The 144,179-nt window shown below is 40.9% G+C and overlaps 1 protein-coding gene across 6 annotated transcripts; it reads left to right on the top strand.

Moving 5' to 3' along the window:
- Nucleotides 1–28,546: 28,546 nt before the first annotated feature.
- LOC148039235 (zinc ion binding protein) lies at nucleotides 28,547–80,860 on the top strand. 6 transcript variants are annotated; one of them, XM_087675118.1, is made up of 7 exons: nucleotides 28,547–30,176; nucleotides 30,301–30,356; nucleotides 30,525–30,791; nucleotides 44,764–44,997; nucleotides 45,196–45,309; nucleotides 54,659–54,847; nucleotides 55,625–55,759. In XM_087675118.1, exons 1-6 carry the CDS (start codon nucleotides 28,574–28,576, stop codon nucleotides 54,809–54,811), a joined length of 2,427 nt encoding a protein of 808 aa, XP_087531244.1. In that variant the 5' UTR covers nucleotides 28,547–28,573; the 3' UTR covers nucleotides 54,812–54,847; nucleotides 55,625–55,759. The 6 variants fall into 6 exon arrangements, with proteins under 6 accessions (XP_087531244.1, XP_087531245.1, XP_087531241.1 ...); XM_087675119.1 differs by lacking the exons at nucleotides 54,659–54,847; nucleotides 55,625–55,759 and adding an exon at nucleotides 80,798–80,860; XM_087675115.1 differs by lacking the exon at nucleotides 54,659–54,847 and having other exon boundaries at nucleotides 55,625–55,973.
- Nucleotides 80,861–144,179: the final 63,319 nt, after the last annotated feature.

The raw sequence follows: 144,179 nt of genomic DNA on the forward strand, positions 1-144,179 counted from the left end.
ATCCACCTGATAGATTTGAGACCTCGATGCATTATGTCTTGGTTACAGATGCAAGAAAATTATAATGGACTTGTGTAGTCGGGTGAAGAAAAGGAGACTAAATCTTGCAAAGAGATGTGTCTCTAATATTTCAAGTATTAATATTTGAGAGAACGATGAGAGAATTAAGCTTATTAAATAAACCATGACAAAGAAGGACATTATAAGGATTCTTAAATCACCTGAAAATGTAGACTTGAGAAGCCAAACTCTAAAAGAGTTAGTGAAAGATTTAAAAGGAACAGTTAAACCATATGAAATAGTGGAGACATGTGACAGTATGGGTATCAGTCGTAGAGGTTATCGTGCTCTCTCTAAATTGTGGTTTACAAATCTTAAATGTCATAGAATAAGGGCATTTGGTTTGCCTCGGCCTCTTGCAGTTTCAATTACTAGGATAGCTATGACTCATAAGATTCCAGATGTTTTTGGGGAGTATATTCATATAGAAGAATCCATGCCCTATGAAAAACATAAAACAAAGGCCTTTTTTGAATACAACACATTTAATAATATTTGGATTGATCTTAAAAGAGTCCAAATTGCAATGGTCCATATGTATAAATTTATTGTCCAAGAATTTTGTGGTATTTTGAAGTTTGCACTAAAATTGGATGAAGCACAGAAAAGATGAAAAGAGTCAACATCTGTATCATGAACTGGGCATTGGATTACAGTATCGGCAGCGAGCCAGAACAACAATTTAAGATACAATCTGAGATGGAGCTTTGGTGGATTGGTGTGGCCCAAGTACCAACTAAAAGTCATGAAATCTTGAAATGGTTATTCTCTCATACAGGTATTCCTGATATTATAAAGTCTCAAAGTGAAGGTGAAATGTTGGTGTTGGTAGTTTTAATGTTGAATGGCATATGAGTGATGACTTAAAAACTATCAAATGTATATTTGGAGTAAGTAATGGGGCCAATGCAAAATATATTTGTATTTATTGCATGGAGAGTTTGGGATCCAAAGAATGGAGTACTTTGCGGCCATCAAGAAGGCCTCGACTCAAAACTCTATAGATTTGAGTGAGTTCAAAAACGTGGATAGCTTATGTGATCCTATTCTCTCAATCTCTCTAATGAACATTCATATTTGTACATTACATGTAGAGATTAGAATAATTGATAAGTTGCTTAGATTGGATGTTAACTATGCATATTCAATAAAACGAGTATCTCTGTTAGATGATTGTATTGATAAATGTGAGGCTTTACTGTCAAAAATGCATTTATGGAGGTCAAGTTCACCTGAGAAAGGATCCAAAAGCCTTACGGAAAACAAGAGAGGTCTTAGCAGATGTCTCTATGGGGGGTGCAAAAGCTAGACGATTTCTAAGAAATCATACTGGTAAACAAATGAATGCATTGTGGGGGTGTTGGAGAGAGTTGTGTGTAATCATAACAAATGTGGCTAGCACACCACAAATTGCATTCCTACGAATGGAGGTTTGGAGACACCTTGACATATTTTAAAAAATGCTCAGGGAACAAAAGATAACATCTAACTATTTAGAAGAGTACAAACGTTCAATTGTGAATCTTGTTCGAGCAATCAAGGAAGCTTGGGGAGAAAATAATATTACTTTCTACTTGGTAAGATGGACATAAATTTAAACCTTTCTGTTTTGAAAACAAGGTTTAATGATTTAAACTAATTATTGCTTGTTGGGTTGTCACAGCATATTCTTCTTATTCATGGGCCTTTTTTTTTTTAAGAGCAAGGGCCCCTAGCAACTTACAATAGCCAAGGTATGGAGAAATCTCACTACCAAGCACACATGTGTTTCTTTTGGAGCACTAAACATGGAGGAGGAGCAACAAAAACCAATGCCCTTCAGGAGTTATTCAATTGGTTTTTTCGAAGACAACTTCAAAGAACACAATAAATATGGTGGAATCTAAAACACCGATACTATTTTCAAAATGTTATATACATGGCTAGCTTTTAAGAGCGTTTACATCCTCTTCCTCCTCGGGCATTTGCCCTCTATAATGTAAAAACTTTCTTCTTGTATCCAGCCATGGATTTGATATCTGTTTTGTTTGCTGCTAAAACATAAGATGAGTATGCAAGGAAGTATCCAGCCATGGAGGCAGAGAAGCCGGGACCATAATCAAATATTCGGATGGCTACAGTCTTTTCCAAAAACATAACTTTGTGCGCATTGTATTGTAAACCTGAGTATCCTCAAAACCAATAGAATATTGGGATCAATCCTTGATATGTAATGCCCAAGTGCAACATCCTTTAGGGAACTACCACCAACTCTCGATCCTTTGGCTCTTCCCAAGAAATTATCCTCATCTGTAATCTCCAACTGTAAAAGCAACAATCAGAATGAAAAAAATAAAAATACGTATGTGATTCCACAAAAACAAAAGAGTGCATTACCATTTGATTTTCATCACTCTCAAGTTTGCTTGGATTCCATAAGCTGATTGATGTCTCCTTGATATCCTTGAGCTCCTTTACATATTCTGACTCCTCCCTTCCAAAATTGGAGATTCTAAGCTTCTCTTGAAATTGGTCAAACTCTTTGTGAGTAGCTAATAACTCTCTCTCAGCATCTTTAACCTTGCTTAAACATAAGGATAAAGCATTTGATGCATCTATAAACATATCATCGAACATTTGAGTATCTAATTTAAGTAAGTCCTCCTTGGACTCATTTTCAACATCCAATATGTCTTTTGCATCTACAGACGCCTCTGCAATAACTACCAAGCAATAATCTTCTCCCAAATTGAAAAGAGTTTGGAGATCAGACAATAATATGTATTCCTTGTCTTTAATTAGGAAAGTAGGCAAAGATGGAACAATAAGGCCTGAAGGACTGTCAAATGGCTCATCACCTCTATAGTGTTTTTTTCAATTACAGTCTCAGCTTTAAATTCAGCAACATCCAGGTCCTTTGCAACTAGTGCTTTCATCTGGGTGTCTACTTACTCCTCAACATCAACTTCATCTACTATCTCTTTAAGAAGGCAACAGCTAGATAATTTTGAGGTTTCTTAATGCTTTTCATCAGATTTTAGAGGGTATTTCACAAGGGCAAATACAATGAATGCAGCAGACTTAAGCATAAGCCTACATTTTTTTGGGTGTAAATAGTATAACTCAGCTACATAAAATCTATCAAGAGAATGATAACCACATTTCTTGGTAAACAAGGACCTCTCAGTGCGCCTGACCTTCCAATAGGGGTGTGAACATACTCCTTGGAATCCAACTGAACAACAGGATATGCCAACTCTTCAAACTTTGCGAAATCTTCATTGCAAAAGTCCTTTGAGAAATTAAGAACTTGATCAAGATCCCACTCTGTATTGAAAATCTCCCTAGCTGTTGGATAGAATGTAAGGTCAATATTGTTTTCTTTGAGAAAATCCAAGATCTTCTTAGAAGCTGTAACATCTATAATTTGAGAAAGCCCTTGGGACCCTCACAGGAGACTTTAAAGCCTTTCCCTTCTTTAAAGCCTTCCTTGAACCTTCACTTATCACTGACATATGAGATGCTATTGAAACATTTGAAGCAACTGACTCCTTTGTCATTGTGTGCTCAAGGACTCTTTTCCCCTTTATAGATGTGGAGGCAAGTATGTGTGACATTTTTGTTCTTGACATCTTGAATCAATAGCTTTGAAGACTACTTGCCTATACAAAGTGAATATAAACATATAGAGCTCTTAAAGTGCAAACCTCGCTCCGTGTTGGAAGATCAGTTTTTACGACGTGAGTAGAAGCATTTACGAGCCTCAAAACTCCACCATTGCGCCATTCCGGTTCAGAAGTCGGTTGGGATTCCACACACAATGCAAACAAAGACATGTGTGAGAAAACCATGCGAGAGAAATAAAAACCTTGTGCAAGGTCTTTCCAATACGACACGCGTGGAGAGAAATGAAAGCCTTGCTATTAACCCTATCGTGTTGTTTTGGTGGAGGACGATGTGAGTGGAGGACGAAATGAAAGCCTTGCTATTAACCCTATCACGTTGTTTTGGTGGAGGATGACGCGAGTGGAGGACGAAATGAAAGCCTTGCTATTAACCCTATCTCATTGTTTTGGTGGAGGACGACATGAGTGGAGACATGAATATGATGTGATGAAGGGAAAATCAAAATGATGCAAGAAGAGAAAAAAAAAACCTTGTTATTCACCTTATCACGCTATTTTGGAAATTGTGGAAGAACTTTGCCTTCCTGAACTCACGCTATTTTTTTGTACAATGCCTTGGGGATGGACTTCAGGAATCTGCTTAGGCGCGCATGGAAGGTTACTTTGATAGGGGCGGGAGACGAGGAAGTTCTATGATGGATTGCGTATAAAATGACGTGCGGTTTGGGAACGATATTGGGCGTGGATTATGGACGGAGTACAGAATGTGGGGGCAACGGAGTGGGTGACATCAGGGGAATGGGATTATGAACAGATGGGAGTCTGTGATTAAGCCTTAAGGGGACGAAGATGGAGACGGGTGTCTGAGATTAGGAAGGGAAAGGAGTCGAGGAGAGAGGAATAAATTTGGCGCAAGAGGAAATCGGGAGGAAAAAGGCATGAAATTTTTTGAGTGGGCTTAAATAGGCACAAGGGGGAAGAAGGAACTTTCTAGAACAACCCCAATATCTGGGCGAATGAGAACGTGACACGTGGACATCAGCAACCCAAGTATATAAGAACTTCTCATTTGGCGGGAGTGTGAATTCAAAACTTACGTCACCACTATCGTTTGTCCGACAAAACCTTACGTCACAACTACTAATAGTACTGACGTATCCCGTGCCATACGTCCACACTGCTCATTCACTCCCGATTTGTTGAAAGTCCCCAATACGAAGCGATTAGAAGAAAGAAGGAAATTAAATTTGCCAAATCGCATTGTATTGGACAATTTTTTGCAGAGGAAGGAAGACAAGTTCAAGGACTTATACGAAGTGATAATGTCAATGCAGGGTGTCAAATCTTCTTAATCGCGTTATATTGGAAATCAAAAGCAAGGAGAATTGTTTACTGTGTTTACCATAGCACAGAGGAGCGAGAAAATGGAGCAGAGGAGCGAGAAAATGGAAAAAAGGAAATAGCAAAAAAGGTGCAAGATAAAAGAAGGAAAAGGCACCTTGACCGCCGGTAACTAGACCCTGAAAAATTTAAATGTTCGAGCACGATCCCCAAAAAGTCTCAGTGTCGCCTCAAGAAAGCAAAAGAGTAAAAAACTCACCATTAAATGTGGAAGCGCTCCTGAATCCTTGTAAAAGAGTGCCAGGCTCGCTCCTGTGCAAATTGTATGCATTAGTTGGGAATAGGATAAATTAGAATGGTGGGAAATGAGAAATGGGCTTAGGCCAATGGCCGGCCATGTAAAAAAGGGGATGACTGCCCAAAGAAGGGAGGGCATGTATATAAAGTTCAAAAATGAATGAGAAGCTCATTCTTGTGTGTGGCTAAAGCTTCTTCTTCTTCTTCTCTTGTTTCTAGCCTTCTTGCTTGTGCTTGAGAAAGGGAGTGAGGGAGTGTGAGAGGGTGAGGGAGTGAGTGTGTGAGAGTGAGGGATTGTGGAGAAGAAGCTCTCCATCTCCTCTCTCCATCTTCTTCTCTTCTCTTCTCTTCCCTTGTCTCGCGCGTGGCTATGGAAGATGGAGCTCATGGGAGAGGGATTGAGGTTGCTTGAGCTTGCCACAAGGATCGTGGAGCTACCGGTGTGCAAGCGAGAGAAGGGTACTCGATCGAGCATCAAGGTAAGCTCACTACACTCGTAACGTAGGCATGGCGTGTCAGCTATGTGAGAGGTAGCCATGGCCGCTCGGCTTGAAATGCTTGATCAATAAGCGGTCCGTAGGTCTCGGGGTAGAGCTTGGAGCTCCCCTTCATTTTGGTTCCATTGCCGGGACCGACGGAATCGAGCCTTGAGCGCCACGCGCATCAAATCGAGCATAGGAGTAGGGCCTTTGCCCGAAACAGTGCTTGAGATAGATAGGAGATTTAGGAGGTTTAATCGTTGGAACAAGTAAGTATTTTGAGTTTTTTGATGAGTGCTTGAGTAGATAAATACAACCCATGCTTGGTTTTGCGATTTTTTGTTAGCATTAGGTAGGATAGGATTAAGATTCGAAACTAAAATGGTAGGGTTTTTGCTGCTGTAAATTTGATTGCAATAAGAAAAAGAAGGCAAAAATCGTCTTTTTTAAGGGGGAAATTGCAACGGGGAAAGGCTCTAAGGTTAGAGAGTGGTTGGGCAATGCTATGTAAGGCTGGGGTAAGGGGAGAAGAGCTCATTTGCATTCTGACTTAGTTGAGAGAGAGCAAGAGAGAGTGAGAGAGCTACAGGCACAGGAAAGGAGCGGACACCCTTTGATCACACTTTCGGGGTGCTACAGGTATACAAATCTCTTCCCCGGCATGCCCTTGTGTGTATTTAACAGCCTAGAATAGCTAATCATCAACATAACACTAGATTTGTCACCATTTTCATTGTCGAAAGTGTGCCGACCCCGACACGTTCGAACGTCCGAACCCCAGAATCGGGCAGTTGGCTACCTCGAACCTAGGGTTCGATGTTCGGCCTTTGGGCATTCAGCCACGTGCTGTTCGGGCTTCGGAGTTTGGCCTTCGGGCCATCTAGCCATTCGGGCTTCGGCGGTTTGGCCCCTCCAAATTCGGGATTCGGTCATTCGATGTTCTAACGGCCGAATCGCCCCGCCCGAACCCGGCCATTCGGCCCAACTCGAGTTCGGCCCTCGGACTCGGCCATTCGGCCTTCGGCTCGGCCAAATGAGACATTCAGACTTCGACAGTTCGGACGTCGATTCTGGGATTCGGACCCTGCCATTCGGGCCAATTTTGGCCGAATACATTTTTGACATTATTTTAATAATTTAAGCCTAGACCCGCATTGTTGACACTAGTGCGACACTGTAGGTGCGAGAAAATCATAGAAAACTTGGCCGTGTGGCTAGGAAACCTAGCAGAGTGTGTTGTCGCAGCCTAGTCGCAACAACAGACTAGACATCAGACCCCCACATACCTGAGAGACGCAACAAAGACCCAAATTTTAACCAGGCAGTTGTGTGCTAACCTCATACCCAGTGGCCAAGAGCTAAAGGTAGCATTGACATCACACTTGAGTGCCGTAATCCCACACACAGAGTGGGCCACATTGGTTGTGCACTGAAAGAGCAGAAAGCCTAATTTCGCACCGAATGCACAGACACCACATTGAGTGTACATAATTTGAGGATTGGTTGTAATAACAAGGAATACACTCAAGCATAATCATTCAAGGAACCCACCAATAGGAGTGAGCCCCAAGACTTAGTAGACAAACAGGGCTAGGACCCAGGAGGACGTTAAGTGGACGCGAGGATCCAGAAGACGATAACATAGAGGATCGGGCGCTGCCAGAACTACTCGAACTGAGACGGCCTTGTGGAATTGGAGGCAGAAACAATGTCAGGATCAAGAGGCAACCGAGGAGAGGATTGTGGCTAGACCTAGGAGAATTCCCAGTCTCAGTATAGGAACTAGTCCATGACTACGATTTACTTACTAGGACCGTGATCCAGGGCAGACCTGTAGAAGAAGTGGTAGCAAGCCTCAAAGAAGAGGGAAGAGCAATCAGGAGAGCACTAGAAGGCATAATTGCCTACACCCACGAGCAAAGGGCTAGAAAGCTACAGCAAGACGTATATATGTACGAGGCTAGAAGGGTGCTAGACCTAGCTGAGGCAGCCAAATCTGGACCGAATGAAGAGAGGGAACAGGTAGCAGAGGCTGACATCACATTGAGCGATTTTGTAGCCAAGCGACTCATGGACAATACATTCGTTGAGCAGAGTGCTACAGCCCTAGCCACCGCACTATTCTCGAGATTGAGAGTCACGCAAGGGGCTAAAGGGCAGGCTAGAATCCCTATCTTAGCAAAACAGCTAGCGAAGTATGAGCCTAGCAGTGACCCATACAACTTCATGGAGCAGTTCAAGCAAGTATGCGAAGCAAACGGTCTTATTGACCTTGCGCAACGCTCTCAAGCTTTGGCATGTGCTTAGGCAATAAGGGGAGAATCTGGTATTCTAGCCTTGATGACACAAAACATACAAACTTTGCTCGCCTTAAGGGCCTCTTCATCAAGAGATTCTCGGAGGCAGGGTATTCTGACAACCTCATCATTCGCTTGATGAATATCAGCCACAGGGAGAAGGAAGACGTCAAGGACTACGTCACTCATGTGCGTAGCCTCTTCAAAAGGATCCCTGCCAATGAACGACCTACTGAGAGGGCAGTGTCTACAGTATTCATGAATGGAATTTGGAGCGAGAAGCTCTACAAGGCTTTGGCCAGTAACTCTACCTTGCAACGAGACGTGCTAGCTAGAGTTTTCGAAGAGGCAATACGTGTAGATGATCAGCTTAAGGAACGAAGCATGAGGACTACTAGCCCAGAAAGTGCAAATCAGAGGGACCTAGAGAGATCAACTATTTTGGGAGAAAAAGCAACCGCTAGTGTGCAGGAAAAGGGAAAGAGTATGGACCAAGGCCAGGAGATGGCGGAGATGAGAATGGAGATTGCACGACTGTAGGAACTGATAAGGAAACCTGCGCGATCGCATGTACAGTGTATATACTGTGGCAGCAATCACCTCCGAGTTGAATGCCAAGATCCTAGATCTAGGCCATGCTCAAATTGTGGTAGATTCGAGCATGATGCATTGCACTGCAGGATACCGAGGAGATTTCCATATGCACAGTAGTACAATCCTCTGTACTTAGGTAATAGACCATCCAATTTCTTTGGGAGGGGAGCCCAATTGGCACTCCCTGCACCAAATGACTCAAGACTTGCCGTACCTAGGCTGGAGATGAACCCAACAGGTATGCCAAGACCACCAGGGCCTTTTGTAACCCACCCACCGAGCGATGCTCCAATTCACTATGTGGAAGAGCCTAATGAAGAGGAGACATATGTCAACCCGTACATATCCTATGACGAGGAGGGCAACCCAATCCTGATGGACTATCGGCCGGTGCCAGTGATGGCATTATGTAGAGGAAGAGACAAAGGCTTTGGAGGGCCAAGCCAAGATCCGATCACATGCTGGACCTACAGCCATCCAGGCCACATTTCATCACGTCGCCCAGAGAAGGAACAGGCTAACAAGGACAAAGCGGATCTTCGATGCACAAAATGTGGGATCACTCACCTGTTTCCTGATTGTCCTAGGAGGAAACCATCAGCTAGCTCTGCCAACGTACCATCAGTACCTCTTGGGCTATTTGGAGTGGAAACCTTTGATAATGAGGACACACCTATCCCACTACAGGTTATGACACGAGCTCAAACAAGGCAGGCAGGTATCTCCTTGCTTGGACCAAGTAACCTTGACGCAGCCTCAATAGGAAAGAAAAGCCGAAGGAGAAGGAAAAAGAGAATAGATGTGAAGATAACCCTTAAAACCGAGGAAGCCACGACGTTAGTGGATAGGAAAGAAAGTCATGGATGCAGAGGCAGAGACCTTAGCCCCAAAGACAGCTGAGCTAGGGAGTGCCAAGGTAGGGGAATATCCCCATCCCAAACGGCAACTCGAAGCTATAGCCAAAGTCAAGGAGTGGGTTAAGGATGCCCAGGAGCACCTCAAGGATGCTGAACCCATACTAGAAGATCCAATGGATGATTTTTCCAGCGTGAGCACACCAGTCTCACCAACAAAACCACAAACTAAAAGTGTATCCTTGCCACAGGGGGCAACTCAGCAGCCAGCAAGGCCAAAGAGAGACTTACCAGGGCAAACAGAATGCATGGCCCAAGAGTACTAGCCTTAGGGGAAGACAAGAGCCTAGCAGTCTCCTTGCAACCTTGATGTCCACCCCAGTAACTCTAAGCATAGAAGACCTACTTAGGCAGAATCCTTCTTTATGGCAGGATTTAAAAGATTTGGTGGAGGGACACACAGGACTTACGGGTGCTAATTAGCAAGATCATGATGCAGTTACGCAAATCCCAAGTCTAACTCTACACTCAACTCTTAAGTCATTGCACATCAATGCTTTCTGGAAAGGCACTAAAATGCATGCAGTCTTACCTGTTCTAGCCTTAGGAGATATGATGCGGAAAGGAATTGTAGACACAGGCGCCGGTGTTAGCGTACTGAGCCATGCAGTTTTAGAGGCATGGGGAAACCCTCCTATAGAGACTGCCAGGTTCAATGTCACGTTAGCAAATGGAATGAAGTTTAGGCTATTCGGAGTCTTAAAGAACTGGCCAGTAAAGATTGCAGGTGTGCAGTTTTCCGTGAACTTCATTGTCATGAAGGGAGTGGACTATGACATACTACTAGGCCGACCTTGGATGAGAAATGCTCGAGTCATTGAAGATTGGGGGAATGGTTTGATCTTCCTAGGGAGCAGAACTGAAGCAGTAAGGGTAGAGATGGACACTTGGAAAATGACCCCCATTGACCTAAATGCCATCTCAGCCATGTTGAAAGGCGATGCTCAAATGACCAAACCCTATGGATCACTCACTAAATATATTCCTTGCCCTAAGGATGAGCGGGATTGGATGCACGTCTTGGCAACCATTGACCTACCATTCTCAGATGAGAAAGAACTATATCTGCAGGCTGCTAAAGCCGCAACCATGCCAATAGAGGAGCCAACTGTGCCACTCTGCATGATGGCAGGAAGCTTACTCAACCCAAGGAAACCTGTCTCATTCCATATCCCCAGCAATAAGCTAGAGCTTTAGGAAATCGTAGAGTATCTGACAGACACACTAAAGGGCAACTTGGCTGCCAACCTAAAGCCTCCACGTGATCTGTTGACTAAGCCAGAATGGAAATGGACCAAAGTCCACGATCTGAATTTGTCATACAATTGGGCTTTAGTTACTGACGACAAGGAGACTAAAGAGGAAAGCTTAGGTGATGATGAACGATCTGAAGAGCAAGACTCTGACGACAAGGAATATGAGGACTACCGCTCTACAGGAGATGAAAGTGAGGAAGAGATAGATACAATAGAGTATGACACATAAGGGAGAATGATAGAACAAATCAAGGCAGACTCGAGACCCAGGAAGGAAAAGACGAATTGGAGTGAAAAAGGAGTCATGCGGAGAGTGTGATAGATCCTGGCTAGAACACATAGGAGCCGTGGATTACGAGCAAGTCGGATTAGCACGACCATGGGTAATCCCAGTGCTCAAGACGGATGCACCTACTGAACTACGACCCCTTGGGGAAACTCCTTCCTCAAGCGAGGGATGCGAGTTTAACTCGAAGTGGGAATTCAGCATTGAGAGTGATCCCGAGATACCCCAACCCTCTAAGGTCAAACGTACAAAAGGGGACTTGCCAGTCCACCTAAGGTGTAGGAGATTAAAGGAGGAGGCCAGGATGCGAGCAAAGGACTCAGAAGCAAAGAGGCAAAAGAAACCCCTGGATCTACCCAAACGGTTTACAAAATTTAAAAAGGGTGACAGAGTAGTGATTCTGCTAGGTGCGAAGAGGCAGGGCGAAACTAGTAAACTGATTGAAGGACCCACCAAAGTCAAGGAAGTCAACTTGGTTGGGGAGGGCGAAAAGCCAAGACCTGTATTCATTGTAGACGATTTGACCGAGGATGAGGAGGCTAAACTTGTTGCAGTCTTGCAAGAGTATATTGATGTATTTGCCTAGACATTGGAAGAACTTAAAGGGGTGGACCCTAGGGTTGTGACTCATAATATCCCAACAGTCCCTGATGCAGTGCCAACAAAGCAACGACCTTACCCCATGAATCCCAAACATGCCCATGCAATAAAAGAGGAGATTGATAAGCTCATGAAGGCGGGATTCATATATGAGATTGAGCACACGGACTGGGTATCACCGATTGTGATTGTGATGAAGAACGGAAAAATCCGAGTGTGTGTTAATTACAAGAAAGTTAATGCCGCTATAAAGAGGGATAACTACCCTTTACCATACACCAAGCACATGCTTGAGAGGGTAGCAGGTAAAGAGGCCTACAATTTTTTGGACGGCTTCTGGGGCTACAATCAAGTGCAAGTGCAGCCCGATGACAGGCACAAGACTGCCTTCGCCACGGAATGGGGTGTATTCACCTACATTGTCATGCCCTTTGGGCTGATGAATGCGCTTGCGACTTTCCAATGCTTAATGTGCAGTATCTTCAAATATATGCTTAGGCGCGAACTAGAGGTGTTTGTAGATGACTTATGTGTACACTCTAGTTGGGCCGAACACTTACAGAAATTGAGAGCTATCTTTGAACAGTGTCGGTTATACAACCTCTCGTTGAACCCCTTGAAGTGCCAGTTCTGGGTGAAACACGGATGTATCCTAGGGAACGTGGTGTCAAAGAACGGCATCACCACGGACTTTTCAAAAGTCAGAGTCATTTTCGACCTTCCGCCACCTAATAACTACAAGGGAGTTCAGTGTTTCTTAGGACATACTGGATACTATCACCGGTTTGTACTAAATTATGCACTGATTGCTAGACCATTATACAAGCTGTTGATCGTGTTTGAGTGGACTAAGAAATGCCAGTGCGCATATGAAGAGTTGAAGAAGGCTCTTACCACTGCACCAATCTTACGAGCCCTAGACTGGAACATAACATTTCATGTGCACATAGACGCCTCTAAGTTTGCTATTGGGGCCGTGCTATGCTAGCCTGGTGAACATAACTTAGACTATCCGATGAGTTTGCCAGCAGGCAGCTCACAGAGACCGAGATGAATTATTCCACCACAGAAAGAGAGGGGTTGGCCATGGTATTTGCTGTAAAGAAATTTAGACATTATATGTTGGCCACTCCCTTTGTCTTCTTTGTTGACCATCAAGCCTTGCTCTATCTTGTGAACAAGCCTTGCGCTATAGGACGCATAGCTAGATGGTTACTTCTCCTATTGGAATTTGACTTCTCTGTGGTTGTACCCAAAGGAAAGCAGCATTACATGGCTGACCATATATCCCGCATACCCACAGGAGAAGCCGCTGGACAAGACCTACCTGACGATTTACCGGATACTTATCTCTTTAACCTGTCTAGTGAGAGAGAATTGTTTAAAGCTGATCTGATGCCATATTGGGCCGATGATGTAGTTCAGGTGCTGGAGAACAGATTACCTGAGAGACCAATTGAGAAGGCCAAGCTGAGGAGACTTATTTTGAAAATCCAACCATACCAATTGATACCCGACCAACTCTATAGGTTAGGACAAGACGGTTTGTTGCGCAGATGCGTGTGTGAGCACGAGATGCACGATGCATATAAAGAAGCACATGGCGGAATCGCTGGAGGACACTTTAGCGGGGATACAACAGCCCGAAAAGTGCTGCAATCCCAACTATGGTGGCCCACCCTATTCCGTGATGCTGCTAAATTTGTGAAGCACTGTGACAAATGCCAAAGAACCAAGGTGCCCGTGTGCAAAGATAAAATGGAGTCGACCCCTGTCATAGCCCGACAACCCTTTGAAAAATGGGGCATCGACTTCATTGGACCTATCAGTCTCACGGCACAGTACTCTCAGGCTCGCTACGTCATAGTGGCAACAACTGATTACCTAACGAAGTGGCCAGAGGCAAGAGCTACAAGAAGAATGACGCTAGAACCACTGCAAAGTTCTTGTGGGAGCAGGTCATTTCACAGTTTGGGTGTCCAATAGAATTAGTCAGTGATCAGGGTACACACTTCATTAATGAGGTGATATCACATGTGCTCTCTACTTTTCTAATCATTCACAGAAAATCCTCGCCCTATTACCCTCAGGCTAACGAACAAGCAGAATTCACCAATAAAATCCTAGTCAATGTACTCACAAAAGTGGTATCTACATCTCGGAGTGACTCGGACAACAAGTTAATGGCGGCCTTGTGGGCCTATCGTACGGCTTATAAATCGGCTATAGGCCAGATGCCCTTTAGGCCGACTTATGGAACGGAGGCCATTCTGCCCTTAGAGTTTTTTGTCCCTAGCTTAAGGATAGCAATGTAGGAGTGCTGGGAGGGAAGAGACACTTGGACAAATCGCTTGGTAGAGCTAGAACGTCTCACGGAAACCCGGCTCTTGGCCACCCATGTGTTGATTTGTGAGAAAGCACGGAGAAAAATGTGGTTTGACAAGCATGTCAAACAATGCGACTTTGATCAAGGGGATCTCGTTCTGTTATACTTTGTGAAGGGTCACAAACAGAAAATGAAATTCCGTGGACTGGGACCTTTCCGAGTACGTGCAATTAGTCGAACGGGCAACATTGAATTAGAGATGCTCGAAGGCGAAGGAATCGGATTTTTCAATGGCAGCCACATTAAAAAAATACTATCCTCCTTCCCACCCGTTGCATGAGCCACCTATGTTGGAAGCCCCTATCAACGTCTGCGTAGCTACTATTACGGAAATAACAGATCAAAATAAAGAAGCAGTGGCACCCGCCTACTTACGAATCACCGTCACTGCAGAAAAGACCTATTCTTTTGATGCTTTGATTGATGAAGGTGCCGATTACAATATCTTGATGCATGACCATTGGACACACATTGATAAACCTAAACTGCAACCCACCAACGCCAAACTCACCCCATTTGGGGGCAATGCTTACACGCTCTTAGGGAAGTGCAAAGTGGTTTTTTCTATCGAGTCTGCTGACCGTATACCAGCTTTCTTTCACATGTTGCCTAACACAAAAGGAGCCAATAATATGTCACTATTAGGTCATACTTTTAAGAAGCAGACGAATTGTAATGTGGATTATAATCTAGATCTCATCCATCTTGCTATAGGCAATGTGCGCATAGTGATGACTTTTAGCAAGGGTTGTTCTGACCCTTTCAACATTGTGAAGCCATCGGTAGAAATCACTACGACCTCACTTATGCTCAAGTCTACACAGAAGGACACTAAGGTCGCACGCCAAGCTCTAGACCCTAGACCCAAACCCACCAAGAGTGCTCACAAGGCCAAGGAGTCTATGCTTATATGGGTGCCAAAGCGGCAAAGACCGCCTCCGGGTAGACCACCTAAATGTGCTTCTAAACGCCAAAACAATCAGTCATCACGGCCTAAGAGGAAATTTGGACGCTATCAACGTAGGCACACAACCACCCCGCGATGGATCCCCAAAGATCTCTTGCAAGCGCAAGGCTACTATGAAGGAAACCCCTGGATTTGGGTGCCTAAGAATGGCAAATCTAAAGGCTCATCTCCAAGCAACCTCATTCCAGTGAGAGAGGCTTGCAAACATAGCGCCCAGGCTGTAGTTAGCAAACCACTATCGGCTGTGACTAATAAGTCCTAGCTAATTTATCAACCAAAGCAATCGCTAAAAGCCTCAAGCTTACCTCACTCAAAAGAGTTGAATACTTCCGTGACTATGCACTCAGAACCCAGCACAACTTCCATGCCACCAGAGCTTCCTACAGCACTTCAAAGTGCTTCGGAGTGCAAAGCCACACCCGTGACACCAGCAATGGAGTCACTGCTGTCCAGCTCAATTGCACCATCACCACCAGCAGGTCTTAGGCCTTCCTATGCGGTACGATCTTTCCTTTCCTTGGCTAAAGACCTTGTTGAAACTTTAGGAGATGACCTTGTGACCTGCATTAAGGTGTTAGACCACACTTTCACCACATTTGCTAGGAGTTATGAGCGATTGGACCTAGGTATTCTTGATGAACCACTTGCTTTCGATGTTCGTGCATTACCATGCACTTGGGAGGAATACGAGTTTATGACCGTCAAATTCCCCAAGATTGCTGTTGAACTAATAGCAAATGAAGAAATCTCAAAGGAGCAAGCTATTCTCAGGCGACTAATCACCTCATACCGTAAGTCTCCTCTTTCTGCTCCCGAACAAGAATTACATGAGCTCACGCAACTTGCAAGCTCAACTTCCTCGTTCTTACAACAGTGGTTCACTTTGCGGACCCAATGGGAAAAGAAAGGCTGTCGTATCATGACAAATGCTGAACAAAGGAGGGCAATCAAGACCATTGAGTACGATCCTACTTATGTGGCACCTATTTCATTTAGAGTTTTGGCCATTACCCGAAACCAACACTTAGATGACTAGGTCCTAGCCCATCCTTACATTGACCAATTCCTTACGGAAGAAGAACTGCACGTTGCAAGCTGCCTTAATATCGGAGATATTTTTCACGATGTCTTAACCTATATCTCCCAAGTTTCTGTACAACCCTGTGAACTTGATCGTGACGCTCAACTTGAGTACAACCCTGCATTTTATGAGTGGCTGTTAGCCGAAACACCCCATCACAATCACCTTTGATATCCTCACCACTTCATTCAATCCTAGGAAGGATTTTCATCTTTCCGAGGGGGAGGAATAAGGCTAAGAATGTATAAATAATTGTTGAAAAGTTGAACTCAATGATTTTTTTAAAAAAAGTTAGCAAAATTTTTCAAGTTCTTTGCATTCCTGTTTTGCGTATTTTTCATGCTTAACTTCATTTAGCCATGTTTTCCTTTTCCACTTATGATTAATGACAAGTATTTTTGCTGGGCAGGAACCCAAGATGGCTCATCAAGATCGCGCTCATAAGCTTCCCTTCGTGGAAGAAGAAAAGCAAAAACATATGCTGAGTCTGCAAATTCAAGCTTACAGACGGCTGAATTTCCGAACTGTCCACAACCTATCCAAGGTCGTGGAAACGGAGGAAGCAGCTAAGCAGGTCATAGAAAAGTGCAATATGACCAAGTATGTGGAGAAGGCGGAGCAAAATGTGGATCCTGCAAGGTGTGTTGAGTTCTTACGAACTTTTGACTCCGCCTCCAAGAGTGCCACGATGACTGAGGGAAGGGAGGATGCTGCTAGGCAAGTCAGGGTACCCTTAAGCAAGGAACTAGTAGAAAAGGCACTAGGCCTAGAATCAAGGGCCGTAAAGAGACCAAAAAGGGATGTCTTCGCCATGCTAAAAATGGACAGGGGCCAGGTGCGGTCCAGAGTCAATATCTAGGACATCACTAATGACGAAATCCGCATGCATGCTAAAGTCATGCACACCCTCTTCTCCAGCCATCGATACACTGCCTATAGGGGCTGAATAAATGTGCATGTGCTCGAAAGCCTCGCGGCCAATGCACCATAAGAGATTGACTGGAATGATTATGTAAGACACACAATTGAGAAGGCAGCCGTAGTGCTTGATCTGGGAAGCCAACCTACTGGAGGTGAATCCCCAGCAGCAAAAGACAGGAAGAAGGCCGCCTCCAAAGCATCATTCATTGGATATGGAGGTGTACTAATAACTGCCCTCGTTGAAGAAGCAGTAAAGGAGGTAGGAGTAGTAGAGGAGGAGCAGGAGAGACCGCCACCCTCATCACACAACGAAGAATCCTCTGGCTCTGACGAAAGTAGTGATGAAGAAGAAAAGCAAGAAGAACAGCGCCAGCAGCAATAAAGAGATCAGCACACTAAGCGCTTCCAACAGCAAAGGGAAGAAGAAAGGAGGAAGAAAGAGAAAGAAGAACTGCAAAAAGCGCAAAGAGTGTCAAGAGCTTAGGAAACAGAGAGGAAAAGGAAAGAAAAAGAGGATGCACAGAGAGTGGAAGAGGAGTCTAGAAAGGCAGAAGAGGAGAGGAAAAGAAGGGCTGAGGAGGAGGAAGAAGCCTTGAGGAAGAAGGAACAAGAAGATATAGAACTTGCAACTCACCTATCTGTGGAACAACATCAATGACAAAGAAAGTAAACCCCACTCCAAGAGGATGAGAACCCGGACACGAGCTTGAATGTGCCAGATCCCATCCCACTGCCGGTCGCAAAGGGCAAGGGCAAGGAGGCCATCACGCTTGTCCCTACCAGTTTTGTGCCAACTAGCCCTGCTGCTTCCGTAATAACCATCCCCGCCCCAGGAACTTCGCCAAAGGTCGATGAGAGTAATATGGTCACATGGCTGCAGTTCCTAGTGCAAAGGGAGTTAGCAAGAGAAGCTAGTGTAGCCACCCCAGTGTCAGGAGTGACGAGGCCAGCCACGGCTGATGTGGAGCCAAGCCCAGAGCTTAAAAGACAGAAAACAAAAGCTACTACCACCACCGCCACCATGTCCCATCCCCCACCTCCAGCAGGCCAGTAGGATGAGTATATTAAAGAGCTGCTCTCGCAGCTAGAAAAGGCCAAGGAAGGAATGAGAACTACCATGGAAGAGTTGGCAACAGAGTGAGAATCAAGAGCCACTCTCCAGCTAGAGAAAACTAAACAGATAGCAGAGTACCAAAAGGAGATTGCTGTGCTAAAGGAGGAAGCCAGCAATAGAGATGTAGAAGAAGCAAAAAACCCTAAAGGAACATGATGCTGCCTGGGAGGGAAGAAGAAAAATCCTAATGGATCGCCTCAATGGAGAGAGGGAGACCACTTCTCACTTGCGGCGCAAGAACGACCAGCTCACTGCAGTCAACCAGGAGGCACAAAACCAGCTTGAGAAGATCAAACAGGAGACTGCAGAGCTAGAAAAGCTAAGAGAAGAGCATGTGCAAAGAATGTAGGTGCAGCTGAATCAGCTCAGTGTGCGCAAATCGTCAATGAAGACCAGGAGCAATCCCGCCTACACCGCTAGCTCGAAGACCAAGAGAAGCAACTCATGGCTATGACCCTCCATTAGGGGGAGAGCCTGGAAGATATGGAGAAGAGAGCGAAGGAATGGGCTGACCACAACGAAAGGAGGGTACGAGACCTGGCACACCGATTGGCCAAAGCAGAAGGAGATAGAGTGTTGGCTGAAAATCAGGCAGAGGCTGTCCAGCTCTCTATGATGGCCCAGTAGCACACTTTCCTCAACACGCTGCTTCACTCCACCAAAACAGAAGAAAACGAGGCCAATGATTAGTGCAGAAGAAGCTAGCCATTGCACGCAGAGCCCTAATAGCAGGCCTGCACGTACCACTACAACTAGGAGGCCTGCCACAGAGCCTGGAGGAGCAAAGAAAATACCTTACACAGGTAGGCCTGACGGTGCAAGAAATTGACAAACTTGGTTTCACAAAAGAGAAGGTGCAAGAAGAAGTGCAAGTAGAAGGGGGTGGACCAGAGTTTGATCTGGGACCTCAGGAGGAGGACTACGTCCCACCATCCTCTCCTCCACGACAAGATGAAGTGCAACCCACTGACACATCCACCGAGAGGAAAGCAGCCTTGGCTAAGCGCAGAAGAGAAATGGTGGAGAAGGCAAGGAAGAAGCTGAACATTAGACCTATCCCAAGGCAACGTGCTCCTCTCCCACTGCGCCCTAAGGACCTTCCCGCTGGATTCCATGCAGAGCTAATCATCTGGGAACAGCAAGAATGTGTGTGCAACCCCTTCGACTTGAGCTTCGAGCTTCCCACTAAACTAAATAGAGTAATGCCCATTGAAGTTGTAAACGATGTAATTGCTATGGGTGCAAGGCTCAAGAACAAGTGGCTAGTGGAGCGAGAGGCCAACCCAACTGCTTGGGGAACCAAGGACCGCGAATTTTGGCATGATAAAGTCTTTCAGGTGCCTAGATCGGTGGAGGGCTACAATTGCCAACCCACCTGGAGAAGACACATTTTTAATGTCAACCTTGACATTGGATGGCATTTTGTAACACCCTTCCTTCTGAGAGAAATGACCCCACATTCATGCCGTGTCCTCGAAGGGTAGGCGTGGATTTTAATCCGTCCATCCACGATAGGTTTGACTTCCCTATCATCTATAACGCCAATAGCACCTCCTATAAATATGCCCTTGTATTTACCCTCCCTAGTTTGTACAATTCCATAGATAGATTCCTTACTGAGTTCACATCCTGTTTTGACCCTGCCTTCATAACAACCTGTAATTATCTTAGACTAATTAGGGTCCTAATCTACCAAGATCCTGCACCTCAAGAACGCCACCTTCCACCCCTTTACTTCGACCCCAATGCCATAGATAGCAGCACCATGACTCGCCTCATGATGCGCGCTACTCTTTTGCCATCCTTCTGTATTGCACTGCTTGAGGATATGAGCGATAGTAAATTCACACAGTGCAACCACCCTTTCCTTTCCACCACCACTCTCAAGACCCGCCTCAATCTCAAGGGCTACCTGCTGCTGCTGAGCCGCAGATTCCTTAACAAAGCCCCTCGCCCTCCACCATCCCCTACCCACCATTCGGATGACGAGGATTAAACTTCCATCATGCCCTTGTATCACATGCATCTATGTATAACCTCTTTTTTTTTTTTATAAAGCCACAAGGCAACAAAAGAAAAGGTGAACTGGAAAGAAGAGACAAAAGCAAAGAATAGCAAAGCCAAGGGATGAATCTACTACTAAGCAAAGATAAGAGAGAGAAGACTTCACATGATGAGCTTGCAACTTCCCTTCGCCTTATTGTGCACCACAATCACTGCATCTAGGGTTCTCCCTAGCCCCTTCCCCACTTCACACTTAGGGCACATCAAGGGCAGGACTTTCAAACCTGTCACCCTAAGATTTGCACCGCACCTCGAACGACACACGAACTGGGTCCTCAAGTGCGGGACATTACCAAGGGCTTGCCCAAGGTTAGACCCATCTTCCAATTCCACTACCACGGGCACCATGCACTACACGGTGAGGCAGACACACCCCTTAGGGAGCGCACAACTTTTATTGCAGGTTATGTTCGTGTTTCAAGAATTGGCTACTCAGCTTAAGAAGATCATCCACGGCATCCTTTAATGACCAAAACTTTTTCCATGTGTCGAACATGACACCATTGCTGCAGTTTCAGGAGCTTTTTTGCATTGGATTTTCATGTCGCCAACCATCTACATGCTGATGGCTACCATGACTGAACCAAATTAAGCAAAAGGAGTACTCAGTAATAGATCTGACATTGGCATAGATTTTGGAACCTCATCTTCCAAAGATGCATGCCTAACGCCTCAAGATCTACGGATCGCTTATTGATTCCAAAAGCCTAAAGATTTTCAATGCAAGGTTGAAGATCTTCAACGCAACACTGAAGATCTTGAAATCACAGACAAAGATCTTCAAATAAAAGACAAATATCTTCAAATCAAAGACACAGATCTTCAATGCGAAGACAAAGCATATCTTTGTCAAGGCAGAGTTCGGGGGGGCTTCTCCAGGATAAATCCCTCCAACACCATCCTCCTAAGGGATTTCTTATTGATTAAGTGTTTCTGATGCTCAACGGATGACCGGCTACATATTTTTCACCAGCCAACTGGAACCCCTATCAGCCGCTCGCAGAATGGAAGCCACAACTGTGTGAGAATTGCCGAGCATCTTCATGAAGCCTAACGCACGCCAGAATCTCTCCTGGTCATCATCATTAAACTCCATCATCTCTCATTCACACCCTCACCTTTGAATCAGTGTCATCTACCCACCAGTTCCACTTAGTAGCAGACCCAATTATCCCACTACTTCCCACTGCAGTGCCATGGGACTGGCACTTGGCTAGGAGGGGGGTAATGTTTACCGTGTTTACCGCAGCACAATGGAGCGAGAAAATGGAGCAAAGGAGCGGGAAAATGGAAAAAAAGAAATAGCAAAAAAGGCGCTGGATAAAAGAAGGAAGAGGCACCTTGACCGGTAACCAAACCCTGAAAAATTTAAATGTTCGGGCACGACCCCCAGAAAGTCTCAGTGTCGCCCCGAGAAAGCAAAAGAGTAAAAAGCTCACCATTAAATGTGGAAGCACTCCCGAATCCTTGTAAAAGAGTGCCAGGCTCGCTCCTGTGCAAATTGTATGCATTAGTTGGGAATAGGATAAATTAGAATGGTGGGAAATGAGAAATGGGCTTAGGCCAATAGTCGGCCATGTAAAAAAGGGGATGACCGCCCAAAGAAGGGAGGGCATGTATATAAAGTTCAAAAGTGAATGAGAAGCTCATTCTTGTGTGTGGCTAAAGCTTCTTCTTCTTCTTCTCTTGTTTCTTGCCTTCTTGGGAGTGAGGAGTGTGAGAGGGTGAGGGAGTGTGTGTGAGAGTGAGGGATTGTGGAGAAGAAGCTCTCCATCTCCTCTCTCCATCTTCTTCTCTTCTCTTCTGTTCCCTCGTCTCACGCGTGGCTATGGAGGATGGAGCTCATGGGAGAGGGATTGAGGTTACTTGAGCTTGCCACAAGGATCTGGAGCTACTGGTGTGCAAGAGAGAGAAGGGTACTCGATCGAGCATCAAGGTAAGCTCACTACACTCATAAGGTAGGCATGGCGCGTCGGCTATATGAGAGGTAGCCATGGCCGCTCGGCTTGAAATGCTTGATCAATAAGCGGTCCATAGGTCTCAGGGTAGAGCTTGTAGCTCCCCTTCAAGAATGGCTTCAAGAGACAACATCCTTGGGGCTTCGATACGAAGCAATAAGGTCAAAGGATAGACCTCAGGTCAGCGCTATCACGTTGTATTGGGCCAAGCATTATTTTGCCTTTTATATCATGCGAGAGGAGCAAGTCGCCTTTGTATTTAGCTCCCTAATCACGTCGTGTTGGTGTCAATGGCAAGGACAAAACAAACTGCAAGGAAGGTATTGGTGAAGAAATCTTCTCAAGAAGGTGCTTGAGCTAACTGTTGAGGAGACAGTTGAAGAAATTGTTGTCCGTGTTACACCAGGTGGTAGTTCAACTGAATTTCCCTTAGAGAACAAGTCATTTGGTGAGTTTGAGCTCTCAACTTCTCCTTAATCTTAGCCTGCCAAGGAAGCCCCTATGAGGAAAAAGAGAAAGTCAAGATGGTTTTACATGCAGAGGTGTTTTGCATAGATCAGGAAAGCTCAAAAGTCAACCAAGCACCTCATTCCTAAGGTTGCATTTTTTAGACTGGTCAGGGAGATATCTGATAGGTTGTCCCTTGTTGCTTATGTGGATGGCCTCAACAAGAGATGGCAGTTGTCTGCCCTCCTGTGCTTGCAAGAGACAGTAGAGGATTTTTTGATAGATTTTATGAATGATGCTTATATTGCAACTGCCCATGCACATCGAATTACATTAATGAATAAAGACTTTAGTATGGTGAGTAGACTTAGATATAGGTTTGACAAAGTTTTGAAGCCTCTTCCATCAACTGATCAAAATGCATTTGAAATCCTCAATGTTCCACCTAGGAGAAAGCAAAAAGAGCTACCAACACCCAAGATTGAAGAGGTTAGCCATTTGTATCCTACAAGGGTTGCAAGTGTGCAAGAATTTGTCATGGAGGAGAAAAGGAAAGAGGTAATAGAAAATGAGGATTTGATCTACCAGAGAAAGATTTTGACTCTTGGCCCAGTGAACTATGTGAGGATGGGGAAAGTGTACGGCCAAATGGTTGTGAATATTTCTATTAGTCCGAAGAAAGAAGACTACCTGAGCATTTCTCCAGAGGATAAGATCCTATTTGAGAAAAAGGATACTCAACTTACAGATTCAATAGTTTATTATTATTTGAGGTAAGGTCTTTCGCTTCTCTTTATTTATAATGAATTTTTCCAAGGGTCCTTATACTGTACTCATTTTCTTATTCAGTCTTTACTTTGTATACAGGGCATATGTTGCTTCTCTTAGCATTAATATTGCTAAGAGTATATTTGTTATTGATCCACTTCTCTCTGTGGATTTGTTTTCAAAATCTGATTCAAATATTGCAAGGTTTTTTAAGGACTTCAATAGTGTCACAAACCATCATATTTTTTTTCATATAATTAAAGGTACTTTCTTCAATATTCTATCTCTTGATGATTTGTCTTTAGGGTTATTATTTCTCACTTGTGTTTTGGTTTGCAAAGGTCACTACAGCCTAATCTATATCGATATTCCTGCAAGAGAGGTCATTTTTATGAATTCTCTTTCAGGAATCTGTCAATAAACACTCTTTATTTTGTCTTTATTAGATAAAGCTTATAATATTCGCTAATAAATTAATATGTGCAGTGCTGCTAAACTTGTTACTACCCACTTGGACACTAGCTTTGAAAGCATTGCTGATCCTCAGAGACCTTTCAAGTTTCTGCTTCAAGAGGTCCCATTGCAAAATGATCTACATAGTTGTGGCTGGAGAGTGGTTTCAAATGCTTCAAGGATAATAGATTCAAAGTTACTGAATGTAGAGGGGGTGAATGTAAGTCTCCTGTGCTTTATCCTTTTTATAGTGAACGTCTCTTGCTACTTCAAATAACTTGTGTGCTTTGTTACAGGAAATAACAAAGGGCAAAGGCAAGAAAATGGCAACCACCAAGAAAAAGAAGTCTCCAAGGTCCAAACAAAAGGGGCACAAAATGAAGGGCATGCCTAAGCTTTTCCCATTGAAATGCAGTCCATCTCCTCTAAAGCCTAAGGAGAAAAGAGTGCATGAGGTAGTTAAGTTCTTCGAGCAACAAAAGAAAACACCTAAGAGGAAACTAGTGATGACAGATGAAGGAGAAAAGTCTTAAGGATGGAGAAGCTAAAAAATAGCCTTATAACTATCAATTTGTCTATTTGTACTAAAGTAACATTCCATTTGTATATACATCTGCAGTGCAATATTCTGACTCAGAATGTAATGATATGTCATATTGATCTTACCCATGAAAGACGATTTTTTGTTCATATAATCACAGAGAATTATAAAGCCTGTAACAAGTCTTTCCTATTAAATTGTACTGCAATTTTGTAACTCATGCTATAATGAAATCGTTTTGGTCCACAAATGACGATTTGTTATTCACAGAATCATTGCAAAGCTTATACTAAGATTTTTTTAAATAGTACTTCTCAATGTGTATAATTCCATGTTTTTGGCAGTAATATTTGTGAGCAAAAGAAAGATTCAAAATTATTTGTACATGCATATTTATGGTCCGAAACTCACAACATTAGGAAGCAAACAACTCATACATGATATAGAGCTCTCAACTCTTTTTCCAATTATAGCACCATTTACCTTGAACTTATATCCAAGATTAACATTGTCTAGAAACTCCAAGGTGTCTCCTACATCCTTAAGACTCCACTTTGAAGTAATGTTCACCTCTTTTACTTCTTGTGCGGTAACTTGCAGTGTAAATTTCAATGTCTTACAATCAATATCTGAATCTAGAGGAACCCAAGCACCCAATCTAAGTTTGTATCTTCTATAATCAAAACCTATGATAAGAGATTTTCAATATATATTATAGGATAAACCCAATGATTGAGGGCACACATTACACCTTACAAAGTCACCTTTGTGGTCAAATTCCTTAACTTTCCAACATAGACCTAAAATTTTGTCCAAATCTTCCTCTAAATTTTTTTTGTTTAGCCTTGAAACCTTCGTCCGTTGTAAACATGCTATTTTAAAGCAAGCTACAAAAACATGCAAGGGTAAAAACTACGATAAGCATACTCTTCAGGAGATCCTTCCAAGAGTCATAGCCTTTTGAATATCTTGAGCAATTTTGAGTTTAAAACTCTCCATTGTTGCTTCATCAGGCATCTCCCAAGCCAAAGATAAGAGGCTTGGTAACTGCAGATCTTCAAGGTATCCATACACACCTGCTCTTGAAGGAACAACATATTGTCCATAATACACAAAAAATCCACTTTCATGAAAAAAACTCGTGGTCTAATTAGCATAAATAATGTCTACAAATTCTTTATGAATGGCATGGAATGTTCCGCTGAGGCTCTCCATAGGTTGCCACTCGAAACTTGTTGATGGAAAGATATCTACAACCAATAATCCATTATTTAGCATATCCTTCAAACAAAACCATATACTCACATATCTTTTACAACTCAAACTTACAGTGTACTTGTTGGGAAAAACGTTTCTGTGGAGTCAAGTGCATATCTCTAGCCTTGTAAACATGTTGCACCAAAGCATACCAGCCTTGAGGCATAGTTTTGAAGGCAAAGATATGTCCCTTCCAATGATATTTGATATCTCCTTGTTTTGTTTTTTTCACTCTGTGAGAACCCCTGCAAGATGGTAGCATTGTAACCCAATCATTTATGGTAAATGTTTTGGGTTCCCATTCTCCATTTGCGCTTTTGCTATACATGGTGCAAGAGTTTATAGAATAAGAATGACATCTTGTGGATGCCATGTAAAAGACAAGAAGTATGCAGACAATGTGTAGAGAAAGAAACCTAAAGAGAGAGGTCAAGGAGACAGATTAAAAATATTACGAGTGCTAAGAACTTTGAAAAATCTCTCGAGAAGGACGTCTTATGGATGCCATGTAAAAGACAACGAGTATGCAGACAATGTGCAGAGAAAGAAACCTAAAAACACACTATAACATAGAAACAAGGTTTTGACTAAGGCTTGATCCTCTTGCTCCAGCCTTGTTATATGCTCACGGATATAAAATGTATTTTTTCTAATTTTCTAGCTCGATTTTTTTTTTAAAAAATATCTATATTTATTCATTTCTTCATTAAAATGCTATATTTTAGAACTACGAGTTCTTACTGATCAAGAATACTCAAAATTATTTTCATATCCATTTTTTTTCCATATAATCCCAAAACACTCAACAAAAACCTTGAATTTTAATATTTTTATCAAAATCGCAACTTGCGGGTTTTGTAAAAAATTATTATATCATCATATTTTTTATTTTATTTCATATTTAAGAGAGAATGCAACATGGAAAATTAAGAACGAACAAAATCAATGACTTTCTTCAACCATTTTTCATAAAATAAAAGAACTGCTCACTTACGCATAGAAACTGCGATTTCGAGGCTCGTATCTTATAGATGGGAGGCCACTGACGCTTCTTCTTTGTCGCTAATGCATTTCTCATCTCGATCTACGTCCTCCATCGCTCCAACATCATCATTTGGTTCGGATTCTTTATCACAAACCCTCCCCCTTCTCTCTTGAATTGATGCGTATGAACAGTCACTAACAGGAGAGAGGAGATAGCAGAGAGAAAGACTAGAAAATTAGATTTCTAAATACTCCATTAGAATAAGCAAACTCATATAATCTTCTTCCTCTCTCCTCGTCCTGATTGAGAATTTCTCTCTCCAAACTAGTGTGTATCAAAGAGGCATCGATCTGATTTTAAGAGGGCACCAAAGTTTTTTTTGCACCCCCCTCTATTTGACAATTTTTGCATTAATTTGAGGCTTCTTATTAAGCCTAAGGTTTAAAACATTAAAATAACCGGTTCAATCTTTTGTGTTCACATTGTCCCGCAAGTGGATATTTCACTTTTGAGGAGGCAAATGAACTCGGATTCGAGATCCATTTGGACAAGCGACTTCGTAGCATCGAAATCTATAATCCCGGGCCCTGTCACACATTTTTCGGCTTTTGGATCCAGTAGTTGCTTTATAATGCCAAACCTTGCAGGGACTAAATGGGGGGTCAAATGACCTCTGATCGACGAACCGAGACTCGTGTTGGATTCCTGATGTTAAAATGCATCTAAGAAGGCTCTAGATCGGCTATCCACTACTGTTTGATTTTTCATGAAAATTTAGTCTTTGGCGTTTCTCGAACACTTTGTTGCTCCAAAAACGGCCTCAAATGCTTCAAGCATGGCTCAGAAGTGGCTTCTAAAATTCAACTGTCATTGGCAACCACGGGATAGGGCAACTCAGCCCATCAAATCCTACGAATAAATTTGCACATGCATAACCACAAAGAGCATCAAGCTGATACAAAAAATACACAACAAAACATACCACAGCTCTCACCCTACCCCCTGAAAAAGTCAAGGTATGAAAATCCATAAGGGATAGGCCCATCATAATCTGACATAAATCTAGAGCGAGTTTTTAACCAATTTCTCTAACACAGACTGGCTAAAAATACTATCAAAGAGGTCATCCTAGTGGTGTTCTGAACTATCTACCTAACTTAGGACAATTGGACCATGACCTTCTACTTAGCGAGGACTTCTATAGCTTGGTCATCATATTTTTCTTGTAACACATTTTCTGTTTGAGGTTTCCATACTTGGGAGTGTAAAAAGGAGGGAGCTGAACATAGAGTGACCCAATGAGAACAGGGCATCGGCCTCTCGGTACCCAAGATCCTACAAAGCTCTTGTGAGGCGGCACTTAATCCTCTTTTAGTGCACTTAATCCTTTTTTAGTGCTCACTTTTATTTTCCCTCAAACCTTCCTTCCTTTTCCTTTCGGCTAGTAGCTACCCTTAGGAAGACAAGGCGCTTGTTTCCAAGAACCTACTAGGCCTCTGCAAGGTGATAATCAACTCCTTGTAAGAAATTTCTTCCTTTCTCTTTTCCTTTTCTTAGCACCCAACTCTAGTGGGGGAAGGCAACCCTCCTTTCCCCACAAATATCATGTTGCATTTGCAAAGGTTGGAGTGGGGTTTTGATACGCCTCCACTACCCCCACAAAACACATGCAAAAGTCGGAGTCTTATTGTAGAAGGGCAGTTCAGTTCTTGATGAACGAGAGGGAAAAGAACGCCAACAAGCTTTGTTCAGAGCTGATAGTGCAAGCGCTGCTCACCTGGCGTGACTCGACTCTAGAGTCTAAATGCTATCCACATGGCCTCTAAAATAAAAATGGCGTAGATATAAATTTTGTAAATTCTTGTATTTTGTGTATTTTGTGCGCACGAATGGGGAAAGGCAATGGAGGGAGAAGACAGCATCGTTGCGGAGTGCTCGGTTTGCCTGCAAGCTTACGATGACACGGACGTCGTGCCTCGTGTGCTGGCCTGCGGCCATTCGCTTTGCCAAGCGTGCGTTGCTGCTCTAGCCCCTCAAGCGCTCCCGCGTTGCCCCGAGTGCAATCACACCTTCAAGCTGCCGCTCGCCGGCCCTCGGGGCCTCCCCAAAAACATCGAGCTCCTGCGCTTGTTATCTGCTTCCAAGCCTCCATCGCCATCGCCATCGCCATCGCACAAGGAAGGCACCTTCTACTCGGACTCGCTCGCCGAGCTGTGCAAATGGATCCTTCCTCAGAGTTCAGTGACCCTCACAGACCCCCAGCCTTCGTCACCACCATCAGATTGCCGGACTTCCAGCGGCCAGATTGCTTTCCCTCCGTGGGATCACAGCGTAAGCCGCAATTATCCGGTCTCTTTCTATCCGATCGCTCGGAGCTGCGCAGACGAAGAAAGCCATCGCAAGGTAGAAGAGCGGGTAAATTACTTTCACACAGTTCTATCTCTTCTGGCCTCGTTAACGATCCATCAAAGGAAGGATTTGCTCCACACACTTCGCATCTCGCGCTTGCCTCAAGGAGCAGGCACTGTTTTTGGCTTCTGGATGAGCGCAGACGGGCACCTTTATCTAGTTTGCAAATCCTTGGCTAAGGACTGGCATCACTTCCGGGGTTTTGCAAAAAGATGCAATACAGGTCCTTCCGCTGAAGTAATGACACAAACTGGCCATACACTTCCCAGAGCGTTTTTCATCAGGGGAGTCGAGTTGTGTGAATTGTTTACAGGATTGCACAACGAAGGTCTGATTGCTGGCCTCATCACTCCAGATTGCCTCAGTTATGATGAATTTGGTCGTGTTCGGCTAGATATACAGGCATACTTGTACTCGAGAAATTCTTTCTTGAATAGCCTTAGCAATAGCAAAGGTTTGGTTTCACCCAATCACTACCTACTGCATTATGTCAGCCCGGAGCTTCTCTTGACGGTTGGAGGATCCAATACTTGTCCACCTCCAGCTGTAACCTACAAGTCCGACTCATGGACTCTTGGTTGTCTATTATGTGATCTTCTGTTCGGGGAGACTCCATTAGATGATTTGCTATTATCTGATCTCTTTGAAACGGCAGAGCAGTCTCTTCAGAGGGCAGAATCATGGTTGAGGGAAAGGTTCGGGTATGACACTGTGGAACCTGAGGCAGCATGCTTAGGTGCTGAGAATTGTTATATACACTTGGCGAAGAATCTGATCAAGTGTTTTGCTCAAAGACCCCAAGAGAGGCCTGGTGTCCTTGAAATTTGGCACCTTTTAACTCATGCTGTAGGTGACACTCTGGATCATAGAGAAGGCTCTTTATCCTCTGGTTACAGTGGAGGGCAGCTCTGGTGCTTAGCCCTGCAACGTGATGTTAGTAAAACTGGAGAGAGTCCTGTACAAAAAACTATCATACAGCGTGGGACATTGACATGGACTCAAGCCACTGTATCAGCTGAAACTCCTGAGAATAAAACTGAAGTGCAGAAGTCTTTGGATGGACATTCAGACTGTGTAACATCCCTGGCAGTGTGCGGTGAGTTCCTCTTATGCTGCCTCTGGCCAGTGGTCACGGTCTTAAAAGACCACCACTGAACTGTTAGTTATTCACGTCACCCAGAGTTGGAGGAAGACTTCTAAACTTTCTTTATCTTATGCAGGTGAATACCTAGTAAGCGCTGCTTTTGATAAAACATTATGCGTGTGGTCTTTAACAGTAAGAGCAACTTTCAACCTGGATCCTCTGTTTCATGTTGAAGCCTAAATAGAGCATGCTTGTGGACTCTTCTGGGGCACATAACAGCCTCCGAGTGTCTTTATCTGTATTACCTACATTGTGAGCTTGTGACTGTTTTGATCTACTAAGTGTAAACTCTTGTCACAGGATGCTGCCTTGGTAAAGACATTAAAAGGGCATAGCCATAAGGTGATGGCTGTGGCTGCTGACCAACAATCAAATGTCTGTATAAGTGGAGATTATGGTGGGGAAATCAGAGTATGGGATCTTGAGACTCTTGCTGAGAATTCACTAGCTGAATGGCATCATCATCAAGACTGGCGTTATTCTGGGGTTGCATCTCTGGCAGTTTCTGCAGATCATTATCTGTACAGTGGGGGTGGTGACAAAATGATCAAGGTGTGGTCCTTACAGGTAATTAAATTATGTTGGACAGCATTATGTGTTTGGTTACAATGCTTGGTCCATGTATGGATTGCCTCAGAACTGTTTTCTGTCGTTATTCTGCAGCTCCAGTGTCGCTGTATCAGTTATTTGTAAGATCCTTTCTGCTGGAGTGTGCAAGGCTCTTTGTAGATTGTGTGGTCCCTTTTTCCTCAAGTAGCTTGTGACTATGTGTCTTCCACACAAATGGGAGAAGGGGAGGCTCCATGTAGATAGTGGTGATGCCTGTCGTTGCTTATTGGCAAGTTCTACCTCTGTTGAGCAAATGATTTTGTGTCTCTGTTAGCATTCAGTTGAATCTTGAAACATCTTAGACTTTAGTAGAGTGGAGGATGTTATGATCGCTCAGTTATCCCCTTATGTGGATGGTTTGATCATGTCACACTGAGCACATAACTGACAGGAAGGAGATCCTGAAGAGGGAGTTTGAGATGATAGGTTTAAGGCTACTCTGTCCATTCCTTGGTTTGGAGGTGTTTTAGCTACATTCAGGCTGATCTTAGCCCTTTAGTATGGCTACAATATGCACTTGCTTCATTGGCTTATTTCCTTTGGCTCAGACCTCTTTGGTCATTCCTGCAGTTTATTGCTTGGTCAAAAGCACCTTTTTGAGGGCCTGACTTTGTTTTGCTGTATGGTAAGCGACTGTTGCACAAAGGAGCTAACTTGTAAAGACAGATTTATGTCAAGATGGTGGAACCCATTGTTTAACCTAATATTTCTAGGAGTTTTGGACAATTTTCTCATGTCTACATTGATGGCATGCCCATCTTTCGGGATCAAAATTGTAGTATTGAATCCATTGCTGGTGCAAAACGCTTTTGGTTGTGAGGAGAACACTCTAGGGTTTGCAGAGGACATAGAATGTGTAAAAACACGACTAACAACTGAACTCAGAGAGAAACTTGAAAACAGAAAACACAGCAACACCATGGGAACCAGCTCTTCCCATTTAAGAGTGTTAGAATACCCTGATGGAATCAAAGTCAGATAAAAAGCACCGAACTGGGGACGCAACTGTGACAACAAAGTCACTGCCATGTCTTCGGATTAAATTTCCTTACTAGCATTTTGAAACAATTGTGAAGCTTGTTAATGTGGTCTTGCATGGAGGTGGGCTCATTCGGGTTCAAAGTTAAAATGAACCTCCAAAGACACCCTATTCATAAGAGTCATCTGATTATAGAGCTGGTCTAGCTTCAGCCATATCTCACAAGCACATGTCAAATGCTTAATGTGAGCAATCATGGCGGTGTGCATGAGAGAGAGGAACAAACAGATATAGACCCTCAATTTGTTCCAATGTGCATGAGCCTTCTCCAATTGCTGCTTCTACTCCGTAGAAAGAGTGGCAAAATCCTTGACCTTTGGATGATTAATGGCTTTAGTCACAAGCTTTGCCAAATCATAAGATTCCCAGATGTGCCACAGATTGTAATTTTTCCATGATCTTGGGGAAGAGCTGGTAGAACTGGTGTCGAGAGAGATTTGTCATGTTTGGCCTAAAACCGTCAGGGTTTTGGCAAGAAGAGCTTGTAGAAGAAAAGCAAGAGAATTTGCAAAAGAAGAAGGCAATAAATAATTGGAACAAGCGGAACATAGGGAATACGACAACAACCCAATTGTAGTTTGTATTTATCATGTTCCAGCTTTGACTTAGATTCAACATAGCATATACAATCACTTTCAAACAATAATTCTAAGACTATAGCTAAGAGAAAACTTGATTTCATTCAGCTCAAAAGATTTATAGTTTGCTATACATCAATCCGAGCTCAAAACAATGTACTTTTGACCCAAAATATGGCTTCAAACATGCATAAATCAGAGCGGACTCAAAGCAGCCTGTATCCTTCACAATACCCTATTCTCCCCTTCAAAAGATCCCTATTTTCAGCATAAAATTCTTGCTTTGAATTACCTACAGCAGTGTGAAAAAATGTCCTAGATCTGTCCACAGAAACCCCTCAATCCTATTCACAACAAGCAATAGAATCACTCTGAATCATGGTAGAATGTTCTAAACAAGGAGTGAACAGCATGTTATGTTTGTATAGATCAGTCCACAGTGTTCCAAAGACTCTGAGATCAGTTCTTCCACATGCATCAATCAACCACAATCAGTCTTCTTCTAGTCAAGATCAGTTAAGTTTGTCAGAGTGCAGCAAATGTTGAAGCATAAGGACAAGACTGAAAGAAATGAACACAAGAGAAGAGGGAGAGAGAAAAGAGATAGTAGAACACAGAAATCTGCAGTAGACGAATGCTGAAATGAAGAAGGCAGATGTACAAATGGGTGTTGAAGTGATGGTGCAATCTCCAGAGACCCTTGATGACTATAAATGCAGCGTGGAGGATGACGTCAGCAGGTGGGGATGGATGCCTGGCAGCAAATGCAAATTTGACAGTGATGAAGCAGTAGGCAAAAACTTGGATGTTGGTGATGGAGGTTGGAATCGAGCGCCAGATGGTAGCTAAAGGTTGGGGGAAGCTTTGGCTGCAATGTCCTTTGCAAATGGGGTGTGGGCAGTAGAGATATGGCTTGTGAAACTTGCAAAAATAAGATTGAGAGAGAGTGGTGGGTTGCATGCCTATTTATAGAAAGTTTGGGGCACTCAAATTAGGGTTTTGCATATGGAACACAATAACTTTCTAGGATTGCGTTTCTATTTAAAATAAGAAGGTTTCTTCGTTGATTAAGCATGCTTTGGGGCTGTTTAAGTTAGGCTAATGCATTTTTAGCTAAACACTGTTAGTAGTCATGTTTGTCATGCCTTGTCATCTCCTGCCTGTGAGCCTCAGTCTGAGTCAGATGAGGACTTTAGGAGCTCTGACTTGTCTATCACTTGTTTTGACGGAGGAGGTAGCTCATTCTAGAGCACTCAGTTTATTGCATTTCAGTGCATTTTCTCCTCCAGTCGAGATTTTATGTGCATTTCCCGGGGCAATTTCTGCATTATTCAGCCTGCCTCACCTGCCGGACATGGTCCACCCTTTCCAGGATTTTTTTGAGCATTCCTGGCATTTTTACCAGCATTAAATGCTGGTCGGATCAGCATTAAATGTTGGTCGGATCAGCATTAAATGCTGGTCGGACATATTTATGGCCTCAAATTTCAGGTCGGCCAGTTTTTGGGTTTTTTGGCTATTTATAGCCATTTCCCACTTGGCAGTCAGTTGTATTATCATCTTCCCTCCTTCTTTGGCAGGTGCACACTCCGACTCCGTTATCTTCCTCCGTCTTCGGTGCTGTCGTTATCATCAGCCTGATCTGGTATCCTCACTGACGCTTCGGGCTGCGTGCAGGGACTGATCAGTCCATTTCAGTGTATTCAGCATTCATTTCAGTCAGTGCAGATTTTCTTCCTTCATTCCCTGCTTTCTCTCTCTCCTCCTCTGTGTTCGTGTTCTTCCGTTGTGCACTCTCACAAACACCTCCTCTATGAGAAATAAGCCCTTGATGTTTATTTTCTGTTACCCCAGGTGTTCCACCCCAAAGCAGCTAGGGCATTGGGCAAAGGGTGCATGTTGGCTACCTAGTGACCTACCAAGACTACAGAGGTGATGGTTATCTTGGGAGAGTGCGGAATGGAAGAAGGAACTCGAATACAAAGGAGGAGAGAGACACAATCTGCAAGAGAAGAAAAGTTTTAAAGAAACCTGCATTGAACACGGAACAAATGTTGAATACAGAAGGACCGATTAGTCCGTGCATATAGCCCACAACATAAGTGAGGGCACTAAATCAGGTGATGATGATGGCAAAACTGGCGATAGAGAAAGATGATGGAGTCGGAGTACACACCTGCCCAAAATGAAGGAAGATGGCCTGATGATAATGAAGTGTGGAGAGGGGCTGGCTATAAATAGCCGACAATCCCCAACTTTGACCTACTTGCCCTAGAAGGATGCCAAAAAGATGGCCGACCAGCATTAAAGTTGGTAAAATACCAGAAAAATATAGGTGGCATAGAAAAAATCTTGGAAGTCATGGACAATATCTGATAGGCAAGGACAGCTTGGAAAATGTAGAAATTGCACAAGAAAAGCACATTGGAACGCGACAACCGAAGGAAATGCATAGAAATGTACACAAATGGCCACTCTAGAATGAGTAGCCACCCCCATCAAAATAGGACAGGCTTGTCAGAGGTCCAAAAGTCCTTGTCTGACTCAAACTAAGGTTCATAGGCAGGAGATGACAAGGCATAACAAACATGACTGCTAACACCCTCTCTTAGATCCTGGATGTGGCAGAAGACCAAAGAAGAAATGGATCATGGGGGAGTGGGGGCAAGAGGAATGCCAATGTCAATGAGGTCCGTTGATGAAGATTGTCAATGAAGAAGCTCCTCACGATCCTGGGAAACAAAACATTAGGGGCCAGGGAATCCATAGCCGCATCATCGAGTTCGTCCCCTCTAAAAGGGATGAGGGTTTTGCGAGGGAACCACTGGAGGAGAGGGTGGGGGATGGGAAGGAATATGTGGAAAAGATGGTGCCAAGCGGGAATGGGTATAGCAATAGACAATTGCCTTGGACGACCGTGCATAAAAGAAGGGGAATGAAGATTATAAAGCCCACTCTTCTACCAACCTATTGCGAGAACAATCCTTGTAGTAGAATCCGCAATATAAACGGCCTGCTTTGTGAAGACAACTCGGGTATCGAGCCTTGTAAGACCATAAACTGAGAGGAGTGGAAAGCCGAAGTTCGGAACATAAAGGGCCTGTGAAAGGGAGCTTGATGTGCTATCGGGAAACAAAGGCAAACTGCCTATTTGTAATAATAGGCTATCCTTGAATTTTCACGGCCATACGCAATAAATGACTATGCAATATTAGGCACCGATACAATGTCACCAAGAGTGATTGATCCCTTAGAAGAGCGTAGATCTTGCAACAAATCACCTCATGGATGTCAAAATAAGCGACAGTGCAGAGAGAATATGTTTTACAAGGAGTAACACAAAGTGTGTACGGCAAACACTGAGAGAGAAGATAAACTCAGAAACACAAGAATAATATGGTGATGATGCATTGAATCATGCTATGAGAAGAAAAGCTGATACAATGGAGTCGACGCTCAAAAGATAACTGCACTATCCTATTTGAATTAGACGGTAGCACCTGTAGGAAATTTGCATAGTGAAGCAAGCGAAACACAATCCTTTGGGAGTGGACTATTGAAGTAATCACTGGAAGGTGAATGATAGCTATCAATGGAGCAGACCATAGACCTATGATACCGAAGATGTGGAAGATGATCACTAGTTGTTCGAGGGAGTGAATTATAGTCCTCTGATGCCAGGGAGTGACCTAGACAGCAAAACACAAATCCTAGAGTGTTGAAACTGTCAAACGCAAGGAGAGCAGCCCAAATGCCGATGCCAAGTGGATAATGATGATGCTCGATGATTGAGGATCAGCCAGGTTGCAAACACCTAGGTCCCAGCAGCCTTTGTGATAGACGAGTGATGCCAGGTGATGGAGGAGAAGCCAGGTTGCAAAAGCGCAGGTCCCAGCATCCCTTGTGGTGGATGAGTGAAGAAATCATTGACACTCGGTGATAGAGACTGTCGCTAGAGGCTAGGATGCTAATGCAAAGTTGGAGATGATGATGTCGGGCAAGGAGAAGGCCTCCAAATTGGAAAACGCAGGTGAAGGTGGAGCCTGAAGGAGAAGGGTGTTGATGCCAAGTAGAGGATGGTGACGCTAGGTGGAAGATGCTCCAAACGTAAGGTCTGATGCTAGAACAGGGCACTTGAAGTAGAAGAGGAAGGGTGAAGGCAGCTATGAGCCACGAACCACAAGGTCCTCTTGAAGGGATGTGAGATTAGTGGAAGGGGCTGGTGATTGAAGGGAGGTAGCAGTGGTGACCAAAGAAGGTGGTGAAGAATGATTGAAGAGAGGGATGGTCAAGTAAAGAATGAATGAAGTGATTGGCCTATTTATAGACATAAGTTGTCTAGGGTGGCGCACCATTGTGTGGGTGCCCACTAATAAAGTGGCCAAAATGTGGATACTAGCTCTTTTTGGGGATGTTAGTGCAAAACCCTAAATAAAGTGTGTGACGTGAAGAAGTGGTTTCTCAATACCCCCTCTTAGGCCCAAAAAGGGATGAAGAAAGAAGAGCGAAGAGAGTGACAATGAAGAAGAAGAGGATCTCGGAGATCCAAGATTTCCATTTGAAAGGTAACCTGTAGTAAGAAACAGTAACGGGATGAATTGTAGAACCAGACTCCACCTTGGGAAAGAAGCCACTAGCATTGTAACTCCATGCTGGAAGGAATTTGAAGGCCTCGTCACCAAGTCGCGGTTGAACCTCCTAGGCCCTGATCTAGGCAGTCTCTGAAGATGCCGGGTATCAATAGGAGAAACGGTTACTCAAAGATAGCCATCCTGAAAGAGTAAATGGAGGGTGACAAACTTTAGGATGAGTAGGTGCCCCCCTAGAGGGTGGAGATGCAGGGGCCCCCTCTGAAGCCGAAGAGGTAGAAAGCCCCTCTAAGGGCAAAGATAGTAGATCCCCCTCTGCAAGAGATAGGGAATCTAAAAACTCACGGATCACGAATTTCGAATCAATTGATGACGAAGAAAGTGCGGTCGGCTGTATCGAAGAAGATATCTGGGGTATCGAAGGTGGCCTCTCGAACTTGAGTAGTTGAGGGTGGGGAAAAGGGAGGCTTAGGTTGAGTCAAGGGTGGGCAATAGTCATTGTCTCCTAGTGGAGCGGACTAGGGGGCCGAAGTAATGGAGGGTGTCAAACAATCACTGTCTCTTGAAGGAGTAGATTGCCGAGAGGACGGTATCCAACAATCACAGTCTCTCAGGGGAACGGATTGCAGAAGCATAGGTTGTCAAGGTGGCATTCTTGAAACCCTAGAAGAAGTAGAAGCAACCTTCGTAGCGCTTTGCAGCGCTCCCAAGGAGGCAGTGGTACTAGTCGGTCCTCTTGTGGCTCGAAAGGACTTAGTGTGCATCGGATGTGTCTTATTGCCTTGAGTATAAAAAATTGAAAGGGGGTGTAGAATAAACTTTGTGGACCAGAAGGGAGAGGTGGCAGAATGAGTGCCTGGGGGGGTAGACTCATATACTCCAGTGGGGTAGGGAGCAAAGGTCCATGGCGGCAAGCATCAGTGGGGGTTCTAGTGATGCTAGAACAGGAGCACCCAGTGGTTTGTCCATTGACCTGTGGAGAACTCATAGCATCGGAGTGTCAACCTGTAAAAGGGAGGGTGGGTGGGAGAGGAAGAGAAGAGTATCTCTGTCTCTTGGTGATGTAGTGGAAATGAAGGGGGAAATTAGTAGATGATGCCGAACCTGCAACCTGTCTTTGCCTTCTATGATGAGCAGGGTCTTTAGCTCTTTGACCTCTTGTGCTTTGATACCATGTCAAAAATAATAGGTATGCTCTAATACCATGTCAAAATAAGCAATAGTGTAGAGAGATTGTAGGGTTGCAAGGAGTAACACAGTGTGTGTATGGTAAACACTAAGAGAGAAGAGAAACTCAGAAAGACAAGAAGAACATGGTGAGGATGCATTGAATCATGTTATGAGAAGAAAAGTTGATACAATAGAGTCGAAGATCAAAGCTCAAAAGATAACTACATTGTCCTATCTGAATCAAGCAACAATACCTATGGGAATTTTGCACAGTGAAGGGAGCAGAAAGCAGTCCTTTGGGCAGTGGGCTATTGAAGTAATCACTGGAAGGTGAAAGACAACTATTGATGGAGCGGACCACAAACCTCTGATGCCGTCGGAGATGTTGAAGATGATCACCAGTTGTCGAGGGAGCGAACCATAGTTCTCTGATGCTGGGGAGTGACCTGGGCAGCAAAACACAAATCCTAGATTGTTGGTGTTGTCAAACGCAGGGAGAGCAGCCTAGATGTTGACGCCGGGTGGATAATGATGACACTAGATGATGGAGGATGAGCCGGTTGCAAAAATGCAAGTCCCAATAGCCTCTATGATAGAGAGTGATGCCAGGTGATGAAGGAGAAGCTAGGCTGCAAAAATGCTGGTCCCAGCAGCCCCTGTGACGGATGAGTGATGAAATCATTGACGCTCGGTGATGGAGACTGTCGTCAAAGCCTAGGATGCTGATGCCAGGTAAGGAGAAGACATCTAGACTGAAAAACGCAGGTGAAGGTGGAGCATGAAGGAGAAGGGTGTTGATGCCAAGCAGAGGATGGTGATGTCTGGTGGAAGATGCTCCAAACGCAAGGCTTGATGTTGGAATAGGGTAACTGAAGGAGAAGAGGAAGGGTGAAGGTTGCCATGAGCCATGAACCACAATGTTCTCTTGAAGGGGTGTGAGGGCTGTGGAAGGGGTTGGTGAGAAGGAAGGTGGTGGTGGTGACCTAAGAATGTGGTGAAGAATGATTGAAGAGAGGGATGGTCGAGTAAAGAACGAATGAAGTGATTGGCCTATTTATAGGCATAAGTTGTCTAGGATGGCACACCACTATGTGGGTGCTCATTGAAAAAGTGGCCAAAATGTGGACACTAGTCCTTTTTGGGGTTGTTAGTGCAAAACCCTAAATGAAGTGTGTGAACTGAAGAAGTGGTTTCTCAACAATGGAGTCATATAACTAGAAGCTTCACTATCAATCAGCCAAAGTTTCTCAGAGGCAACCATTGAAGAAGGCTCCTCTAGGTTAATAATATGAAGGAATTGACTCATGGGTAACTACTGGAGTAGAGGTAGAAGCTCAAATGTTTTAGCTCCATCCTTTGCTCTTGGACAAAGGTGAGGATACTTCTTCCAACATTTCTCCTTTGGATGTGTCCTCTTCCCACAATATGGGCATTTAGGTTGCTCCGAATTGGAGTGAGAGCTTGAAGAACTCTCCTATCTTTTAGCCTTTGACTTTCCTTTCTTCTTTTTTCCCCCTTTCGAACTTGCAATAAAAGCTTTGGTGGAGGTGGATCCACTGGCTATGTCTTTGATGCACTCATCATGCTCCAAACCAAGCGGTCAAGCTTCTCCCATAGATGCTTCTCACAGGTCCTCGATGTAAGAAGGCAGGTGTAGAAGACATCAAACTGGGGAGATGGTAGCTGAGTCAAAAGAATCATAGCCATATCCTCTGAAGAGATCATTCTGCCAAGGGACACAAGCACATTCCGCATGTCCTCCAACCTATTGATATGATCCTTCATGGAAGGAGAATCATTAACAGTGAGCATCCCTAATTTCTTCTCAAGAGTAAATTCGGTGGGCAAACGTCTTCTGATGGTACGAAGAAGCAAGCTTGCACTAAGACAGAATCGTGTAAGCTCATAGGAGGAAAGATCGAGCTCTAGATCCCATAAGGCTGCATGATCCATCGATGATCCAATTGTGGGATCCTCCACTGGACGGGGAATAGGGTGGGTAATAAACTCCCAAAGATTGAAGGTATCAAGGATACACTCCACTTTACACGACCAAAGCGAGTAGTTGGAACCATTAAGCCAGTCTTCTTTGCGTAAAGGTCTGCATAGAGGGTGCCATGGAAGGCATATGAAGGCTAACTGAATGGGCCTTTTGTGAAACATGGAGAGAACGGAGAGGAGAGGGATCCCATAAAAATGGGCTAGGAGACCTCTGTTTGTTGCATGAACTAGCACGAAAATCTCTCCGTCTCTCAAATTAAAGGACAGAGACATCCTCCATTGAGTCAACAAAGAACTGGTGATAAGACTGTTAGATATGCTCAATGCCCCACCCTCATAAACGCAGTAGTCTGGATGTCTTCTCCTTGTGAGGGTCTTTGAGCAAAACACTTGATCAGATTCTTCGCCAAGTGCATATAACAATTCTTAGCACTTAAGCATGCTGCCTCAGGTTCCCTAGTATCATACCCGAACCTTTCCCTCAACCATGATTCTACCCTCTGAAGAGACTGCTCTGTCGTTTCAAAGAGATCAAATAATAGCAAATCATCTAATGGAGTCTCCTCGAACAGAAGATCACATAAAAGATAACCAAGAGTCCATGAGTCGGACTTGTAGGTTATAGCTGAAGGTGGACAGGTATTGGATCCTCCAATCATCAAGAGAAGCTCCGGGCTGACATAATGCAGTAGGTAGTGATTGGGTGAAACCAAACCTTTGCTATTGCTAAGGCTATTCAAGAAAGAATTTCTCGAGTACAAGTATGCCTGTATATCTAGCCAAACACGACCAAATTCATCATAATTGAGGCAATCTGGAGTGATGAGGACTGGTGATAAGACAGTCTGGATGTCTTCTCCTGGCGGGGGTACGGGGGCAGCGCCGCTGGCCTGACAGTAAAGGGAATATTCCCTGGCCGACTAGTGGAGGCTCATATGGTAGGTCGGTCATGCTGACCTAACCGCCTTCACGGGCTATAAAAGCTAAACCCCTTCACAGCCATCAATCATCTATCTTTCACCTAGTCAGAGTTGTTCCAGCTAGCCTTAAGCTCTTCACCTATCTTTTGTCTAGATCGCCATCTAAGCTTCACTATGGAAGCGCACGGGTGGACAGAGCCATCTCTGTATTAGTTGTTTGGAGCTAAAGAAAATTTCTAATTCTCCTCTTATCTGTTGTGTACTTTCTATTTCTATCTCTTTCTTAGATTTTGTTCGCTGCGCCGTGTAATTTTTACAAAGACATTTTCGATATCCTACAAGAGAAACACCCACAAAAATTGCGCTTGGACAAGACAAGCTCTCAAACAATGGAAAACAGCTACAAGATCTCGAAGGATTAGATGTAGATGATTCATCTGGAGGAAAATAACTATCCCCTTCACATGAGAAAAGGCTGTGTTTACTGAAAATGATGATTCAAAAACTTGCCGCCTACTAATCTTGTCAATTGCGTGTGTTGCCGAAGTTTGCTTTTGCTGATGCAGACAATAGCTGGCAGCAAAATGCAAGAAAAAAGGGGAGAAAAAAGCCGCCTAATAGCAAAACACTTATTTGGGAGGAGTTTAGAGTAGTCTGGGATGGTCGTCTACACTCTAGAGTGGTCGCCTCAGCAATAGGCAGTGTGCTGCAGCTCCACACAGCTGTGTGTCCTCTCTTTTGGTGATGGTACCATGTGAGAGTGCGCAAGGGAAGAAGAAACTAGAACATAGAGGAAGAGAGAGAGACAATCTGTAAGAGAAGAAGAAAAGAAACCTGCACTGAACAAGGAACAAAGGCTGTATAGAAGGAGGATAGATCAATCCCTGCATGCAGCCCATTGCATTAGTGAGGGCACTAGATTAGGTTGATGATGACGGTAGCATTGGAGATGGAGGAAGATGATGGAGACGGAGTGTGCACCTACCAAAAGGAGGGAAGATGACCTGATGATAATGAAGTGTGGAGAGGGCAGGCTATAAATAGTCAATAATGCCCAAATCTGACTGACTTGCCTCAAAAGGATGCCAGACCAGCATTTAATGCTGGTTGTGTTGGTAAAAATGCCAAAAAAATATAAGTGGCATAGAAAAAATAGTGACAGGTATGGACAATGTCCAACAGGCAAGGACAGGTCAAGAAATGCAGAAACTGCATAAGAAAAGCACACTGGAATGTGACAATCGGAGGAAATGCATAGAAATGCACATATATGGCCACTCTAGAATGAGTAACCTCCCCCATCAAAACACACGACAAACTTGTAAGAGCTCCAAAAGTCAACAATGGACTTTGTGTATGTGTGTGTGTTTTTTGTTTTTTGGGAAGGCTTTTCGTGTAATGTATCACCAGATTTAGCATTAGATGAGAGGTTTAAATTAGCATGCGTCCCATCGAGTCACTATGCCCGGAAGTATCAGAGGGGGGGGGGGGGGGGAGGATGGATAGCTCCATTACCTTTAGAGAACAAGCAAAATAATTACACACACCTACTAGGATAAGTGCCTAGAGATTTCTAAGGATGTGTGTGCCAATCTTATGGAGAATATGTGGAGAGAAAGGTAATACGACGGTTAAGCAAGCAAGGCTAGCATGCAAGCATAGGGAAAAAAGCTGCCTTTGAAGATTGCCATGTGCAATGCCATGAGTATGGTGGATATGGAGTAGACCACTCCAAGAGTGATCGAGAAGGGATAAGTGCAGATAGATGCATGTTCATATGAATAGAATGCCAATGTTGGGGTAATGCAAAGAAAGATGCAAGGTTTCATGCTCATGTAGAATGTGATGCAACAATGCCACTTGGACAGTGCCCTCGCAAGGGAATTGTTTACTTGCCCAAGCGCCCTTTTACAATCATGTCATCTTGAGAGTGCAAATGAAGTTACAAATATTCATAATATGCAATACAAAAGAAATAAATGTTTGAAAGCGAAAAACTGTAAGCAACATCATTGCCACTATCAAGAGAAGAAAACCACCCCCTCTCAAACTCGAAAGCGAAGTATGAGGGAAGTATTCTCTCGTTAATCTGAAGAAGTAGAGGAGGGTGTATCCAAGCCGATCTGCGGTAGAAGATAGAGTTGAACTGGTGGTTGACCGCCCATGTGGGGGTTTGATTCTTGGGCTCTTTTTGGATGGAGTGACTTCGATTAGATTTGTGACAGTTCACTACATGTTATGCCTTCTCCCTTGGATTGGAGCTCTCTCTTGGAGCAGTAAGAAGTAGCCTACTGTGGCCCATTCTTCTACTACAAAGGTTGAGTATTGTGCCCTTTGTTCTAAATCTATGGAGGTAGTTTGGCTCCATTGTTTGCTAGTGAAGATTGGCTTTCCACTGACAGGACCTATGGAGCTACACATGGACAACTAGAGTGCCCTCGCTCTGGCAAAGAACCTGGTGTTTCATGCTCGCATGAAGCACATTGAGGCTCAATACCACAATGTTCGAGAGTGGATCGTGGATTCCGAGTTAGCGGTGGCCTATTGTCTTACTGAGGACAATGCCATGGATCTCTTCATTAAGCCTTTGCCCAAGGCTTCTATGCTTCATCACACGAGTTTGTTGGGTCTTCAAGCACTCCCAAGATCTGAGAGGGGGTGTTAGCATGCCACTTTTAGTGTTGTCAATCTGTCATCTCCTGGTTGTGAGCTCTTGTTAGAGTTTGACGGAGACATGGGAGCTTTGGCATTTTAGTGTGCATTTCTTGAGTTTCTTGAGCTTTTCTGCATTTCCCAACCTACGCCACCGTGTTGGACATTGTCCTACCTCCCCGGATTTTCCTGCCACATCAGCTGCATTTTTCAGCATTTAATATGCTGCGGACTGCATAAAAATGCAGTCGGCCAGATGGCAGCTGGTTGGCTAGCATCAGGTCGGACAGTTTGGCATGTTTTCTGCTATTTATAGTAGGCATTTTGGCTGGGGCAGATCATCTTTTGCAGGTTGCTCCTCCGACTTCGGGCATACTCTTCCGTCTCCAGTGTTGCTGCTGCTGTCATCATCTCCAGCCTGATCTGGTGTCCTCACTGACGACTCCGGTTGCATGCAGGGACTGATCAGTCCTTCCGACTGTATTCAGCGTTTATTTCAGTCAGTGCAGATTTCTTTCTTCCTTCATCTTCCTGCTGTCTCCTTCTCTCTGTGTTCGCGTTCCTTCTTCTGTTGCACACTCTCACAGCAGGATCCTAGCTTGGTCATAACCTATAAGTGTGTTGTATTTTCATATTTCTTTCACATTATGAAGTTACTAGCAGAAAACATTCAATAGAGCATAGTGATCAATGTTTTACTGCAATTTCTTATTTTATTTGTGTTTACCAGTCACACACCACTAGAGACACTATCTAGAGATTTGGCCTCCACATGGGTCTATACGAACCTTTAGAGAAGGCACCTCAAATCTCAAGATTAGGTATAGAACAGTGATGGCAAGATCTTTGTTATTTAGGGAAAGAGGCTATGGTTCTCAAGGCACTTATATGCCTACCCTGATGAAGGGTTTGCTTGTTCTCTCTGGGCATCTGGCCTATTTCATTTATCTTTTTTCTTATCAGCCATACTTCTTTTTGTAGCAGGACTATAGGCTTGTTACAACTATGGAAGGACACACATCCTTAGTCTCAGCTTTGCTAGTAGACAAAGAGATTCTGTACAGTGGCAGCTGGGATGGCACGATCCGTTTATGGTGGCGTATTGATTGTAGTCCTCTGTGTGTACTTGAAGGATCTTTGCATTTAGGTGCAGTGCGAACCCTTGCAGTCAAAGAAGACTACCTTTTGGCAGGTTACCAAAGCGGCAAGATTCAGGTTGGCTCAAAATCCAAATAGTTCTGTTTTTCCAGCTATCTTTTGGAGCTTCTGGTTGAGCATCCTTTAATAGATTACCATTTCTTTGTCCACATGGTTTTTGGCTGTTGTATTTAAAAGAAGAGGAGAAAACTCTTCAAGAAGACATTTGTCACAAAGTTCCCAGTGGTGATGTATAGTTTGCAATGTTTTGGACAGGTCTGGAGGGATGAAACTTGTATCAACTCTGTTGCAGTTCATGAGGGGGACATTTCTGACTTGTGTGTCGATGGAGATGTTTTGTACAGTGGCAGCTGGGATGGAAGCATCAAGGTAAGCCATGCAATTGCTAAAAAGCTGCTCATAAGCAAATTTCTTTTTTGGTAGGTGCTTAAATGGTATATGCGGATTAAACAGCTGAAGCAGAAACTAAAGGTGAATATTCCATTGAAGGGGGTGCTGCAATCTAATAAACTCGAAGCTTGGCAATTGCAACAGCAACACAAACCCCCATCAAACCACTCTCATTTATTTAGAGATGAGTGGTTTTGTTGTCTTAGGTCGATGCTCATAACAAGGTTTTCCCAGGATAAGCTCCCAACAGTCAAAAGGAGTGACCTCTTTAGTTCTTTCAAGTAATCCCCTAGGAGCTTCCTTTGTTACTCTATGGAATGAATGGTCTTGTGAGGTACAAAATAGAATCCCTATGGAACTGTGTAGGCAACCTGTTGGTGCTCCCAAAATTGTATTTATGACGTGCCATGAACTTAAAAAAGAACATGATCCAGCTTACCTTCCACTCTAAATTCCATTCTTCCTTAGGTGACTTTAGTGAGTTGCAGGTGTTGAACAGTACTTACTACTGTTGCTAGACATTCAGGATTGGAGCAGGCTTAGGATATGTTGTAGAGGCACTTCTTTTGCATTTTCTTTAACCTCCTACCTATAGCTGGAGAAAGGGATGCATTGCAAAGACTCATTCATACAGCCTTTCTCATTGCATGTAGAAAATTAACTTGATTTCATTCCAGATTCCAGTTCTTTAGTCAAGGGAGATCTGAAGACCTTCCATGAGTTCCTATCCAAATTCACGAGCCTATTCTATTCAATGGCTTTAAGTGCTCTCTAGAAGCGCATGAAAGAAGAATATAGAGAGGAATTAGTTGTTGGGATGTAAAGGTCCTTTATTTACCTCCGTGTATCGTACACATGTATTATTATGTTGTACATGTGAATGCACCCTTACGTGCCCTAAGTATAAATACATTTTATTCTTTGTGTACCAACACATTGTTGGTACACCCAAATCATATCGTACTCTCTCTTTGTCACTCTCACTTACCTGCACATTGCCCTTGTTGCAAATCTTCACGCTTCCTTTATCTGTGCCCTCACAACTAGTATCAGAGCACAGGTTGTGCACGCTTCCCAAGACTGGTAGGTAGGTTGCAGCTCAACAAGTCAGGCGTGATGTGATGAGACCAACAATAGGCGCAGGCATACTAGACAGACTGCTCGATGAGGCGTAGGCGACAGGCACACCAGACGGACTGCTCGACAAGTTAGGTGTGACCTCCCGGGACCGGCTGACGGGGCTGACGGCTGATGACCAGCGTGCAGGTCGATGGGTGGATCAGTTGGCAGAAACAGGAGACACGGGTTGCACGAATGTGTGATGAGCCAGCGCTAGTGGCCGGGGATGTGGGTTCTAGGGTGACAGGAGGGGAAATTTTTTAAATAAAAAATTCTTTCAATCTCTCTTATCCCCTTGCTCTAATGGGGGTTTGCGCGTGGAAGCACAATTTTCAAATCTATGCTAATCTGTTTCGGGAAATTTGGGGCTTTTCCCAGATTTGATGCTGTTTATGCTTGACAATGACATTTGTGTCAAAAATTGCGGAAATTGTGCATGTTGACCTTAGTTAAATTGGGGATTTTACCTAATTTGTTTGAATTTTTCTCATCCGAGTAAAATTTCTTGACATTGGATGTGGAAAATTTGTTCAGTTGGGTCAAATTGGCTGACATTTACGCATTGTTGGAACTGGAAATTTGTTATTTTGTGCAGATTTTGGTAAATTTCTGCAGTATTTGCCCGTGTAGTGGCTGGTTTATGTAAAAACAGCAGAGGTTTATTTCTGGTTGGGGAAGAACAACAGTGTGTTTGCTGGTTTAGCTTGTGCTCTTGCAGTTTAGTGCATTTACACTTGTGTTTGTGATAAAAATGGCTGCTACTTCTTTCAGTTTTGACATTAAGAGTTTGATGGAAATCAAATGGTTTGATGGTTAGGGTTTTGACCTTTGGAAAGACTGTATGTAGGGCATACTGTTCTTAAAGGATTTTGAGGATGCTTTGCAAGAAGATAAACCCATATAAATGTTTGATGCAGATTGGGCCAGAGTTAACAAAAAAGCTGTGGCTTATATAAAGATGGGTGTCACTAATGACATTTTGATAGACATTAATAGCTTAGATATTGGTCATGCAATATGGGAGAAGTTGAAAACTACCTATGAGATCATCACACCTATTAATCAGGTGCATTTAATGCGCAAGTTGGTGAATATGCGGTTGGGTGAGTCCAAGCCTATAGTTGAGCACTTGAGTGCATTTACTGGTATTTTAAATCAGCTCAAGGATGCTAATTTGGATTTTGATGATAAGTTGAGGGCGATCTTTCTGATCATGACACTGCCTGATTCCTGGGAGACCTTGGTGGTTTCTCTTAGTAATAACCCCAATCTCTCATATGATGGTGTGAGGGGTTCAATCTTGAATGAAGAAATTAGACATAAGTCTAGTGGAGAAGGCAACAACTGAGCTTATAATGTTAGAGGCAGGGCTGAAAAGAAAAATGCGAATGTTGGACAGAGAAGAAGAAGCAAAAGCAAAGGAAAGGAAAAGAGTGATATTACTTGCTATCAATGTGGTCGGAAGGGCCACAAGAAGCCCAATTGCAGGTACTACAAGAAGGAACAAGAGAGAGAAGAATGCAAGAGACAAAAAGAAGAAAGAGGATAAGATAGATGTATCTAAGGCAGCCAAAGGCAAGGAAAAGACCAATGTGGCCTCCGGCGTAGTCATAGAGGAGCTCTCGGATGTGGCGGCTGATGTACTATGTGTAGTAGATTATGATGCCCTTGTATGTCACATGCAGGATATGTAGATTACCAAGGCTGATGTGATTGATGCACTTTTGTCAGTTGATGATGGTGTCACTCAGACTTGGATTGTAGACTCTGGTGCCTCTTTCCAAGAAACTCCTTACTTGGAGTGTTTTGCTATGTTCAATGCATGCAATTATGGAAAAGTATATCTTGGAAATAACCATGCTTACAACATTGATGGAATTGGCACTGTACACTTGTCTTTGGATAATGGGCAAGAGCTTGTGTTGAAACTGACATCAAGAAGAGTTTACTATTTGTTGGTTAGTTTGACTTGCATGGTTACACTACACCATTTGGTGGTGTTTTGTGGAAATTGAAAAAGAGTTCCATGCTGATTGCAAAAGGAACCAATAAGGGCACTTTGTATTGTCTGCACTGTAAAGCTTTGAATGGCAAGTTTCTTGCAGTTGTTGAAATTGGCTGTCATTTGGAGTTGTGGCACAAGAGATTAGGTCATATGAGTCAGAAAGGACTTGATGTCCTTACCTCTTTGAAGAGGGTTGATGGAAAAGGTTCTAAACTTGATTTTTGTAATGATTGTCAGTTTGGAAAGCAAATGAAAAATTCATTTTACTCTGGTGTCTCCTGTAAGTCCAATGTCTTGGACTTAGTGCATTCTGATGTATGTAGTATGCTCGTGAAATCGTTGGGTGGTGCTGCATATTTTCTCTCTTTTATTGATGATTGTTCCAGGAAGATTTGGATTTATTTGTTGAAAAAGAAAAGTGAAGTGTTTGCTGTTTTTAAAACATTTCATGCATTTGTGACCAATCAAACAGGTAGAAAGCTGAAATGCTTCTCCCTTATGAATTTTGGGGAGAGGCACTTAAAACCGCGGTTCACATCTGCAACCGCTCTCTAAACAGGTCCTTAAATAATGGCATCCCTGAGGAGGTTTGGTCTGGCAAATTGGCTCATATGACCATTTATGAATATTCGGTTGTGATGCTTTTGTGCATGTTAGAGATGAGCTGAGGAGTAAACTTGACCCAAAATCCACCAAAGGCATTTTCATGGGCTATGGTGATGAGGGTCAATTTGGCTATAGTGTGTGGTTACCATAGTCCAAGAAAATTGTTTGCAGCTGTAATGTTGTGTTTAATGAGCAAAGCTGCTGAAAAGTACTTTAGCCTCTAATGAAGACATGAAAAAGGTCAAATTTCGGAATTTGCAGCCACCTATTACTTCAAATGATGAGCCTCATGATGCTGTAACATAGGCTGAAATTGATGATCAGCCGGTTATTTTTGAGCCAGATGATGATGGATAGCAAATAGAAGCACAAGGAGGTCATGGACAGCAAGATAAACTTGTTGATTATGAAAATGTAGGTGCTGGTAATGAAAATGAAGGTGCTGTACAGTATGAACAGCATGCTGAAAATGGCTTACAGCAGCCAATAAATGCTGAAAATAACATACCTCGAGATGTAGACCCGATTCCTAAGAATGTAAATCATTGGGTATGCAGGTTTACACGCTTAAGAAGGTAGCCACATAGGTATGACCCCTCTTTGCACTAAGTGATGCTTATAGATGAGGGTGAGCCTCTTACATATAAAGAGGCCAAGTCATGCAAATTCAGCAGTAAGTGGGAGCTAGCTATGCAGGAAGAGATTAAATCTCTGTATGGTAATGATACTTGGGATCTTGTGTCGTTGCCCAAAGGAAGAAAGCCTCTTCCAAACAAATGGGTTTACAAAGTAAAGACAGTTGATGGGAAACCCAAGTACAAGGCAAGACTGGTTGCCAAAGGGTATGCATAGAAGGAAAGGATTGACTTCCAAGAGGTCTTCTCACCCATGAAACAGCCCAAGGGCTTTGTAGTTCCTGGAAAAAAGCAGTTGGTGTGTAAACTAAAACGCAGCTTGTATAGGATGAAGCAAGCACCACGGCAGTGGTACAAAAGTTAGATACTTTTATACCCTCTCATGGGTTTACACGTAGCCATGCAAATCATTGTTTATACATGAAAAAGGATATAGATGACAACCCCATCATACTTGTTTTGTGTGTGGATGATATGTTGTTGGGAAAAGAAAGACTAGCTTGTATGCTCCCAAAGATCAGTTGAAATCAGCTTTCTCCATGAAAGTTTTGGGGAATGCAGAGCATATATTGGCATGAGGATTCGCAGGGATAGAATGCAGAAATTGTTGTTCTTATCTCAAGAGAAGTACATTAAAGAGGTATTGGACAGATTTAACATGGCTGAAACTAAGCCTCTTGGAGTGCCCTTATCTCCATATCTTAAGCTTAGTAAAGCTAACAACCCAAAAGATGACATGGAAGCCAATGCTATGAAGGGAGTTCCTTATGCATCAGCTTGTGGCTTTCTTATGTATGTTATGGTCGCTACTCGTCCAGACATTGCTCATGCAGTGGGAGTTGTCAGCAGGTTTATGTCAAATCGTGGCAAACACATTGGGAGGCTGTCAAGTGTATTCTTCGATATCTAAAGGGTACACAAAGGAAGTGTATTTGCTATGGGCAGGCTGTTGTCACAAGATGATGTATCAGCCAGACAATAGGGTTTGTGGGGAGGAACACGGAGTGAACTCGGCAAACATGGAGAACAGAAGAGAAGAGAGAAGAAACTCTGATGAAGACCTGAATCATGGAGTGAATGTGATATGAGGGAATAAGGGTGCCGTAGCACAAGTAAGATGATAATGACACCCACGAACCAGGAACTGCAATGTCCTCTTGAAGGGGTGTGAGGGTAGTGGAGAGGCTGGATAAAAGAGGTGATGGACTGAATGAATCAGCTGTGAGGAATGAATGAGAGAGTGGCCTATAAATAGGTAGTGTCAGTCTAGGATAGCGCCCCTTTTTGGGGCTGCAAACCCTAAACACAAAATGCAGAAACACAAAAACACAAACTGCGGGGTGAAGGGTTTCTTAACACCCCCTCTCAAGCCCAAAAAGGGGAACAAGAGAAGAGTGAGGTGGAGATGCAATGCAACATGCTGAAGAATACTCATGCAATAGGTGCCACTTGGACAGTGTCCCTCGTGAGGAAATTGTTCACTTGCCCAAGCGCCCTATCACAAAGATGATGAAAACATGCAATGCATTGGAGGAATGTCGGACTTTATGTGGGAGGAGGAAGAAGATGTAGAGGATTCCTAAGATCCAAGATTTCCATTGGAAAGGGAACCTGCAGTAAAGACCAGTAGACAGAGTGAACTGGAGAATCCGAAACACAACCTCGAGAGAGAAGCCACTAGCTCTGTGCATCCATGCTGGAAGGAATACGAAGGCCTCGTTACCAAGTCGTGGCTAAACCTCCGAGGTCCCAATCTAAGTGGTACCTGAAGATCTTGGGTATCAGTAGAAGAGATGACTGGTCGAAGACAGCCACCCCAAGAAAGTAGAGGATGGGTGAAGAACTTCATGTGGAGTAGGTTCTCCCTTTGAGGTGGGAGGTGGAGGGGTCCCCGCTGAAGTCGAAGAAGAAGTAGATGCCCCCTCTGAGGGCAAAGAAATAACATCCCCCTCTGAAGTAGATAGGGAATTCAAAAAACTCATGGATCACGGACTCTGAAATGTTTGATGACAAAGGAAGTGCCGCCGGTCGGGCTGAAGAAGGTATCTGGGGTGCCGAAGAGCTTCCAGAGGTAGCCTCTCGAACCTGAGGAGTCGAGGGTGGGGAAGGGTGGGGCTTAGAATGAGCAACAGGTGGGCAATAGTCGTTGTCTCTGAGTGGAGCAGATTGGGTAGCCAAAGAAGAGGAAGGAGTCGAGCAGCCACTGTCTCTTGAAGGAGCAGACTAACGAGGAGACGGTATCAAACAATCACTGTCTCTCGATGGAGTGGACTATAGAACCGCGGGCCGTGGTAGCCACTGTACCCGAAAATAGGTGGGAGAAGACTGCCGTTGGCATTGCGACGATCTCCAGAAGGTTGTAGCGCCAATCGATCCTCCATGTGCTCGAAAGGACTTAGTGCGCATCAAATGCGTCTTATTGCCTTGAGCATAGTACTCTGATAGTTGATGTAGAACAATCTCTGTGGCCCAGAAAGGAGAGGTGGCACAAGGAGTGCTTGGTAGAAGACACATATACTTCGGGGGGGGGGGGGGGGTGGGGAGCAAGGATCGAAGTCGACAGTCTTGTGTGGGATGACCGTTCATGCCGTAGTAGGAACACCTAGCAGACGAGCAATCTAGCGGTGGAGACACCATGGTATCGGTGTGGCAAGTTGAAGAATGAAGAGGTTAGCCACCATGAACCATGAACCGCAATGTTCGCCTCAAGGGGTGTGGAGACAGTGCGAAGCATGAACCGCAGTGTCCGCCTCAAGGGGTGGGAGGGTAGTGGAAGGGCTGGAAGTGAGCTGCCAGTGGAAGGAGGATGCAACCAGCAGTAAGAGGTTGCAACCAATAGAGAAACTTAGGTGAGGAGAGAGAAAGACTAAAAACGCAAGCAACAGGAGAGAGAAAAACTAAAAACGCAGGCAGCAAGACTGTGATGACGTGGTAGGCTGTACGGCAGCAGGTCTGCATAGGAACAACAGTCGCCTGGTTGGAATTAGCTCCAAACTGCGTGAAGAGGGTTGGAAATCAGGCGCCAATTGATGGAGACAACAATGGACAGCTTCGGCTGAGATGTCCTTCGCGAATAGGGTGTGGGCAGCAAGCTGAAACACCTGAAATCTGCAAAAACGAGATTTTGATACAGCGAAAGAAGAAGAGAAGTGGATGCCGCCACTGGTCTTTGCCTTCACTAGAGTGGAGGATCTTCGCTGCTAGGTGAGTAGATCCAGCTTTGATACCATGTCAAAAGATGACGTACCAGCGAGACAATAGGGTTTGCGGGGAGGAACACGGAGTGAACTCGGCAAACATGGAGAACAGAAGAGAAGAGAGAAGAAACTCTGATGAATGGAATGATGAAGACCTGAATCATGGAGTGAATGTGATACAAGGGAATAAGGGTGCTGTAGCACAAGAAAGATGATGATGACAACCACGAACCACGAATCACAATGTCCTCCCGAAGGGGTGTGAGGGTAGTGGAGAGGCTGGAGAGAAGAGGTGACGGACTGAATGAATCAGCCATGAGGAATGAATGAGAGAGTGGCCTATAAATAGGCATAGTCAGTCTAGGATGATGCCCCTTTTTGGGGCTGCAAACCCTAAACGCAAAACGCAGAAACACAAAAACGCAAACTATGGGTGAAGGGTTTCTCGACAGGGTGCACTTAGTCTATAGGGTTATTGTGATGCAGACGTGGCAGGTGACTTGGACACTCACAGGTCCACTAGCGGGTATGTCTTTACAGTTGCTGGTGGAGCCGTTTCTTGGTGCTCCAGGTTGTAGAACATTGTAGCACTGAGCACTACTGAAGCTGAATACATATTAGCTACTGAAGCTTCTAAGGAAGCTATATGGTTGAGCAGACTTGCAGAGGATCTCGGCATGTCTATGAGTACTCCAGTGTTGGGATGTGATAGCCAGAGTGCTGCATATCCGGCCAAGAATGCCATTTATCATTCACACACAAAGCATATAGATGTGCGATATCACTTTATCAGACAGATTCTGGAAGATGGTCTAATCACATTAACCAAGATTAAAACACAGGACAATCTTGTAGATGTTCTCACTAAAAGTCTAAGCAAGGCTTAGCATGAGCATTGCATATGACTAGTGGGAGTTGGTTAAAGGTTCACTTCAGACCTTTAAGTGAGAGTCTAAGCAAGGCTTAGCATGAGCATTGCATATGACTAGTGGGAGTTAGTTAAAGGTTCACTTCAGACCTTTAAGTGGGAGGTCGTTGGGATGTAAAGGTTCTTTATTTACCTATATTATTATGTGTACATGTGAATGCACCCTTACGTGCCCTAAGTATAAATACATTTTATTCTTTGTGTACCAACACATTGTTGGCATACCCAAATCATATGGTACTCTCTCTCTGTCACTCTCACTCACCTGCACACTACCCCTGTTGCAAATCTTCACGTTTCCTTTATTTGCGCGCCCACCAATGCGCCACCCAAATCATATCGTACTCTCTTTGTCACTCACTCACCTGCACATTGGCACCATTGGTGAGCGCACAGATAAAGGAAGCGTGAAGATTTGCAGCAGGGGCAGTGTGCAGGTGAGTGAGAGTGACAGAGAGAGTACGATATGATTTGGGTGTACCAACAAATGTGTTGGTGAGCGCGCAGATAAAGGAAGCGTGAAGATTTGCAGCAGGGGCAGTGTGTAGGTGAGTGAGAGTGACAAAGAGAGAGTACGATATGATTTGGGTGTACCAACAATGTGTTGGTACACAAATAATAAAATATATTTATACTTGGGGCACATAAGGGTGCATTCACATGTACAATATAATAATACACGTGTATGATACATGGAGGTAAATAAAGGACCTTTACATCCCAACATTAGCCAGCCACCTCAAAAAACTGTGTTTTCAAGCATCTAGCTGGAATTTTCCCAATAATGTAACTTGAATAAATTGTACTTAATGCTGGTCTCACATGGCCCTCCAAACAGCTCCAAGCAGTCCTGAACAATCACAACCTCAATCACAAGTACAAAATGTGCCGAGCATTTGATGCACTGCTCCAAGCTGCTTCAGCATTTATTGCAATGGCTGTTCAAGACCAGCGAAAGAGCAGAGTACGCAGGCTCTTGGACTGGAACTAGGCTCCGAGACTACGAGGAACCTCTTGCTTCAATGAGGTTGGAGTCCACTCCCTTATACTCTGTCCATAGTTAACAATGCTGAAAAAAACACTAGAGTTGAGTGATTGATTGCCAAAAATGCAAGACCAATACACTGTCTGTAGGATTAACGATGCTGATAAAACACTAGAGCCGAGTGATTGATTGTCAATACTGCAAGATCAATTACAGGAAATGCAATCAGCCTGGGAACTGATAAATAGCCTTGAACAGCCATGAGAAAGCACGAGCAGCTTTGGAATCACCAAACAGCCTTCCCCAATCGGTGAAAAGGGAGTCACCAAGCTGTTCTGGGCTGAAAGTACTCTCTGATACCAAATGAAACCTTTTTCTCTCTCTCTGTCACACACTCGGACTTAGCTGAGAAGAAAGACAATGTTTCAGGAAACACGAGTAGAGAGGAACCAGAAAATCATTATTTGGGACACTGGGAAATGCTACAGTGTGAGAACTGCAATGGCGATGGTTTGACTCACCCAGTGCCAGCAGCCAGCTATTTAATCGGCTGACATCCCAAACAGGCTGATGTAGGCTGCAATATAGTTGACCTTGGTCCAACCAGCAGAATTACCTTCAGGCACTCTAGCCAGCCAGGCCTGGAGCACCCTTACTACCACCAACTGTAGCAAGTAAAGGACTTTTCTTTAGCTGGTAGATGTACAACAATTATTCATTATTGGAGGAGCCTGTCTTATCTTGGCATGTCTTTTGTGCATGCAAGCTGAGGGAGGAAGGCATAATGCTGTTAAGTGTACAAGTGTGTTTTGTGTGTAGGTCTGCAGAACAGAAGAGTTGAGCGATACACCAACCCACATTTCAGTGAAGAAATTTTCATCAGCTGTCCTCTCCCTTGCATGCCATGAAGGCCAACTTTATATTGGTCTTGCAGAAAAGGCAATCATAGTGATGGGTGAACTACCCGTGTTTTAGATTTTATATATTGTAATATCCTACAATCTTGAAAGTGTGCTAGATAGTGTAAATATGAACACACATACATTGACCCGAGGTTTGATGTCCCTTGTTTCTCCCATTAATTATTTACACTGCCTGCATGTGCCAGTTTCCTAACAAACAGTAAGACAATAAATGTCGTGGAGTCAAACCACGACTCATTTCTTTAGTCACGATCTCTATGTTTGATAAGTGTTTACTTGTCCTTTGCAGTTGGAGTTGATATATGTGGAAACATTGTTTTTTCATACTATACTACCAAAAAAAATGCTTAGCTTCTTTTTGTAGTTGAGTTTACCACATAGGTACTTGTATTATAGCCTTGTTTATAGTTTTATAATGTGGTGTTTATGTATTAAATAAAGGCAAAACGAAATATTTACAATTGCAGGATTAACCTTAGACCTTGGCCAAAATCAGCCACATCTGGCTAGATTCTTGTAGGCTACTTTAAAAACATGACTTTTCCCTTTTAGGGTTCTAAGGATAGCTAGGCTATCACTTCTAACCATCCTGAAAATATCCCCACTGGCTATTTTGCTCTCTTTAGCCATTTGGACCCTATTCCTATTGGACCAAACATGCTTGAAGAGGCCTGCCCTAACTGTGTTCCAAATCCTCATGGTCTCCTCGTCCATTTTCCCCATATCACCAAATAAGGCTGTCTGCATCTTCACCGTTTCATGTAGGTTGGCAGCCTTAAACCATTGTTTAAGTTTCCTCCATACTAGCCTCACTTCCCTGCAAGTCCAAAATAGATGCTTTGTAGATTCTTGCTAAGTGCAGCATAGATTGCAGAAAGGGTTCATGTTCCTCATTTTCCCAATTCTATCCTTGTTGGGAGCTTGCTTGCCATAATCCTCCAAAATAGCAGGCTCAACTGTCTACTTGGTGTGGCTCTCCATGTCCTGACCAGCCTCCTCTTTCAAACCATGGGATTGACATGGGGGAGGCTGCCTTTCCATTTGGCTTGAGTCTTTATGGCTATCTCCATCTTCTCCTAGAAGTCCCTTCTGCTTTTCATCTTACAGGCAGGTTTACCTTTGGCATTGCTGATGCTGACCCACACCTTTGTGGGGTGCACCTTCATGGGCGATGGCCACTCGTCCCCTTTGTCCATCAAGACCATTTCTATCATCCTTCTTTCCTCCCCTCTTAGGGCATTCTTATTTGCAGCCCCCTGGGCATCAAGCAACTCACCCTTGGCCTCATCCCATATGTCTCACCACCTGGTGATGCCCTTTTCTGCTATTCGTTGGGCAGTCTCCATCTCCATATTATCTGGCATGTTCCCATTAGTATAGGCTTGCAGGAAGGTCCATATGCTTTGCAATAAGGCTCCATCACCATTCCTCGGATTGTCGTCCCTCCATTTCAAGTCCTTTATCACTGCTTTCTAGTTGTCCATCAGTCTACTAGTTGTCTCATATGCCTTTATCTTCACCTTCATGGAGGACGCCAATAGCTTGTCCTCCCACGTTAGCATGTCCCATTTGCCCCCCTTCAAAGTGCCCTTCTTTAGTGGAGCTCTTACTATGACTGCCCATGGTTCATCACTCTCTATTTTATGTACTAGACTGAAGGCAAATCTCTTGGCTTTTGTCCACCTTTTCAAGGCCTAATCCCCCATTGCATGTGCTTTCGGTTACGATCTGCCATGCTCTAGTGTGCCACTTTCCCGCATTGCCAAAGGCCCATAGGAAGGATTTGAGCATCTTCTCTACTCTTTCCAATTGTGTTATCGTGAAGGGAGTGACTATAGTCGGTACTTATATAGCTTCTATTCCATCTTTTGAATGAGCCAATCCATCTTTTGTTTGGTAGTCACAGCCAGACCGCAACTAAGGCCCCTAGATATCTAAGGACTTCATCTGTCTTGATCATCTTGAAGCCAAGCCTCTGCAGCCAGTCCAGGTGATCTCTAGGCCCCAAGAATAACATCTGAGTTTTCGGATTGCTGATCATTGCGCTCGAGACTTGGGTGTACTCATCATAAACTTCTAATAGGTATTGGAGGTTTTGCTCCTCAACTTGCAATATGTTTGAGTTGTCATCAGCAAAGAGCTATGCGCACATTTGAGCCCAATTAGGGAGGGAAAGTCCCTTAATGAGACCCCTCTCAACTTTATGCCGCACTGCCTTGAGCAATGGATTACTTGCTATTGTGAGAAGAAGTGGGGAAATAGGGCACCCTTGCCTCATTGATCTCTACCAGTTGTCTTGTTTCATTAGCATTGTTGGGAGCTTCAAATAAAGGGTTTAGCATTATCTTCGGTGCATCATGCTGTCCCAAAGGTGTAGAAGATGTATTCTTCTTATTTCCTTTGTTGTCCTTCTTTGAAGCATTCAAAAATTGAGTAAATTGAGGATCCTTTGCCAATTCAGTAAAGAGATTTGCTGATGTCCTAATCCGATTCTTGAATTGATCATCAAATTCTTCCTTGCTTTGCTGGTCATCAACGTCCTTATGCTCTGAAGGCCATGCATCTTACCCAAGAGCAAGATTTTTAGCTTGTTGTCCATGGTCTGAGCCTTGCCCAAGGTCAAGTATTGCATTTCCTTCATTTTTGTGTGAACGTTCATACTGAGAGGCATCATCACTACTTGAGTCCATCTTACTGTATGAAGACATATTGCTGTAATTTCTCAGCTGAGAGTAAAAATCAACACTAGCAAAAAGCTTTGGCTTGCAATCAGGTGCCACCAAATGAAGGGATTTAATAGTCTCCTAGCAATGGAACCATGAAACTAACCTTTCTTTCGTGGATGGGTGGTAATTCCTTGATTACAACTTAGTTACAACAACAATATTTATGACAAGTTGGCCCCAAAATTAGCGCCCTTTTCGGTATTTCCTTAATTTAATTGAAAAAAAAGTTAATGTACAATGGGATTCTCCCAATCCCTTTCGGTATTTCAACTCCCCTTGCTGTCCAAAACGATCAGTAATTCTTCAATCCGATTTGCCCCTTGATTCGGGCAATCAATTGGTCTTCACCTGCTTTGATGGAGATGGAAACATAAAGCATTCAATTGAATCAAGGGGTGATTTCATCCTTGTGAACATGGACTTGGATAAGGCCTATAAGGTGGGATTTCCTATTGGCACTTTATGGAAAAAATTGGATTTGGGAAACCCTTTTGCAGGATGGTGGGCACACTTCTCACTAATACAATGGACAAGGTGGAAGTCAATGGGCATATGACTTCAACTCTCTTTACCGGAATCAAGGAATCTCGCAGATCAATGCAATAAACGAGATAACCCATGGATTCACTGGAGATCTACGATATTGGTGGTAGTCTATCGACAACCAAGCCAAACTAATCATCCAAAGAGATCCCAACCTTGGAATGCTTTTCTTTGAAGCACTCCTCTTAGAATGGATAGTGATAAAAAATGATGAGGCCAAGCACATCATCCAAGCATACCACAGTGCAAGGCTCTATAACATAAATAGAATAGATGAATATATAATATAAACGAGACATTTATTGTATAGAAGTAATGGAGAGCATAACCCCACTAATAAGAGCGTGTTTTTAACTCTTTACTAGCCCCTATTACTACTCTAGTGATACAAAAAATGGAAAACCTAAACATAAGATATGATCATTCATATGGAATGATTGCATAAGTAGTAAGGAAAGTAGTTGATGATCTTTGTATACAGTCAAAAGCGAAAAAATTGATAAAAAAGGGCTCATAACCATCTGTAGAATTCTGCAAACAGAACATATATACTAAAGATTTTGGATGCATCAAACAAGAATGCACTTGTAAGCCACACAAATTCAAAAAACATAAAAGCTTCTTCAAAAATAGGTTGCAGAAGAAAAGGCTTTTCAGAAGAAGAGAAAAGCGGCCCAATGCTTGCTTCATTTGTGGACAAAAAGGCCATTGGGCTAATAAGTATCCTAACATGATGAAGTTTCCATAAAAATTAAACCTCATACATGATGAAGGTCTTACCCTTGAAGATGATTTCGAATACTTCGAAAGAAGTATTGAAGATGTCCCTACAAGCCCCCCGTCGAGTGGTGCAGAAGAGCCAGAATATCCAACAACAGAAGAAGAGGAGGTCATACACACTATAAATGCACTGGACGATCATCCATAGACTTCAAGGAGAAACATACACAAATACCATAGAGGATCCTACAGAGGGAAAAATAGGCCTTTTGGAGAAAGATTTATCACACCACAATCTGCCAACATCTCCTACAAATGGCAATCAGAATTGGACCTTGAGACAGATAAGCTCCCATCATCACCTTCGTCCCCTTCCTCAAAAGATTCTGAAGAGAAATTTGAAAAAGATGAATTCACAAAGGAATTCCTTAGAGAAGGATGAACCATCAATCTGAACGAAGAATCATCCAAAAGCATCTTTGAAGAAGATGCATTCATAACCACAAACCTATCCAAGACCTCTCTAAACCAAGAACTCTTGGGAAAATCATAAAAGAAAGCTAGGAAAAATACAAAAGTACTTCTACTTTCGAAATCTACTTTTCTATAGAAAAAAAAGATGAGGCGGAACCCAAGACGCAGCATACAGAAAAGGAGTTAAAAAGGCTAGTAGAAGAAGAAGACCAACTCCAGATGTACCGCCTTTTCATGACCCAACAGGAGGTATTACTAGCACAAATAGAGAAACAGAACCAATTACTCTCTAAACTAGTGGAAGATGTCTCTATCAAGGAAGGAGCCACTATCAATGAAAAGGATATAAAACAAACAACAGAGCATCGCATCAATGCATCAGGAAGAGCTCAACTTCCTGTCACACCGGTCAAGTTATCATCAGCAAAAAGACCAAGTATACGACTCGATGCTCTACTAGACACTGGGGCTTCTCTTACGGTACGCGAATTTTCCTATATTTCACTGGAAAAAATTGAAAAAATGAACGAAGCTATCCATGTGTCTCTAGCTTTCAACAAAAAGTTGGTCATTGACCACCTAGCCCGAATATACTATTTTCTAGGAAGCTTGAAAATCCCTATAAGAGTATGCTTAGTCAAGGCAGTAGGATTTGACTTAATCATAGGCATGGATATCATCAACCATCTCAAGCCCATCACTTTGAATTTCCACAAGATCAGTTTCTTTTTTCAGGGAAGCAGATTTGAAGCACCTCTCCTAAAACATTTCTCAAGAACCCTTTCCTTAATTACCCCATCTTGCACTAATGCTTGTAATGAGAGATTCCAAAAATGGTTTCATGAAGATAAACAAAAATACAACACTGCTATCTAAGAAATGTCTACCAAGATTATGACCTCATCATCAGAGAACCCTCTTCAATTTTGGGAAAATAAAAAATGCTTCATATCCCTCCCAGAAGTACCTAACAACAATCCAACTAATGCTACCCATCCAGGAATGGGTCAAGAAGATAGGAATTTGTAACAAAGAGACCCAAGAACTTCTTCAAAAAGCCTTGATTGAACCAAGTACCAGTCCATGGGCATGCCAAGCATTCTACGCTAATAAGCATGCGGAACAAAAAAGAGGTAAAAAGAGGCTGGTGATTAGTTACAAGCCTCTCAACAAATTTTTGATCGACAACAAACATCCCTTGCCCATCAAAGACGATCTGATACAAAGGCTCCAGGGCGCCCAAATCTTTTCATAGTTTGACCTTAAATCTGGGTTTTGGCAATTCAAAATTAATCCTGAAGATTGCACAACTGCTTTTTCCATCCCTCAAGGACATTTTCAGTGGATGGTCCTATCTTTTGGTGTCAAAACTGCCCCTTTACTATGTCAAGAGAGGGTGGATCATGTTTTTAAACCACTAAGACACTGTTGTGTAGCCTATATAGACGACATCTTAATCGTTTCCAAAACCTTTAAAGAGTAGTTTCTTAATCTTATTCAAACAAAAGGCATAGCCTTATCGCCTACAAAATGCCAATTTGCTATTCCAGAAATAGAATTCTTGAGGGTAACAATATGCAATGGTACAATCCAACTCCAAGATCATGTAATCACCAAAATTATTGAAACAATTAGAACTCCCCTCATCAATGTCAAACAACTCCAACAACTATTAAGATGCCTTAATTGGATCCATCCCCATGTACTTGCCCTACAAAAATACACCTCCAAATGGATCCCACTACTCAAGAAAAATACTGTTTTTATCTGGAATGAAGAACATGAGCAGACCTTTTGCTCGCTAAAACTAGTAATAAAAAACCTACCTCCCCTAAGGACTCCTTCCCATGGAAATCCTCTAATTATCTACTCCGATGCCTCAGATACAAGATGGGGAGGCATTCTTACACATGTTGATAACAACAAAGAGGAAATCTGCAGATTTGCTTCAGGTTCATTCTCAAAAGCCGAAATTAATTACCCTTCTTCACACAGGGAGATATTGGTATTAAAGAAGTGTATCAAAAGCTTTAGAATTTTTGTAGAATACATTCCTTTTATTGCCAGGACAGATTTAAAAATGTGCAAGGGTTTCTGAAATCTAAAAATCTATATGAAATTGGAAACAAAAGATTATTAAGATGGTCACTTTGGTTTGATAATCTTCAAATCACTTTTGAGCATATTCTTGGTCATAAAAACATTATGGCCGACATACTTTCCAGAGGCCTGAAAAGAAGTCAAATCAATAAAAAGTAGAATAAAAATATCATCAATTCCTCACATGCCTTGTACTAAAAAGGTACAGGCACATGGCCTCACATGGCTTGTACAGGAAGACACATGCACATGGCCTCACATGCCTTGTACAGAAAAATATCTTTTTCTATTTACTTGACTTGTAAAACTTCTCAGACAAGTTACCCAACATTTTGTATATAAGGAGAGAGTCTCTCCAAGAAAGGATGGCTTTTCACTTGAATGTATCTTTCTTATGCAATCAAAATTAGTGTCCATTTCTGTATACCTTAGCCCTCTGTGTCTCTGAGTCTTGAGTTTCAGTGTCTCCCAATTGGTTTTCATTTCTTCCAACTGGTTTTTCGTTTAGGGTTTTTTGTGTGGGTTTAATGGTATCAGAGCCAAGAAGGTGTTTTGTTTCAGGTAGATTTTAGAAGAAGTCTGAGATCTTCGTTAGGCATCTTGTTGTCGTTGCTGCAGGCGTGTTGCTACTGACGTTTAAAGCTTTAGGTCCTATTGCTTCTCCTTCTTATACCGATACTTGACACATAATCACCATGGCTTTATCTCGTGCCTTGTCCAAGAAATATCAATCTTTGGCTCATAGTACTCTCTCCATCGAAGGAGCAAATCCTGCAGCTAAATGGGAGCTACCATCGATCAGGCCCAATGACATCTATGAAGGAAAATTCGGAATCTTCAAAGCTTCCACTATCTTCGTAGACGAATGAGGTAATTTAATGATCTCTGATAGTCACAATGATGCTCATTTTTTGAAACTCTTAGAAAAACCTTTTGAGCACATACAGAAAGCCAAGGCTAAAGGATACAACTATATGCACTTAGGATACATAGCCATTAGTATAGTCCCTCTATTCAAGAAAGGTTTACCTGTCTTTGCTTTGGCATCAGTCTTAGACACAAGACATAAAAGCCTAGATAACATGATGGTTGGAGCTATTATATCACCACTGTCTAATGGCCCAGTGTATATGGAATTACGATCGAACTTTCTGATTTTCTTGGATGATCTCTATTTTCCAGAAATACTTACTCTTAAAGTCCACGCCCAAGGATTAGACATGAAAGCTGGAAGTGTCCATATTGCTTTGTGGTATCGAGTTGTTCTTAGGCTTCTTAACACTGTGATCCCGAGTGTTTTCGAAGGCTTATCTCTAGACCCTAAAGAGAAGGGACAAAATATTATAATGAAGGCTAATCAGATAGCTGAAAAATGTCAAAGCCCGAAATGCAAATGCAAGGCCATCATGGAAGTGCCAATCCAACACATTTTGGACAGCTGTGCATGCATGCTATGATGGCAGTCAATATATTTTGGTGGAAGTACAAATTTTCATACTATGGTTGGACAAGTATTGTATATGGGAATGTATGGCACAAATCCTTATGGTATGCAACAACCTATGTGTCAACGGAGTGCGTAGGATCGAGACACGCAATGCTGTGGTTCGCATAGTGAGAGAGAATGAGTGTAGAGTAGAGTGTGAGAGAGAGAGAGCTCAATACTTAATATGGGTACAATCTTTGGAGTACTACTTTAGGTTTTTGATAATATATATACACTACATGTGCAAGGGTGTATGCACACCCGAACATCGTAAAAGGCACGATGACCCTTTATTCCCAACAACCTCCCACCGAAAGGCAACATTCTTGAAGGTAGAGGAAAGAATTAGTTAAGTTTATGTATGTACAAAATTGAAATACACATGCTATCACACTCGTAATTTGGCGGCAATGAGCAAACTGCTCTGCTAGAAGACCCTTCATGAGAAGATCTGCAGGGTTATCATCGGTATATACCTTGACAAGCTCAATGTTCTTCCTGTCAAGTACATCCTTGATAAAATGATACTTCACTTGTATGTGCTTTGTCTTTGCATGAAAGACAAGATTCCGTGTTAGTATGATAGCACTCTGACTATCACAGTGGAGGATAGGAATCTCTGTAATGCCAAGCTCTCTCACTAGACGTGAAAGCCATAAATCCTCATTGCGTGCCTCAATGGCAGCCACATACTCTACCTTTGTAGTAGACAATGCAACACACTTTTGCAGTGTGGATATCTAAGAGACTGCTCCCCTTGTAAATGTGAACACATATCCTGAAGTAGACTTCTTGTAGTCAGGATGACCAGCGTAGTCTGTATCTGTGAAGCCAATAACAAATGACTTTTGCTTCCCAAAGCAGATGCACAAGTCCTTTGTGCCCTTAAGGTATCTCATGATACCCTTCACATCTGTCCAATGCTTTTTGCCAGGATATGCCACGTGTAAAAATTACACGGCGCAATGAACAGAATCTAAGAAAGAGATAGAGATAGAGAGTACACAACAGATAAGAGAAGAATTAGAAAATTTCTTTAGCTCCAAACAACTGATACACAGAGATGGCTCTGTCCACCCGTGCGCTTCCATAGTGAAGCTTAGATGACAATCTAGACAGAAGATAGGTGAAGAGCTTAAGGCTAGCAGGAATAACTTTGACTTGGTGAAAGATAGATGATCGATGGCTGTGAAGGGGTTTAGCTTTTATAGCCCTTGAAGGTGGTTAGGTCGGTATGACCGACCAACCATATGAGCCTTCACTAGTCGGTCAGGGAATATTCTTTTTACCATCGAGCCGGTGACGCTGCCCCTAGACCCCCGCCACGGGGGCCGTTGGCCCCCTTGGGACCCCCTAGCCAGGGGTCGCTTTCACGGCCCCCGGACCCTAAAATAGAGGCTCCTTTTAACTCCCTTACCTCGCAACTCGATGCAATGTGCCTCGAGTTGCTACCAGCTTAACTACTCAATCCAACCCAAAGATTAGACCCACAATGGTTGTCTTTTGCCATCCGGTTACTATAGATCTCATCTGATATACAAGTCAAGACTCAACCAATGTTCGGGTTCACATTTGGCTTCTCCTCATAATGGGGGCCTTACAACTTTGAGCACCATGGATCATTGGTGGCACCTTATGAGGGTGGGGCATTGAGCATATCTAACCCTCCCCCCTTCCTAAATGTCCACCCATAGGTGAACTATCTCCTCGGCCTAATGCCGAGTCTCTAAAGATAAACTTGAAGCAGATCCTTCGTAAGTGCTTTGGTGAAGATATCCGCTCTATTATCCTTTGTTGGACAGTAGACTAGTTTCACTATCCCATCCTTCATAAAATCACACACGTAGTGATATTGGATCTCTATATGTTTGGTGCGTGCATGAAACACAGGATTTTTGGCAATGGCGATGTAACTCTGATTGTCACATCTCAGCACAGTTGGTTCTTCATCCTGCACTTCCATATGCCATAGGATTCTTCTCAACCATATTGCTTCACATGTAGCAAAACAAGCTACCTTGTACCCTGCTTCGGTAGAAGACAATGCCACTGTTGGTTGCTTCTTACTAATCCAAGAGAAAATTCCTGAACCCAAAGAGAAACAATAACCGGAAATTGACTTTCTGGAATCACTGTCTCCTGCCCAATCTGACTCACAATTCCCTACAAGAGAAGTTTCGAAACTGTATGTGATACCATAGTCAAGAGTTTTCTTCAAGTATTTGAGCACCCGCATCCCAGTCGTCCAATGACTCTCATGAGGTTTGTTTGAGAACCTGCTCAAAACACCAATAGCAAAACTAATATCTGGTTTGGTGTTATACAAGTAGATCAGATTGCCGACCATCCTCCTGTACCTCCCAATGTCTACCAGTGCTGATGTATCCTCAACGAATAACTTTGCATTCGCCTCCATAGATGTAGTTATCTCCTTGCACTCAGTCATGCCAAATGCCTTCAAGATCTCCCATGCATACTTTTCCTGAGAGATGAAGATCTTTCTTGGCTCTTGCCAAACTTCAATTCCCAAACACCTCCTCAATGGTCGCCATGAATAACTCCAACTTTGCTTTAGCTGTATTGGCTCTCTTTTCCTTTATTTTTAAGGGTACAATTCTTTTCATCTGCCTTTTTGACACGACAATCTATGATTGCATGTCCTTTCTTCTTGCTGTAGAAGCACTCTCCTTGAAACTTCTTCTTACCGCCCTTCTTCTTTTTGTCACTATCATTTTTGGTGGAGGAACCAACTTTGCCTTTTGCATTGGCAGAGAATGCAGCATCTTCATTGTTGCTTCCATCTCGGGCTTTCAGCCTCAACTCCTTCTCTAGCAATAATGCATAAAACTCCTCAAAACTCAAAGCTTGAGGTCTCATCTAAGTATTAAGGGCAGTTACTAGTCCATCAAAATTTTGTGGACAAATCTGAAGATATCTCCTTGCTAGCTCCTCGTTAGTCTTTTATATCCCAACACCAGCCATCGGGTCACGCAGATTCTTAATCCGAGTGATGAATGCTTCAACTGTCTCTCCTTCAACAAACTTCTCCGCTGCTAGTTGATTCTCCAAGTTTTGAATCCTTGTTTGGTTTCACATTTCATATTGACTCCTCAATACATTCCAAGCCTTTGATGCTTTGGTTGTATGTTGAATCAAAGTCAGAACATTGTCAGAACAACTTGTAACTAAGACACACAATGCATCTGCATTCCTTCGTTTCCAAGCTCGTAGAAGATTTGCATTCGAAGGAATCATCACACTAGGATTTGATGGGTCGGGGGTAGGGCTGTGGTTCTACATCAGTCCCCAGCACAGTCTCCAAAAGCTCATAAGAATCAAGGATAGTTGTAATTTTGAACTTCCACAAGGTATAGTTTGTACCATCTAACTTTCCTTCGCTGAAGGTTGGTGGATGAATCCTCAGTGTTTGAATAGCTGGTACAACAACACCATCTCCTGCACCGCTTCCTGATGCGCCAGAATCACTTCCAGAAGACGACATTGTTCCTCTTTGCTGTTGAAGCCTTTGCCTCTTGCGTACTCTTCAATCCCTGGGCTCTGATACCATGTAAAAATTACACGGCGCAGCGAACAAAATCTGAGAAAGAGATAGAGATAGAAAGTACACAACAGATAAGAGGAGAATTAAAAAATTTCTTTAGCTCCAAACAATTGATACAGAGATGGCTCTGTCCATTCGTGCGCTTTCATAGTGAAGCTTAGATGACGATCTAGACAGAAGATAGGTGAAGAGCTTAAGGTTAGCTGGAAAAACTCTGACTCGGTGAAAGATAGATGATCGATAGCTGTGAAGGGGTTTAGCTTTTATAGCCCGTGAAGACGGTTAGATTGGCATGACCGATCTACCATATGAGCCTTCACTAGTCGGCCATGGAATATTCCCTTAACCGTCGGGCTGGGGGTGCTGCCCCCGAATCCCCGCCAGGGGGGCCGCTGGCCTCCTTGGGACCCCCCAGCCAAGGGCCGCTTTCACGGCCCCCGGACCCCAAAATAGGCTCCTTTTAACTCCCTTACCCCGCAACTCGATGCAATGTGCCTCAAGTTGCTACCGGCTTAACTACTTAATCCAACCCAAAGATTAGACCCACAATGGTTGCCTTTTTGCCATTCGGTCACTATAGACCTTATTTGATATACAAGTCAAGACTCACCAATGTCCGGGCTCACATTTGGCTTCTCCTCATAATGGGGGCCTTACAACTTTGAGCACCATGGATCATTGGTGGTATCTTATGAGGGTGGGACATTGAGCATATCTAACACCATGTCCTTGCTAACCACTCCCACCACAAATGCAATGTCAGGGCGTGTAGCAACCATAACATACATCAAGCTACCAACAATTGAAGCATAAGGAATCTTGGCCATCTCAGCCTTTTCATCATCAGATGTAGGGCTGTCATTTGTATAAGTTTCACATATAGAGGCAACGGTACACCAATGGCTTTCGCCCACTCCATATTGAAATGCTGCAAAACCGTAGTAACATACTCTTGCAGTGATAGATAGATAAGACCCTACGATCTGTCCCTGAGTATATGCATGCCAAGGATATGATTGGCCTCACCAAGATCCTTCATATCAAAGCTATTGTGCAGGCTTTGTTTCAAGGAGCCCAAAGCATGAACATCCCTCCCTACCTGCAATCAACATGTCATCCATATACAAAGCTAAGAGAATAAGGCTGCCATCTACTACCTTCTTGATGTATAAACTGTGATCAACTTGAGATCTATGAAATCCTTGAGATTGCATAAATGTATTCTCATGGTGCTTGTTTTAGCCCATACAAACTCTTGTTGAGTTCGCACACCATGTTCTCTTTTCCCTTTGCAACAAACCCTTAGGTTGTTGCATATAGATCTCATGCAGGTCACCATTTAAGAAAGCTGTTTTTACATCCATCTATACAAGTTTCATATCTTCAGATGCAACCAAGCCCAAAATGGTTCGCAAAGTAGTCATTTTGACTACATGAGAATTTTTTTTATCAAAATTAATTTCACGTATCTGCTTGTATCCTTTAGTAACTAGTCATGCTTTGTACCTTGGCAAAGAACCAGAAGTGACTTTCATTTTGTAAGCCCATTTGCATGGTAGCAATTTTTGCGCTTTAGGCAAATGCACCAAATCCCAAGTGCCATTTTCATGAGAGATTTTATTTGTGACAACATAGCCTTATGCCATTTCTTGTTTTCTTTTCTGCCCATTGCTTCCTCGAGGCATGACGGCTCACCACAATTTGTGAACATGACATAATCAACCACGTAATTGACACCATGAACAAACTTAAGGAGCATACAATTCCTGAAGTCTTTGTCACATTTCATATGTAGAATTTAGCTTCTCAATGTTAAAGAGCAAGTTGTTTGACGCAGAGAGCTCTATGGTAAAGCGTGCAATCTTATCCAAATCATCTCTCTTCTTGTTTTATACTTGTTGGTCTTATTTCCTTCGCTTTGATGGGCTTTACCTGTTTTTGTTGCACCAAGATATTGTAGCATTGTTTTTGCCACATAGAAAATTTATGAGCACCCTCAAGCTTCTTAATGTGCAAAAGGTTGTTGCTGTTATTGTTTCCAGTCATGATTTGCAATACCGAATTGACTCAATCATCAACAAATGCAAGCCCAAATGTCACATAAACGACCACGGTATGTTACAAGTACCAACCAATAGTGAAAATCAAGAAATTGTAGAAATTTCAGATGTGCAAATTAATTTTTTGAATTAGAGAATGTTTGCTGCTGCACTCCACAATCAATTACAGTTAGATTTATAGGCCAATGCATTAATTGCATGTGAAATTTTCAAAGTTCTATTTCAATTTTTGTTTCAAATGCATTTTCGAGAACAAATTTGACGATTGTGGTCAAAGGCTTTAAATTTTCAAAGGCAAATCCACCCAATTCGCATCAATACATGTACTCAAGTGAATGTAATAGATAATTCTTGCACAATTTGATGAAATTCTACAAAAGCTGTAATTTCTTCGAGCCTAATGTGTACAAATTTTAGTGAAATTGACAAAACTTCACTGAATATGAAAAGGCTCAAAATTTTGGGACAAATATGTACCAAATTTGCAATTTCTAAATTAGATTGTTTTGTTTTGCATCAAAATTTTCAAATCCAAGAAAAGCCTGAAATTTTTGGCTCAATTTCACACTGTGTTTACGCATGTGAATGCTTGTCAATGGGCCCAAGGTTTAATTAAAAACCTTTAAAATTTAAAAAAATAATGAAAAAACTATAATGTTACCTTGATTGGACTATTGCTTGCAGTTTGAGTTGTTTGACAGATTGATGCAGTTTGACGAATTGTCTGATGCAACCTTACGGACTTTCGAACCCAGAGAGAGAGAGAGAGAGAGAGAGAGAGAGAGAGAGAGAGAGAGAGAGAGAGAGAGAGAGAGAGAGAGAGAGAGAGAGAGAGAGAGAGAGAGAGAGAGAGAGAGAGAGAGAGAGAGAGAGTCGATGTGGGTACAATCTTCAAAATATTACTTTAGAATTTTGGTTTTATATATGTGTGTGTGTGTGTGTGTGTATATATATATAGTACATGTGTAAGGATGTGTGTTATGATGACATGTATTTTTGAAATCTTACTTAACATGCTGATTAATTTTTAATCATATAATTAAGTAAATGATACACATGTGAGATGCAATTGGTGTTAAAGTAAATTTATGAGCTCGCGACCTGAAGAAATCACGGAATATTAAAGATAAAAGTTATTATAAGTTATGCCACACAGGTACTTGGTGGTATCTGGTGCCAGTTTGTTGGCCTAGGTCATTCATTTGATCATAAGTGTCAGTTTGGTGACACTAGAGAAGTGGTGTTTAATGGTACCTAATACCAATCTGATGGTCAAAGATGTAGAGACACTCGAAAATGAAAGTTACCTAGCCAATTTAATTATTGGTTCGTTAGATTATTTTTTAGGACACCGAAATAATTATTAGATTAATTTTTAGTATTTAAAGGCTAAAAAGTAATATTTAAATATAAAAAATGCTAGAAAAATCATTTGGAAAGGTTGCCACTTGTAAAAAATGCCAATGCAAGATTGAAAAACGTCGTTAGAGGCCAGGAAGAGATATCATTATAAATTCAGTCTGCAAGAGAGAGGGAGGGGAGGCTATTGGTCTGATTTGCAATCATTGGAGGACCTTTTGAGGTAGCAAAGGGCAAAAGAAGTCCAATCAACAGTAGGAGAGAATATCTACAATCTGTTGAGGCAGTGCAACAATAGTTAATGATTGATTTTCTTCAGTTCTTTGCATCTACATGCTATTGTGGCAGGGCAGCAGCTGCATTTGATTGATTTTCAGTCATTCTTCATGACAAAATTCTGAATTTTCTCTCTCTATTGCTTTGTCTCTCATCTCCCAGTCATTTTACAGCCTTGCTCCAAAGATCTTAGCATTTGGACCCTTGGAGGTTGAGAAATTACAAATTTCTCTGTTGTAAACCCTAATTTACAGCAAAAATTAGGGTTTAGCACAGCCTTGGAAGGCATGCCAAAAATTGGAAGCTCCAAGACTTGGATTCAATAAGACTGAAGGTGAATTTCAGCTGAATTCAGGTGGAGAACTAGCCAACCATTGAATTTGGGGTATTTTCATCGTCTATGAAGTGGGTGAAGGCCAATTGAGTGCTTAAATCAAGGGACAAAATAGATTGAAGACTTGCTAGTCACTTTGGACAGCAAGGGGAGTTGAAATACTGAAAGGGATTGGAAGAATCCCATTGTAAATTAACTTTTTCTTCAATAAAGCTAAAGAAATATCGAAAGGGGCACCAATTTTGGGGCCAATTGGGTGTGCGTTGTCCAAGATCAGTAGATAAATTTGTATTTTCAGATTTACATTTATTATTTGATGCTGTAATTAAGTTGTAATTAGGGATTTACCACCCTATCCAATGAGAAAGATTGGGTTCATGGTTCCATTATCAGGATACCATTCAATTGCTTGATTTGGTAGACCCGAGACACCTAATTGCAAGCCAGAGCTTTGCACTAGTGTTTATTTTTACTCTCAGCCGAGAAATTACAGCAATATGTCTTTATACAGTGAGATGGACTCAAGCAATGATAATGCCTCTCAATATGAATGTTCACATGGAAATAAAGGGAATGCAATGCCTGACCTTGGACAAGGCTTAGACCATGGACAACAAGCTAAAAATGTTGTTGTTGGGCAAGATGCATGGCGTTCAGGGCATAAGAAGGCTGATGACCAACAAAGTGAAGAGGAATTTGATGACCAGTTCAAGAATTGGACGAGGACATTAACAAATCTCTTTGCTGAATTGGCAAAGGATCCTTAATTTACCCGATTTTTGAATGCTTCAAAGAAGGACAGCAAAGGCAAGAAGAAGATGTCTTCTACACCTTTGGGACAGCAAGATGCAGTAAAGATAATGCCAAACCCTTCATTTGAAGCTCCCAAAGATGCTAATGAAATAAAACCATTGGTACCTATGGGGCAAGGAATGAAAATGCAAGGCCATCACGGAAGTGCCAATCCAATGGATTTTGGACAGCCATGCGTGCATGCTATGATGGGGCAGACAGGATATTTTGGTGGAAGCACGATTTTTCATGCTATGGTTGGACAAGGACCACATACGGGAATGTATGGCACAAATCGATATGGTATGTAGCAATCAATGTATGGAGTGCAAGGCTCAATGTATTCGCATATGGTTGAAAATATGTAAAACCCTATGTATGGTAGCATTGGTTTGATGCCTAGGACACAAAGTAGCATGTTTGGTACTGTATCTACACCCCCAAATGCTTATGGGACTCAAGGAATGAATGTTGGTCATGCAAATGCTTCGTTTGGCATTGGTTTTGATGTAAATTCAGCAAATGCACCCTTTTTGTAGTAGCTAGTGTATGGCAACTTGACACCCAAATGGGTAGCAAAAGACTATAATGAGGGTGAAAAAGGAGTGAAGTTTGAGTCCTTCAGTGGTGTACAAGATAGAATGAAAGCTTTCACTTTCATTTAGTAGTTTGATGCAACCTATTTAAGGGGGAACTTCACAGAGTCCTCAAAGATTCGAAAGGCAGCCACTTTCTTCAAAGTTGAAAGGGAATGCATTACAATGGTGGTCCACTCTTTTGATGCAAGATAGAGCACCGCCAACGTGGGTACAGTTCAAGCAAATGTTTGCATCGAATTGATTGACAAGCACCTTTGAGATGGACATCATGACAACTTGGAATTGATCTTATCCTTGGAAGTAGCCCACCTAATAAGCCACCCTACAGAGTCAGTGCAACCCAACAGAAGGAGATAATGAATCAGGTAAATGAGCTGTTAGAAAAAGGGTTGATTGAGCCCAGCTCGTCTCATTTTTATTCTCCAGTGCTTTTGGTGTAGAAAAAGGATGGTTCATGGTGTATGTGCATTGATTATCGTGCTCTGAACAAGATCACAATAAAGAATCACTTTTTGATTCCTTGGATCGATGATGTTATGGATAGATTGCAAGGAGCAGCCATATTTAGCCGCATAGATTTGAAAACTAGGTATCGTCAGATACACATTAGTCCAGAAGATGTGTCTAAGACAACTTTTAAGACATCTTTTGGATTGTATGAGTTTCTTGTTATGCCTTTTGGACTTACGAATGTTCCTGCCACTCTTAATCGGATGATGGATCGTATATTCGAGCCACATAGAGGATTTGTGGGCACTTTCTTTGATGACATGATTGTCTTTTCAAAGAACAAGGGGGAGCATAGAAAACACTTGGATATTGTGTTCAATGAACTGTGTGACTATAAGCTGGTTATCAATGACAAGAAAAGTGAATTCTTCTTGCATAAAATCCACTTTTTGGGGCATATTGTATCGGCTGATGGTATTCGCATGGACCTTGCAAAGGTTGAAGCAATATGATCATGGCCATATTTGAGGAATGTGCATGAGATCCGCAGCTTCTTGGGTTTATGTTCTTACTACAGGAAGTATGTACGTGGGTTTATTGAAATTGCATCTCCATTGCATGCCTTGCAGAAGAAGGATGTGCCATTTAGATGGACATCAGTGGAAATTTTAGCATTTGAAAAGCTGAAGAAAAAGATGATTTCAGATCCTGTGGTTGTGTTGTCCGATCTAAGGAAGTCATTCATAGTTCAATGTGATGTATGTAGTAACAACATTGGGACTGCTCTTATGCAGGACAGCTGAGTTGTGGCTTACGAGAGCCAAATTCTCCACGGTGTAGAATAGAATTTGCAGGTCTATGAGAAAGAATTCTTGGCTATAATTCGTGTACTATCTACATGGAAACATTATTTGTTGGGGGCTGATTTTACAGCGCAGACAAACCATTAAACTTTGAGGTACTTTTTGACGCAGATAAAGTTGTCAGAGAAGCATATGAGATGGGCAAAATTTCTCTCTATGTTTCATTTTTAGATTATACATATTGATGGTAAAAAGAATATTGTGGCTGATGCACTATCACGTAAGCCATAAATTTCAGCCATTAGTATGGTTTATCACACTGAGTTGGATACCATGAAAGAGCAATATGTTGCTGATTCAAACTTTGTTAATGTTTATGATCAACTTTGCAATGGCCAAAGGCATGAACACTTTGTGCTAAGAGATGGATTTCTGATGATGCATGGACAACTATGTGTCACAAAGCAGTTAAGGCCTAGAGTTATCATTGAAAGCCATGTTCCTCTGTATACATGACATAGAGGTATTGATGCTACGGTCAAGGCAATGGAGCATTTCTTTTATTGGATAGCTTTGAGGCATGATGTAGAACAGTTTGTTAAGATATGTATCGTATGCCAGAAGGTCAAGCACGATAGGCAAAAGATGCTGGGTTTATTATAGCCCTTGCCTATTCCAAATAGGCCTTGGTAGAGCATTGCAATGGACATTATTTTTGAGCTTCCTAAGACACCTACATGGAATGATGGGACATGGACTATCATTTGCAGGTTTAGCAAACAAGCCCATTTCATTCCGGTCAAGAAGAAAATAAAGGTTGATCATATGGCATGATTGTTTTTGCAGCACATCTTTAAGTATCATGGTATGCTAGAGTCAATCATTAGTGATCGAGACCCTCGGATGACCAGTTTATTTTTGAAGGACTTGTTTGAGAATATGGGTACCACGTTTAAATTCTCATCATTCTTCCATCCGCAGACAGATGGTTAGTTTGAGTAAGCAAATTCCACAGTGTTAGATCTTTTGAGGTGCTATGTTTCAGACCACAGGACACAGTGGGAGCAATATTTGTCCTTGGTTGAGTTTGCTTACAACAACACAGTGCATAGTTCTATAAGCAAAACTTCATTTGAGGTATTTGAGGGTGGCAAGACGGTACCACCTATTCTGCAAACTAATGATAATATCTTTGAGGCTGATCGTTATGTGGAAAATTTGGATGTAGCTTATGCAAAGATAAAATATTCACTTCAGAGATCGCAAGAAAAGCAAAAGAGGTAGTTGATCGCCATAGACGTACTTTGTAGTTTGCAGAGGGTGATTATGTATTGTTGCATTTTGAAAGGGCAAGGTTAAAAAAGATGAAAGGAAGAGAAAGATTGCATCTAAAGTTGAGTATGAGATACTATGGGCTCTTCCAAGTGTTGGAGAAGATCAACGATGTAGCATATCGACTGGAATTACCTCCACATTGGCGGATACATAATGCCTTTCATGTCATTTTGTTGAGGCCTTTTCATGGTGATGTGCCAGAGGATATGCCTGCTGAAATTCAGCCTGAGGTTGAGGAGCTAGATGAGATTTTGGTACTTGAGTATATTTTGGCACATAAGGAAAGAAATGTCAAAGGTAAAGTTTCCAAGAGATACTTGGTGAAATTTCAAAATTATTCACCAATGGACGCCAAATGGATGGAAAAGGATGACTTGGCAGACCATCCTCAATTTTGCAGCTTTACCTACATGCCTTTCAGTTAGAGCCGGAACTAAAGTTCGGGCTCTATCAGGTTCAGCAGAGTAAGGGTCCAGAGTATTGCTTGATGCTTAAGGGGGAGGTAGGGCTTTCCCTTCTCCAATTATGGACAGATCTCATATGTAGTGGATCTAGGATGTATTCAGCATGCATCTTAGGTACTGTGCTGGCAGTATGTTTGCCATGAGATCACTACTTGGTGTACTAGTCACTGTGACATGTATGCAGATGAGTATGAGTTTTGCTCGGGCACTGGAACTATACTTTTGCATTAGCTTATGATCAATTTAGCATGAATTTTGCCTCAATTTTGAGATAAAAATCTTGATTAGTTTTAGCTCAGTTTTTGATCAGCTTGAGAACCGTTTATGGTCACTTTTTGGATCAGTTGTATATCACTTTTTGCAATGATTGCTGGTGAGTTTTTGCAATGAGTTTGTGATCAGTTTGGGATCATATTTGCAGCAGTTTTTGCAATGAGTTTGTGATCAATTTGGGGTCATATTTGCAACAGTTTGTGATCAGTTCTTAGATCAGCAAGTGATTAGTTTATGTTCAGATTATGCTTAGTTTTCAATGGTTTATATCTAGTTCCATGGACAATAGTATATGCTATGATGCCGTTGATGTTTTAGCCATGGTTTATGCTTTGTTATGCTATGCTATGGTTTGGTTTTGCCAGATGAGTTGAGCTAATGAGACATAGACATATCACATGATAATCTGACAACGTTTTTGAGATTCTTTGTGAGTCTTATGTTATGTTATGTTGGGTAGTAATTTTCAGCATAGGTTGGACATATGGAATGGTTGAACAACAGTGCACATTGTCGTGTTGACTATGATGCCCTATGGATATTCCAATGTAAGTCTTTACTTTTGATGCATTTGGTAGTGCAATCAAGGACGATTGCAAGGATTTCAAGGGGAAGGGCTGTCATGAGGACATGTATTTTTGAAACCTCACTTAACATGTAGATTAATTTTTAATCACATGATTAAGTAAATGATGCATATGTGAGATGCAAGTGGGGTTAAAGTAAATTTACAAGCCTGGGACCCGAAGAAATCACGGGATGTCAAAGGTAAAAGTTGCTATAAGTTATGTTGCATAAGTACTTAGTGGTATTTGGTGCCAGTTGTTGACCTAGGTCATCCATTTGGCCATAAGTGTTAGTTGGTGACACTAGAGAAATGACGTTTAATGATACCTAATGTTAATCTGATGGTCAAAGATAGCTAGAGACACTTAGGAATGGAAGCTACCTAGCCAAATTAATTATTGGCAAGTTAGATTATTTTTTAGGGCATTGAAATAATTATTAAACTAATTTTTAATATTTAAAGGTTAAAAATTAATATTTAATTATAAAAAATGATAAAAAACCATTTGGAAAGGTTGTCACTTATAAAAAATGCCCATATAAGATTGAAAAACGTCTTTAAAGGCTAGGGAGATGCATTTTTATAAATTCAACCTGCAAGAGAGAGGGAGGGGAGGCTGCTGGTCTGATTTGCAGCCATTGGAGGACCTTCTGAGACAGTCAGGTGCAAAAAAGGCCAATCAACAGCAGGAGACAAGATCTACAAGCTATTGAGGCAGGGCAACATTAGTAAATGATTGATTTTCTTCAGTTCTTTGCATCTACATGTTGTTGTGGTAGGATAACAGTTGCACTTGACTGATTTTCAATCATTCTTCGCGATAAAACTTTGAATTTTCTCTCTCTACAGCTTTGTCTCCCATCTCCCAACCATTTCATAGCCTTGCTCCGAAGATCTTAGCATTTGGACCCTTGGAGGTTGAGAAATTATAAATTTCTATGCTATGAATCCTAATTTACAACAAAAATTAGGGTTTAGTATAGCAGCCTTGGGAAGCGTGCCAAAAATTAAAAGCTTCAAGTCTTGGATTCAACAAGGCTGAAGGTGAATTTCAATTGAATTCAGGTGGAGGACTAGCGAGCCATTGAATTTGGGACATTTCCATTGTTTATGAAGTGGGTGAAGGCCAATTGAGTGCTCGAATCAAGGGGCAAAATAGTTTGAAGACTTATTGGTCACTTTGGACAGCAAGGGGAGTTGAAATACCAAAAGGGATTGGGAGAATCCCATTGTAAATCAACTTTTTCTTCAATAAAGCTAAAGAAATACAGAAAGGGACGCCAATTTTGGGGCCAATCGGATATGCATTGTCCAATATTAATATGCAAATTTGTATTTTTAGATTTGCATTTATTATTTGATGCTGTAATTAAGTTGTAATCAGGGATTTTTCATCCTATCCGAGGAGGAAGACTGGTTTCAGTGTGTGCACACTCGAATACCGTAAAAGGTAGAGTCACCCTTTATTGCTAACACCAATGTATGGTGTGCAAGGTCTAATGTATTTGGGTATGGTTGGAAATATGTGGAACTCTATATATGGCAACATTGGCTTGATGTCTGGGGCACAAAGTAGCATGTTTGGTATTGCATTTGCACTCATGAATGTTTATGGGACTTAAGGAATGAATGTTGGTTATGCAAATGCTCTGTTTGGCATTGGTTTTGATGTAAAATCAGCAAATGCATCCTTTTTGTAGTAGCTAGTGTATGACAACTTGATACCCAAAGAGGCAGCAAAAGACTATGATGAGAGTAGAAAAGCAATGAAGTTTGAGTCTTTTAGTGGTGCACAAGATAGGCTGAAAGCTTTGACTTTTATTCAGTAGTTTGATGCAGCCTATTTAGGGAAAAACTTCATTGAGTCCTTGAAGATTTGAAAGGCAGCCACTTTCTTGAAAGTTGAAAGGGAATGCATTACAATGGTGGTCCACTCTTTTGAAGCAAGGTAGAGCACCGTCAACGTGGGTACAATTCAAGAAAATGTTTCCATATCGAATTTAGTTGACAAGTGCCTTTGAGATGGACATCATGACAACTTGGAATAAGTTGGATGCTAAGGAATGTAAGAATGTGGAGCAATATAATAAGAAGTTTGGGATGCATTGCAGCCTATTACTTCTTATCTCCTCGTATTCCTTCATGACCAAGTGGAAAAATATGTTTGTGGGTTGCCCAAAGGAATTTGGGATTTGTGCATTAAATCCACCGTGTCTAGCATGTCTCAGCTGATAGATATTGTTGCTACAGTCGATACTTTGCCGCATGAGAAGGATTTAGGCTTCCTAGAGCGTGGTGAAAAGTTGAATAAAAAAGTTGTTTAAGGTTGAGAAAAGGGACATATCTGAAAATAATTCTGAAAAGAGGCCAAAACAACAAAAAAAGGGCTCGAAAACATTGACACAACGTAGGGAATTGATGGCTGTAAGTAAATATTTTATTTGTGAACATAAGGGTCACATTACAAATAACTGTCTCATTAGGCAGCAAGCTGAAAAATAAGAAAATCAAGGAGATTCTAAAGGAAAGAAGCCCAAAATATCAGTGGAATTGCTTTGTTAGTGATCAGACCAAGCATGATACTAGTGAGTTGTGTAGAGTATGAGACAAAATTAGGGATTATGATACATGAATTTTCTTTGATAATGGTGCATGAGCCAACTTCATCTCTGTTGACATGGCAGCCTGTATAGGCATTAGAGAGGATAAGATGGGATCCATGGGGAAAGTTGGAACGTTATGTAAAGGCCATATAGAGCCCGTCACACCACTCATTGGAAAGTTTTGGTTATATATATAGGGATATGTGGAGAGCGAAGAGTTATTTATTGCTTCACTTGAGGGTTGTGATGTATTGCTTGATATGCTATGGTATCAACGTTTGTATGCAGTGATTGATTCTTGTGTAAAAAAGTTCACTATTTAGCATAATGAAAATGTACTTACACTTGATGTAAAGTTGAAAAGTGAATCAGTCCTTGTATCTGAAGCTGCCATTTCTAAAGCAATGAAAATTTATCTTTCAATGTACTTGGTTTTTACGAAGGATAAAGATGATAGTGAGAATGTTATGAACATATTTTAGTCAGAGAAGGATCGCATGCCATTTCAGAAAATGTACGCTGATTACTTCTCTTAGTCACTTTGAGCGTAGGTACCACTTAAAAGGCTAGAAAATCATGGAATAGGTATTATCCCTAGAAGTAGCCGACCTAATAAGCTATCCTTCAGAGTTAGTGCAGCCTAGCAGGAGGAGATTATGAGTAAGGTGAATGAGCTATTAGAAAAAGGGTTGATTCAACCCAACTCATCTCCTTTTTGTTCTCTAGTGCTTTTGGTGTAGAGAAAGGATGGTTTATGGCGTATGCGCATTGATTATCGTGCTTTGAATAAGATAACGATATAGAATTGCGTTTCAATTCCTCGGATTGATGATATCATGGATAGATTGCAAGGGGTAGTGATATTCAACCGTATAGATTTGAAAAGCGGGTATCATCAGATATGCATTAGACTGGAAGACGCGTCTATGACGGCTTTCAGGATATCGTTTGGATTATATAAGTTTCTTGTTATGTCTTTTGGACTTACGAATGCTGGTGTCACTTTTAATCGAATGATAGATCGCATCTTAGGCCATATAGATAATTTGTGGGCACTTTCTTTGATGACATGATTGTCTATTTAAAGAATGAGATAGAGCATAGAAGACATTTGGACATTGTGTTCAATGAATTGTGTAAGTATAGGTTGGTTATCAATGACAAGCAAAGTGAATCCTTCTTGCATAAAATCCAATTTTTAGGCCATATTATATTGAAAGATGGTATTCACATGGACCCTGCAAAGGTTGAGGCAATATGATCATGGCCACCTTTAAGGAATGTGCATGAAATCCGCAGCTTCTTGGATTTATGTTCTTACTATATGAAGTATGTACGTGGATTTATTAAAATTGTATCTCCATTGTATGCTTTGCACAAGAAAGATGTGCCATTTAGATGAACAATAGTAAAAATTTCAGCATTTGAAAAGTTAAAGGAAAAGTTGACATCAGATCTTGTGCTTGTATTGCTGGATTTAAGAAAGTGGTTTGTAGTTCAGTGTGATGCATATAGTAACAACATTAGGGCTATCTTATGCAGGATGATCGAGTTGTGGTTTATGAGAGCCGAATTTTTCATGGAGCATAAAAGAATTTACACGTCTATAAAGATCTCTTGGTAAAGAAACATATGAGATGGGTAAATTTTTGCTCTATGTTTTACTTTCAGATTGTATATATTGATAGTAAAAAGAATGTATAGTTGATGCATTGTCACATAAGCCACAAATTTTAGTCATGAGCATGGTTTATCACACTGAGTTGGATGCCATAAAAGAGCAATATGTTGTTGATTTGGACTTTTCTAATACTTATGATCAGCTTTGCAATAGTCTAATGCATGAGTACTTTATGCTAAGAGATGGATTTTTGATGATGCATGGACAACTGTGTGTCACAAAGCAGTTAAGACCTAGAGTTATCACTGAAGGTCACTCTCTTTCGTATGCAGCAGGACACATAGGTATTGATGCCAGGATTAAGGCAATGGAGCTTTGTTTTTATTAGTGAGCTTTGAGACATGATATAGAACAACTTATTAGGACATGCATTGTGTGTCAGAAGGTCAAGCGTGTATACAAAAGATGCTGAATTTGTTGTAGTCCTTGTCTATTCCAGATAGGCCTTGGCAGAGGTTTGCAATGGACTTAATTTTTGAGCTTTCTAGGATACCTACAGAGAATGATATGATATGACTATCATTTGCAGTTTTAGCAAACAAGCCCATTTTGTTCCAATGAGAAAGAAAACAAAGGTTGATCATATGGCACCATTGTTTTTGTAGTACATCTTTAAGTATTATGGTATGTTAGAGTCGATCATTAGTGATTGAGACTTGGATGACCAGTTTATTTTGGAAGGGGTGGTTTGAAAATATGGGTACTACGCTGAAATTCTCATTTTCCTTCCATCTGTAGAGACAGATGGTTAGTCTGAGTAAATACATTTCATAGTGTTAGATATTTTAACGTGCTATGTTTTAGACCACAACACATAATGGGAGTAGTATTTGCCCTTGGTTGAGTTTTCTTACATCAACTCAGTGCATAGTTTCATGAGCAAAGCTTTATTTGAGGTAGTTGAGGGTGGCAATAAGGTAATACCTATTCTTTAAACTAAGAATAAGATCTTTGATGATGATTGTTATGTGGAAGACTTGGATGTAGCCTATGCAAAGATAAAGTATGTACTTTAGAGATCGCAAGAAAAGTAAAAGAGAACAGTTGATCGCTATATACGTGCTTTACAGTTTTGTAAATGAAAATTATGTATTGCTGTGTCTTGAAAATGTAAGGCTAATAAAGATGATATCTAAAGTTGAGTATGAGATATTATGGACCTTTTCATGTGTTGGAGAAGATTAGTGATGTGGCATATTGACTGTAATTACCTCCACATTGGTAAATACACAATGCTTTTCATGTCAACTTGTTGAGGTTTTTTCTTAGTGATGTGTCAGAGGATATGTTTGTTGAAATTTAGCCTAAGGTTGAGCAGTTAGATGAGATTTTGGTACCCGAGCAAATTTTGGCATATAAGGAAAAAAATGTCAAAGGTAAGTTTTTAGGAGATACTTGGTGAAATTTCATAATTATTCATCAATGAATATCAAATGGATGGAAAAGGATGACTTGACAGATCATCTTAAGTTTTTGTAACTTTATTTAGATACCTTTCAATTAGAGCTAACTTTAGTTCGGGCTTTGTTAGGTTCAGCAGAGCAAAGGTTCGAAGTATTGCTTGGTGCTCAAGGGAGAGATAGCACTTCCACTTCTCCAGTTATGGACAACTCTTGTATGTAGTGGATCTCGGATGTATTCAGCATGCATCCAAGGTATTGTGTTGACAATATGCTTGCCATGGTGTCACTACTTAGTGTACTAATCATTATGAGATGTATATAAATGGGTATGAGTTTCACCCAGGTACTGAAACTATACTTTTACATCAGCTTATGATCAATTTTGCTTGAATCTTACCTCAATTTTGAGATAAAAATTCTAATAAGTTTGATCTTTGTTTTTGATAAGCTTGAGAACTGTTTATGGTCACTTTTGGGATTAGTCTTGCATCAATTTTTGCATTGATTGTTGGTTAGTTTTTACAATGAGTTTTTGAGGAGTCACATTTGCAACAGTTTGTGATCAGTCCTCATGTTAGCAAAGTGATTAGTTTATGATTAGATTATGCTTAGTTTTCAATGGTTTACGTCTGGTTCCATGGACAATAGCATATGCTATGATGCCATTGATGTTTTAACCATGGTTTATACTGGGTTATACTATGCTTTCATTTGGTTTTGCGAGGTGGATTGAGCTCATGAGAAATAGACATGTCACATGATAATTTGTGGCAATGTTTTTGAGATTCTTTGTGAGTCTTATGTTATCTTACAATTGGCTAGTAATTTTCAACATGTGTTGGGTATATGAAATGATTGAGTAATAATGGGCAATGTGTATTAACTGTGATACCTTGTGAAAATTTCACTCTACTATTTTCCTTTTGATGCATTTGGTAGTGCAATTGAGGACGATTGCAAGGATTTTAAGGGGGTTTATCATGAAGACATGCATTTTTAAAATCTCACTTACCATGTGGACTAATTTTTAATCACATTATTAAATAAATGTTGCACATGTGAGGTGTAATTGAGTAAATTTATGAGTCTAAAATTTGAGAAAATCGTGAGATGTCAAAGATAAAAGTTGCTATAAGTTATGTCGTATAGATACTTGGTGGTATCTAGTGCCACTTGTTGGCTAGGTCGCCATAAGTATCAGTTGTGGTTGGTGACACTAGAGAAGTGACGTTTAATGGTAACTAACATCAATCTAGTGATCAAAGATAACGCAGAGATACTCGAGAATGGAAGTTGCCTATCCAATTTAATTATTGATTAGTTAGATTATTTTTCAAGGTACCAAAATAATTATGAGATTAATTTTCAATACTTTAAGATTGAAAATTAATATTTAATGATAGATAATACTAAAAAAACCATTTGAAAATATTGTTCACTTGTCAAAATTACTCGTGTAAGACTAAAAAACATCTTTAGAGGTTGGAGAGCGACATTTTAGTGCATGCCTCTTTCTTATTGTGATCACTTGCATGTTGTTAGGGCGACTGACAGCCCTAAATGGTAATAGCTACCACTAAGGCTACTTCATGGCATGAGTAGCTTGAGATGCCCTGCATGTACACCTTGGAATCACTCTAACTTTTCGCCTTGTTTATAATTAGTAATACCTTAAACAATGCTTTTTTGTCCAAAAAACAATAAGTCAATAATAAATGTTAGGTAGATGAGGCCTCCCATTAGTATGTAAGTTTTACTTGATTTTTATATAACCATCAAATTTAGATGTAGTTAGGGGAGGCCATTGTAGTGGTTAGTAAGTGGAACATTTCAATTTATGACAATTGATTTGCAAAAAAGTTGGGTATTTAAATTCACATTTAAAAATAATGTAATTGAGCATACTATAGTAATTTTTTTTTTGTTAAAAGTGACTTAAAAATTTACTTAGATTTTTACATAAGAGTATCCCTTTTCTTCCTTGGTGTCATTTCAATCAAGCACAAGCACCTACTACTATTCTAGCTCCAATTGCTTCTCTTGAGGATGATGAGGGTGCAATTGAAGATTAATGTGTTCTTTCTTTTTTCCTTATTCATTGTGGATTTTGAGTCCATTGGGTGTGCAATGTGTTGAGTAGCAAATGGAAGGTAGAAGATATATGGTTTGCAGATCCAAAGCATCATGCCAATGATTGTGATTATTCTATTCTTAACTAGTATGTATTGCATTGGAGTAGATATATTCATTGATAATGTATTCAGTAGTCAATTCTCAATTGTTAATTTAGTTTTTCTTGTGGAGTCTAATATCTCTCTCATATACTCATGCTAATATTTTGTGAATTCTTTATGGATTCACTTGCTATATTTTTTTGTTGAGCATTTTTTTTCCTTTGTGTTCTTAGACGCTAAATGATTTTTGTATTGATTAAATATCATGGCTTATATCAGTGCTTGTAATCAAGGGGTGCCCAAATCCTTGATCATTGATTTTACTAGTGGTCCCATAGCAACGTTCATCTCGATGACCAGTCAACTGGAGCCATAATCAACTTCTCACATCATATATCATACAAGGTGTCACATTTTTTGCTTGTTAGAATGGAATTTGTGGCCTTGGGTTTATTATATTCCTTTGTGTTCTATTCATTCCAATTTATTCATCAATGGCGAATGGAGTGTTATAATTCACATTTCCTTGCATAAAAAATGTGAAAGCTTGCATACTTAACTCGATTAATGTGGCTTAGACAATGAACCTGTAATCTCACATGCGTGTTTGAGGGTCTGTTTAATAGCAAAAAAGAGAGAATAATAGATGATCTCAATGAGGAAGGCTCTAATCAAATTATTTTGATGTATCATACTTGGAAAGAGATCAGGTGGTTAGAATACGTGTTGACAAGTGCCAAGCTTGACTCCTATGGGGTTCAATTGTATCCCTTCCTAGGAAAGCATTGTATAATGCTTAGATGTGGAAGAAGTGTCCTTGTGATATTTTATGTTTTACCTAACTATGACAATGTTGGGAAGGAAATTTGTTTCATGGGCCTTTGAGATTTCAAGTAAGTGGATATGTGGATGACATGGAGTAGTGAATACCTAAGCTTTCTAATACAAAAGGGACATCTTTGCTCTTAGACAAGGGATCCTCGAGAAGGGTAAAATCAAAGATACAATACACCCTTCAAACCACCAACACATATTACACCTAGCTTAGTGTAGGCCTATATCAAAGGCAAGGTTGAGCACCAACATAGAATAAAACCACTTAGAAGATAAAGATCCTACAAGAGGTGGAGTTACCATCATGTTGAGGCGGGTGCCAAAAGCCTTACACCATGTGCAAGGTTGCAATCAAGGAAATAGGATGCTTTAGCTAGCGAAAGGCAAGACAAAAGTATCCTCTTGTATGTTTTGCAATTAAAGTGCCACATGGTACAAAGTCCAACTAACTTTTGTAGCCAAACCAAAGCAACCAATAACATTCCTAGAAAAAGAAGTCAACTACCAACACAAAAAATCCAAAAATTCCAAATTGAGAGAGATCAGCTACAAACTAGAGAACTTGAGGATCCATGAGAGTAGCACACCATGAGTATTGCTAAACCTACACATAGAAAGGAGGAGATATAATTTACAATTGTGCATTTAGAATGATAGTAGACCCTCATTGATGTAAATTGTGCAACAACGAATAAAGCCAAAAGGAACACAAATGTCAATGCCTCCAAACCATCAGCTACTATTGAACCTCCAAATGTGAATACTAACAAGGTAAAGCAAGCAAGCTTGCTTGACCAACCTCCTATTGGTTAAAGCCTAGTTTATAGAAGAGTATTTATTCTTAGCATGGTAGAAGACTTAGTTGCATAGATATGTCAATGAACACTGAAATGCTTCCAACGCATCAATGGAATGATAAACTTGTGCAATGTTATAAGCTTGTTGAGATTGTCTTATTTGATGAGGCCAAGAAAGATATAATAGCAACATTACCTATTATATGGGAATAGCACAAATTTATCTTGAGTATGTACAATGCACAAGCCAAATAATTGGTAGAGACCATGTCCAGTTCTGTAGCTAAGAGCATGTGTGCCTTATCACCTTTTGTTGGAGTAGCCTTGTAGAGATTAAGTGAAAAAGAGATTCAAGACTTCAAGAGAAAAGCTGAGATCAATGTTCCATGTTTATAGAATTGGTATGCAATTCATGCCTCTATTGAACGCAATAGAGGTTAACTAATGACCAATGGTAAATAAGAGCGGTACCATGCAAAATCCCTTTGACCAACAAACTAGGATATTATACTCTTCTTGATGAGGTGCTCACTGAAGTAGAATTACAAGTTGTAAGTCACCTAGATCTTGGTAGGCTTTTGAAATTCAATACAACCTTGAATTCTATTAATGGCTTCTTTCAAGCCCCACGATCTTTATGCATAAATAAACAATCATCTTTCTCTTATACCTAAAATACTTAGAAACTTTCAAAAAAATCATTCATACATGAGAGATAATGGAGCATTGGGATCTATATTGACTTGCACACTATGAGGCATTGCATTTTGCTACTCGTGGGCGTAACTAGGACCATGAGAGTGAGAAAACAATTAGGAAAAAGAATTAAAAGTAGGAAATCACATTAAGAAGGAAGCATATCTAGGTGCGTCCAAGGACTTGGAGGTAGCAAAGCAGGGTATCGAATATCATTAATTTGCCAAAATTGGGCAAAAAATGCTATGAATTAGTGAGAAGTAAGACACATAATATGGAAAATTGAGAATGTAACCAACATTTCAACTAAAAAGAATGAAAAGCAACAATAAGCAACTCATGACCATTATTTATGACAATGAAATTTCGTATAGTAGGTCTAGAATGTGTTCAAAAGAGTCCATTAAAGCACACAATTTAAGTGCCAAATAATTGGATCGTCAAAGCAGCTCATGGTCCTTTTATTACACGGTCAGCTTAACATCATATTTTCTTTATCTTTTTTCTCCTTTTTCCCTTTAACCCGCTATTTCATTCTTATTTGTTCTCCTTTTTTCCTTTAACTTACTTTTTCACTCTTGGTTTTTGTTTTTTCTTTCACTTCGCACTTTTTTGTTCTTGTTTTTTGTTTTTTCCTTCACTAATTCATTTAGTGTATCTCTATGCTTTTGTGGGATATTAGTTCGCGGCCTCAACACTACTTGTCCTATGACAACGGTCAAGGACATTGTCCTCGAGCTAGTTCTTGGCCATCTTGCTTCTTTTTGTGCTCTATGACACATGCTCTCTAGCGGCCTTCTCCATGTGGTGTGCTCCACGGATGGAAGCCTTCTTCATGGACAGACACTTGTCAAATATGTATTGTTCCTTGCTTTATTGAAAAGCTTCTTTCTTGCTTATCTCAGAGGGTGTTGTTTCGTGGCATTCCATGCGCTCTGTGGCGCTTTGCTCCATGTGCTACCATCTACCACACATCAATTCTCCATCTAGGTTAGTGACGCATATTGTCGATGTACATTACGTTGATGTCATTTCTAATCTCGTCGATTCTATCATTCCTCTTGTCATTTCATAGTGTCTCATTGATATCCAACGAATTAATCATGTCAATGTAATTAGTGTACTAACATCAATGTAGTAAACATTCTAATGAGTTAACATTAAGTTAGTTCATGTCAATTAATAAACATAGAAATTGGTAATATTACATAGCTATTAATTAATAAATGTTAGTTCAAGTCAACTAATAAACATAGTAATTAGTAATGTTACTTGGCAAAAGATTCAATTTCTATCCTTTTGATTTCAATAGTTAAACTTATGTTAGTTAGACTTATTAGTTAGTAGTAGTTAATTAGTTAGACTTATTAGTAGTATTTGTAGTAGTTAATGGTTAATATTGGTTGTAGTATTAGTAGTTAGACTTATGTTGATTAGACTTATTAGTAGTTGTAGTATTATTAGTTAATTACGTAGACATATGTAGTATTAGTAGTATTTATAGTAGTTAATAATTAATTAGTAGTGAAATGAAAGGAAAAGAAAACGATCTTATGAAATATGGAAAAAACGAAAGTGTAACAATCTTTCAAATGTACTGAAAAAAATGAAACTGTATTTCTTATGAACAAATGGTATATTTTGAATGGACAAAAATGATATTTTAAATAATTATTTAAATACGAAGATTTATGTCAACTCTTTGACATGTTATATAATATTTTTAAATTTTAATTATTTTTAAAGTATAAGGTTTATTTATTTTAATATTTATTAATATTAATTAATTATTTAAATTACTATTAAGCAAAAGAATTAAAAAGCATCATTCTCGCACATAAAAGAGAAATTTTTATAAAATATGTAATTATGAAGTATAACATGTTATTTTCATGAACAAGTTAGTGTGGATTGATAAAGATATATTGTTCTCATCAGCATGAAAGGACGCTATGTAAAGACAAAGTCACAAGGCATTCCTCAAGGCTTTTAGAAAAAGGAAAACTATGGCTTGTAGAAAAACATCATTAAAATCCTTTGTTGCAACTTGGTATAACATAGACAAATTCGAACCATCTTGGGCAATAGAACGTGAAAGCATCATTGGAACACTAACAATGTGTGCATCTTGTGGTATAGTCATACAATGTAACATCATGTTGTCATCTTGCAAAAAAATGATGCATTTGTTGAAGAAATACAAGTAACAATGGCTTAATCAAGCACTATTCTCATCCTAACATGCCAACAATATGGAGTCAACCTGATGATAATAAAATGTTGACCATGTCATCTTGCGAACAAAGATATAAACAAATATGTGGTCCACAAAATGAATTCTCAATGCAAAGCCGTTACAGCTTCAACTCTTGAGTATCATTGATATATCCATCTTGGTCTCCAAAATGATAACAATGATTACGAACAAAACCTTGTACCGTCCATCAATTCTCGACTAACCCTAGTCTCTTAAAATGATGCATCGATTTTGTAGCCATCTACTAGAATTGACTTGACTATATTTGATATTGCAGATGTGTTTGCTTTTAATATGGTACATAATCCACTGATCTAGAAGTACATGGCTATAACAGAACATCTACATCGAAGGATAGGGATTTGCATCCGCAACAGACAGTCCATCGAAAAAGATTATAGAGCTACATTGTGAAAGCTCTTCATTTGACGCAATGCTCCAAGCAGAACACAATAATGAAAGAGGCTATAGTTTGCTCGACAATATAGTCAAGGCAAGCCAACTACAAGTATTTCAAAGACCTGATCAACATGAGTTCACATGCATCATACTACGAAATAATAACCATCTCATACAAAGAACAACAACATTTAGGACAGAAAACTTGCTTTATAAGAAACTCACCCTACTTAGATATCACCTTTAAAAATGCAGTGTTTTTATTTCTATTTTCACTTGGCCATAATACCTATGGTGGCAATATCTATCTTAATGAATATATCAAGATGAGGAGATCAACCGAGTTCTCTGTGTACACATACAAGCTTTATATCTTAATTCTATACTAGCTAAAAAAAGTTGTCTTGATTGCTAACAACACAAGCACACTTGCCTACAAAGAGACACCAACAATTACATGTGCACAAACAAGAATAGTTCCAATGAGGAGGTCATCAGGCATATCCTTTGCTACAGTGTTCTCGCATCAATATCAGGATCTTCATCTTAGCACCAGTGTAACTTGAAGGACTTTATCACAATGGTCGATGTATGGGGCATGCTACATTTCTTTCTTACGTTCACTATAGAGACAAGGTCACTAGTAAAAGGTGGACCGAGATCAACAAGTTGGAATTCACTGCAAAGGAATTCAATCCTGAATTCTCATGGAAAAATTGCATTGTTAAGTGGCCATCCTCTGCATCATGTTTCACTTTTTCTTTAACCAATATATTCTTGGTAGAGTTGCTTGTGTTTTGGGTGCATCTAGCACGATGCCATTAGGTATGAGATTCAATATAGGGGCTCTTTACATGCACATATGATCCTAACAGATGTTGCAAATACAACATATTAGATATGCATGTACATTCCATTCAATGATGATTGATGTAGTTTGACAAGAAAACTAAGAGCCCTTGTTATGGCAAAGAAAATTCATAGGTGTTGTCGTGCCTGCTACATAAGAAAAAGTAACGGCTACGATAAATGCAAGTATGGATTTTCGAATGTGTCACGTGACAATCCAGAACTAATAATAGACCCTAGAAGTCAACGATACATCTACTATTGTCTTGGAGAAGCGTACCAAAATGTTGTGCCATATTACCCAACGCTATTGCTCCTCTAGGGAGCGCATATGAATATTCAACAAGTATCAAACTCTTCCATCCTTTACTACTTGCTCAAGTACACAATGAAAGTAGAGTTGATTAGAAAGTTAAAAATTGAGACAAAAGATGCCAAGAGACTGGGACTACTACTAGACTTGGGCTCAAACATGCAAAAAATAATTCTCGTGGTAGTATTATGCAAGCCAATGTCACCTATCGAAGTGGCATTAAACTGCATGTAGATCTAGATAGTCACACGAAGCAATTCCCATCGAGTACATCAACAACTCCCATGCACAAATACGACAACGGAAGCTCACAAGGATATGGAATATCATCATGTACCATGTAGACCTTTTATTGCACCCAACATCGAGCTTAGAGTATGTAACATTCTATCACTACCACAAAAACTACAGCATCACCAAAACTACCATTGTATCAGATCTTGAACGCACAATTCGTGACGCTTATGACAATATTGTACAACATACCGGTGTCATAACGTGTAGGGTTGAAGGTCACCACAGGGGTTTGGCAAGAAAATTGGACAAGATAGATAGAGATGTGTCTTCAAGAGATAAGTAGATTACAGTGAATGTTTAAAGGTTCAAGAGGTACTTGACGATCAATCACATGGGTTTGAGAGAGAAGAATGTATTGGGGTTCAAGAGCTTAGACTTCAGAGATGGTAGAGATAAGAGAAGGGTTGAAGGTTTCAAGCCAAGTTCTTGAAGATGTTAATAGAGATTCCAATTGCCTGTTCTTAGCAAAGATCACAAGAGTATTATCTTATAAGTTCTAACTCAAATCAGGCTTGTTTTCTTGACTGTAAGAGCAATCACAAATTATAAAATCAAGTACAATATGTTGTCAAGTATCATAAACAACTCTACATCCCATTATTTATACATGATGCCATAGCAGGAATCAACTTTTCATGATTACATTCAATGTAGACTATTAGGGACAAAAGCTTATGAGTCAATTACAAGGCTTGTAGAGCAAAGAGACTTGCTTCAAGAGAGCTTCAAATTGAGTTCCTGATAAGGATAAGTTACCACAGCCAAGAAATAAGAGAAAAAGCTCCTCTTAATTCAACTCAAAGCATCTATGAATGATCTACAAACATTGCCCTGCCATAGGGGTGCATAATACTTGCATATTTTGACAAGATGTCCTTTGTAGAGTAAGAAATGAATTAAAAGAACACTGATGTAACTAATTCTCTGAATATGGCTGAAGATATTAGCCCCAAATCAGCCCAAATATCTTTCAGAATACACCTTTGATGATAGCATAAACTTCCCCTAACACGGTGTTGGTGTGTTTGGTGTCGAGAGTCAACCACGGGGGTAAGAGACATCAGGGTGAAGGTAGATTCAGGGAGAGGAGTAGACAAAAGAGAAGGGGTTTGAAGAAATTGAAGACATAGAAAAATACTTAAAAAAAGAATTAGAAAATGTAGAAGAATACTAACAGAGATGAATCCTGCCAGTTTATTTCTGCATTATGAGAAGATAAAACTCTAATAGACAAAAACGTGTATTAAATAATACATTCCTCTACGTTGCTCAAATCGCCAATCTGATGCTTCCATTGGCTCCGAAAGGGGGGTAAAATACCATGACACATTGTTAGAATTCTGCCAGATCACTCCTTCTTCATCTTCCATTACGGAGTGTTGTTCACTGCCTGAAAACATCGATCCCGCGTCGCGTGATTTTATCAATCTCTCTTTTTACATAAAATCCTCTCAAATTGACTGAAGGCTACATGCTTTCTTTTACATGTCATCCTAATCGAGAAGTTGTCTACAGTTTTATGGATTTTTACAAGAGATAATATCTGGAATATAAAAAATTAGCTAAAACTTGTCCAAAAATCTAATATGTTTGAACCATGGACACTAACACTAATGTCTAAAATGACATTGGCTCTCTAAATCAATAAGAAAGCCACACTTTAGATTTTTTTTACATGGTGTGTGCGTAGCCGCACGACATCTAGCCCCTCCTAACTTGTGCATCCTCTGGCATGTGCCAAAGTCTTATGGATCTGCAGTGTTAGAAGAACTATCTTCTGTCATGTCAATGTCTTCATCTTTTGCCTCTTCTTCTTGCTCTATGTCTTCATGCTCTTGAATTATATCCAAGTTTTCTAACTCATATGTTGAACTTTCTCTTCGTTTGAAGAGCTTGATTCTATTTCGAGCTACGGGTATCTTTATGCTGGTGCCATAAAATTCAACCAATGAATATATGGCATTGTCATGAACAACCTTTACCACATATGGGCCAAACCAACACTTTTCCATCTCTCTAGAAGCAATGTATTGATTTTTCAGCCTGCTGTCATAGACAAGCACCCAATCATTTTCTTGGATAGCTCTTGGCCAAAGTCGATGTTGCTTATCAAATCTTCTTTTGTTTTTTAGTCTTGCTGTTTTTAACTTCTTGAACATCTTCAGGCCTTCTTTCTAGCTGCCATATGCACAAAGTCAGCAATTCTTCTCTTATGATATCTTCCTCCCAAGGTAGAAGACTCCATGTGAAAATAGATTCTTCAATTGGCATAATTGGTTGTTGTCCATGCATAAGTTCAGCTAGCATATATTCAGCCACTATACTGTGAGTAGTCCGATCAGCCCATAATGCAAAAGGTAGCATTTTAGGCCATTCATTGATCTTTCCTCTACAAGACTTTGCTAGAGCTTTGAGAATAGGTTGATGTTCTCTCTCGCTCTTTCCATTGCCTTTAAGATTGTAGGATGATATTAAAGCCAACTTGATATCCAATTGAGCAAAGAGTTGCATGCTTCATTGGCATCCAATTCTCCTCTATCTACAGTTGCCTTGCCAACACAGCCATATTTGCAAAATACATCTTCAAGCAAAAAGCGACAAACAACTTGGGTGGTCTTGGTTGTTAAAGCTTTACCTTCAATTTGATTGGTTATATATTCTCTTGCAAGAACTAAATACCGCATATTCCATATCCTTGTAGGCGTGGTTACAAGATCAATAACCCATCTATAATGTATAGACAAAAGATAAGTTGGTTGTAACCCATCTCGATGCTTGACCATAGAATACATATGAAACACATAACAGGTTTTAACAAAATGTGCTATGTCCCGATACATGTTTTGCCACCAATATATTTCTTTGACTTTACTAAAGGTTCCCCATATGCCTCTATGGCTAGCCCACAGCCTTTTATGAAATTCCTTGAATTCCTTGTTGTTGCAATCTTTTGTTACCTGAAACTTGGACATGCGCTCCTTTCTTCTTCTTTGCGTGCTTCCATACATGCCCTTCTTTAAGAAAAAAAGCCATAAGCTTTCCTCTTAATATGCTTGAACTCTTCATCAGTCCAAGACTCCTCCTTCTTCATTGTGCTCAAATATTGGCCAATCTTCTTTTCAATCTTCTTCAAGGAAATGAACTAGAACTTGAGCAATGCAATGAGCATGCTGGCTACTAGTTAACCACCCTTCTTCCATAGATAAATATTTGATCTTTATTGATGTATGCTGATTTATAGTAATACATTTTCTTGTTCTTACTGTACTTAATGCTATACCATTTAAAAGATAAGCTTCACCTGCAAGTTTTAGCTTTGGATTTGTATATGTAGCAACCGAAAAGGTACTTTCAGTAGCCATGGAATAAAATTCAGCAAGTATAGATTCTCAGCTTCATCTTCTTCCATAAGCTCTTCTTCATTGTCATATCTTGCACATGATAGCATACCAACAACTGGATTCGCCTTTCGTGCAATATGCTTTAATTCGGGATTGAGAGATTTAATATATGCAATCCATCTTAGCATAGCAATGTCAGGTGTAGAACATTTGGCAATCATGCCCAAGAGTGGAAGACAATTAATTTCTACCACTAAGGGAACCACCTATAAAGTATTCACGATCACACTTTAATGCTGTTACAACTCCCCACAATTCCCTTTTTACTTGTGCATACCTTCTTTGACGTTCATTGAGAACCTTTGCTCCAAAATGAATTGCATACATGTTACCTTCAAGGTCTTCTTGGCCAACAATCCCATCCTATCCCAATGGGACTTATATCCATAGTAAGGATGATGGGTTGACCATTTGAATAATCAGCCCTTTTGGGAGTGGGGGCTGAAATTAACAACTTCTTTAGTTTGCGTATAGTGAGAGTATGCTCTTTCCCCCAAGAGAATCTTTAGCCTTTTCTTAATAATTGATAAAGATTTTTGGCAACATGAGCAAAATGTGGTATCCATATGAGATAGAATACACATGCACCAAGAAATCTTTTCACCTCTGAGATATTTGTGCATTTTTCTTACATTCTGCTCATGCTATCTATCTTGATTGGTGAATGTTTACGTCCATAGGGGCCACACAGATGTCCAACCACTAAGACTTCTTCTACTCCAAAAATCGACTTAGCTCCAGAAAGGGTAAGATGTACCTCAAAATCCTGTCACAATCATGAATATGGTTAACTACAAATGTCCTGCAACCATCTTCGTCAAGCTCCTCATTCTTTTCATTGAATTCACATCCCTTGATAGGTACATAATCAAGAAATGGAAGAGTAAGTTGTGGAATAACGTCCCTTAAGACTTTGTGCATGTCATTCATCATATGGGCTACGGAGTTTGTTGCACCTTGTGGTAGAGTGCACATGCGGACCAATCTAAGAGGTTTCTTCATCGTGGTAATGTCTCGGCTTTCTAATGAAAGCTAAAATTGGTCATATCTTGAATATAGGTCGCCCATAGAATAAATTGCTCTACTTGCAAAAGCTTCAGCAAACTCGTTAACAATTGGACCCGAACCAACATTTCAAATTGTGACACAATTAATAGACTTTAGATTCTTGAATGAATCGTAAGGATCCATTTTTCTTGGGCACGGTAAATCATCGATTTGAGTAAGGTGCTGAAGAAGGTTCTAAAATCTTCATTCTGATCTTCTCATTTAGAAGTTTCAATAAATTGGGCAAATGCGCCCTTGGAACGGGAATGGGCTTGAGATTCCAAGGCACATGTGGGACCGTAAAAATGACCATAGGAGCCACAATATTTGGATCTACACAGCCTATTTCACTTGGCTAAAATGCAAAAGATTTTCCATGTTTCATTAGCATTTTCCTAAAAGAGTGTTTTTCAATCGATGAAAGGAAAGAAGTTTCACCTATTTTGAGCTCTTTTATACTTTCAGATGTGAACTTGTGACCAATGTTGGATGAATCTTTAGCTGATTTGCTACCCTATCAGCCAGCCCTTTACTTTCAGGAGAGGTAGTGGGACTGCCACAGGCTTGACTTTCTTATCCATCGTCTTGTATTTTGTCTCTACTTGCGCTTCAGCCTTGTTAAGTAGACCAATGTCTTCCTGCTCAACAAATTCTTGAATTGTTTGATCAAAATCGAATTTATATACTTCTATGGATTGATTTCAGCTTGATTTTCTATATGAGCAGTTGCATATATTTCAACCAATGTGTCAATAATAATCAGTAAAAAAAAAAGCTCGAAATATCTTCATTTTCGGTCATCATTTCATAAGTTTTCAGCTCCCTTTTTGCATGACATAAATATTTTCTTTCAGCTTTAGTCATGGCTGGAAGAGACTTATAATAACCTATACTATTGGCTGTACGTACATATAGATTTGCTAGAGACAGTGTTTCTATAGCACAAGGAGGTTCAATCTTTTACATGATGCACTGCCATAGCCTCCTTTTATAGCAGTGAAGTACGAAAACCCTTGAATTCTTGGGTATTAGGAGGCACATGATAATCATGCAGCTGATCTCTGTTTCGATGATGGTTAATACACACAGTAAGAAATTGGACATCTTGTTCATTATCCTTGCTTCGGATTCGAGCATAGGAAGAACCATCATCAAGAGCTTTTGTTTCCAAGCGGGCTTTATAAATGTAAGGTTGCCCAAGAATGATAGGGTAACTACAAGAGTCATGAATAAAAAAGTAAAAATGGTCTTTTATGTCTCCAATAGCTACCTGCACATTAGGACATGCAGCATATAACTCTCCAAAAGAGTTGTTTGCAGCTCTCATTTGCCAACTTGGATCAACATCTATGGGCCATCCACCACTTTCATAGAGACTCCTTGCCATGACGTTTATTTTCGAGCCATGGTCTAAGAGTGCAATACATGGTGTTTCTTTTTCTCCAATTTTGATGATTGTCTTCGTTGTTGCTCTTGCCCAATGTGTACGAGAGTAGTGACTGCTTGGAATGAATCGACCCTCTTCCTTCTCATGCATGTGATGTAGACAGTTTTCTTTTTGAGAGGTGGACTGCCCAACTGGTTTGGACCAGCCGACCATTACATTTTCGGCTTTCACTTCTTTAATTTTTGCATTCATGCTTTCTTTATCTTTAGCTTCAATTGCTGTAATTAATTCTTTAAGTACTTCAAGATGAATTCCTTATGAATTCAACTTCTCTTCACCTACACAAAAACTCGAAGAACTTGCAAATAAGCATGTACTGTTTCTTCAGCTTTATCACCAACATATTGTCTTTTCCTTTTGATTACATTAATAATTATATCATGGAATTTATGTTTGGCAATTCCAAGAATTTTTCCTAAGGTGAATTCAATTTTTCTTCCCAGAATTTATTTTTCTAGGACTCGTTTGAGATCGATTTGTAGATTCTATGTCAGACTGCAATTTGTAGCTTGGATGCTTGCCTTTCTTCTTTCCTTTGGTCTTCTTTGTTTGTGGCGCATCTTCCATCTCTTGATCTGGGGTTATATTTTCAACAAGCTTTGGTTGTTCATGCGTTCTTATAGTTACCCATTTTGGAGGGCCAGAAGAGGAAGGCCGTGGTTCATCTTCTCTTCTTCTCTTTTCTTCAATCAAGACTTCTTTATGATTGACGTTAGCCAAATGTGCAAAGGAAAAAAAAGAATCTACTGATTCTTTCCAACCAGTTATTCCTCAAATACATTGACTCGTGTTAGCCAAATCTTCTTTGGCTGCTTTACCACGTTCCATTTGATCTAGTGCCTACATCCATACTTTAGATTCCACATTAGCTTTACATGCTTTCAAATTTGATTTAGTTGGTTCAATTTGCAGCCCATAGGTAGCTACACCAATTGCTGCGTAGGCATTCTTTACAACTAGATCTTCTAATATTTTCTTCGTTCCACCATTGCCAAAATTTGGCTCCAATGGAAGACCAGTTTTAGCTGCATGAATTTTTTTGTCTTTCCAAAAGACGAGCTTCTGTGCTTCAGCCTCACGGAAGGCAAAACACTCCCTCTTGTCATGTTGTTAGTTGTCACACCAAATATAACACCTGTCAAAGACTTCTCTCATGGGTCTTTGAGTTGATGATCATCCTCATTCTTCAACTTTGACATCAAGCTTCTCCACCTTGGAACTAATTTCTGTACGATTCATATGAAGGTCATGTATGCTTTTAATGAGTTCATCCATGACATCATTTCTAGAAGGAATAGAAAAAGAAAGAGTTGGTCAATTAGTCAAAGAAATAAGGGATTTTGAAGGTGGAACAAGCTCCATCAATGGAGTTGTTGAAGTTGACGTAGAGCCCAATCTTAGTTGCATCCGTTCTCTTTGAGCAATCATGTTAATTGCATCAGTAACATCTGTCCATGCAGTCTTGACTCCTGATTCGGAGGTAGCATCTTCTAGGTGATCAAAAAGCTTCTCTTGCAGAATGGAATCTGCAGTCTTAAGGAATTATTCAATCTTCTAACCTTCCATACTTTGTTGGTCTTCAGCATCAAGTTTTCCAAATTTACTTTCAAACTCATGGTATAAAGCTGTTGTATTTGAACCTTTGTTGGGTTTCTCAACCCAATTAGTAAAACTTTTCTTTGTCATTAGGCCAGAGTCTTCTAACAAGAAATCTTCGCGTAGGGCTTTTTTGAATGCAGCCCAATCCGCATCTTGCTAAGAAAGACCATGGATTCTTCCTTGAAGACCATGCTTGGCTAGTCTGGCAAAATAACAACTCCATGCGTGTTGTGGTACACCAAAGAAGAGTATTTTCTCAACATACAAGCAAATGAAAATAGAGACATTTTGACCATTAAATTGTTTTAATTCTCACCTAACTTCCTCTAGGACCCTAATAGCTGTAGAATCAATCTTCTCTTCGTCTTGCCTTTGTTGTTGTTGTTGTAACATTTGGATTTGTTGTTGTCGAGTTTGCTGCAGTATGCACACCAATTGTTCTAGAGTATCTCCTGAAGAATCCCCCCATCTTGGAGTTCTCTTACACCAACCCTCACGTTGGGTTCACCAATGTCACAGCGCATAGGGTTTAAAGTCACCACATTGGTTTGGTAAGAAAATTGGACAAGATAGATGGGGATGTGCCTTCAAGAGATAAGTAGATTACAGTGAATGTTTAAAGGTTCAAGAGGTACTTCTCACGGTCAATCACAGGGGTTTGAGCGAGAAGAATGTATGTAGGTTCACGAGCTTAGACTTCGGAGATGGTAGAGATAAGAAAAGGGTTGAAGGTTTCAAGCCAAGTTCTTGAAGATGTTAATAGAGCTTCCAATTGCATGTTCTTAGCAAAGATCACAAGAGTATTATCTCATAAGTTCTAACTCAAATCAAGCTTGTTTTCTTGATTGTAAGAGCAATCACAAATTATAAAATCAAGTATAATATGCTGCCACGTATCATAAACAACTCTGCATCCCATCATTTATACATGATACCATAGCACGAATCAACTTTGCATGATTACATTCAATGTAGATTGTTAGGGACAAAAGCTTATGAGTCAATTACAAGGCTTGTAGGGCAAAGAGACTTGCTTCAAGAGAGCTTGAAATTGATTTCCTGATAAGGATAAGTTACCACAGCCAAGAAATAAGAGAAAAAGCTCCTCCTAATTAAACTCAAAGCATCTATGAATGATCTACAAACATTGCCCTGCCATAGGGGCGCATAATACTTGTATATTTTGACAAGATATCCTTTGTAGAGTAAGAAATGAATTAAAAGAACATTGCTGTAGCTAAATCTCTAAATATGGCTGAAGATATAAGCCCCAAATCAGCCCAAATATATTTCAGAATACGCCTTTGATGATAGCATAAACTTCCCCTAATACGGTGTCGGTGCGTTTGGTGTTGAGAGTCAAAACCACAGGGGTAAGAGACATTAGGGTGAAGGTAGATTCATGGAGAGGAGTAGACAAAAGAGAAGGGGTTTGAAAAAATTGAAGACGCAGAAAAATACTCCCAAAAAGAATTAGAAAATGTAGAAGAATACTAACAGAGATGAATCCTGCCAGTTTATTTCTGCATTATGAGAAGATAAAACTCTAATAGAAAAAAATGTGTATTAAATAATATCTTCCTCTATGCTGCTCAAATCGCCAATCTGATGCTTCCATTGGCTCCAAAAGGGGGGTAAAATACCATGACACATTGTCAAAATTCTGCCAGATCACTCCTTCATCTTCCACTTCGGAGTGCTGTTCACTACCTGAAAACATCGATCGTGCATCGGACGATTTTGTCAATCTCTCTTTTTACATAAAATCATCTCAAATTGACTGAAAGCTATATGCTTTCTTTTACATGTCATCCTAATCTAGAAGTTGTCTATAGTTTTATGGATTTTTACAAGAGATAATATCTAGAATATAAAAAATTATCTAAAACTTATCCAAAAATCTAATATTTTTGAACCACATACACTAATACTAATGTCTAAAATGACATTGGCTCTCTAAATCAATAAGAAAGCCACACTCTAGATTTTTTTACATGGTGTGCGCGTAGCAGTACGACATCCACCCCCTCCTAACCTGCACATCTGAAGGGGATGCAGTGGCAATGGAGAAGGAGAAGAGGAAGATGGAGGAGAGAAGAGCACACACAATGTAGGTGTTGTCCAACTGGACTGACAGCCTTATTGCACTATCATATTATATATGAATAAAGAATGGGAGGTCATAGTGTATACGGGGAGGTCCATAGACATTTTACCCCAACAACCTCCCACTAAAAGGTCAATGTGGCTAGGGAGGGAAAACAAAGAAAAGAAAAGAAAAGACAAGGTGAGGAATCATGACATCTCATGCAATGCCCAATCGAAAAGCGAGCTGTGCAAGAAGTCCCGGGAACCTCTGTAGAAGAAGAGTCAAGCATCCTCGAGTCGATGACATCTAGGAGGTAACCAATCCCTCAGCTCCGTACAATGGAGCAATCTAAGAATGCTTCTCATGAAGCAAGCAGAACTCATCAGTGCACGGCTATAAAGGTTTATACTCTCGGATGCTTCTTGAGCAAAGAATAGAGCTCAATTCTTGGTTCATTGTCATTTTCTTTGCAGCTGGCATTCACTTGACAAGGTTTATGCCCCGTGCTACTCATTATGGGACTAATGTCTAATATGGATGCTTTTGGGTTTGGCTGCATTATGGCATATGTTTAGGCTTGAATCAACTTGCATTTGAGAATTTTGTGGAGTAGTTTGCATTTGGTTGGCTTATCACTTATGCAGCTTGGATGCTATTTGGCCCTTAATGCCCCAATTATGGATATTGAATTTACTTGGATACAGCTACATGTTTGAGCAGTGCTTGCTCCATTGTCTTGGCAGTTGGTTATTGAGCTTTCATTGCTCATTGATGCTTGGTTCTTTGTGGGTTACTCCTTGATCAATGGACTTCTTGATAGTGCTTGGGTTTAGCAGTTATGGCTTTGTTGCTTCTATGTTGCCTAGCTTCTATGCTAGTTGGGTTGCTTTTGCCCATACAGGTCAAATAGCAGTTGCTCTTGATGCTTACCCGGCTATGCACTTTGTCTACTATCATGTACTTTATAGAGCCACTGATTTGGATGTTGTTATACAGATACTTGGGCTTCTCTTGGAGCTTGACCATTGCAGGATCTTATGACACTTACCAGTCTTGCATTGACTTGGATGCTACTATGTGGTCTAATGTACTACAAAGTCATGTTTGCCATTATGGTTATGGGTTGATTTCATGGCTGAATACCATATGCTCTTATGACAAATGTCTTATGCTTTACCGTACTGTGGTTGGTTATGTTATGCAGTTGGCTACGACTCTTCTTCATGTGGGAGCTTTTGCATCCTTGGTTGATGCCCTTATGTTCTCCCGTCTATTGAGGTTTCATGAGCCTTTGTAGCATGCTTCTACCACTAATGTACTTTCAGATGATTGTCTTTATGAGCAGGTTCCCTCAGTTGGGATAGCCCTCGACTGCTTGAGCTTCGTGGATGCTATGGATAGCCCTATTCATGATGACTTGGATTCCTTGTCGTCTTTTACATATTCTTCTTCTACAGATGTATGCTTCCATTGTGGGAAGTTTGGGTATGTTAAAAGAAAATGTTTCAGATGGATTAGAGAGCAGTAGAGACAGAGATGGACTTGATATGAGTAGAGATTCAGAGATACAAAAGATGCAGCGGGTGTTACCACTGTTACTCGTGGAGCAGTTGAGCATATACTCCTGTCATCTAGTTTTCCTACAACTTTCTTACTCAGTGATACGGCCTATGCCTCAGATTGGCTATTGGATTCTATGGCATCTTGTCATGTTACTCGACATAGAGCATGGTTCTCTACTTACAAGGAGTTTGATGGATGCATTTCTTTGGGCCTTGAGCAGACTTATGCTATTCTTGGTATATGAGACATATACCTAGCTTTGCCTAATGGGGCTTCTCTTATGATTAGGGATATTTTACATCTTCCCATGCTCAGTAAGAGCTTGATTTCTGTCAGTCACTTTCATGATGCAGGTTACTCTATTTCTCTTTAGGATAGGTCATGGAAGATCTGTCGTGGTTGCTTGGTTTTGGTCAAAGGTTCTAGAGTTGGTTCTCATTACCCAGTGCATGTCTCTCATGTGGGAGATTCTATGGTTGCAGTTATTCGGATACCACATGCATTTTTACGGCATTATCACCTAGGCCATATGCACCATAGAGAGATGGAGATCTTGTCTCGTTCAGACTTATTGTTGCCTCCTATGTCACTTATAGATCTTGATGCTTGCCCTGATTGTACTCTTGGTCCTTGCAGGGCCCACTTGGCTTATGGCAATCGTACAAGGCATGCTCCTCTAGATCTTGTCCATTGTGTAGTATATGGACCTATGCCTTCCCAATCACTTGGTGGAGAGTCATACTTTGTGGCCTTTGTTGATCATGCTACCCACCGTGTTTGGGATTTTCCCTTGGTGCAGATTGAGGATGCTACAGTTATGCTTAACAGGTTTATGGATTCTGCTGGTAGCAGGCCTAGGTGCTTGTAGATGGATTATGAGAGTCATGCTCTCTCTCCCAGCTTTCAAACCTCTTGTCAGCAATATGGCATTGATTTCTTATGCCCATGGTATTATGGGATTGCTCATGGAATATGTATGACCTTACATGCAAAGGTTACTTCTATTCTTACCACAGTTGGATTGTCTTATGGCTTTTGGACTGAGGCCCTTATGACGATAGTCTATTTGGTTAATAGGACATCGTGCTTGACCTTGGATCGTATTACACCCCATGAGGCATGGAGTGGCATGCAGCCCTCCTATGATTACTTGATGATGTTTGGCTGCCATGCATCTATATGTATGCCATATGAGCCTATATCACATAGATGTATTCTCCTTGGTTATGGAGATGGTGACTTTAAGGCCTACATATTATGGGATTTGGATGCCTAGTAGGTCATACGCAGTCGTCATGCTGTTTTCTATGAGACACAGACACCTCTCAGGCCTCTTGATGAGCATTTAGTACGCTTTATGGATGATTTTACAGCAGCTACCATACCATGCCATTACAGCAAGTTGTTTATGCTAAAAATGAGGCACTTATTGGCCCATATGATGTAGCTATGCATAACAGCTAGGGTCAAGATGTTGGTGGTCAGTTGCTAGATCCCTTGCAGGCTCATGAGAACCGTTTTCTTGTAGTTTTGTAAGCTGGATAGCCAGCCATATGTCAGTCTTCCGCTTCGCTGAGGCCACATGTAGTCTTGAGACCCCATCCAGGTTTGAGCCATCTCCATCCGATTGCTCATCATATCCTAAGTCTTAATATGGTGCCTCCGTTTCATCAGTGACTAAGGCTCAATTGTATCTCAAGTTTAAGTTGTGCACTTTGGTCCATCGCCACTTAGGGTCATTTAAGAGATTTTGGAGAGGTTTAAGGCTAGCAGCTAGGTTGTCTGCTAGCTTGTTTGTCAGAGGGTCTAGGTAGTCTAGGTATTCCAGTGGGTTTTATCTCCATCCTAGGAGTGACTGGCTTAACATCATTAGGTGCTGAGAGACCAAGTGGGGATCCTCTCCCAAAGAAGTTTGGCGACCTATTTGCTAGGTAAGGTTGCGAATAAAGAAGTCTCCTTGGCAGTTAGCAATGCATGGCATCGTGGCGGAGAACCTATCGCAATTTGCACAAGGTCGAGACCTAGGATCCTAACACTTGACTGGCAGGTGGTTTCTGCCATAATACACACATTGAATGTGAGGACATGTTGGCCTTCTCATCATCTCCTATAGTTTGGCTAGCTCCATCTTCATCTCTGCCAGTTTCTGACTTGGATCTATGCCCTTTCCCTTATCCTGAGTACTTGGGCCTGATCTTTTGCTTAGTGCTAAAGTTTTTTTGGAGTTTCCAGGATTAGTCCGAGCTCCTGGAGCTTCTCTCCTTAAGCTGCTCATCTACTCTAATGGTCTCTTCAAAGACCTTGATTAGCATGTCTTGTTGCAAGCTTGAGTTGCTTGCCAAGGCCTTGTAGAGTCCTTCACCCTGTATCCCATTGATGAAGACTATAGACACCGCTCTCTCCGTGGGTTGTTCGGTCATTGGGATTCTCTTAAAGAGACTCCTCACATGGGTCACATAATCCTTGATGTCTTTCTTTTCTCTATGTTTCATGTTCATGAGTTGCACAATCAACTTGTCTAAGTACCCAGCCTCCAAGAATATCCTAATTAAGAGATTCTTGAGGTCATTGAAGTCATTGCACTCTATAACATCTAGGTTGGTGTACCAAGTCCTTGTCACCTAAACATAAGCAAAAGGCTTGCAATCGCTGAGCGAGATCGGTGAGGCCGTTGGCTTCACAAACCTGCTTGAACTGCTCCACGGATTTGTAAGAGTTATCGTCTAGTTGGTATTTATCTAGTTACTTTGCGACTACATGGATTTTAGAGTGGCTCTTAGAGCCCTGAGTAACCCCTAATCATGCAAGCAATGAGGTTGCCATTGCAGTGGCACTTCTCTTGGCGGAAGCATTGTCTAGCAGTTGCTTCATGAGAAGCCCACTCAATGTAAGATCTCCTTCTAACACTCTTTCCCTCTTGGCATCGGGGCTTGTCCTATTCCTGTTTGCTAGCGCTAGCACCCTCTGAACTAGTCCTAGGGCCAAAAAGTGGCCCCTATCTAGGGGGTGTCAAGGGGACTAGCAAGCCCCTTGACAGGGGTTTGGAGTTAACACCCTTGACTGACGATAAATGAAATATCCCCTGTCGAACTAGGAAATATTTATAATATGGTCAGACATGCTAACTAGACTACCTTCTTGGGCTATAAAAGGAAGAATGCTCTAAAGCCATCGTCAATCTATCTTTCACCCAGTCAAAGTTTTTCTAGCTACCCTTAAGCTCTTAATCTATCATCTGTTTGGATTGCCATCTAAGCTTCATATTGGAAGCGCATGGATGGAGAGAGTCATCTTTGTATTAGGTTGTTTGAAATTAAAGTAGTCTCTATTCTTCTCATATTTGTTGTGTATTCTCTATTCCTTGCTCAGATTCTATCCACTGTGCTATGTAATTTTTACATAAAATACCTCACATTACCTAAGGAATCGCAGGGTATGGAGCCACAAACATATGAATGCACAAGAGCCAAAGGCTCACCCACATGTATAGAATCAGAATTTTTATGTAAATTATGAGTCTATTGACCATAAACACAGTGATTATAAAAATCAAAACAAGAGCAATCCAAGGGTGGGAGATACTACAAATGGGTCAATACTTTCATTCCTTTCAAAGACATGTGCCCAATGTGACGATGCCATATAGATACATACAAATGAGCAATCACAATCAATGCATGGTCAATAGATCCAAGAGCAAGCAAAGGGTAGAGGCTATCAACATTGGCATCTCTAGCTAAAGCAAGATTACCACATGTGATCTTTCATGAAAAATCACTAAAATATACATGGTACTTGTCACCATCCAACTCTCCAATTGAAATAAGGCTTTTTGTCAAAGTTAAGGCATGATGTACATCATGAAGTACAAACAAAGCATCAATACCAAACTATAGTCTAATAATACCTATGCTAGTGACATCCAATGTAGTGTCATCTCCCAATCTAACAAATCCTTTAACAATATGGTAGCTATGAAGCCAATGATGATGTGAGATAACATGGAAGGAAGTACCTAAATCAAGAAGCCAACAGTGAGACTAAGCGAATGGTACATCAGCCAATTGAGTAGCATCAAGAGATGAAGCTGTAAGAATGTAGTCTTCAAAACTATACTCCAATATGTTTATCTACTCTATCTTCACACCATACTTAGCTACAATCTCAATGGACTTTATGATGGGTGCATTTCACAACCTTTTATTCTTTCCATGTGAACCTTCTCTTAGAATTAGCTAAGATATATATAGCTTTGGGGTGCATAGTTTAAGCCTTATGTAGAAATCAATGTTTGTAAATGCTTGCACATTTCTAGCAATAAGAGTGACTTATTTTTCCTTAGGAAATTCCTTTTTAGAGGTAATCCTCTTTGGAAATATTTATTTACAATAATTCTAGCATTAGGCTTGGATGGATAATTCTAGCATGAGACTCTCCTTATATTTAAGGAAATGGTGGCAAGTATATAAGGAAGTCAACATGAGGGCAAGGGGATATGAAGACACCTCCTATAAAAAGTGAAAACCTGTTAGTCACTTAAGGCCCAGATATTTGAAAATAAAAGAAGAAGGTAGGGTGAAGCTTGGATACACATGTCTTTATTTTAAGAAAATACTCCAATAACTCTCCCATGCGATGCATACATTTGATTTTCTTTTTCTTATCTCTTATATTTCTCTTTTTTTACGCATCTCACTTTCTTGAGCTTATTATTAAATTAACCATGATATTCTCCTTTTTCTCTATACTACCTAGATTTATTTTTAATATTTTGAGCTTTATAAATGGTGCATACATGGAAAAAGATTTGGGCCACCAAAAGAAGAAAAGGAAACAATTTATTTATGTACTAAATGATTCCTAACAAAGCTATGATGTCTACAATAATGACATGTCAAAGAGAACTTATGACCATGGGAATTGCTACAAGATTTTCCACGAGATTGAGACTTGCCCCTATTGGGTTGCAAGTCTCTACCATGGTTATTATATAATTTCTACCATTTTTACCTCTAATATCAATGTATGAAAAGTATGGGATATCAATATTCTTTATATTTACTTCTTCTATTATGTAATATTTCCACACAATAAAAGTTAGTTGGTTAGTTTGAAAGTTAGTTAGTCAATTAATAAGTTAGTAAGATTACTAACTAAAGACTAACTAAGGTAAAAACTAACTAACATTAATTATTAATAATTTTTATTTAATTCAAAATATTTTACTTAGAAAAATCGAGAGTCATAAATCCGATATTTTTCTCGGATTGAAAAGGACTGTAGCCACCTTTCACGTGAATTACAACGTGAACGAGACTTATGAGTTATATTAATCACTAGGTTAATGTGTATAGTTTGGATGGTCCAAAAATATTAGATTTTGGGCAAAACTAGTATATTTTAGATATATCCTTAAAAAAAAAGATATGGAGATTTTTAGAATTGGATGTCATTTAAAAGAAAAAACAAGTGATATTTTAGTTAGTTTGGAGATTTTATAAAAAGAAAAAAATAAAGAGAGGATTTGCGAAATCGCGTGCGCCGCGATCGCAGTACACAGGTAGTGGATAGCACTTTGAACAGAGAAAAGAATAAGGAGTGAACTAAGAGCTTTCTAATCAAGTGTCTTGGGGTTTTACTCCCCTTTCGAGGCCAATGGAACCATCCGATTTATGATCTGAGCATCAGATCACTGATCTTTCCAAGATCCCCCCTCCACAAAGAGCTCCACTTCTCAACCACAAGCCCTCTTCTCTAATTCACTATAAATACGAGGTATGGGAGAGACATAAGAAAGCATAAGGAGACCCCGAGAGGCTACACTACCATGTGTTCAGGAATTTGTGCCCCTTCCGGCTCTTTCAGTGGCAATTCAAGCAGGGGCGAATTGGGCTCTCTGTGCTGTTCTTCCTCGAATTCTTGCTCAAAGTCTGGCCCCTCTTTCGTGGCTTGCTCTACCGCCGGCTGGTCTTCAGAGTGGTGGTTATTGCACTTGTCCTTCAAAACCTAGTTCCCTGAGCTCGTCAATGGAAAGGTCGGCTTGCCGTAGGTAACTGTATTATTGTGCCACAATAATACCTGTGCCGGTTGTTGGAAGGGTGTGTTCTTGAAGGCCGTATCTCAAGGCACGAGATGTCAAATCTAACTTCCTCTTCATCCTTTCCATTGAGACCTCGCCTTCAACTTGGGTGACATTCAGCATCGTGCTCAAGAAGGCTTGTCTCTGAGTGTCTGAGCACACTTTGGCAGCCTCTGCTCTTGATTCTGCAAACACCTGCCTGATTTAAGAAACCTGAAAATTCAGGTTGACCCTAGTGGGTTCGGTCGAAATACTTATGTTGCGATGTAGACTCAGTGGGGCCTAAGTGACAAACCTCGTGATGTTCCAAGGGAGCATCGGACAGCGTCATTTCGAAAACCTACTGATGGACTACATAAAGGTGTGCCTTGGAATGAGCATGGCGGACACCTCAAAGTTGGTATCAGAGTGCACTTTAGTATAGAATACGACATAAGCTTAAGAAATTATTTGAGTATCAAACTCTAATATCAATAGTATATAAATTTTGTAAAGTTTAACTTGGAAATTGTTGAAAAATTTCTAGAATTTTGCACCCATAATAAATTTCAACCAAGAGAAAAGGAATATTTTGAAGCAAATCAAACCTCTGAAATTTTATGGGAAAGGTGAGGATGTGGAAGCCGATGCAGTAATTTGGATTGAATCCATGGAAGATTATTTTACTGTTGTCATTAGGAGAAATATGGACTCTCTTTTTTGCCCCTTAAGGGGTTTCTCTCACCTCTCTCTCTCTAAAAAGAGATTTCAAAATAATATTAGAATAAGAGATCTTTTACAATCAAGAAAATCTTGTATTTGTATTTTCAATAGATTTCACCTATTATTTTATTCTCAAACTGTAGGATAAGGTCACTTTTTCTCAAAATCCTCATAACTAAAAAAATACAATTCTATTTTTTGTAAAAATGAAGCCAATCATTAATATATGACTCTTTAATGCCCTCATGACTTTTCAACATGAAAATGTATTAGAATCATTCTCATTCTTGCTTCTTAAAAGGGCTGAAGTTAAAAAACGATATAAAATGACGTACACATCATATTTTAAGATTATTTTTTACCCAGAGACACCTTTTTGACTTGAGAGTTTCCTTGTAAATTTTCATTGTTTTTGGATAAGTATATGCCTATTTTTGGGCATTTCTTCATTTCCTCTCAAAGCTCTAGTTTTGCCCGAAATTTTGTGTATTCTTCTCCTTCCCTCCAGAATATGGTTTCTTGCATACAAATTTTTCTGAAGCAATACTCAGTACTATCTACAACACTCTCTACCCTGCTATAAGCAATCTCAAGAGTGGTTTGGATAGCATTTGCTGAAATAAAATAGCATCTATCTAACAACACTCTCTACCCTACTACAAGCAATCTCCCTCTTCAGTATTGTGCTATAAGATATCTTTCTCTTCAACACTCTATACTACAAGCAATCAAGTGATAATGAAGGTATCTTTATTTTTTAAATCTCTGTGATGTTATTATTCTTCATAGTTGTTGTTTAATCCTTAAGTGTCAATTCATAGAGAGAGAGGGGGGGAAAGAGAGAGAGAGAGAGAGAGAGAGAGAGAGAGAGAGAGAGAGAGAGAGAGAGAGAGAGAGAGAGAGAGAGAGAGAGAGAGAGAGAGAGAGAGAGAGAGAGAGAGGAAAAGAGGGAGAAGGGAGGGCGGAAGAGAGAGGACTATGTGAGATGAACTAAGAAAATTAGTGATAGAGTGACAGAGAGTAAATTAGGGTAGAAGATAAGATGATGTTATTGTTCTCCACTAGCCAAGCTTCTGTATAAATGTGTTTAAATATCTTTGATCAATTCTTCTTGAGAGAGAGAGAGAGAGAGAGAGAGAGAGAGAGAGAGAGAGAGAGAGAGAGAGAGAGAGAGAGAGAGAGAGAGAGAGAGAGAGAGAGAGAGAGAACATTTTGGATATAGAAGATAAGATTAGATGCTAATTAGAGATAGATTAAAAGCTAAGATTACAGGAAGATTAGGGGTTTATTAGGGTCTATCATGACTGAAATCAAGAGAAAGAGACAAGATCCAACTAGGTTTAAAAAAACACAGATATAGTGAATCAAAGGGGTGTAATTGTGTGATTTGAGCCAATCCAAAATTAGCTGCATGGTGCTAGATTGATGCTGACCTGTTGCTCCCAGATATTTAGACGTTCTTGCTATTGATAAAAAAATTGGCATCGACTCCTTAGCTTACTATTAATCAAAGGGGTGTAATTGTGTAATGTTAAAATTGGCATATATTTTTCTTTACAGGATGTAGGTGCAGGACGTACCAAGAGAAAGAGAGATATTCACTTTCAATTGGAGGATGAATATTGTAATATTTCCGCAACAAAATATTAAAGACTTTAGACCTCGCGCAAAAGTGTTTCAAAGTAATCTCCCACAATGGAAAAACCTTGGGCTAAGTGCTCCTTCCGCGTGCATCAACAAACACCAGCCCCGCGCCGTGTATAGGAAGCCATGCTCCAAATCCATAGGCCTCCGTGGGAACACCCCTTCATGGGACAAAAATATAATGAATTAAGTGTAAAATTTTTTATTAAACCCCCTCCCCTTTAGCCGTTGCATGGCGTGGAGAGGGAGTATCAGTAATGTCATGGAGGGACATGGGGGAGGGAGGCATGCAATTGCCACTTGTGTGGCCACTCCCCCCGCCCCCCCCCCCCCCCCCCCCCCCCCCCCCCCCTTCACCCCATATAAACCCCCCTCCCAAGCTTGAGGGAGGGAGGAGGAAGGATTGTGCTACTACCCACTACCCTGTGGAGCTGCCCGCCGCTGCCAGGACTGCTGCGTCGCCGCCTGCTCCTGCGCCACCACCATCATCATCATCATCATCATCATCATCATTGTCTTCATCGTCGTCATCTCCCTCATCGTCATCTTCACCATCATTATCCTCTCCACATCATCTCTGTGGTTATTCCAGAAGTTTGGAAGCTTCTAGGCCTAGTTCACCTCGTGCCTCCGATTTTTCTTGAAACCGTATCTTGCAAGGCCCAATTTTTGCATAGGGAAGAAATCTCGGGCAGTAGGGAGTTTGGAAATCGGATAAAGGGCAAGGAGAGTTCGCGGAGTCGAAGTCTATTGTATCAATGGCTCCTAAGCAAAAGTCGAGAGGAGCGCACATGGGAGCTTCCACCCCGAGTACAAGAGTGGACAATGCCCCAATTATTAATGCCCAGATTCCAAAAATATTTCCGCATGGAAAAGATGCATAAAGCATGTTTTAAATCGGCGTAAGGAAACCTAAAATGCATTGGAAAATCTATATATACTTGTTTGATTTACAAGTTTAGTTGCATGACTAGCACTTGCATTGCTTGCATTTTCATGGTCAAGGGTGTTAGATATGATCAATGCCCCACCGTCATTAGGTGCTACCAATGATCCATGGTGCTCAAAGTTGTAAGGCCCCCATTATGAGGAGAAGCCAAATGTGAGCCCGGACATTGGTTGAGTCCTGAATTGTATATCAGATGAGGTCTATGTGACCGGATGGCAAAAAGGTGACCATTGTGGGTCTAATCTTTGGGTTAGATGAAATGGTTAAGCTTGTAGCAACTCGAGGCGCATTGCATCGAGTTGCGGGGGCCCGATGGTAAAGGGAATATTCCCTGGCCGACTAGTGGAGGCTCATATGGTAGGTCAGCAGGCCGACCTAACGACCTTCGCGGGCTATAAAAGCTAAACCCCTTCGCAGCCATCTTACACTCATCTTTCACCCAGTCAGAGTTGTTGTTCCAGCTAGCCTTAAGCTCTTCATCTATCTTCTGTCTAGATCGCCAGCTAAGCTTCACATAGTGGAAGTGCACGGGTGGACAGAGCCATCTTTGTATCAGTTGTTTGGAGTTAAAGAATTTACTGATTCTCCTCTTATCTGTTGTGTACTCTCTATCTCTTTCTCAGATTCTGTTCGCTGCGCCGTGTAATATTTTACACGGTATCAGAGCCCAGGGGGCTCTAGAGATCGGAGAGTGTGCAAGAGGCAAAGGCTTCAACAGCAAAGAGAAACTATGTCGACTTTCGGAAGCGGTTCTGGCGCATTAGGAAGCGGTGCAGGAGGTGGTGTTGCTGTACCGGCTATTCAAACACTGAGGATTCGTCCACCAACCTTCAGCGAAGGCAAGTTAGATGGTACAGATCCTTTAAATGATCTAAGTGGTCTTCCCCTTGATCCTGATTTGATCAAGGCTAACATTGTTCTATTGTTTCAACTCCTATGGCAAGCTATGCGCAACATTAATGAGTCTACAGATTTTAAGTGTGATGATATAACATCTAGAGAGAACAAGAGTTTTGAGGAACCTGGACTTGATTCGTAGGAGTAGGGGCATAGTTGATGTTTGCCTCTCTCTCTACATCTCTCGTGTCTCTGGCTCCACTTATGATCGAGACTCGTCGCAATACTCAGCTTTGGTGCCATTGTGGAGAACTTTGCCAAGATCTTCTTCTTCTTCAGCTCCACTTTTCTCATTCTCCTCCCTTCTCTCTCTCTCTCTCTCTCTCTCTCTTCCTCTACCTTTCTTTCTATGATTATCCCTCCTCTCTCTCATCCACCTTCCCATTCTCCCTCTCCCTCTCTCTCCTTCTTCTTCTTCTCTTCTTCTCCTTCTCTCTCTCCCGCTTCTTCCTCTTCTTCTTTCCTTCTCTCTCTCCCTCTTCTTCTTTCTCTTCTCTTCTTCTCCTCTCTCTCTCTCCCTCTTCATCTTCTTCTCTTCTTCTCCTTCTCCCTCTTCTTTTTCTTCTTCTTCTTCTCTTCTCTCCCTATTCTCCTCCTCCTCCTCCTTCTCCTTCTCCCTTTATTTTTTTTTTCTTCTTCTCTTCTTCTTCTCCTTCTTCTTCTTTTTCTTCTTCTCCTCTCTCTCCCTCTTCTTCTTCTCCTTCACGGCCAGAGGGGGGGGATGCTGTAATCACGAGGGGGGGGGGGGGGGCGTGCTGCAATCAGAGGGGGGGGGCGCTGTGTCCAGACGGAGGGGGAGGGCTTGCTGCCTATCATCGTGGAGGGGGGTCACTGTCCCCTTATAATGGGGGAGGAAGGGAGGTATGGGGGGGAGGAGATGGCTGTTAACGGCCACCACCCCTCCCACCTGGGGGGCTGCATGCCCCCCCTCTAATCATTACTCACAGACGCACTCTCTCTCTCCCTGCCATGTAGTCGGCAGAGGGAGAGTAAAAAAATTTGAATTAATTTAAAAAAAAATTCTTAAGGGAGGGGGGTTTTGCATGGGAAAGGCAATGGGGCACCAGGGGGGGGCATAACATAAAGAGACAGTTGCTAAATTTCATAAGTCCATGGTGGAGGCATGGACTACAAATAGTAAAACACACTACATGGTCAGTATTGTCACCATTTAAAAAAAATTATCATTTCAAATTATTTTATGTTTCTAATCTCTCTTCTTGTGCAGCATATACTTGAAGCACATGGTCCATACTTTGCAGATCAAGGAAGTTTGGCAGTATGATCAACTCAAGGCATGGAGCAATCTCATTGGCAAGCTCATTGTACTTTTCAAAAGGCAATGATCATGAAGGCAACATTAATGATTCCAATTCTATAGAGGCAATTATTATAATGGTGGTATAGGAGATTAGAGATATGATACGAGGAAAAAAAGAAGAAGTCCAAAACCTCTCAAGCAGAATTTATAAGTAGGGAAATATATGAAGTGAGAAAAACAAGATATCAAAACAACACAACTAGACAATGCCACGTAGAATGGTTGGCAATCCAAGAGAGAGATGGCAAGAAATGGAGACCTAGATAAAGATAATACTTTTGATGCATTTAGAGTCCACGAGAGAGCATAGGTACCCAGGATATGACACATCAATAATTCTATCTTTAACATGAGATGTCTTGCAAATTTTGTTTAAAATTTCGAAGGTTTGTCACTATGTTTTTCAAAGTCTATTTTGAACTATGTTTTTTAATTTTAAAGTTTATTTACACCATAGTAAGTTTAAAAGTTTCATACATAAGTCAAGTCTCTCCTTTCATTTTTTCCCATTACTCTTCACTCTACCCTTCATCTTTCTATCCTTCATTATCACAACCATGGCACGTTCCAAGCTTCCTATCAAGAAGGTGCCTACAAGAGCAAGAGCTCAACACTCTTCCGAATCTAGTGAGCATATTGTGAGTGACAAAGGTCCCTTGGCACGGTGGCCCTACTGCAGCTAATAATGATGGTGCTACTGTGTCCAACAATGGTGGCCCTAGTGTGGTCAATAATGATGGTTCGCCCTTGTCCAGAAATGGTGGTCCATGTGCTCCAGTTGCTCCACCTCCCACTACTACTCCTGTTGGTACTACACGTCCTCCAACACATAAGAAGTGAAGATGGAGACCAGGCACAGTTGCGCTACGTGAGATAAGGAAATTCTAGAAGAATGCCAACTTGATTATTCCTAAGGCACCATTCTCTAGGTTGGTGTGAGAAATACTGCAAGATCTGCAGTTAGGGGATCATCACAAGTTCTTTTCAAGGAACCAGGCAAGGAATGTGGGGCGATGGTCAAGCAAAGCCTTGCTTGCTCTCCAAGAAGCAGCTAAAATTTACTTGATTGATCTAATGGGCGATTCTCAAGTTTTAGCCATTCATGCCTGATGTATCACTATCAAGCCCATAGATATGGTTCTTGTTCATAGAATCCGCAACAACAAGGATGCATTTAACCTTAATGTCAACAATATGCTTTGAAAAGCTACCTTGTAATTGAATCTATGTTTTTAGCTCGGGTTTGGTTGTAGATTGTGAGGAGCTTAGTTTTGGTTTATCTTTCAAGTAGACCTTCAAGTATTTGATAGTAGTGGTCTACAAAATGGAGCTAAATTTTGCCTTGCTCTAGTTGTACTTCGTGCAATGCACTATCTATCGTGTATTTCATGGTTTTATAATACCAAATCTGATATTTGATCTTCTATTTTGCCATGATTTGCATTGTGTGTATTTTCAAGTTTTTAATTTTGAAAGTAGTTTTGTTAAGGATAAATTCAATGCGTAATCACACACACATTAGTGATTAGTTGTATATGGGCCGATGCACTATATCTTTACTGTATTTAGCGATTTGGCAACACTATATCCGATATGCAATATTCCATTTGACCCATGACTTATTTTTTGTTAATTTTTAAGTTTATAATATTTCACATAGTTTGGTTGACAACACATTTAATATAGAGTTGCATACACTCGGTGCGGTGGTGAGTTTTTCCGTTATCAGCGAAGTATAATCCAATTAATGCATTTTCAACATAGTTTGGTTGACAACACATTTAATATAGAGTTGCATACACTCGGTGCGGTGGTGAGTTTTTCCGTTATCAGCGAAGTATAATCCAATTAATGCATTTTCAAAAAATGATTGAACCATCAATTTTATAAATCGAAATCTAGTGAAAATTCACCCACATGCCAAGCATCATGAAAACTCATGGATATTAAAAAAATTGGCTCCATCAAAAGTCTTTGGGACACCTGTTTAGAGGCTTGCGTTTGGGGCCCTGAATCTGGGGATTTAGGGCCCCTAACACTAGCCTCCGAACAGGTGTCCTAGAGACTTCTGATGAGGCCTTTTTTTTTTGGTAGTTGATGTACCCTAAAGAAGTCCATAGGTAAAATTTCATGTCAATCGGATCATTGGTCATATTTTTCAAAAGCCTGGATACATTAATTCAGGTTTAAGGGTTTTTTGAAAGTTTTGCTACAAGTTTAAAGTCTCACCTCATTTTACACATTTCACTTTTGAGTTTTGGGTTTTCTCTCCTAGAAGACATGACATGCACCAAGTTAGTGGCCCGGAGACACCCCCCTAGAAATCCTATGCAGAAGCCACCTCCCCCAACTCCTCCACCACCACCACCACCACACCAGCATCTCAAGCATCAGGCATAGTGGCTCTTCGTGAGATCCACCATTACTAGAAGACCACACACCTCCTAATACCAAAGGCTCCATTCTAGAAGCTAGTGCATGAGATTATGGACAACATACTCATTAAGAACAACATGAGGCACTACCGAGATAGAACACGCTTGCAACACCCGATTGCTAGACTGCCCAAGCCCTCCTTGCACTACAAGAAACTACTGAAGCTTACGTCATTAGCTTGTTTGGAGACTTGGTCTATGCAGCAGTACATGCAAGGAGAGTCACCATCACCAATAGGGATTTGCAGATAGTGAGATTCTTCCGGCGCGATGGAAGGATAGTCCTCGTAGAGATCAACAATGATAGGGGTATACTACCAAAACATATATGGAATGTAGCTTCCAAATAGATTTTGTAAAACCCTAGTTGTAATGGATCCCATATAAAATGTTATGAATATGAATATAAAATTTTTGGCACGTCTTATTTTTTTTAATTCACTTATTATTTATTTTATTTATGTCTTTGAGTTATTGTTACATGCGTTCGAACGAATACATATTGTGCACAAACTCAATAAAGCACTATGTATTAAATTTAGGTACGAATCGTGTTGTGTATAAATTCGATAAATAAACGTAATATTTAAGTAAAAAACAATAATAAATGATGCGTATGACAAACTACATTGCACGCAAATCCAACAAATATCGGTTTTCATTACTTCAAGAGAAGATTACAAATTACATTACATTGATGAGATATCATTTGGCACTAAGTACATCTACTCTCTCCTAGGCTTCTTTGAGCTAGACTCCCCATGGTCAGAGCTATTCTTGATCATAGATAGCAACACATTTTGCCCTAGTAGTTCCTACCTATTGATACTGGGGTCTTCAACACCAGCAAAACCATGCCATGTGTCACCATGGAAAAAAGTGGCTTAGACTTAGTACTAGAGAAGAAGTAGAGGAGCTTTGAACGTCTAGGCAACACTACTTTCTCCAAGCTAGAGTTCGTTGGGATGGTTTTGAAGGGCCCAACCTTTGTTAGTGTCCTCAACTTCAAGAAGTTCTCAGAAAAAGTCGGAGAGCATGTCTTCTGGAATACAAAAATGTCGCTCACAAGATGGTCGATATACTCCTTCAATGTCGAGTCCTACAACCTTCCTTGGCTACCAGATCGACCACCTTGTCTAGATGAAAATTCATCTATATAGACAATGTCCTGCATCACACAAGTTCAATGTCAAACTCACTATGCATGGAGTGTGGTAAAGATATATACACCGGATTTGTGTCAAAATTTACCAGTAGGGCCTTTAGGGCATCAAGAGTGTGCATATCAATTTTTTTTGGGATCAGGCCCCCAGAGCTACCCTGGATGGAGGCTTGCGTCTGTATGTGCACACTCTTGATGCTCTAGAGGCCCTACTAGTAAAATTTGATGCAAATCCGATAACATTAATTCGATAACATTACCTTTTCTGCATCATCTATTTGTTGCTATAATGGAGCATCCAGGTCTACTCTTGCAATTGGGCCATCCTTGTCTCTCTCTTGGAAAGGTACTGCATAGTCAGGTCAAGGTCCAAAAATGCATTCTTGCAACCGCTCGAACTCCTCATCTAAGATCTCATACTATGGCGCCGCATTCTCAATCTTCTCTTGGGTGCTCACAATGTCAAAGATGTCATTGACACTCATGCCATCATATCGAGCCACCTCATCAACATGTGCTGGTGCATCTTGTATATCAAAATCTATAAAATCATCAGGTGCATCACACACCATGATACAATATAGCTCTTTTTTCCTTAATATCATGCATAAGTAAATATTTCACTCCCTTGATGATGATAGCATGGAGAGAAGCAAGGGGTGGCTCATCGCTTGTCGGTATCTCAACAGGGCAAGGAGGTGGGTGCACAATGGCTAAACTTTGTGCTATCTCTACTCTTGGATTGAGTGTGATCTCTTCAGGCTCCCTCTCAAAATACTCTAGTTGTGGCCGAGAGGGTGTGTCGATGTCTTCCTCACTGTTCTCTTGCACCTCAGTGCACAAAACATATATGTCAAATGCTACATCGTGCTCGATGAGATCCATCATGGCGTGGTCCTGGGATGAGGTGAGCACTGCTCTGGCACAGAGATACTACCCCACATGCACAAGGGCTCGATTTATTACCTTTGCATGGCTTGATCTAGTATGTAAACTATATAGGAAATCAATGGGGACCCACCTAAGAGCAGAGTCTGGAATAGAGCAGGTGAGAGGATTTGCTGCATCACAAAAAGATGCCAGTATACTAGAGCTAGGGTCTATGGCGGAAAACAAGCTCTCTAGACTCAAGGTCACGCAAAACCTAGGGTATATATGGTCTCCTATGTGTGTGTAGCATGTGGAGCTAATCCATGCGGCGAAGGCGGGAGTGGTAGCCATAGCACACAAAGAGAGAAGGGAGGAGGGCACGTGTTAGGAAGTAGAGAATGAAAGTGAAAATGAGTTTGGAGTTATAGCTTTTATGTATCTAGGGTTTTAAATAAAGGTTCTTTTTTAACCCTAAAGTTTCAAATTAAAACTCTTATCTTAGTTTCTTTATTTCAATACTTTAAAGTAATCGTTAAAATTACTCATACAAACAAATGCTTCATTCTACATTATTATATCCTCAAATATACTTGGATTGTTGAGTATATTCAAGTCCAACTACAGAAAATATAGAAAGTTTTTAAGAAAAGAAATCTGAAAGCCCTTCAAAATCCCTTGGATCCAATTTAATATTTAATTTTAAGAAATAAGTAGAAGAGATGAGCTATAATATATCATTATGAAAAAATGATATTGCATAGATTATAAAACTCCAGCCTGTAATTTAATTATGATTTTAACCAGCATGGTTGACTAATTATAGTATGTATTATCATACACTTGGATCATAGTAAACTAAGATTATCTAAATTGAAAGTACTCAGAAGTTTTAAAAAAATTTATATTCGTTCTTTATATATTAACAAATTACAAGGATTCCACTATCTCAAGGATATGTGGAGAAGCACATTGTTTACATGTCATGGATTTCTCACTATGAATCTTGACTTTTCTATTATCTAACTTGAAATAGAAGTTGCAGAGGGGCTCATTGGACATTAATTAGATTTCTTGGGCCAATGGCTCTCTGCACTAACCACAAAAGGATTATGACCATTCCACAAGATAACCGCATCTATGAGAGCTATATGTGTCTCATCTTGGGGATCTTGATCCAAGCTGATCCACTCCCCTCGCAAAAGTCACATTCTTTTATATCAAAAGTGAATGCACAGAGTTTATCTAGCGATGAAATACATGTAATAAAAATAAAAATAATGGTAAGTAAATGCGAATAACACAATAATGTATATAAGCAAGACCTATATTAATTAAATCAAGGCATTCAAAGTAGTAAAAAAGATTTACCTGAATGTGAGATCACATTGGTTGACCCTGCATTCAATTGTCTCATCAAAATGTGTTCTTTTGACTTGCCAAGACTCACCCAATAGTTGACTCATCCATTCCTTGGATGGACACTTGTATTGATAAGTAATCTTTGTTTTTTTCAGAACATCACATGAACCAAACAAATGTGCAAACAATGAGAATGGAATAAACCAACTAAGATGCACATCTTTGGAGCTTGTGGTGGGTTTCATAGCACTATTGATGTTAGATTTTATCTTGGATTTACATGCTCCTAACAACTCCAAGCTACCAATCAACCATTCACCACTAGATAGTGGCAGCAATGGGATATGCTACAATCTCTGGCTTTCTACTACATATAATGAAGTATTAAAAAAAATATTTTGAGTACAAGTTGACCTGCAGAGTTATTATCGTAGATCAAAGAACCTATGTTGTCATGCCAAACATGTATCTTGTCGCTTAAACATTCCACATTCTGCCACTCATGCAAAGTTGATGGATATAGAGCTGTCAGTAAAACAAGATTGAATTAAAACACTGCAAAGATTTTTTAAAATAACTCTATAGATTTTTTGAAATAACTGTAATGCAAAATAATAAACAATGACTAAATTTAAAAACTTATTGTTTTGTTTATAATTTGCAATGTAGTTCTTGTCGTGTACAGAGATTTGTTTATGCGTATAAACATGCTGGATCAACACTTCTGTTACTGTACTTGTTCCATTGAACACTTTTTTGAACTCTAAAATTCTATCTTTCCAATGTTTGCTAGGGTTTGCAACATCCTTATGCTTGACCTTGAAACTCCCTCGAGTACTTGGGTGCATCAAAATCCAATCCAACTTATAGTATTTATCACAAATCCAATTACTGCCACTATTTTTCCTATTGAAGACCTCCACTACAAGTATGTTACTGATTTTTTTCTCCATGAAGACATCTATGATAACCAAATAGAAAAGTTACCTATCAACATGTGTATAATTTGTAAATTTTCTCTCCAAATGAGATGAAATTTAAATGGAGCAATTAAAAAAAAACATTGTACCTACAATTCTTTTCACAAAGAAGCCCAGAGATGTTGAACAAGAAGTTGACTTATAACAAGACGATTGTTCCTTCACTAATAAATTCCTAGAGTACAAAAACAAAAGAAATATCGAGTCAAAGCATACATATAACTTACATAGGCTTTGTCCAAATGAGTTGAAACTTAACCATGGAGCAACATAAAAAAGTAGCAATATACCTATGGCTCTCTTTGCAAAGAAGCCCAAAGATGTTGACGAAGTTGAGTTTTAAAAAATCATTGTTCTCCACCCTCAAATACTCTGGGAGTAAAAAAACAAAGGAAAACTCAATATGCATATAGCTTGCGTACATTTTTTCCAAACGAGATAAAATTTAACCATGGAGTAGCAAAAAAACAAGACAACATACCTGTAACTTTGTTTACAAAGAAATCGTAAGATGTTGAAGAAGAAGTTGAGTGTTCCAAAAGATTATTGTTCTTGACTGTAAGAGACTCCTAGAGTACCAAAACAAAAGAAATTACATGTCAGAGAATGCACATAACTTGCATAGGTTTTGTCCAAACGAGATAAAACTTTACCATATAACATCCATGGAAGAGAACAATAGTTGTAAAGTTTTGTGAAGAAAATCTTAGGGCTTTGGTTGAACAAGCTTTGCTCTCATAAAACGTGTGAAACTCACTCTCTATTTGTGTAGGGGAAATGAAATTTCACAGGGTTATAGATAGGGCAAGCAACAATGAGGCTGTAAGATTTCGTCAAGAAAGAAGAAGCGGGGAAAGAGATATGATAAATTTGAGATCCGCCTAAGAAAGAGGGGGAAACTAAAAAGGGGAGAAATGAAAAGTCAAACATAAAAAAATAAGAAAATGAAAATTCGAGTCACAAACTTCCAAGAAGTGTCACATTGTATTCCCCATATTTTCCCTTATTTTATTGCTAAGGGAAGACTTGGGCCAAGATATGGCTAGAAGATTCATGTTACATGAATCTGGAATCCTAGCTCTCTCGTTGGTTAGGCCTATATTTCTTTATTCACTCCTTAAGGGGAAAAAAAGAGAGTCTATATTTCTCCTAATGTGAAACGATCACAACCAACCAAGCCATGATAGCTAAGCTAAAATTAATTGGCGAAGCTTGACTCTGGTGGAAGCAGTCATGCTGAGATCAAGGTGTCCTTGAAAATACCATTACTTGGGATTTGCTGAAAAAAGCTGTAAGAGGAAGATATTTGCCTCCAACTTATCATACCCAAAATATGAATGCGTTCTTTACTTTGAAGAAAATGGGACTCACCCTAGAAGCGTATTACTCCAAGCTTGTTTCACTTCTTAAATATGCACCCTCCATGGATAGTGCTCAACAAGTGTCCAATTTCTGCAATGGGCTAAATTCTCCTTTGAACACTCATTTGGAATCAATGTGCCCGGTAGACCTCCAAGATCCTTTGATTCGAGTTGCTTCTATTGTGTGGGAAGTATAATTAAAGCCAAAAAATAATAATTCCTGGAGCTATAATAACCTAAGCAAAGGAGGATTCAAAGGTTAAGCAAAAAGAACCCAGGACCAATTTTACCAAGGTTAGAAGAAAAAGGCAAAAGCTAATGCAGTTGGAAATGTTGTTCCTACTTAGGGAAATAGGGATAGTCTTAGATGCTTTCACTGTAATGAGCCAGGACATTCCATGAGAAATTGTCCAAAGCTTGGTGGAAACCATCCCCAAGGCCAATTTTGAGGTTGAGGCAAAGCTGCCCAAGGCCATGGTCAAGTAGCTATGGCAAGAGGAAGAACGTCAAATATTACCCTAAAAGAGACTAATAGGGAGGAAGACCCTACTATGGAAGAATATATTGAAAGAGCAACTGTTTATGTTGCATTCCATAGGAAAGGTCTAAATCGTCAATATTCAGTAATACAGACACCAACTAGTCATCGAGGTAAATCATTTAAAGTTTTGATTGACTATGGAAGTAAACACTCATTTATTTCACCCAAATGTGCTAAGAAGTTAGGAATAGATACAATAAATGCATCAAAATTGCTTGCGGAATTAGCAAATGGAAAGGAAGTACTTTCTACACAGCAAACTACCAAGGTAGACTTTAACCTAGAAAAAAACCTTTCAAGTATCAAGTTCAGAGTAATGAACATAGGAACTTATGAATGTTTACTAGGAATGTATTGAGTGATTCCTAATGATGCTCATATCCATTGTGGAAAAGGTCAAGTCACATTTCAGAATTTGAACGGCAAAATAGCAACTACACAAGGTGAAACAGGGAAAACTAAAGTTCAATTAGCAAAAGCTTCTCGAATTGTGAAAGACTTGAAGAAAGGATTACCTGTTTATTTGATCAAGCTTAACAAGGTAAATCAAGATGGTCAGACAGAAGAAGAACCATCCTACTCAAAAGAGTACATCGACATATTTCGTGAAGAGCTAATTGAGTTACCTTTGGAAAGGGAAGTCGATCATGAGATCAGACTTATTCCAAGGAGCCGCTCTAGTGGCAAAAACACCTTACAAAATGTCTATTCTTGAAGCCATTGAACTAAAAGAGCAACTGAAACAACTGCTAGAACAAGGGTATATTTGACCAAGTAGTTCACCGTGTGGAGCCCTAGTATTATTCCAAAAGAAAAAAGATGGAACTCTCCATCTTTGTAGTGAAAACTACCAAGGTAACAATAAAGAATAAGTAACCGATCCCGAGGATAGACGAGCTTCTTGATCATCTACAAGAAGCAATGATCTTTTCTAAGATTGATCTTCCGTCAGGATATTATCAGATCAGAATCACGGATGAAGATATTCCTAAAACTATCTTCAACACAAGATATGGTCATTTCGAATTCATTGTGATGTCATTTGGGTTGACAAATGCTCCAACTACCTTTAATAGGTTAATGCAAGACATTTTCAAATCTCATCTCGATGACTTTGTTCTTGTATTCTTTGATGACGTCCTAACTTATTCTAAGGAGGAAGAATATCATGAACCGCATCTTCGCATTGTCCTAGAGACAATGAGAACACATAAGCTGTATGCCAAGAAGAAGAAGTGTGCCTTCTTCAAAAGGAAGATTGAATACTTGGGATTCTATAATATCCCCCCCCCCCCCCCCTCCCCCCGCCCCCTTGGCTGTGGCCTATAGAAACCCCCTCCTAATTTAAAAAAAAAATCAATTTTTTTAAAAATCCCTCCCCCTATCATCGTAGACAAGTAGGGGGGGATGGAGGGAGAGGATGATGTTGACGGGGGAGAAAGAGGAGAGAGATGGTGTGGTGACAATGACAACCAGGTAGAAGTGGGTGACGGCAATCTAGAGTCGACGACGATAATGCTACAGATGAAGTGAATGATGACGCACACCCCCTCCCCCGTGTAGAAAAAGGAGGAGGGGTACCACCTCTTTTCCCCCACCCTTGCTGCTAGTCTGTGAGGAAAAAAAGAGAGGAGAAGAAGAAGAAGAAGAAGAAGAAGAAGAAGAGGAAGAGGAAGAGGAAGCAAGAGAGGGAGGGATAGAGAGAGACAGAGGGAGAGGAGGAGAGACACTCTTGGAAAGGATCTCCTTCTCTTCCCCTCCATAGAGGGTGTCCACATGCATTCTTTCTTTTCCCATTACCCGTGAACCCATACCCCATTTCAACAAGATTATCCTTCAACTGCAAGCCTAATTCTCCCCCCAATTGGCCCCACTAATCGAGCACAAGGTGTAGAAGTCTTGTGTGACTTGCATCTAAGGGAGACGAAGACCGGGAAATGGCTCCCAAGCAAAGAATGCCAAATGCAGGTGGACATCCCATGATCCATAATGAAACCCTGGGCAAGGACTTCACTAGCAATCCAACTACGATACCGATCATAAGTAATGAATTTCCAAATAAATAAGGTGCTAGTTTTGATTCATGCCTAAGGTACATTAGATGCCGCAAGAGAATAGGCCATCAAAAGGGATAAGTTTCATCTCATACATTCGAAAGATAGAGTTGCAAAGTGTGGACATCAAGGGAAGTAAAATACATCTAGATGCTTTGCGACCAATTCGTACAAAGCATTTGTGGCATATAAGATTCCAATGTATTATCGACTCTCCTTTTCATGAAAATAATAGTCATGTATTTTCCCACACTGAAAGTATGTTGTAGCATGCACGCTTGACAGAATTCATGGTAAGAAATTTAACCTAGGGTAATTCAATCTAGAATCTCTAAGATATTTGCACAAGCTCTCGCTAATATCTTGAACTATAATTTTATTGGGATCTTGCTGTTGTGCGGAGTTAACACAAATAACGATCATAAGGATTAAAAATAAGACGCCTTGAGATCTGTCCAATAGCTACTATGTTTATCAATCCAAATTCGAGGATTGGGCTAGATACAAATAAGTTCAAGCCTCAAAGGCAAGTAGAGATCTCAAGAGGTTAGGAAAACCTGGGGCAAAGGAAAGACAGATGCTTTCGTACTTGCTGAGAAGAAGGCTAGGTTATTGATCAAGGTAAGTGATTAATAGAACTTAAGTCTTGTACAGTGTTTGAAACCTTTACATATGCCTTAGTCAAAAGAAGGGCGCGTTAAATAAATTTTACATGGAACCTCTCTTGATCCCAAGGGGGAGAGAAAATACGCAACAGGAAGGTAATCACGTCTATTCCTGCAATGTTTGGAAAAAGGATACCATTGTTTTTATTGATTGATCAAATAACATCACGAGTGTTGATTGTTGGGATGTGATTTGGATGATTATCCCAAGTACTTGTGTTTCATGGTAAATGCATGGCAGTGGTTAGTGATGACAAGTTACCATGGGAAATAAATGAATGTTTTCTTGGAAGATGATATTAGGCTGATTGCCTTGATTATGCATGATTCTTAATTGTATTAATTAAGGAAGGATATTTTGTGCGGGTGGATCATCTCCAAGGTCATGCTGTGTTTTAACCCGAGAGGGCACTACTCGATTCAGGGGCCAAAGGTCGAGTGGTGAAAAGGCCAACCACGGAAGTTGTGTCTCACTCTTAGGTCGCTTGGGGCCGGTGGAGCTCTGGACACCCCTTGCTTAGTCCGGAACGGAGTTGATTGGAGTTGAAGAGTGCTGTGAGCCCAATGTCTAGGGCATTGGAAGATCCTATTCTAGATAAAGCATGAAAATGATGGTGCTATGTGATTTGGACCAACCGAGTACTTCTGTTGGCAAAAGAGATACATAATTTTTCCTGTATGGGCAGGAGACAAAGATTAACTGGAAAATAAGTTAAGGAACTTGTTTGTTAAAAGACTACTTGCATTGTTTTCATGTCTTTGCTGTAAATTACACAAACAAACCCTGTTCCCTAAAAAGCTTAATTAAGGAAGTTGATTTCAAATGTCTCACATAAATGTGATAGGACCTAATCAGATAATTAAAGAATGCCTATTGAGGGAAGCGGGTGGGCGAAACCCTCGATAGGTCGGGTGGTCCCAAAGAACCGGGAGGCTTCTCACAAGATTTTACCATCGTTTGACCTTTGAGTATTGCTAAGTTAGGACCCGATTCATATTGTTTTAGGGGACCAGAATGGGACTATGCCCTACGAATAAAGAGGTCAAGCAATGCATCCCTCTCATTTCCCATTCTCTTTGAACCAAGTGCGGCATGCGTCTGCTTTGGCTTGGGTATCTTTGGGTAAAGTAGGATGTCCAAGACCCGAGTCCAAGGACCCGATGCTAGAATGATGTCAGGAGACCTTGACCACTAAGAACTCAGATTTTAGGCCAATCCTAGTGGGTTCCAACTGCGAACATTCCGTTGTGAGGCGGACTCGGGAAACCCTAAGCGCGACAAACCCCAGAATATTCCATGGGAGTGTAGAGTAGAAATGCTTAGATTCGTTTCTCGATGGACCACTAAAACATGCTTTGAGAGCTGATAGGCGGGCATGTTACAGTTGGTATTAGAGCGAAACTTCATAATGGTGTGTGATCGATTAATGTATGGTTTGTAGACATATCTTAAACAGAATAGCCTAAGTGGTATGGCTTGATTGCCATGCACCTTCTGCACCCATAAATGCTGACATGCAAGAGAAGAAATTCATTCTCAAGAAAATTAAGACACTCGAGTTTGATGGAGAAGGAATAGACATCGCAGCAGAGGCAGAGATATAGATTGAGTCAATGGATGACTATTTCTCTGCTACGAAAACTATTGCTACCAATCAAGCAATGATAGCCAAACTTAAGTTTATTAGCTGGCCAAGCTCGGTTATGGTGGAAGCAATGCTGCAAAGATCAAGGTGTTTTTGAAGCCGTTGTCACTTGGGCTCAGCTGAAAGATGCTATACGCAAATGATATCTTCCAGCAACCTACCAAACTTTGAGGATGAATGAATTCTTTAAGCTAAAGTAGCTGGAATTAACCTTGGAAGCCTACTACTCAAAGTTTTTAACCCTACTAAAATATGTGCCACCTATGGATATTGCGCAACAAGTATCCAAGTTTTTCCATGGCCTAAACACTCCTTTGAACCACCGTCTAGAATCAATGCATCCAACAAACTTGCAAGATGCATTACTTCGAGCAAAGCCAATCGTCCAAGAACTTAACTTGGGCAATTGTGACAAAGATGATTCCCAAGATCAGGACAAGAGATGTCTCATGTGCGAAGAGATAGGATACATCCGTAGGAGATGCCCCTACTGTCAATGCTTCCACTACAATGAGCTGGGACATGTTGAAGCAAACTGCCCTGACCTAAGTCTAGAAGACATTGAGCCTCCAAGGAAACGAGATTACACAAGTGCAATCTATGGATAAATAGAGGAATTAGATGAAGACCAAGACCTGGAGCCTACTACACCTCTTCAGGATGATTAGAAATCCTAGGAATTTTATCGACATGTAATACAACTTATATTGGGAATAAATCCTACTCTTGTACTTACGCTTAATTGGAATAATATGAGTTGCACTACTTGAAACATTAAGAGTAGCGCAGCGAATGCATGGTAGGTCCTAACCCACAGGCCTTAAGCCCCATTAATGCTTGTCTTCCTCCCCAATTCTTTCGAGATGAGGATATCTAGAGTTATCTAAGGGGGAGAGTATGTAATATCCCCCCCCCCCCCCCCATTGTGGGCTATAGAAACCCCCCTAATTTAAAAAAATAATAATTGAATTTTTTTAAATCCCTCCCCCTGTTGTTGTCGACAGGTGGTGAGGGGGGGAAAGGAAGAGGATAGCAATGATGGGGGAGAAAGAGGAGAGAGACAGCATGGTGATGATGACAATGAGGTAGAAGTGGGTGACGGAAAGCTAGAGTCGATGGCAACAAGGTTGCAGAACCCCCCTTTGGCATAACGCCCATGAACTCCCCACCACCATACTCAACGACAAGTGGTGGGTTGGGGGGGGGAGGGGGGAGACCACCACCACTCCACGTCCTCTCCACATTCCCCCTCTCCCCCCCTCAATAATATCCCTTTCCACCAATATATATCCCCCCTGGTGTAGAAAAAGGAGGAGGGGTACCACCTCTTTCCCCCCCCCCCCCCTTTCTACTATCCTGTGAGTAAAAAAAAGAGAGGAGAAGAAGAAGAAGAAGAAGTAGTAGTAGTAGAAAAAGAGAGGTGAAAAGAAGAAGAAGAAGAGGAGGAGGAGGAGGAGGAGGGGGAGGAGGAGGAGGAGGAGGAGGAGGAGGAGGAGGAGGAGGAGGAGGAGGAGGAGGAGGAGGAGGAGGAGGAGGAGGAGGAGGAGGAGGAGGAGGAGGAGGAGGAGGAGGAGGAAGAAGAGAGAGGGAGGGAGAGAGAGAGAGAGAGAGAGAGAGAGAGAGAGAGGGAGAGGGGGAGAGACACTCTGGGAAGGATCTCCTTCTCTTTCGCTCTGTAGAGGGTGTCCACAAGCATTCTTTCTTTTTCCATTGCCTGGGAACCCATATCCTGTTTCCGCAAGATTATCCTTCAACCGCAAGCCTAATTCTCCCCCCAATTGGCCCCACTAATCAAGCACAAGGTGCGAAAGTCTTGTGCGACTTGCGTCTAAGGGAGATGAAGACTGGGAAATGGCCCCCAAGCAAAGAATGTTGAATGCAGGTGGAAATCCCATAATCCACAACAAGACCTCAGGCGAGGATGTCACTGCAAATCCAACTGCGATACCAGTCGTAAGTAATGAATTTCCAAATAAATAAGGTGTTTGTTTTGATTCCTACCTAAGGTACATTAGATGCCGCACGAGAATAGGTCATTGAAAGGGATAGGTTTCATCTCATACATTCAAAAGATAGAGTTGCAAAGCACGGGCATCAAGGGAAGTAAATTGCATCTAGATGCTTTGCAACCAGTTTGTACAAAGCATATGTGACAAAGATTCCAATGTATTATTGACTCTCCTTTTCATGAAAATACTAGTCATGTATTTCCCCACACTGAAAGTATGTTGTAGCCTGCACGCTTGACGGAATGCATGGTAAGTAATATAGCCTAGGGAAAATTCAGTCTAGAATCTCCAATATCTTTACCCAAGTTCTCGCTAATATCTCAAACTGTTAGTTCATTGGAATCTTGATGTTGTGCATAGTTAACACAAATAACGATCATAAGGATTAAAATTAAGATGCCTTGAGATCTCTCCAATAGCTACTATGTTTATCAATCCAAATTCGGGGATTGGGCTATATACAAAAAACTCCGAGCCTCAAAGGCAAGTAGAGAGCTCAAGGGTTAGGAAAACCCAAGGCAAAGGAAAGACCGATGCTTTCCTACTTGCTGAGAAGGAGGTTAGGTTATCGATCAATGTAAGTGATTAATAGAACGTATGTCTGGTACAATGTTTGAAACCTTAACATATGCCTTAGTCGAAAGAAGGGTATGTTAAGTAAATTTTACATGGAACCACTCCTAATCCCAATGTAACATGTCCGCTTGTCCACTTGTGGGACCCGTCTTAGCAGCCCATTGGAAGGGGTGTCTAGAAAGGGCCACCTGGCACTCGCAAGGAATGTCACAGCATTTGCAATCTAGGTCTTTCCGAGTCTGCCCCGAAGCGGAAGTATCTAGCCGTTCCCACTTAGGATCGACCTGAAGTTAGGGTTTCTTTCCTATCAGCCAAGTCTCTAGAAAGTAGCTAGCGTCCAGCTCCATATGAACCACTTTGCGTGGGAACAATAGATTCGAAGTGGATTTATGCTACACTTGGTTCATGGAGAATGGGAAACCAGAGGGATGCGAAGCTCAACCTCTCTGCCAATAAGGCATAGTCCCATTCCGCTCCCCTAAAACAACATAAATTGGGATTCTAACTCTACTGACTCTAGGTCTTCACAGTTTCATTATTACATCTTTTGAGAAACGTTCCCAGCTAACCGGGACCACCCTTCCATAGGATGGACCCAAGTCATGTCCACTGCAGTTTCCTCGATAGCTTTAGTTGTCTAATTAGGTTCTACCACATTTATGTGCGACATTTAAAATCAGCTTCATTAATTAAGCCTTTTAGGGCACAGAGTTCATTCACATAATTTACAACACATGCACAAAAACAAAACAAGCAGTCCTTTTATCAAACAAGTTCCTTAACTTATCTTTAAGTTAATCTTTGTCTCCTGCCCATATAGGAGAATTATGTATCCCTTCTGCCCAACAGAAGTACCTGGTCCAAATCTCATGGCAACGAAATTTCCATCCTTTATCTAGAATAGGATCTACCAACGTCCCAGACATTGGGCTCACGGGGATCTCCAACTCCATTCTAGACAGGCAAGGGGTGTCCAGAGCTCCACCTGACCCACAAGCGGTCTAGGAGTGAGATGCCATTTTCGTGGTTGGCCTTTTCACCACTTGACCATCGGTCTGTGAATCGAGTAGTGCCCTCTCAGGATAATCCGCGATGTGATCTTGGAGATGATCCACGCGTGCAAAATATCCTTCCTTAATTAATCCAATTAAAATTCAAGCACAATCAAAGCAATCAGCCCTAATATCATATTCAAGAAAAACATTTAGGGTGTTGTTCAATCAACCAACAAAACTAATTGCATTTTTTCCAAACAATACAATAATAGACGCGACAATAATTCCATCTCATATTCACTCTCCCCCTTGGGTCCAAAGAGTAGAATTTACTTAATATTCCCTCCTTTAGTCTAAGGCATATGCTAAAGGTTCCAATACTATACATGACATAAGTCCTATCATTCCAATGCAAATTAATCAATCTAGCAAGAGCATTTATGCCTCTTCTCTAAGTGACAATTATCTTTTAGCATTTTCCTACTATGTAACATTTTTTTTTTTGGCTTTATCTTCCTTTCTCCTAAGGCAAGGAGTCACATGTCATCGATGTAAAGTTTACATAATCTCTCCCATGTATGTACCGTGTATATGCATTTACGAAATTTAAACAATATTATCCTCGGTAAAGATTAATCAAAGACTCATCGATGCTCAATACTTTAGTGTCCCATATGTTGCTTATGCTATGCATGGATTCACCACATAGCAACTAGGTGCAATTTAACTCCCTTTGATACAAGCACTTCACAAACTTCATCTTTGAATATTTGAGATGTGATTTATCCTTTTCAATGACCTATTCTAGTACCACAAGGTATGGAGCCTAATGCATCTCTTGCGAGCATTAAAACAAGCATCTATCAATTTGAAAATACATTACTTACGACCGGTACCGCAATTGGATTGATAGTGATGCCTTCGCCCGAAGCTCTGTTGCTGGTTGTAGGATTGTCATCCGCATGTGACATTCTTTGCTCGGAGGCCGTCGTCCGCAATTAGACTCAAGAGATTAAGAAGGTGGAATAGATTCCAGATGGGAGAGCGAAAGAGAAGATGGTTAAATCGAGGATCGAGATAGAGGAAAATTATGCAGCCTCTCGGGGTAACTCCTCTCTCTCTCTCTCTCTCAAGCTCTCTCTCACAATCTCTTGGAGGGGTATACTCTCTCTCTCTCCCTCTCTCTTGCAACCTTTCGGGGTCTCCTTCTGCTCCCTTGTATCTCCCCATGCCTCATATTTATAATAAATTAGAGAGGAGGGGATAAGTTTGAGAACAAGAGTGGAGGGGCTCTTAGAAGACTCAGTGATCTGATGCTCAGATCATAAATTTGATGGTTGCATTGGCTCCAAAAGGGGGGTAAAACTCCAAGACACTTGATTAGAAAGTTCTTAGTTTACTCCTTCTTATTTTCTCTGTTCGAAGTGCTGTCTACTGCTTGTAGACTGCCATCGTGGCACACGCGATTTTGCCAGTCACTTTTCTTTATTTCTCTTTTTATAAAATCTCCAAAACTAACTAAAACATCACTTGTCTTTTCTTTTAAATGACTTTTAGTTCTATCTTTTTAAGATAATATCTAAAATATAATAGTTTTTTTTCCCCAAGAATCTAATATTTTTGGACCATTCAAACTATATACGTTAATACTAGTGATTAATATGGCTCATAAGTCCCATTTACATTGTACTTTTCGTAAAGGGTGGCTACGGTCCTTATCAATCCGAGAAAAATGTCACATTTACGACTCTCGATTTTTTTAAATATATTTTTAATTGAATGAAAATTATTAGCTATTAATGCTAGTCAGTTTTTACCTTAGTTAGTCTTTAGTTAGTAATCTTACTAACTTATTAATTGACTAACTAACTTTCGAACTAACCAACTAACTTTTATTGCGTGGAAATGTTACATCCTTCCCCCCCCCCCCCCCCCCCCCCCCGCCCCCTGAGAAATTGAGATGTCCTCATCTCAAGAGAAACTAGGGAAAACAAGCACTAATGGGGCTTATGACCTGTGGGTTAAGACCCAACATGCATCTGCTGCGCTACTCTTAATGTTTTAAGTAGTGCACTCATATTATTTGAATAAACCATAGGTACAAGAGTTGGATTTATTCTCAATTGTGTTACATATCGATTAAGCTTCTAGGAATTTTAGTCCTCTTAATAAGGTTTAGTGGGCTCTAGATCTTCGTCTTCATCTGATTCGTCTATATATCCATAAACTGCATCTATGTAGCTTCGTTTTCTTGGAGGCTCAATGTCTTTTGGACTTAGATCAGGGCAGTCTGCTTGGATGTGTCCTAGCTCATTAGAGATAGGGACATCTCCTATGGATATGTCTATCTCTCCGCACGTATGGCATCTCTAATCTTGATCTCCATAGTCATCTTTGCTACAATTGCCCGATTTAAGTTCTTGGATGACGGTGGTTTAGAGGAGTGTTCAAGCCATGGCAAAACTTGGATACTTGCTGTGCAATATCCATAGGTGGCACATATTTTAGTAAGATTACAAACATTGAGTAGTAAGCTTCCAGGGTTAATTCCAGCTGCTTGAGCTTGAAGAATTCATTCATCTTCAAGGTCTGGTAGGTTGGCGGAAGGTATCGTCCGCGTACAGCATCTTTCAACTGACTCCACATAACAATAGCTTTAGAAATACCTTGATCTTTGCACCATTGCTTCCACCATAATCGAGCCTGGCCAACTAACTTCAGTTTTTCAATCATTACTTGATTCATGGAGGCAGTTCCTGAAGCAGAGAAATAGTCATCCATCGTCTCAATCCATATCTCTACTTCTGCTACGGCGTCTAACCCTTCTCCATCAAACTCGGGTGCCTTAATTTGCTTGAGAAGAAATTTCTTCTCTTGCATGTTAGCATTTGTGGATGCAGAAGGTGCTTGACAATCAAGCCATACCACTCAGGTTATTTCTATTTAGGATATGTCTATGAACCAAACATTAATCAATCATGTATCATCATGAAGTTTTGCTCTGATACCAACTGTAACATGTCCGCTTGTCCACTTGTGGGACACGTCTTAGCAGCCCATCGGGAGGGGAGTCTAGAAAGTGCCACCTGGCACTCGCAAGGAATGTCATAGGGTTTGCGATCTAGGTTTTCCCGAGTCTGCCCCGAAGCGGAAGTATCCGGCCGTTCCCACTTAGGACCGACCTGAAGTCAGGGTTTCTTTTCTATCAGCCAAGTCTCTAGGAAGTAGCTAGCGTCAAGCTCTAGATGAACCACTTTGCATAGGAACAATAGAGTTGAAGCGGATTTATGCTGCACTTGATTCATGGAGAACGGGAAACGAGAGGGATGCGAAGCTCAACCTCTCTGTCCATAAGGCAGAGTCCCATTTCGCTCCCCTAAAACAACATAAATCCGAATTCTAACTCTATTGACTCTAGGTCTTCACAGTTTTGTTATTACGTCTTTTGAGAAAAGTTTCCTGCTAACCGGGACCACCCTTCTATAGGATGGACCCAAGTCACGTCCACCACACTTTCCTCGATAGCTTTAGTTGTCTAATTTGGTCCTACCACATTTGTGTGCGACATTTAAAATCAGCTTCATTAAGTAAGCCTTTTAGGGCATAGAGTTCGTTCACGTAATTTACAACACATACACAAAAACAAAACAAGCACTCCTTTTATCAAACAAGTTCCTTGACTTATCTTTAAGTTAATCTTTGTCTCTTGCCCATACAAGAGAATTATGTATCCCTTCTGTCCAACAGAAGTACCCGGTCCAAATCTCATGGCAACAAAATTTCCATCCTTTATCTAGAATAGGATCTTCAACGTCCTAGACATTGGGCTCACGGGGATCTCCAACTCCATTCTGGACAGGCAAGGGGTGTCCAGAGCTCCACCTGATCCACAAGCGGTCTAGGAGTGAGATGCCATTTCCGTGGTTGGCCTTTTCACCTCTCGATCATCGGCCTGTGAATCGAGTAGTGCCCTCTTGGGATAATCCACGATGTGATCTTGGAGATGATCCACACGTGCAAAATATCCTTCCTTAATTAATCCAATTGAAATTCAAGCACAATCAAAGCAATCAGCCCTAATATCATATTCAAAAAAAACATTTAGGGTGTTGTTCAATCAACCAACAAAACTAATTACATTTTTTCCAAACAATACAATAATAGACGCGACAATAATTCCATCTCATATTCACTCTCCCCCTTGGGGCCAAAGAGTAGAATTTACTTAATATTCCCTCCTTTAGTCTAAGGCATATGCTAAAGGTTCCAATACTATACATGACGTAAGTCCTATCATTCCAATGCAAATTAATCAATCTAGCAAGAGCATTTATGCCTCTTCTCTAAGTGACAATTATCTTTTAGCATTTTCCTACTATGTAACATTTTTTTTTTGGCTTTATCTTCCTTTCTCCTAAGGCAAGGAGTCACATGTCATCGATGTAAAGTTTACATAATCTCTCCCATGTATGTACCGTGTATATGCATTTGCGAAATTTAAACAATATTATCCTCGATAAAGATTAATCAAAGACTCATCGATGCTCAATACTTTAGTGTCCCATATGTTGCTTATGCTATGCATGGATTCACCACATAGCAACTAGGTGCAATTTAACTCCCTTTGATACAAGCACTTCACAAACGTCATCTTTGAATATTTGAGATGCGATTTATCCTTTTCAATGACCTATTCTAGCACCACAAGGTATGGAGCCGAATGCATCTCTTGCGAGCATTAAAACAAACATCTATCAATTTGAAAATACATTACTTACGACCGATACCGCAATTGGATTGATAGTGATGCCTTCGCCTGAAGCTCTGTTGCTGGTTGTAGGATTGTCATCCGCATGCGACATTCTTCGCTCGGAGGCCATCATCCGCAAGTAGACTCAAGAGATTAAGAAGGTGGAATAGATTTCAAATGGGAGAGCGAAAGAGAAGATGGTTAAATCGAGGATCGAGATAGAGGAAAATTGTGCAGCCTCTCGGGGTAACTCTTCTCTCTCTCTCTCTCTCTCTCAAGCTCTCTCTCACAATCTCTTGGAGGGGTATTCTCTCTCTCTCTCTCTCTCTCTCTCTTGTAGCCTTTCAGGGTCTCCTTCTGCTCCCTTGTGTCTCCCCATGCCTCATATTTATAATAAATTAGAGAGGAGGGGATAAGTCTAAGAACAAGAGTGGAGGGGCTCTTAGAAGACTCAGTGATCTGATGCTCAGATCATAAATCTGATGGTTGCATTGGCTCCAAAAGGGGGGTAAAACTCCAAGACACTTGCTTAGAAAGCTCTTAGTTCACTCCTTATTTTCTCTGTTCGAAGTGCTGTCTACTGCTTGTAGATTACGATCGCAGCACGCGCAATTTTGCCAGTCACTTTTCTTTATTTCTCTTTTTTTAAAATCTCCAAAAATAACTAAAACATCAATTGTCTTTTCTTTTAAATGACTTTTAGTTCTATCTTTTTAGGATAATATCTAAAATATAATAGGTTTTTTTTCCCCATGAATCTAATATTTTTGGACCATTCAAACTGTACACATCAATACTAGTGATTAATATGGCTCATAAGTCCCATTCACATTGTACTTTTGGTGAAGGGTGGCTAAGGCCCTTATCAATCCGAGAAAAATGTCAGATTTATGACTCTCAATTTTTTAAATATATTTTTAATTGAATGAAAATTATTAGCTATTAATGCTAGTTAGTTTTTACCTTAGGTAGTCTTTAGTTAGTAATCTTACTAACTTATTAATTGACTAACTAACTTTCGAACTAACCAACTAACTTTTATTGCGTGGAAATATTACACCCAAGGGGGAGAGCAAATACGCCATAGGAAGGTTATTGCATCTATTCCTGCAATGTTTAGAAAAAGGATACCATTGTTTTTGTTGATTGATCAAATAACGTCCTAAATGTTGATTGTTGAGATGTGATTTGGATGATTATTCCAAGTGCTTGTGTTTCATGGTAAATGCATGGTAGGGGTCACTGATGACAAGTTGCCATGGAAAATAAAGGAATGTTTTCTTGGAAGATGATAATGGGCTGATTACCTTGATTGTGCTTGATTCTTAATTGGATTAATTAAGGAAGGATATTTTGCGCCGATGGATCATCTCCAAGGTGACGCTGTGTTTTAACCCGAGAGGGCACTACTCAATTCACGGGCCAAAGATTGAGTGGTAAAAATGTCAACCACGGAAGTTGTGTCTCACTCTTAGGTCACTTGGGGTTAGTGGAGCTCTAGACACCCCTTGCTTAGTCCAGAATGGAGTTGAACGGAGTTGAAGAGTGTCGCGAGTCCAATGTCTAGGGCATTGGAAGATCCTATTCTACATAAAGGATAGACATTATGGTGCCATGTGATTTGGACCGACCGGGTACTTTTTTTGGACAGGAGGGATACATAATTTTGCATGTATGGGCAGGAGACAAAGATTAACTGGAAAATAAGTTAAGGAACTTGTTTGTTAAAAGGACTACTTGCATTGTTTTCGTGTCCGTGTTATAAATTAGGAAAACAAACCCTGTTCCCTAAAAGACTTAATTAAGGAAGTTGATTTTAAATGTCCCACATAAATGTGATAGGACCTAATTAGATAACTAAAGAATGCCTATTAAGGAAAGCGGGTGGGTGGAACCCCCGACAGGTCGGGTGGTCCCAAAGAACTGGGAGGCTTCTCACAAGGTTTTACCATTATTCGACCTTTAGGTATTACTAAGTTAGGACTCGATTCATACCATTTTAGGGGACCAAAATGGGACTATGCCCTACGGGCAAAGAGGTCGAGTGGTACATCCCTCTCATTTTCCATTCTCTTTGAACCAAGTGCGGCATGGGTCTGCTTTGGCTTGGGTATCTTTGCGTAAAGTAGGATGTCCCAGGACTCGAGTCCAGGACAACCCGATGCTAGAATGTTATTAGGAGACCTTGACCACAAGGAACTCAAATTTTAGGTCAATCCTAGTGGGTTCAGCCCCGCTGTAAACATTCTGTTGTGAGGCAAACTGAAGAAACCCTAAGCAACAAACCCCAGAACATTCCATGGGAGGGCAGCGATGTTTAGATTCATTTCTCGATGGACCGCTAAAACGTGCTTGGAAAGCCAATAGGCATGCATGTTACAGTTGGCATCAAAGTGAAACTTTGTAATGGTGCATGATTGACTGATGTATGGTTCGTAGACATATCTTAAACAGAATAATCTAAGTGGAGTGGCTTGATTGTCACGCACCTTCTGCACCTATGAATATTGACATACAAGAGAAAAAATTCATTTTCAAGCAAATTAAGGCACTTGAATTCGATGGAGAAGGAATAGACGTCGTAGCAGAGGTGGAGATATAGATTGAGTCAATGGATGACTATTTCTCTACTGCGGGAACTACTGCTACCAATTGGGAAATGATAGACAAAATTAAGTTTAGTTGGCCAGGTTCAGTTATGGTGGAAGCAATAGTACAAAGATCAAGGTGTTTTTGAAGCCGTTGTCACTTGGGCTCAGCTAAAAGATGATGTACGCAAACGATATCTTCCGCCAAACTACAAAACTTTGAGGATGAATGAATTCTTCAAGCTAAAGTAGCTCAAATTGACCTTGGAAGTCTACTACTCAAAGTTTATAACCCTACTAAAATACGCACCACCTATGGATATTGCGCTACAAGGATCCAAGTTTTGCCATGGCCTAAACACTCATTTGAACCATTGTTTGGAATCAATGCGTCCAACAGACTTGCAAGATGCATTACTTTGAGTAAAGGCAATCGTCCAAGAACTTAATTTGGGTAATTGTGACAAAGATGATTCCCAAGATCAGGACAAGAGATGTCACATGTGCGGAGAGATAGGGCACATTCGTAGGAGATGTCCCTACCCTCAATGCTTCCACTGCAATGAGCTAGACATGTCCAAGAAAACTGCCTTGACCTAAGTCTAGAAGACATTGAGCCTCCAAGGAAATGAGGTTACACAAGTGCACCCTATGGATAAATAGAGGAATCGGATGAAGACGCAAGGACTATACAAGTTGTCACCCAAAGAAGAAAAGAGGAATATTTAAACTCTTGTTCAAAGGAAAGATTTTCAGAATGGTTACAAACTAAGCAAAGAGATGGAAAAAGATGGGTTTCAAGAAACTCTTGACATCTTTTAGTCTGACTCTATTGTAGAAGAGTATGTAGTTTCAAGTAACTCACTAGGACCTCTAGAGGAATATTTTGTTTCATCCCACTCAATAATACCTCTACATTTCAAGAACTCTTATTTCCTATAGCCTGGAAGGAAATTCTTGGCATCTCCTACAATGGGAGAGCAAATAAGAGCCAAGAACTCCAAAGTATCCTACCCTAGATCCATTATATCCAATCATGAAGCCAAAAACTCTTAGAGCTTCTTTCTTCTCCACCAAAATTATCTTATATGATCCTATATTGAAAACTTGGTATCCGATTACCTTGGAGATAGCTTTCAAAGCCGTCATTGGGAGGCTTGAAGAGCTTGACAACCTGCTATGATAAATTACAATTGTTTAATTATTTAAGCTTCCAATATAATGACTAAGACCTTGAATTTTGCTAAGCTTTAATGGCCTTGAGCCCTTGGCTCTTCCAAGAAAGTTTTTTGGATCTTCAATTTCTATCTGCACAATAAACCACAATAGTATAAGACGTCAATAGATAAATATTCTATAATATTTATCTATAATGCATAAAAAAATCTCATCTAAACCTCAATAAATATCTTAAAATTATATTTTATACCTTAGGATTTTCATCTTCTTCAAGAAGACTATCATCATAAAGATTTATTAAACTTTTTGGTTTTTCCTCTGATGGATGTTAGATATGATCAATGCCCCACCCTCATTAGGTGCTACCAATGATCCATGGTGCTCAAAGTTGTAAGGCCCCCATTATGAGGAGAAGCCAAATGTGAGCCCGGACATTGGTTGAGTCCTGACTTGTATATCAGATGAGGTCTATGTGACCGGATGGCAAAAAGGTAAGTGTTGTGGGTCTAATCTTTGGGTTAGACGGAGTGGTTAAGCTGGTAGCAACTCGAGGCACATTGCATTGAGTTGCGTGGTAAGGGAATTAAAAGGGGCCCCTATTGTGGGGTCCGGGGGCCGCGGAAGCGGCCCCTGGCTGGGGGGTTCTAGGGGGGCCAGCGGCCCCCCTGGCGGGGGTCCGGGGGCAGCGCCCCCGGCCCGATGGTAAAGGGAATATTCCCTGGAATATTCCCTGGCCGACTAGTGGAGGCTCATATGGTAGGTTGGTCAGCAGGCCGACCTAACGACCTTTGCGGGCTATAAAAGCTAAACCCCTTCGCAGCCATCACTTACTCATCTTTCACCCAGTCAGAGTTGTTGTTCCAGCTAGCCTTAAACTCTTCACCTATCTTTTGTCTAGATCGCCATCTAAGCTTCACACAGTGGAAGCACACGGGTGGACAGAGCCATCTTTGTATCAGTTGTTTGGAGTTAAAGAATTTACTGATTCTCCTCTTATCTGTTGTGTACTCTCTATCTCTTTCTCAGATTCTGTTCGCTGCGCCGTGTAATATTTTACAATGGAGACTTCAATTTCTCTTCATACTACATGTCATCAATACCAAGTCTCTAATGAACTTATGAGAACTCTACTTCTGCAGGTAGCCTCTTCTTTTCATATTCCACAATTTTATTAATACATGAATGCAAGGCTATAGAGCTGTCTTGAAAATTCTCTCCCTTAACATCAAGACTTGCTAGCAATTCCTATTCATAACCTATGAAATTCTTATAATTTTGGCTCCATCTCGCAATGATTGCTAAGCAGTAATCTTTTCTAAGATAAAAAAAGTGTTGAATATCATTTAACAATACATATCTCTTTTTATTAATGAGGTAAGTAAGGAATGTTGGGGCACAATCAAGAGGACCTTCTTCAATCTTTGCACTCAACTCTATCTCCTTTTCTTCCAGTACTTTTGTAGTATTCTCACTTTTAAACAAAGTAACATCAAATCCCTGCACTAGTTGATTCTCAAAATCCTCTTGAAGTGTTTTTCCCTTCTCTTTATCCTCTTTATCTTTACTTATAATATCCTTTGTCTTCTTCTCTTGTATTGTATCTAAAGAAAAACTCTCCATATACTGAAGATATATAAGAAATCCAACATCTAGAAGACATTGATACTGATCCTGAATGAAAAGGGCAATCCGCTTTCCACTTCTTAAATTCCTCATCAATGAGATTAAACCTTGTTTTTGCAAAGTTGTTATAGATGTATTGGTAGCTTCCACTACATAATTGTAATGGACAAATCCCTCAATCTCTAGACCCTACACATGTCTATCATAACACTCCCTATAATCCCTCAATTTGTCTTCAAGATCCTTCAAGAGCTCTTGCAAATCAAAAGGAACATTGAGCATGTCTCTGATGTAGTTGAACTTGGATGAATTTCCAATTTCATGGAGGAAATCAAAGACCTTCTCATTACATGTATCCACTAGATTAAGAGTAATCCAATTTAAGAATTATCATTTGATTGCATTTAGACCTAACTTAGGGTTGAATGATGTTGTGCTAAATTCTTTTCATCTATCTCAATTAAAAAATCAAAAGCCAATTGTTAATAACCTCCTCCATTTGTTGGAAACTTTATGCATAATCCTTACCTTGATTGCTTGATTGATTGAATACAATTTGGTAAGAGTAGAATCAAGTGGTAAGTGAAATAAAATTGTGAAGCAGTGAGTCATTGCTGTAAGTATTTCTTACCTATCCCCATTTCAATTCTAGCCCTATTCCATTTCCATTCTTGCATATCATGAAATGGAAAACTTTTGATTCAGCCATGCATATCACACATTGATTGTTAGAAAACTAGCCTTGACATGTATATTCTGACCAAGGAAAAAGGTCAAAGGCAAACAAGGTAGCAAGACAATAGAGAGGTGACCCTCCCTTACTTTTTAAGACTCCGTAGGGGTGCACAACCTGGCCCAAAAGGAACTTTGCATATCTTTCAGAGTTTCAGAGCCCATTTAGGTGCCCATCCTACCGTTTTATCCCTCACCACAGGTGGTGGACCATGAAAGACCACTTGGGAAAGAGTGGATGAAGATTTGAAGAGTAGTGGTACCAAATATGACAATTTGTGACATCCTTGAGCAGATATACAGGTTGTTTTGGGGGTCTGCAAGTACAACATGATCCATTTCAGGGTGAAATAGGGCCTTTATAGTTTACAGGTTGCACGAATTCACAGGATAGGTTCACAGTTTCTATTGCAAGAATTTCTATCATGATCTAATTGTTGGGGTTAAAGGCACCTCCACCTAGCCACTTGTGTATTACTACACTGGTAGTACCTGCCACTGCACACTGTAGGTGGCGGGCGCTCGTCACAGTCACTTATTCTTTATTCTTTTAGTGACAGTTTGAATAAAGGAAGGCCCAGCCACACATTTTGGTTGTTGGAGCTCCCACTTTGAGTTTCACTCTCTCTCTTGCTCTTGCTCTCCATTCGCCATAGCTCTCACTGCCAAGCTTCTTCCTCCTGGGTTCTACTTCCCTTTCAACTGGTACAGAGCAAAGGCATTGGAGCTTGCTTGACATTCTCTTCAGCCCGAATTTGAAGAGCTTCAACCCGAGCTTCAATGGCAGCCATGGAACCTTCATTTGCAGGTATGTTTTGATCTCCCATTTCCTCCCTGAGATTTTGGACTTCCATTGGCACCTTCAAAGGCTGCATCATAGCCCCCTCGACATTGCCAGGTGCTCCAAAGCACTGTTGAAGACCCCCAGCTCCCAAGAACAGCCAGCGCAAACTGTGATGCATTATTAGGGGGCTAGGCTGATCTGTTAAAGGCTTATTTTTGGTTCTGGAATGCTTTTGAGCTTGGATTAGGCTTTGACTTGGTCATCCTTCACTAGCATTTGGCTTCAATTGGCATGCTTTGGACCGATCTATGCCTATTGTCATTGCTTGACATTTAGGCTTCTTGCATTTATGCTTTGGTCAAATATGGATGCCACTTGGTTTGCCCATGCTTGATAGCTACTTGGAGCTTCGTCTTCAGATATATTTGAGAATTTTGAACCTATTGGGCATTATATTTGGTTGTTAGCTACATGCTCTTTAAATGCCTTTAGGCTTATGCTTTACCGGTCTAACATAGATTGGGATTTATATTCCGGATGTACCCTTCTAGGATTTTGCATGTCTGATGCTATGTACTCGATGTATTAGAGCGTTGCTTGCTCTCTTTGCATCTAACTTTACTTCTAGTGGGAGCCTCTTGGTATATTTGGATGTACACAGAGTCTTACTTACACTTGAGCTTGAGCTTGTGGGACAGTTATATGCATTTGCTCTCTTGAGAGCTTTATGTCTGCAATTAGTCTGTAGTGGGCTGATTTGATACGCCTATTGGGGCAAGCACCTCTCTCTGTCATCACAGGTTTGTCAGTTTTGTATGCATCTTGGATACTTATGCATTGAGCTTCTTGCTCTATCAGTTGTGCTTGTGCTTGGTCTCTTCTCTTAGCCCCAGACGCATTACATGCATGACTTCTAGACCTATGAGATGTCTCTTGCCTGACAGGTTATTGGTTTGACAGTTCTTGGTACCTTCTTGCCCCTTGACACTCACTGTTGGATGTATCTTGCTTCTTGATAGTTGTACTGACATATGTATCAGTGATTGCTTCACTTTGGGACAATTTTACATACTGATGTCATTTATTCTAGCAAGCTGAAATATGCAGATTTTGAGCACTTCTATGAGGGTAATGCTTACTATTTGATGTTATCTTGGTCATATTTGGTGGAAGGTGCTTCTCTTTGGTGATATCCACTCTTTCAGCCAATTTTAGCAATGGTTTTAATGCATTTTTTGCTAATTACAGCAACATGTAATTTTAATTTTTTCCATTGATTTGGGACACTATGGTTGGTCATTTGAAAGACATAGCTCTCTTTAACATTGCCAAGTTAGATGGTACCAACTATGGGTATTGGAAGTCCCAGATATGATAGGTTTTGGTGCAGAAGTTGCAGATTAAACCCTTGCATTTCAAGGGTGTTAAACCCGAGGATATGGATAATGATGTTTGGATGGAAGTTGATAAGCTACGCAAGTCTATCATTATCGTGTCACTCTCAAAAGAGGTCCATCATAATGTTGTTGAAGATGAGAATTAGAGTGCATGGGATTTATGGGAGAAGATTCAGGAGCTTTATGTGCCAGAGATTCCTACATCACAGATGTATGACTGAAGCAGTTAATGGACCTTTGCTATCATTTCAGTTAGTTTCATGCTATCATGAAGAATCTATTGTCATAGGGTATTGAGTTCAAAGACAACTTGCACACATTGTTTCTGCTTGGCACCTTGCCTGAATCATGGGATGTCTTTCGTACTGCCATATGCACGAACAAGCTTGATGGGTTGAAAATCAAAGATTTTGAGAGTGCTTCATTGACTGAGGAAATCAATAGGAGAAACAATGATGTTTCCCACTCTTCACATGCATTGACTGTTAGAGGTGGCAGACATGGCAGGCATGATAATGATCATAAGGGCAGGGATTCTCAGAAGTCCAGGTCCAAGTCACGTGATTGCAATAAGTCCCGTGGATGGAAGTCTGATCTTACCTGTCATTATTGTGGGAAAGCATGACATATTAGTCCACAGTGCCATAAGATACGCGATGATAAGTGCAAGGAAAAGGGAAAAGAGAAAGTGCAAGAAAAGTCTTTTGAGTGCAGTATTGTACCTGCAAAGTCCAGTGTGAAGATAGAAGAGGTTAATATCATGCAAGCCACTAATTCAGA

Source organism: Lygodium microphyllum, chromosome 3, assembly GCF_053477565.2.
Source record: "Lygodium microphyllum isolate KBCC chromosome 3, Lygodium_microphyllum_v1.1.10, whole genome shotgun sequence".
Lineage (NCBI taxonomy): Eukaryota > Viridiplantae > Streptophyta > Polypodiopsida > Schizaeales > Lygodiaceae > Lygodium > Lygodium microphyllum.

What these genes read in the sequence shown, in the direction of transcription:
- LOC148039235 (XM_087675115.1), top strand. Translation starts at nt 28,574, where the DNA reads ATGGAGGGAGAAGACAGCATCGTTGCGGAGTGCTCGGTTTGCCTGCAA. An exon ending in TCAAGGTGTGGTCCTTACAG is followed by an intron (nt 30,792 to 44,763) that starts GTAATTAAATTA and finishes TTCTTTTTGTAG; the next exon opens with CAGGACTATAGGCTTGTTAC. An exon ending in ACCAAAGCGGCAAGATTCAG is followed by an intron (nt 44,998 to 45,195) that starts GTTGGCTCAAAA and finishes TGTTTTGGACAG; the next exon opens with GTCTGGAGGGATGAAACTTG.